This window comes from Toxorhynchites rutilus, chromosome 2 (assembly GCF_029784135.1).
Source record: "Toxorhynchites rutilus septentrionalis strain SRP chromosome 2, ASM2978413v1, whole genome shotgun sequence".
In the NCBI taxonomy this organism is placed as follows: domain Eukaryota; kingdom Metazoa; phylum Arthropoda; class Insecta; order Diptera; family Culicidae; genus Toxorhynchites; species Toxorhynchites rutilus.
In genome coordinates this window covers 4706495-4824533 of record NC_073745.1, presented here as the reverse complement: position 1 = coordinate 4824533, position 118039 = coordinate 4706495, and the positions used below count along the sequence as shown (strand labels likewise).

At 40.2% G+C, this 118039-nt stretch overlaps 2 protein-coding genes across 11 annotated transcripts; both read right to left on the bottom strand.

The window, feature by feature from the left end:
* Positions 1 to 27614: 27614 nt before the first annotated feature.
* Positions 27615 to 28487, bottom strand: LOC129764275 (uncharacterized). The gene is made up of 3 exons (XM_055763195.1): positions 28418 to 28487; positions 28196 to 28375; positions 27615 to 28132 (listed from the first exon to the last, which is right to left on the bottom strand). The coding sequence occupies exons 1-3, from the start codon at positions 28485 to 28487 to the stop codon at positions 27615 to 27617; spliced, it is 768 nt and encodes a 255-aa protein (XP_055619170.1).
* Positions 28488 to 55246: 26759 nt separating this feature from the next.
* LOC129767416 (death-associated protein kinase 3) lies at positions 55247 to 117621 on the bottom strand. Of its 10 annotated transcripts, none has more exons than XM_055768310.1 (10): positions 116950 to 117282; positions 100454 to 100746; positions 82027 to 82117; positions 76686 to 76889; positions 76279 to 76620; positions 76054 to 76206; positions 75863 to 75989; positions 75628 to 75808; positions 56832 to 56911; positions 55248 to 56768 (listed from the first exon to the last, which is right to left on the bottom strand). In XM_055768310.1, exons 2-10 carry the CDS (start codon positions 100485 to 100487, stop codon positions 55758 to 55760), a joined length of 2223 nt encoding a protein of 740 aa, XP_055624285.1. In that variant the 5' UTR covers positions 100488 to 100746; positions 116950 to 117282; the 3' UTR covers positions 55248 to 55757. The 10 variants fall into 10 exon arrangements, with proteins under 10 accessions (XP_055624282.1, XP_055624277.1, XP_055624280.1 ...); XM_055768308.1 differs by having other exon boundaries at positions 56832 to 57220; positions 116950 to 117281; XM_055768307.1 differs by lacking the exon at positions 116950 to 117282 and adding an exon at positions 117377 to 117621 and having other exon boundaries at positions 55247 to 57220.
* Between the last annotated feature and the right edge of the window lie 418 nt (positions 117622 to 118039).

The window sequence follows — 118039 nt, the reverse complement described above, 5'->3', positions numbered from 1 at the left end:
CAGTCGTTTTCTGTGGCGATTTATTCCGGGAACCGAGATCAACAATGCTGCACTGCGCTCCGACAAGATAAGATAAGCAGATCAGAGGCGTTTGATGGGCCGTTGCGGATGTCACAATAACACCGTTTCGTGGCGCATGGTGCTTATGGAAGGCAAAAATACGTGTGCTCGGGCGTTTTGTTTAAAGTTTACCGCCAGCGAAACCGGCGTCGGTGTTGATCCCATGACCTGCTGCGACGCAGCAACCACGGTTTTCATAGGGCGGAACTCAACTACTATAGCTAGTGAGCATTGGGCGGTTCACAGTGAGCTTGTTGTAGTCCGTTTGTTTTTTTTTGGGTTTGCCAAAAGATTGGAAGTGTTAAGTTACGCTCATGATGAGAAAGAATTGTTAGAATGATTCGTTGATGCGAAAGATGAAGAAATTACTACAACCAAATGTTAGAAAGGGGATTCTTTACTAAAAAAAAGCATTTTATAGATAATTAGCGAGAGAAGCAGCGTTCTAATGGTAAACCAGTAAACACGAAACCATACTCTATTGTGCACATACATTTGAAATATATGAAAAAACGAAGAAACACCAAAATAAAACTCCCACACACATAAAAGATAAGCAAATCATGACACCGTTCGTACACCTTTGAGTACATTTATCACTCTATAGAAAAATCAAGAATCAGAGATTTCTCCAATTCAACATATGTGTGTGTACTACGTCACCTAAGATGAAATAACTTGCATAAAAACAAACTAATTCTTAGAAGGTACGATACTGCAAAACAAAAAAGAGCAAAAAAGCACATGTCGGTTCGTTAGTAGTCGTTGGAAATCAAAACAAATGTAAACAAAACTAACTTTCCTTCTGTGTACCACAAAACGCCCATAACACAGTTCAGTTCCTCTACGTTCTGTTACATCTCGATTCGATCTTGATCCCTTTTTCTTGCCTTCTATTTGAACGTTTCTAGCCTAAATGATAGTAGCAAAATATACGATTGTTAAGTCTTAGGTAAAACAAAAAAATATTTAGCCCAACGAGAATTAGATAACCTTGCGTTAAATTACGCCGTCACAACCGTTTCTGTGTTGATGTGGTGAGCATCCTATACTGGGAGGTATTCCCTGCGAACACAACCAAGTAGGCAGTTGTAGACACATCGCTGTCGTGGGGGTGTTCAGACTTTTATTTTTGGGATAAAAAATCATGAGATCTGATTATAACTGTTGATAAGTCGGACCGACCTGCCAAATACTACATAGATACTCTGTCCACTTTTGAGTTACGCTCTTTTAAATTATTAAATACCGCTTGCTAAGTATTTCAACTATAAGAAATTGGGAATTAGTTTGTTCCTAATTGTAAAGAATACAACGATTTGTTGAACCATAACACATTGGAGCTTATGTACACAGCAAGGCGCCTCTATACAGGGTGGGCCATTTAAAGTGGAAGGATTTGTTTTTGCAATAGCAAAGTAAAGAAGTGGAATTTTTAAATTTTTTTTTTGAAATTCATTTATTTTGGTCCAAGGAGATTTGTTCTAACTACTTTTTGATTATGAAATCTCGTAAATGACCGCCTCTGGCCTTGACCGCAAAATGTGCCCTTTTTTCGGTATTTTCCATCACTTTGCCCAATGTTTCGGCCGATATGGCAGCAATTTCTTGTCGGATATTGTCTTTCAGCGCAGCCAGGGTCCTTGGTTCACCAGTGTATACCTTGGATTTTAAATATCCCCATAAAAAAAAAAGTCAGGAGGCGTCAAATCAGGTGATCTCGGTGGCCAGTCATAATCGCCGTTTTTCGATATTAATCTTCCGGGGAACATTTCGCGCAATAATTTGGTCGTGGCAGCCGCTGTATGGCATGTAGCGCCGTCCTGTTGGAACCAGTAATTGTCCAATTCATTTTCACGAACAAATGGCAATAAAAAATCGGTTATCATTGTCCGATAACGCTCCCCATTCACGGTTACCGTTGCTCCATTTTCGTTTTCAAAGAAGTACGGGCCGATGACTTTATCGGCATAAATGCCACACCACACAGTAACTTTTTGGTCGTAAAGAGGTTGCGTGTCGATGAATTGAGGGTTTTCAGTAGCATAAAACCGACAATTTTGTTTATTCACTCCTCCATTCAAGTTGAAATGCGCCTCATCAGACATTATGATTTTTTGCCAAAAGCCACAATTGAGAAGTTATTTTGAATGTACAGCTGAACAATTTCAGCGAGTTGTTTAGGTGTGTATTGTTCCATGGTTAATGTAATTGTACTGAAATGACGCTTCCAACGCGGTATGACATTTGTTAATCTGACATCTCTGTCAAAAGTTATGGGGTTGCCAGATGCTTCCACTTTAAATGGCCCACCCTGTATATACCAGATGAAACAATTATATGAAATGCACTTTCAGCCATATTGGAATTGCTGTCGGTATTGTTTACAAACAGCATCAGAACGCTGCCAGCTCTGCGAACTTCTACGACGCTTATTCGAACGATGCCTACTATGTTCGGCTTTCGCGAATTTATGTGAAAAAGTAACAGGAGGGTTATGTCCGTGACACGACCGCATAGTTGACGTAGGATTCCGTTAGGCTATCTGTTGATTTTGTATATGTTTGAAGAATTACATCGTTAAACTCTTTGATAATGATTTGGTAGCCCTGAAAAGGGCCATTTCGTTTGGTTGTTCACTCCACCAGTGTTTACCGAGTGATGATGACAGAAGGATGGTAAACAGTCGTTGGATGGTGCGTATCAGATAAAACATATCGAAGTGGAACGAGATATGATGAAAACCGTTCTCTTTGATTCTAGACGAGATGCCTCCTGTGTTATGCATGGATGAAATAAAGAAAAAAAAACTCACCAATTGTAATATAAGATAATTACCAATACCGAACACAATTATCAATTCATCAGTAAAAACATGTTACTTCAATATAGGGAAAACCAAGACGGGTCTATGGTACTAGGTGAGGCCGTTTCGTCACTAAGTTGGTTAGGGGAGCGGTATATGAAAACAGTACGGAAGAAAGTAGAAGGGGAATTATTTCCTTGAAGCGTGAAAGAGACAGACTGATCACGAGCGAGCTTGGGCACAAGCGTATTGTGTTTTGTTTACAAACAAAACACAGTAGACTTTCAAGATGGCTGAAGAGTGGTTTTAGCAAGTTGGCCCACCTTAGGATATACTTCTACGCGCCTTGGGGAAAACATATTTGGCATGGAAAAGGCAATTCTCTATTATAATTTTTACTTTCTGAGTGTTTATTCAACCCAATGCGAATTTTAATTGGACTAACAACACCTAATACTATATGTAGAGCATATGGCAAATCACTTTTTCTAATATTTCTTCACTTTTCCAATTTTTCTTGCCGTATAAGCTTTTCTTTGGTGGTAATGAACACAACAAGACAGACAGCTTCAACCAAACGACCCGTTCTCGAGCGGGAACACACCTTGGTTTTTATTTATGAAAATTTAAATAAATCGTTTCATATAGCAAGTTATTTGGAACACAACTGCTACCATATACAATTTTACACGTACACTTGTGCTAAATTTTTCACAATACAGGATCGGTCATTAATATAAAATTTTACGGAGCAACCAACACTAAAGTTCCAAATTTAAATTTTATTTGCTAGAATTAATCGTATCACTCCCCTTACTTGCCATATAAAAATGCCCTCGACTTGCATATATTTGCAATGCCAATTTCCACCGGGCACCTTGGTTTTGATGCCTCTGTTAGGGACCCGCTTCATGTGTCGTCAATTTCGACCAATCAGAAGTGGGTATTTCCGTTAGGATAGAGGTTGAGATTTCTCAATTGTTCGATAGTTAGTTTCATGACATATATTATTTTCTTCAGTATAAAAAAATTTTATGGAGTGCCGAAATCGATTGACGCAAAAATTACATCAATCCATCATGAAATGACTGAGTAATAAGCGTTTGAAATTGGACAATTTTCACGATGTCCTCGATTTTCGATTTTCAATTTGTACCCCAATATGTTCCCGAAAGACGTAATCCTACGTCAAAAGAAGGGCCGATTTTGTAGAATTTCATTCTCATTTCCACTACTCTCGCATGTGAAAATGCAAAAATGGCGTATCCTAGCCATAACAAAACAAACTACCCCCGTTTCACAAACCGTAATCCCCTTCCTATTGAAGTGATGATGTTGCTTCACCTGTTATACAGTTGAATTTCACTCGTTGGGCTATCTTTAGTTGGGCTTCGATTTAGTTGGGCTCCCGTTCGTTGGGCTATAGCCCAACTAAATCGAAGACAAACGTCAATTCTGACAACGTTAAATTTTTTTCGAGGGGCTTGTGGATGGTGTTTTTATGTTTAAAATAAATTTTAAATGAATCATTGAAATAAATAAAATCGAATATTATTCAACAAAAACAATATTTATTTTAAACGTTTCAAACAAAATTAAACAAACCACGTAAATTCATTTTCAACAAAATGGTAGAGTTCTTCAACATGCTCGTTTTAGCCATTGAACTTCAGTGATTTTCGAACGTAGCGCGTTCAAACGGCATACATGCTTCATATAGCGAACTAGGCAATCAATTGACTTGATTGCATCGCCAAAATCAGGATCTCCGGTACTAGTAATGGAAGTATCAAACGAATTACTTCCATCTTCTGTGTCTACCAACCATTCTTCTTGCATTTCAGGTTGATCTTTCTTGAGAACTGATGACAAAATCTCGTCATCAGAGAACACTTCACTGGTTACCCAATCTGGATTATGATCAGCATCATACACCTGATCTTTGATCCACAGATCAATATCTTGCTCAGATGTTTTTGTTCCTGCCAAACTGTCAATCCTGGACACAAGCACTTTGAAGTCATCATCGGCCGCTTTCGAGTCTACATTAACAGCATCCTCCGGCAAACCATCGATCAATTTCTTCCACGAATTACGTATAGTTTTGTCAGATATCTCCTCCCAAGAGGTTGCCAACCACGAAATACACCGTTGAAGATTAATCTTCTTCAATCGTTCTTCGAAACTAAAGAGGAAAGTACATAAATAAAACCTCAATTAGAATTCGAATTTAAATTTTGAAAAAGCACAGACGAAAAACTATCGTGCGCATAGTTTTGTGTTTATATTTGGAATTAATTACAAAAATTTAATGTTTAATATTTGGAAATTTACCTTAAGTGTTCGTTTTCCAGAATTAATGCGAGCATCAGTTTTCTTTTATACTTTCGCTTGATTGCATTGATGACCGCTTGGTCCATTGGCTGGAATTCAGCAGTTACATTTGGTGGGAGGTAGATCACTTGAATCAGTCCATCGTCACTCTGTAGAGATTCGTCAACGTCATAATGACTGGTGCAATTATCAAGAACCAGCAATGCCTTTGGCTCCAATCCTCTCTCGGCCGAAAATTTTCGAACAGCGGGGACAAACTCTTCGTGGAACCATTGACGGAACAACAGTCTGGTCATCCAAGCCTTTTTGGAATTATTATATGAAACGGGAAGTTCTTCGATGTTGATTCCTCGTGGTATGGCAGCAGTGCAAATGAAATACAACGGAAGCTTTAGGGAACCATCTATGTTGGAGCAAGGCATAAACGTATACCTTGTCTTGTTTTGTTTCCGTCCGCTTGCCACGGTCTCATCACAGGTAACGACAGAGCGTGTGGCTAGGAGCTTGATGAACAAGGCAGATTCATCTGCATTAAAGACTTGGGATAGTGATAGCTGCATTTCCTGAATCTTCTTCTGTAGAACCTTCTTGAAATTTAGGTACGCTTCAACGTTTACCGATGCCTTTTCTCCTGTTACGGCTTTCACGCGCAATCCAAACCGCTGCTTAAAACGATGCATCCAGCCATCCGAAGCAGAAAAACCGTGCACCGCATAGAGCCCCCGGTCCTGGAACATCTTAAACAGCAGCTCCGCCTTTGCTTTAAGAATATCGACTGTCAACAAAATGTTGGACTGCCGCTGCTGTAAAATCCAGATGTAAAGAGCTTCTTCCAGCAAAGGGAACGTCTGCTCTTTCAATGTTTTTCGATTATTTACACCATATTCCTTGAACTTGTCCACCGCCTCACGAATTGCTTCTTTCTTTTGGATTATTCTCGTGACCGTAGAAGATCCTACGCCGTACTTCTTCCCAAGAAAGTCATGCGTACCACCTCCTGCTTCAAAATCTTCAATTATGCGAACCTTCTCCACCAGCGTCAGGAAATTGCTCCTCCGTTTCCGGTTAACGTTCGTACTGGATCCTTGCAAACCATCCATTTTGAGCCTGGCGATCGAAATGAACGTATATTAAATCTACGCTAATTTTAATATCAAACTTCATTAAGAACTTACCAATTAATCCAACCTAGAACGAAACTCAACCACGAATGAAATAAACGTCAGTGGTGTGAAAACTTTTCTGCGTTTCCCATAACAACAAACAATCGGTGTGACCCTCGATCGATTTTCGACTTTGACAGTTCAGCCCAACGAGTGAAAGTCTTTCACAAATTGGGCTAAGAGCTTAGTGCAACGAGTGAAATTCGACTGTACATTGATATAAGCGCCTTGATACACAGTATGATTACCTGATTTGGCAGTTGAACCGATACCGAACCGAAGAACAAAGAATGTACCCATACAACGACATTTGACGCCTATTTGTATGCATGAGGTGTGCCGGTCCCCAAGCAACAACAAAAAACTGGGAAGTAGCTCAGATGCAACTTACCGAACCGATTCAGTTTCTAAAGGCGCGTCCACATTATGCCGAATGATACCGATCGGCCTGTACTAGGCGGCATATTCGGTTCGTTATGTAATGTGGACGCCACATCGGGTGCACGAAGCCGTCATGAACACACGAAGCACCATGTCGTCAACGCTAATTTACTTCGTTTTGTTTTGGTTCGACTTTCTCGAACCGGACCCACTTGTTTCGGGCTGGGTTCGGTTTGTTTCGAGTCGTTTTTCGGCACGTCGGCAAGCCCGGGCGGTACGTCCACATTTAGTCGGCTTTGTAATGTGGACGCGTCTTAATAATGGAAGTAGATCCGTTTTTTGCATGGAAAACACACTTAGGGGCTGTCCACATACCACGTGGACATAAAAAGCATGATTTTAGACTCCCCCTCCCCCTCCGTGGGCAAGCGTGGACATTTTCATACCTCTCCCCCTGTTGTCCACGTGGACATTTTCCTTATTTTTCTAGAATAATTGAGGAAATAAGAGAAAGGCGCATAAATTGAATTTTAATTCTATTTAAGTTTATTTTGTTTCAAATTTTACTAGCTGTACCCTGCCACGCTTATATAAAGGCTATCTGGTTTGCCAACACGGAAACACGCGATATACAGTTGCACAATCCGCATCCGAATATAAAGCACACAATTCCAAAAAAATATCTTGAGCAGCATATTCAATATTAGAAAGTTATTGTACGGTCACAGCTCTATTTAAAAATCTAGAAATTTCAATACTATTTTTTCGATCCGCCAATCGCTGTCCCGAACCTCTCCATTTAAAGAAAAAATTGTTTCATTTTTCCAAAAAAATCATAGCTCTGAAATCTGCTGCCCGATTGAAACAAGTTTTTGAGAAATCAATCAACTTTCTATGAAAATTTAAAGAAATGTTCAAACTTTCTCATGAATTGAATGAAGCATCGAAAACGTTCATATCTGTTTCAAAAATTGTTATATACAGGCTGATCCACAATATTTCAGGAGGTGATAGAGGATCACGTTTGATGAAAAAAACAGTCCTCGCTTATGGTCAAATCTCAACTAAGAAACAATTTTTGGGCTTTCCTTGAGGCCGATTTTTCTTGCCTTAAGCTGATTCCAATGCAAAAAGTACGCTGTTTAGCACGATTCAGTTGCTTTCATTTGAAAGATGAGGAAATTTTTGCATAAAATTCTGTTGTGGAATATTATATTATATTAAATATAGCGGAAGACAACAAGAATGATAACAGTGTGGTTTCAACGAAAGAATTGTAGAGTGGTTGAAGAGCTTCAATTGGATTGATAGAAACAATCCAGTTTATCATGCATTTTTTCGGAAAATAAAGAAAACACAACAACCATTAATTCAAATGTTTTACAGCTACATTCTATGCAAAGTTTTCTTATCATTCAAATGAGCAGCATAATCATTATAAGTAGCGTACTTTCTATATTAGGAACAGTTCAAGGCATAAAAGTGAGCTCGAGAAAAGTTCAACAACTCTGTCCTAGTTGAGAATTGACCATATGCGTAGAAGAATTGTTTTCAGCAGCATCTGGATAGCCTCTATAATTTCCTGAAATACCCCGAATCAGCTACCTAATTCCATGTATATTTTTATCAGAATACTGGCTCATTTGTTTTAAGTTTGACGAATAATGGTGCATAGACAATCTCATACAAATGTAAATATTGAACAATTCCAAATGAAATCGACAAATGACAACACATGAGTTTATTAAAATTATTAAAAAAAACCTATTTGATATAAAAAAATTGGATTTTTTTTAAATATCTCGAGAATGGCTGCATTTAGAAGGATATTAATAATAAGCTTTTTTGTTTTAAATCGCATCAGGATACATAATTTGTGGCTAAAAATGTTCGTTAACATACAAAAATTCAAACTTTCGAAAATTTATAAAAAATCGATGTTCTATCAAAAATAGCTTTACCGTATTGGGCTAATTTTTAAAATTTTCTACATGACTTTCATTTTAAACGAAAAAATAAAAAAATAAAAATTAAAAAATACATATAAAATATGTATATGTATGCAATTTAAAGTTTTTTTTAATAAATAGAAAAGGGTACTCACTTTTTTCTCAGTGTATATTTTTTCCACGTTTTAGCATCAATACTCTATAAGTCTTTCTAAGACACTATTTCGGTACGACTTATAGTTTGTTAGATATAACACATTTCCTCTAACCCAAACGGAATACAAATTTTATTCGAATCAAAAATACATATTTTTTAAATCCGCATTTTTAGATCGATGTCATTGATTCCTAGAAATTGTTGAAAATTAAAATACGAAATTAAAAAAAAAGTTTTTACACGCAATTCTGTATGAAAAGCTATACAGACATTATTATCCTATGACTAGCTGTTCTCGAGATATAACAATATTTATAGAAAATTATATTTGATGAAAAACTGAATGAAATATCAACCATTATGGAATCGTTCAATTTTAATAGTTTTGGGCTATGAGCGTCCATGCATACCCCGTGACTAGAAAATTTCGATCATATGAAATAGTTTGGCCATTTACACGTGTTTACGTGTGATATTTTTAGAATACAGATTCCACTGAAGATGTGCAATGATTTGAGAAAAAAATATAATCGTTTGAATAGGCGGCACTCTCAGGTGGTTCAATCCGTTCATTGATAAATACGGGGAGTTTTGAAACTCTCTCCCCCCTCTTCGTGGACAAGCGTGGACATCTTCTTACCCCCTACACACCTACCTCCCCCCCCCTTAAGTTTTACACGTGGTATGTGGACAGCCTCTTGTTTGAATAACGAATTAATACATTATTCCAAGTATTGGCCATTGCAAGCCACTATTTTTCCCATCTTTCTGGTAATTTACGGATTCCGTAGCGAAACCAGGATTGAAACCAGCCTATTTTTGATACCCTGTTCTGAAGTGGAACGTATTCCTCTCGAAGCGTTCCGTATCGATTGAAACGAATGCTAGTCAGAAGGGGCTAGGTCTGGGCTATAAGGCGAGTGAACCAGAATTTCCCATCCGCTATTGCCCAAATAGTTTTAACCACGAACAGCAACATTAGGCCGACCGTTGTCATGATGGAATCTCGGCTCGTGCCCAGTCGTGTAATCTGGATGTTTTTCGGTAATAGTTCGCTTTAAGGTGAAGGTGGAAGCAAGCCTTTGTAGTAGTATAGGTAAAACCACGTGTAAAAATGGGGTAATAGTGTTTGTGAGAGAAGAGCAATTTGTTTCGTTTGTTTTGATCTTTGTACGTAAGTAGATCAATTCACTTATCAGACTGTGTGGCGCTTCACTGACACGAGTCTTAGAATACATTAAAAAAAAAATAACAATTCAATACTGAAGTAAAATGTATGAATAATTGCAAATATAAATATATATATATAATATATATATATATATATATATATATATATATATATATATATATATATATATATATATATATATATATATATATATATATATATATATATATATATATATATATGTACATTATATATATAGAAGGTGTATTTGCATATGAAGTAAAATTCAGAGCAAAAATAACAAGCGAATTGGGTCTCTTTTGGTATTAACAAGTTCTTCTGCACATAGTAACTCGATGTTGATAATTCCTCAATATTTTCCTTCGTTTCTATTCTTCATCTCGGGATTGAGTTGCTCATCCAATACTGAGATGAGACCAAGGCGCCTTGAAGTATATCCTATGGTGACGCCTTTTCGTCAGTAGGGAAGCAATGAGGTACCTATAGAGGTGGAGCAGTAGGCGAAGTGTATCTGTATTAGCAAGCAAAATATTGTGTCGTAATTATTTGCATTCAATATGGAATGTATATGAAAGAAACAAAACAATGTTGAAAGTACTCACGGTTGCATGATCATTTGAGCCAAAATTCTCATGAATTATTAAACTGGTTGTTTTTCAACAGAATACATTTATATCGTGGCTTATTTGGATTATTCATGTGGTAAAAAGGTCTAGAGAGCAGTCGTATGCTTAGTTCTCGAAAGCAGTAAAATTTTCACTGAAATTTTCATTAATTGGCGATTATTATCTCACAACATACACACCGACACTGAGAGCCTTCGAAACATCAATTTCGTAACGGTAATATAATGAAACTTCGTTTGTTTCTATGAACGTGGGGGAGTGAAAATTGCACTTGGAAATATCACCTTTATCTGTCTTTTTCGACGTGATTTCACAAATATTCACTCCACGCTATCACATTAGCCTCATATTCAGCGGGAGCTCTACAAAAATGTACGTCTTTAATTGATAATTTACTTCCTGAAAATAGCATTTTTACATGGATGCGGTGGGCAATCAAATATAAACACAACGACTGACGTCACTATTTGCGAAATAGTTATGGCAGCGCATGCTATGTCGCTCGAAACTCGACCATCTTCATTACCTTTTTTCCAGGACATTGGTAGGGAAGAAAGCAGCAAGACGGGTCTATGGTACTAGGTGAGGCCGTTTCGTCACTAAGTTGGTTAGGGGAGCGGTATATAAAAACAGTACGGATGAAAGCAGAAGGGGAATTATTTGCTTAAAGCGTGAAAGAGACAGACTGATCACGAGCGAGCTCCGGCACAAGCGTATTGTGTTTTGTTTACAAACAAAACACAGTAGACTTCCAAGATGGCTGAAGAGTGGTTTTAGCAAGTTGGCCCACCTTAGGATATACTTCTACGCGCCTTGGAAAGCAGATGGGGAATTATTTGCTTGAAGCGTGAAAGAGACAGTCTGATCACGAGCGAGCTTCGGCACTAGCGCATTGTGTTTTGTTTACAAACAAAACACGGTAGGCTTCCAAGATGGCTGAAGAGTGGTTTTAGCAAGTTGGCCCACCTTAGAATATACTTCTAGACGCCTTGACAATACTGAGACGAGACAAGACAACAGTGTGGTCGATTCTACTGATTGGTCAATTTTCGAGGGTTGCTAACAATAATTGAAAACACACCTCCACACAATGACTCACGGTACATGCTCTCGAATTAGTTTTCATGAGGGAAAATATCACAAAAATATAACTTGTTGCAAAATATGCAACAATTTTGTACTACATCAACCAAATGTAATTATTCATATAAAATAATCTTCAGAAACCTTATGTCATTTGGAAATCTGACATTTTGCTTATTTTGGCATCCCTGTTTTTCGCGCAAAAATAAAAGTAAGCAGCCAGTGGCCAGAAGCTGTAGTAGCTTGCACTGTGTAAACTCTGCATAAGACCTGATTTACACAGTGCTGTAAGCTGTTCTGACCAAGGCCCTGGCAATCCTATCCAAAAACCAACACAAATCGAGCATAAAGGGTGTGTCACATCAAATTGCATCACGGAAAAAACGCTGTAGAAATTCGCCCAGTAGACCGATCCTTTTGAAAATTTTAGACAGTAAAATATAAACTATTAAACAACTTTTGGCATTTTCCTTTGGCCTCCGATTTGACAACTTTTGGGTTCTTCCGGAGGGCCTGCTTCATAATCGCCCAATATTTCTCTATTGGGCAAAGCTCCGGCGCGTTGGGCGGGTTCATTTCCTTTGGCACGAAGGTGACCCCGTTGGCTTCGTACCACTCCAACACGTCCTTTGAATAGTGGCACGAAGCGAGATCCGGCCAGAAGATGGTCGGGCCCTCGTGCTGCTTCAATAGTGGTAGTAAGCGCTTCTGTAGGCACTCCTTGAGGTAAACCTGCCCGTTTACCGTGCCGGTCATCACGAAGGGGGCGCTCCGCTTTCCGCAAGAGCAGATCGCTTGCCACACCATGTACTTTTTGGCAAACTTGGATAGTTTCTGCTTGCGAATCTCCTCCGGAACGCTGAATTTGTCCTCTGCGGAGAAGAACAACAGGCCCGGCAGCTGACGAAAGTCCGCTTTGACGTAGGTTTCGTCGTCCATTACCAGGCAATGCGGCTTCGTCAGCATTTCGGTGTACAGCTTCCGGGCTCGCGTCTTCCCCACCATGTTTTGCCTTTCGTCGCGGTTAGGAGCCTTCTGAACCTTGTATGTACGCAGGCCCTCCCGCTGCTTGGTCCGCTGGACGAATGAACTTGACAAATTCAGCTTATTGGCGACATCCCGGACCGAACTTCTCGGATCACGTCTAAACTGCTTAACTACGCGCTTGTGATATTTTTCACTGACGGAGCATCCATTTTTGCCATTCTTCACCTTCCGGTCGATGGTTAGGTTCTCGAAGTATCGTTTTGGTACTCTGCTGACCGTGGATTGGACGATTCCCAGCATCTTACCGATGTCCCGATGTGACAACTCCGGATTCTCGAAATGAATGCACAGGATTAATTCACGACGCTCTTTTTCGTTCGACGACATTTTTCCAAATTTACGAGAAATTGACAGTGAAGCATGGCCAACGTGATCTATACATTCTTATCTGATTATAAGCGAAAGCTGAAGATATAATTCCTAAAAATTAAATTTCTACAGCGTTTTTTCCGTGATGCAATTTGATCTGACACACCCTTTAGGCAGCTTGAAGCTAGGCTCGCACTTAAGGTTCAATCATTGTGTCTTGTTTGAAGTAAATTTTGATGCAAATATCTTCAGCATTCGCAATGGCCTGTAGCCAGCGATACCATTGGATAGTTTCCTTTGAGAAACCGATGTTTATCATCATTCATCTGGATGCTTTTTTTTTTTTGGCCATTTTCAATTGAAATTACTGTTGCAGAATCGTACGAAGCACTTCATTTTTAATTTTAGGTTATGATTTCTAGGCTGGCTACAGAAACATGGCGGCTTAGCAACCTCTTGGTTCTGACAGCAAAATCGATACCAGAAAAGAAGAAACGAAAAAAAAAACTATTTGCAATTTTTATTTTAATTGATTCATTTTTGTTTCAAGCCGGTTCGGCCGATTCGAGGAGCCTAGTTAAATTTTGTAAACAAACTAGGACTGGAAGAAGATCGAGGATTTAGAACATAAATCTTTTCCTCTCCCATTTCTGATCTTTTGGATCGATTCTTTGTACTCTAAAAAATCGCGAAAGTCGATCTTTCCGATCTTTTGATCGTAGGAAACTTTTGTGAACTTGTTTTTCAGTAAACATTGCACAGAAGCACCTAACGAATTTCATAAACATTGGATCTCTTCAAGGTTATCAAATAAATGGTCGTCAGTTTAGGAGAAGCGGTTTTGTAAGTTTAATCAGTACAAAACAAGTGATCACAAGTAGTATTTACGGCATCACATTCACTAGCATGACTAGGAAAATTTAACGAAATGGGATCGTGACATCAGGTTCAGCTGTTTCTTTCTAGAACTGGGACTACTACCAAGATTCCGGCTGGTATTTAGTTTGGCACGGTTGCATCTTATGGGATAATTGTTAACGGAGTTTTGGATGAGTATCAGTTATTGAATTTCTAGTAATAATTTTCAATTCATTTTTAATAATTTTTTTCGCTCGTGAGTTATACGATACGTCATATTTTTGCCTCAAACGATATAAGATCATGATTAACTACGAAAACAGGTGGAAAACGTAGGATTAATCTCTGGTGCAATGAGGAAAGTGATTAGGAAACATTATTCAAGTGATATCACTGTTCTCGAGTGGCATTACCCTTGTTTAATACTAGCAATGTGCCATATTTGCTGTTCCGCCAAAACGGATACTACTAGTAGGATATTATTCCCAGATTCGTACAAATACTGTGAAAGCACAAGGATTAATGCAAAATTCATTCTTAGAATGGGTCTGTAAAGCAGCTTGGACCATTTTTGGTAGAGATTCCACGTCAGAAAGTAAAAATATGTGAACGAACTCAAAACGAACAATTTGAGCTCGAGCAATGTAATGAGAGATAACATGGCTCTAACGTTATTCTCTAGAAAGTAGTATTCATTCCAACTGAGAAACTACTTATTCATTATTGTTTATCATTTCTTTCAATTAGAATTAAAAGTTCTCGGCAAACAATATTTCACAATTTAATGTGCGTATAAAAAGCCTGTTCTATACTTTTTTCCGCTCAGCACTTTAAAAGATTATGACTAAAAAATGTTCCCTACAGTCTTTGGTTAGAAAGTTACTCAAAAATACAGAATAGTCTAACTAATCGATTGTTGTACTCAGATTTCATGGATTATTTTATCAGAAAATAACGGCCTGAGGAGCCCCGGGACTGTGTTTCCCCTCCAAAGATGCATCGAATGATTCCATGGCTATACTGATAGCCGTTCCTCAAAATAAAAGTGAGCCCTCTGCATTTAACATATCCCCCAGTCCAAAACCGAAAACCCGCTCTCTAACAATGAAATATACATCTCAGCAAGCTTAGTTTGATTGTTGTGCGTATTGATTTTGTCAAAACCAAGACCAAGTGTGTATGTGTTAGCGCTTGGTGGGTTTATTGGATCGAGATGGCAAGGCATACACGATTCGGGTATTCGAGGAGGTCAACAGGACCACGACAGAGATCATGGTTTGGGAGTGAGCAAAACACCAGCAGCGTCTGTCCTTTTGTATCGTGTATTATGTCAACTGTTATAATTGCGCACAAGAAGAGGGTAACGCTTCTTAAGAACTTAAATCGAAATCATTAAAACAAAAAACAAAACCACGATTTTTATCACAAACAAATGCCATGCATGTGTTCAGAACAATGTGTCCCCATATATATGTAAAACAGAAGGAACAGCAAACAAACAAGAAAAAAAATCAATACGAGATGCAAACGATTAGCAACAAGCGGAGAGAACGACAGCTAAGTCACAACGGAACCATGTGTGGAGTGTAAAGTGTGCGAGATCGACCCCCGCTCTGATCGCTGAAGGCTACTCAAAGCCCCGGCAGTAAGCAAGCCCACCGTCAGCGCGCAACCATAAATAAAAACAAAACAAAAAACAACCTAAACCAGAGACTAGGTTCCTTCTCATCTCGTATATCATTTAATCATCGGAACAACGGAAAGCAAACTGATCTCCATCCCTACTCCTTCTATTCTGATTCTACACTCATCAAATCACCCACGAATAAAAAGAAAGTGAAAACCCCAAACCAAAACTACACAAAATAAAAACTAGGTTCGAACTAACACTTCAAGTGAGTTTAGTGCTAAGCATAGTGACCTACCCTAGTACATAATATAAAAAAAACAATGTTATTTATTTTAAATAGTTGTTATAAACCAAAAGAAAAAAAGAGGGAAACAGAACTAGTTATTATTTTCTATTAATCGTTTACATGAGTCTCATTACGACGTTCACTACTTTACGAAACAAAAAAAAAGAAACAAGAGAGGTAATACGGATGATGGAAAACAAGCAGAAAGTGAAATGGAAACAACAAATACACTGAGCAAGAGTATTAACTTTTTAATTTAAACACTGTAAAAACAAGGGTAGAACCAAACTAATGATGCTATTGAGGACGCAGAAGAGTAAAATAAAGAAGAGTAACTAGAAAAAAAAACAAGCCTTGAAATTCATTCTCTTAATGTTATTTCAGTGAAAAACAAGAAGAAAAATGATACAGAAAAGGAGGAAAAAAAAAGAAATTGTATAGCAAGTAGTCATTAATTATGAGAAAAAAAAATACACGAAAACAGAATAAAAACAAGGTAATACAATTGCGCTCCCGTTCGCCCGCAAGCGTCGTACGAAGCCGCACGGCTGGGAGGAATGAATTTTCCCCTCCCTTCCCCTGTCGGGGAACAACCAGAACAACAAGAACAAAACATGGAACACTAAGTAGTTTTCGAACCATTTCATTTCCTTTGAGGAGGAGTTTAACGGAAAGCAAAGCTAACGGAAAAAAGAGTACCAAAAAAAAAACTAAAAAAGAGATAAGAAAAATCGAACTAGGAGAAGAATTTTGATTTTATTGTACATTGTTATTAATTATTGAATTAAATCATAGATATATTACATAAAAAAGAAAAAAGAAAAATATAAAAAAAAACAAAAAAATACGGGTCTATCTGTGTAGTTGTTTCATTCATTCATTTGCTGTTTTCTATGACAGCGCACGACAGCAGGACAGAGAGAAGGAAAGGTTTCCCCAAAAGACTGAGTAGCCTAACACTGATTGAGGTATTCGAAAGTATCCATGTGTTCCCGATTAAAAACAAATACGACTTGAGACATTTATTACCCTGTTCGTTTGTGGAGAACATTGGCGCGGCGCACAAATTACGTAACGCTAGGAATACGGGTTTTGGAAAATACTAACTTTACCTGAGGTCGCGAGACTCCACGTCGGGAGCATAATACCGTCGCCAGATGTTTCCAATCAATTCGCAGTTCGCCACTTTCGCCTTGATTTTCGTCCCAGAAAAATGTGAGTCGACTTCTCCAATCTCGTTGTAAAGGTGCTGGCGCCAGTAACCTCGAGATATGCTTCTGCTGCGCCTGCGACTGTTGGCTCCTAATGGTACCTGTGGAGCTTCCGATATTCACTGCAAGGGTTCCTCAATGCCGGTAGTATAAGCCTACAGTGAAATCACCCGATACAGAGAGGAAATATTAAGTGTGGCTTACCTATTCGACCGTTGTCTGCTGAAGGAGGAAATGATGTTACATGTGTGCTACTACTGCTGCTATGATATAACACCAACATCACTGTTATACTGTCAGCTGCGAGGGGTAGGGCATTGTGCATTTAATCTCTCTTCTACGCACCTCACAGTACCGTTCGTGGAGCCTCTGAGATTCAATTACATATGAAGTTTTGTGGCCATAAGGCCTGAATTATGTACTTCAGGCATCGGTTGTCAAAGATCTGAAGCTTCTTCGCGTTCTTTACTGATGCACCTCATTTCTCTCTTGCATAAATCAGCACAGATTTCACGTTTCAATTGGAGTTCCGGCTTTCAGCGAGGTGACAGCGAGGCAAACTGAGAAAGTAAGTATTCCATCAAAGAAGGAGAGATTCCACCCTCTCGATAAAGACAGCATCTCCAGTTACGAGCCACAACGACACGCTTACTCAAATCAAAACTACCGAAAATATAGAAAAAATCAAAAACCAGCTTTTCTCTTAATTTCACACGATCCCCAAAGCCTTGATGGGATCGACAACTTCTAATTTCCGCTTTCCCCTGTCTGTTTTACATATTAATCCTAATACAAAAGACGTAAGCTAAGACACTGTTGGCGACATAACAGTTCGGCTGAAAAGTTCATAAGGTTGACGTCTAGATCGCGCCTCTTGAAAAAATCTACCTGACTATCACAAAGCACCATCTTTCAATGGATACGTGTCAAAATTTGACCGCAATCGGTCGGTTGATTCGTTAGTTACAGCATTGAGAGTAAAGCAACTTTTGTTATTGGGCCCGATCCCGAACGTCACTTCACGGTGAGAACGAAGTAATAAAATGGCAAGTTTTCACTTCGGATGAACTCTTCCATACTTTCTCACTCACGCACTGTTCGTAATAAGGTTGTATTCACTACATTTTGTTTACACCGTGTCGTGTAAACCGTAATAAGGCCCGAGAATAAGAGATGAAATCATAAGTAGTGCTTATAGAAAGCAAAAATATGTTTAAGTATTGATACAACAAATACATTTTTTCCATTCCCTCCACAATGTTGTCTTTACTTCATGTAAATACTCAGCCTGGTAACATGCATTTCTTATTTGCAACCAAAGTCCTTAGTAAATGATCAAGGATCAAAAAAGTTTCCAAGCAGTATGTGAGGATATCATTTGTACAAATTTTTTCTTCAAAACAATGTAGAATTAGAAATAATATTCATTTAAATATTTAGTTTTTATTTAATAAAACGAAAAAAATGTGAGGCACTACTCGTCACTATCGTCCTGGGTCGATTTCGAATCATCGTCTGCATCTTTAGTATCAGTTATCCGTCCCATTTTGAAGTTAAGTTTTAGTTTTTTATACTGCAGCAGCTGCATCTGATACTGCAACTGTTTAGCTCTGTATTTTTCCTTTTGCAACATCATATGCTTTTTGAAATTGAATTTATTCTCCTCCAACTGCAAACGCTTTTCGTACAAAAAGTACGATTTTCGAGCATATCGAGCGCAATCCGATACATGGCGCTTTATCTCACAAAGATCGGCTGTTTGATTCTCGAGCATAACCTTCCGTATATTCCGTTTATTCGCTCGTTCACGGCCACGAATGTTCGACGGACGTTTCACTGACCTCTCCCGGGGTGTATTATCGAGCATAGGTTCGCCATTCACTGCAATCTCCTCGACGTTTCGCTCCTCATCGCAAGGAATAATACCTTGCACATCATCCGCGGATGTACTCTTTGTAGAAATTCCGGATGATTGAATTCCAAAAACAACCCCTACATTCGTAAGAAGAGAATGTTAGAAACAACAATTAATTTTGTAACAGATCAATACTTTACCATTGTGATTGACCGCTCTTTCTAAGGAAAGGATACGGATAATGGTTTCCTCCAGTTCATTGAAGGAATACATGGTGTTCGGCCCACCTCCAGTAGCCGACATTTCAGTTTTATTATGCTCCAATTTCCATTTAATTGCAGTTTTTTGTCTGTCCACACCTTCAACCAGAAAGCAGTGAACTAAAATTTAAAAGTGAATAGAACAAAAATTAACTAGCTTACCTTTTACCATGCTGCAACGGAACGTATTGGAGGACCCAAGCTGTTCAGCGAATCCTTGAGTGTCAACCATAGCGCAGTTAACGTTACTCGAGGAACAAATTTACATCCTTTAGCCTCGTCGGGATATTTTTTTAGCAGACTTATCTCACTTCTTAACTAGGCGAACCTAGCCAGAATTTTCACCTGCCCCCGGGCTTCTGAATGCCAAAGGGGGACTAGGCTCTGCGGAATGCACGTATCTGCATGCTCGTGCTGTTTTAGTCCTGACCGAGGAATTGTCGGACAATCGCGCAGGTGCTAAGGATGACCGACTTTTGGATGCCGGCCAATTCCTTCTCGATGTTCAACACCTTTAGCGCTTCCAGAAGTGTCTTCGGGATAATTCCAGTTCCAGAGAGAACGACTGGAACAATTCTTGGGACCTCCCTTAGCCCCCACAGTTCCTTGAGCTCCACGGCCAATGGTCGGTACTTGCAGATTTTGCGACCGTGGGTCTCCTCCAGATTCTGGTTCAGTGGAATAGCGACATCGATGATGGTGACTTTGCGGTCGCTCTTGTCGTAAACCATTATATCTGGGCGGTTGTGGTGGATCGAGAGGTCGGTCAGAACAGTGCGATCCCAGTACAGCTTGAAACGGTCATTTTCCAGGACAGGTGCAGGCAGGTACCGGTAGTTTGGTACGTTGTCTTCCAGTAGAGCACATTGGAGCGCCAGTTGTCGATGAACAATACGGGCCACGTTGTTGTGGCGCTCGGTGTAGGCTGCGTTGGCCAAAACGGGACAGCCTCCCATAATGTGCTCTATGTTTTCACCTGGTTGATGGCACATCCGGCAAATGTCATCAACGTCTTGATGCCAGACGTACCGCCTGCAGTTTCTCGTCGGCATTATCCTGTCTTGGATGTCTATCATGTCGGCTTCTACTACTGAAGAGAGTTCACCACGCGTTAGCCACAGATTAGATGCGGCCTTGTCGACGTGTGGCCGGTCCAGTTGATGGGGGTGGGCACCATGCACTGCCTTCTGCTTCCAAGCTGCAATCTTCTCCTCCACTGTCTGCAGATTGCAGTTGAGTTGGTACTCCGCTTGCGCCAAGTGCAGAGCGCTGTATCCTCTGTCGGCGGCGCAGACAGCCCGGTATAGCGCGTTTTGGTTGGCGCGTTCTGCGAAGTACTCGCGCAGTTGTCGTACCTGGGCAACACACAGTGCAGAAATGTCGACGATTCCAAGTCCCCCTTCTTTGCGTGGTAGTGAAACTCTCTCCAGTGCCGATTGAGGATGGTGCATTCCGGCCTCTTTGAATGCTTTCCTCATCCTCCTCTCAAGGTCCTCTAGGTCAGTTTTGCTCCATTTGACTACACCAAAACTGAAGGTCAGCAGGGGAACCGCGAATGTGTTGATCGCGCGTACCTTGTTCCCCGCGTTGAGGAAAGTCCTCAGGACACAGTTCACTCGACTCAAGAACTTGTCTCGCAGCTCCGTCTTGATGTCGGAGTGGCGAATCCCGGTGAGCTGTCGGAATCCAAGATATTTATAGGATTCGCCACGAACCATGTCTCTTATGAACTCGCCGTCATAGACCTCGTAACCTCCGGATTCGGTAAGCTGCCCTTTCAGCAGATGGACACAGCGGCACTTGTCAAGGCCGAACTCCATGCAGATGTCCCTGCTTATGTCTTCGACAACCCGGATAGCTACACCTAGACGCTGACGTGAATCAGCGTAGACCTTGAGATCATCCATGTAGAAGGTATGGGTCACTTCTTCGTGGGCGCCGTCGCCATACCTTATTTTATAGCCATGACCGTTTCTATTGAGCGTTCTACTGAGGGGGTTCAGTGCCAGACAAAACCAAAGCGGGCTGAAAGAGTCGCCTTGGAATATCCCCCTCTTTATCTGCAGCGTTCTAGACTGCAACACATTTTCCCCATCACTGAGGTGCAGAGACGTACTCCATTGCCTCATCGCATGCTGCAGGAACCTAACGACGACGGGATCAATCTTGTAGAGCTCCAATACCCGGACGAGAAACGAGTGAGGTATGGAGTCATAAGCCTTCCTGTAATCGATATAGGCCATGCTTAGGTTCCGCTGGTTATAAACCGCCTGGCCGACTATGGCTGCGTCGATGATGGCCTGGTCTTTGCAGCCATGCGTATTTTTCCTGCATCCTTTCTGCTCTTCTGCGATGATATGGTGTTGTTCGCAGTGGGCAGAAACTTTGGCGGTTATGATGCTGCTTAATATCTTGTACAGACTCGATAGGCACGTTATCGGCCTGTACTTTGATGGGTTCAATGTGTTGCTGTCTTTCGGGAGGAGGAATGTGACGCCACGGGTGGCGAATTCAGGGAGGTTGTGTGGGTCACGTAGCACCTTGTTGAAGCACTCAGCTATCTTTTGATGTGCGACGGTCAGCTTCTTGTGCCAAAAGTTCTGGACATCATCGGGGCCCGGTGCTGCCCAGTTCCTCAGGTACCGCGAGGCTTCGCGGACATCGTTCTCTTCGACGATGATAGCTGGCATCTCTCCAATTTCACCACAACTCTCCTCCTCCCGTCTTAACCACATTTGCCCGTCGCGATGTTGTACTGGGGTCTCCCAAATACTAGCCCAGAAGTTCGTCACATCGCTAATATCTGGCAAACCTTCGCGGTAGTCGGGCTTCTCGTCGCTAATGTGGTCGTAGAACGCTTTTTCGTTATCTCTGAACATCCGATTTTGTTCCTGGCGCTTTGCAGAGTCAGAGTAACGTTTCAGCCGTTTAGTTAGGACGCTCAATTGCTGTACCAGTGTGTCGAGTTTTTCCGTCAGCTGGTGAGCTCCCAGCTGGCGAAGTTCAGTAGGCCGCACGATCACAGCAACTTGGCGACATAATTTCGCCGATCTGCTGCCTCTTTTGTACGCCATCAGTCTTCCAATTGCGGCGCGCTTGTTTAGGATCCGTTGCTCCAATCTCCTTCGCCATGGAGGCTCACGCCTTTCACGGAGATGTTGGAGCAGTCCGCCTCTTGGCCTAATACGGTATCCTAAACTTTTGGCGGTCGCCACAGCAGCACAGTAAACTTTCAGTTGCAGCTCCTCCATGTTCTCAGCATCAACCAAGTGCAGCGGAAGAACGTGCTCGTTCATGAGCTTTACTGCACTTGTCAGCCTGCGGGAATGCTGCAACTTCGGGATCCTGGGGCGCGACAATGGGTCTGTGTCGCGGAACTGTGAGATCGCCTCGTCGTAGTGGAAGACCAGATCGCGTAGTAGTTGTTGATCTGGCTGTGGGTCTTCCGGTTCAGGGGGTTGTAGTACTGTGGCCTCCACTGGTGCTGATTCGCGTGCCCCACTCGCGAATGAATTGCTCAGCCGTACTGAACTTCGTCTCGACACATCGCTTGCTCTGTTGTTCCTGGAGCTTATTTCTCTCTGCACCTGCTGCTTGATCTCGTCGATTTGCGTTTGGGAGAGCATGTTGTTGCGTACTATCGCTCTACGCCTCGCGTTCATCGCGTTCTGATCAAGCCTCCCGACGAACTCTGGATACGCTTCCTCGAACATTGTTAGTATTCGAGGGCGACCGCTCATGTCCGTCTCCAAAGCAGTGCAGATGTAATAGGCGCGGATCACGAATTCATTCATTTCGTGTGTCCACATGATCCGGCGCCTAGTGGTACCCACAAGTGTGGACGACTGTCGTCTGGCAGTCGCAACACGTCTCGTAGGCGCAGCGTTTCTTGGGTGATGTCGATGGCTGCTGTTTCCGTGTGGCGGTAGCTCTTCGGGTTGAACCCGGCTGGTGGCCCGCTCTTGCACATCGCCCTCCAGCCGCTGGCCGCTCGCTCTTACGCCCGTTCCAGGACCAGCTCCAGTTCGGGGACCCTCCTCGGGTGATCGCATTCTAATTATTCTTCGTGATCGTAGCTCCATTTTATTGGGTGTATCTCCTTTGCCCGGGAGACAGCGGGTTGGCAAGGCCTCCATGACCCGGGAGGCCTTCCCCGGGAGAGATATAGCGCTCTGACTCGCTCGCACCCCCTCACTTAGCCACTTTCGACACCCGTTCTCGGAGCCAAGACCAGGTGTGTGTTTCGAGTTCACGCCCGATCTAAAAATGTCGTCATATGATCTTCGTGGAGGCGTGAGATAGGAACATTTGAGACCAACAGGCAGGCTCCTACCCTATGTTGATCCCCATTTGAGAACCAAATTTGTTATTTTTATGTTTTTTGTTTTTATGTTTTTATATTTTATGTTTTTTCTTGAAAGCTGAGGATTTATTACATAACATATCTCGATATCAGATAGGCTTTTTTGTGTTTTTGAGTGACTTTTCAAAGTTAACCGGTCGTCCGTAAAATCATTTTTCCACTCTTATCCAAAAATAATTTTTTGCAAAAATTTATTACATTTGAACTACTGAACTGATTGAGATGATCGACATATTAAATTGAAGCCAATAAGCCAATCTTTTTTGAAAAAATATCACACTTACCGGAAAGATAGGATTCTAGTCGCATAGGTCTAGTCTAGTCACATAAGAATATTGAACGAAGACTTAAAACATGTTAAATTTACAAAATAATGACTCTAAAACGAAAAAAACACCTCTCTAGAACCCTCTTTCCAAGTTCAATACTTTTTTCAATATTTTTTCTATTAAAAATCTACCTCATTGGCTTCAATTAGATTTATTGATCATCTGAATCGGTTCAGAGGTTCAAAAGTTATGATTTTTTGAAAAAGTCATTTTTGGGAAAAAGTGGAAAAAATGAGTTTTCGGACAACACTAAAATGGAAATGGACATAAGTTTAGTTTAATAATAATCTATTTGGTTTCTGATACTAATATATTTTATTTCTACCATGCCATGCTCCTGCTATCAAATTTTCGTTTCCTTGTTTTTTTGTTTTCTCCGCTTTTTAAACGAAAAGATATAAATTTTTTTATAATGTCATTCCTTGTTTTTTCACAATGGAATAAAGTGGATGGCAAAACATACATTTCTCCTGCCATTTTCTTCGGCAAATCAGCTTCGTTAGGTTCCAAATGCGATTTCATATTTCGGAATAGAATTTCCATTGCTAAGAAGAAATTAAAAGTCTCATCATTCACTATGCAGATGGGAGAGTTAGAAGCTGTAGCTCGCAAATATGAAAAAAGAGACGGTTGATACAATCTAGGTTGTGTTTTGCTGACTACCAATCTCTTGTTACACTGCTGACATGTTCTTTCCCGCTGAATAATTTTTTTGATGATGAAACCAGCTATATAGAACAACGAATTTTGTTCTGTTCTGTCGAGAAAAGTTTTCGCTTCATCGACGGTGTACTCATAGTCGAATTCAATATTCATATCATCCACATTATCACTAGAATTAGATGAAGCTGGAATTCGATATGATGTCGATGCTGCTTCATTGTCCATCAATTTCTGGGCTGAACATTCTTCACGCCGCTTTGATAGCAAATCTATCAATCCAATAAGATGTTGTTGTGTATCGGCTGTATACGAAGCATTCGGTACTACGGTCATGTATTGCGAAAGAGTCACAATTTTCAAGTTATTGCTGAATTGCAATGGAGTTGGGCGTCGTTGCTTTGCACGAATCAATGAGAAAAGACTCTCCAGACAATCTTGGACGAACCTCACAATTGCATTCGTGCAAACGATTACACTTGTTTGCCATGGTTTCCAATGTCCGTGTCCTACTTGGAGATCATACATTAACCGCACCATGGTCTTCAGATGAGCGATATCCTCGTCATATTTCATAGGATCATTCAAACAAAATACTTTTTCTTCTGCCCTATTATTGATAAGCTCGAACCATCGAGCAAAGTCTTCTATGAAGCATGCGGTAGTAAGAAGCTCCGGTAATTCTCGTATTTCCGCATGAAACTTCAATGCTGCAGCCACCGTCCTGTTGCAATATTTTGTTGCGTTGCATACTTTCATTTTATCTATTGAAGATGTTCTGTTGTCAAAGCACACATCCGAGGCCGTTAGTCTGTGACAAAGCCGCAACGTGTTGTTTATTTCGGAGTTCACGATTGTGGTTAAATGGTCTCGATGAACAATATTGGATGTTAGCTTTTTTTCACGAACATACCAATCCGGAACTTTCAGGTAGACATTGTTCAACCAGCCATGTACTGTATTTTTAAATACGTGTACGGGATCGGGTATGATCTCTAGCATTCTGTTCTCAGCGTTTGGATGAGGTATCGCAGCATTTAATGTCTCATTTTTGCGACGAATATCGATCCCCAAATCCTTCCACATGCGCTGGTTTTCGGACCCGGAATCTGTTGTTATAAAATGGACACGCAAACTGATTCCCTCTGCTCTTGAAACTGCAGACAATACAGCATTCTTCAAAAACTCTTTTTGTATAGAGTTGCCGGTGTACTCGAAAGCAACCACCTGTTTCCAGCGCGCTGCGATTCCAACTAGCATGAATACCAAAGCTTTACAGGCTAAAGTTTGGGACATAGGAAGCGTTGTTGTTCCAACAAACTGCTTCGTATTTTGGCAAAACTCATTTGCCTCGTCTATGCTCATTTCGTCTAGAACCAATCCGCAGTCCTTTTCTTCAACCGACATTGTGGAGACTTTATGTTGTAGCAGCTCGAATATATCTTCAAGAATACCTACAAAATATCATTTCATATATTAACATGCGATGAGACATATGATTATAATTACATACCAGGACTGAAACGAACTCCTTCAATTTGGCGTAGTAGAGTCCTCGTGGATGGGAACGGGAAGCCTTTTTGAATAAGCTTGTCGTATCCACCTTGACATGCAAACCGAATTTGTAAATTTTCCGTAATCGTTTCATTGGACCAACGTTTCACTTTTTTAACCTCTCCTGTTAATAGCTTAATTTGATCTTCTCTGAAAAGCTTCTTCAAGGGTTGTTTTCCACGAATTCTCGAGGTCAGATATCCACATTTTTTCTTCCATTGTTTTACAATTCTATTAACGGTTACATCAATATAAAATATTAGAAAATAACATATTTTTTGACACACTACCTTTTCAGCTTGGAAATTAGATGTTTCAAACGAAATATTTCTTCCTGTAGTTGTTTATCTCCTTCATATACGTCAACCAAATCATAATTGTTCTCAATACTTTGTATCTCTTCCCATTCCTCATTCGCGGATGCAGCTAAGGTCGGAATTTTCGTAACTCCATTTTCATTGTATTTCCCATCAACAAAATGAGCCTGTATATATACTAGTATTAGGATATGTTTTAGAATTAGTTTTTAATACTTACGCTACATATTCTTGTGCTTGATTTGATTTCAAAGAATGGAACTTCTAATTCACTGTTCACGCAAAATCGAATCCATTCTTTCCGAATATTTTTGTCTTGAGGGAACCGATAAAATTTATACTCAGGATGAGTATCCGTCCTTCGCTCACAATTTAAGGCTTTACACTTCATTTTTATTTTTGAATTACGTTTTGTATGAATAAAATGGCTTCCTAACGTTGTTTTGGTTGTATTCCTGCTCATATAATAAGATAGAATGTTTTGGTTCAGACAATGAGAATCTGCATAACGCTGTAACGGTTGTCAGATTTGATTTATTTGCTAAAAAAAAATCCCAAATTTGTTTTGGAAACGATTATATTATAGATATGGGTATTTAAAAGACTTATTTTATCCTTTTAAAGCATATTTTTGAGATTGTCTATTTGAAAATATGCAATAATCATTGAATTCGCACCAACCAAATGTTACGATTCATTAAAATAGAAATTTGAAAAATCCGATATTTTATAATATTTGGCAGCTCTGGCATCTTCATGTCATGGCTTCGTTTTTGGACGACGAAGAAGAGTAAGAAGCCAGTTGTCTGGTCTTGTCTTAGGTATTCACTACATTTTGTTTACACCGTGTTGTGTAAACCGTAATAAGGCCCGAGAATAAGAGATGAAATCATAAGTAGTGCTTATAGAAAGCAAAAATATGTTTAAGTATTGATACAACAAATACATTTTTTCCATTCCCTCCACAATGTTGTCTTTACTTCATGTAAATACTCAGCCTGGTAACATGCATTTCTTATTTGCAACCAAAGTCCTTAGTAAATGATCAAGGATCAAAAAGGTTTCCAAGCAGTATGTGAGGATATCATTTGTACAAATTTTTTCTTCAAAACAATGTAGAATTAGAAATAATATTCATTTAAATATTTAGTTTTTATTTAATAAAACGAAAAAAATGTGAGGCACTACTCGTCACTATCGTCCTGGGTCGATTTCGAATCATCGTCTGCATCTTTAGTATCAGTTATCCGTCCCATTTTGAAGTTAAGTTTTTGTTTTTTATACTGCAGCAGCTGCATCTGATACTGCAACTGTTTAGCTCTGTATTTTTCCTTTTGCAACATCATATGCTTTTTGAAATTGAATTTATTCTCCTCCAACTGCAAACGCTTTTCGTACAAAAAGTACGATTTTCGAGCATATCGAGCGCAATCCGATACATGGCGCTTTATCTCACAAAGATCGGCTGTTTGATTCTCGAGCATAACCTTCCGTATATTCCGTTTATTCGCTCGTTCACGGCCACGAATGTTCGACGGACGTTTCACTGACCTCTCCCGGGGTGTATTATCGAGCATAGGTTCGCCATTCACTGCAATCTCCTCGACGTTTCGCTCCTCATCGCAAGGAATAATACCTTGCACATCATCCGCGGATGTACTCTTTGTAGAAATTCCGGATGATTGAATTCCAAAAACAACCCCTACATTCGTAAGAAGAGAATGTTAGAAACAACAATTAATTTTGTAACAGATCAATACTTTACCATTGTGATTGACCGCTCTTTCTAAGGAAAGGATACGGATAATGGTTTCCTCCAGTTCATTGAAGGAATACATGGTGTTCGGCCCACCTCCAGTAGCCGACATTTCAGTTTTATTATGCTCCAATTTCCATTTAATTGCAGTTTTTTGTCTGTCCACACCTTCAACCAGAAAGCAGTGAACTAAAATTTAAAAGTGAATAGAACAAAAATTAACTAGCTTACCTTTTGCCATGCTGCAACGGAACGTATTGGAGGACCCAAGCTGTTCAGCGAATCCTTGAGTGTCAACCATAGCGCAGTTACTCGTTACGTTACTCGAGGAACAAATTTACATCCTTTAGCCACGTCGGGATATTGCTCCATAAAAGCCACTAGGCTACCAAATTGCTGCTTGTTTGTCTTTTTAACCCTAAAAGTATCACCGAACATGTTAACAAAAAATATAAATATAATTGAAATCGAACTTACTCCATTTTCCGTTATTCTCCTTCCATTCACCTTCCAAAACACAAGGGTTTAAATCTACGCAATGTGTACACTTTTTCGGTGCCATGGTGCCATGGCAATCATAATAACACCGAGTTCATTCGTGTTGCCAAGTTTACACTTCGAATGAACTCTCCCACATTTTCTCGCTCACGTAATGTTCGTTATAAGGTTGTACTCACTTTATTTCGTTTTCCCCTTGAAGTGGCGTTCGTGATAAGGCCCATTGTGAAAAAAATGGCAAAATCACAAATCAAAGAAAACGATGGCAAAATTGCATGAATTGGGCTTCGAATTGCTTCGGCATCCACCGTATTCTACAGATCTGGCCCCCAACGACGTTCGCAGACCTGAAGAGAATGCTATAAAAATGTTATCGAAAGAGTACTATAAAAATGTTATCGAAAAGTTGCAAGATCGGTATAATCGCTGTATCGCCCTCGAAGGCAATTATGTTGAATAATAAAATTGAATTTTGCAGAAAAAAATAGTTTTACTGTGTTACCTTATAAACTTTTCAGCCGAACTGTTGCAGGCTGAAAAAGTCCACCACCTTGACAATAGTAATTGGATATCCGAAAAACCACCAATCTGCGCTTACTCCATCCATCAATCAGAATCTGTATAATAATCATAAAACCAGTTGTTTTCTAGTCCTCGAGAGCAGTAGAATTTTATGTTAAACACTGCCTAATTGCAGACTAATTTCCTATATCACAACCTGAACTGAGCCCCACAAATATCATCTTAGTGCTTAGTGCTTAGTGCTTGAATGATGAACATTTATTGGCTTCTAAAGGGTGTGTCACATCAAATTGCATCACGGAAAAAACGCTGTAGAAATTCGCCCAGTAGACCGATCCTTTTGAAAATTTTAGACAGTAAAATAAAAACTATTAAACAACTTTTGGCATTTTCTTTTTATTCATACCTCGAGCCCAAGCCTGTATTCTCGCACCTTCCTCTTTACCCCGTCCATAAGGTTCTGTACAACGTCAGGTTGTAGTTTTTTTTGAACAGAAATCCATTTTCTCTTGAAGTCCGTGTCCGATTTGACAACTTTTGGGTTCTTCCGGAGGGCCTGCTTCATAATCGCCCAATATTTCTCTATTGGGCGAAGCTCCGGCGCGTTGGGCGGGTTCATTTCCTTTGGCACGAAGGTGACCCCGTTGGCTTCGTACCACTCCAACACGTCCTTTGAATAGTGGCACGAAGCGAGATCCGGCCAGAAGATGGTCGGGCCCTCGTGCTGCTTCAATAGTGGTAGTAAGCGCTTCTGTAGGCACTCCTTAAGGTAAACCTGCCCGTTTACCGTGCCGGTCATCACGAAGGGGGCGCTCCGCTTTCCGCAAAAGCAGATCGCTTGCCACACCATGTACTTTTTGGCAAACTTGGATAGTTTCTGCTTGCGAATCTCCTCCGGAACGCTGAATTTGTCCTCTGCGGAGAAGAACAACAGGCCTGGCAGCTTACGAAAGTCCGCTTTGACGTAGGTTTCGTCGTCCATTACCAGGCAATGCGGCTTCGTCAGCATTTCGGTGTACAGCTTTCGGGCTCGCATCTTCCCCACCATGTTTTGCCTTTCGTCGCGGTTAGGAGCCTTCTGAACCTTGTATGTACGCAGGCCCTCCCGCTGCTTGGTCCGCTGGACGAATGAACTTGACAAATTCAGCTTATTGGCGACATCCCGGACCGAACTTCTCGGATCACGTCTAAACTGCTTAACTACGCGCTTGTGATCTTTTTCACTGACGGAGCATCCATTTTTGCCGTTCTTCACCTTCCGGTCGATGGTTAGGTTCTCGAAGTATTGTTTTATTACTCTGCTGACCGTGGATTGGACGATTCCCAGCATCTTACCCATGTCCCGATGTGACAACTCCGGATTCTCAAAATGAGTGCACAGGATTAATTCACGACGCTCTTTTTCGTTCGACGACATTTTTCCAAATTTACGAAAAATTTACAGTGAAGCATGGCCAACGTGATCTATACACTCTTATCTGATTATAAGCGAAAGCTGAAGATATAATTCCTAAAAATTAAATTTCTACAGCGTTTTTTCCGTGATGCAATTTGATGTGAAACACCCTTTAGAGGGTGTACCGTTTAAAATTCGCACACACAAAATTCGAGTTTTCATCCGATTATCGCCAAATTTTTAGGGAGTAAAAAAACAATTAAAGTTATTTTTGGCATCGTTCGTTCAATTTGTTAATATTTTAATAGCATATACATATTTATATCCGAATGCGGTATCTTTTGGATGTTATCCCATGCTTTCTTCATTTCTTCTTCATTCTTCACCACTATTGATCGTTTTAGTAGGTGTCCTTTATGATGGTCCAGTATTTTTCTATTGGACGCAGTTCCAGAGTGTTTAGAGGGCTTAGATCTTTCGGCATGAAATCGAAATCATTCGCCTTATACTACTCTAGCACGTCCTTCGTGTAGTGGCATGATGCCAAATCAGGCCAGAAAATCGTCGGGCTGTCGTGACCCTTCAGGAGAGGGTGAAGCCGTTTTTGAAGACACTCTTCCGAATGCACCTGTCCATTCATAGTGCTCGCGGCCATTCATTGTGTACTCCGTTTCCCGCAAGTACAAATCACTTGCCAAATTTGGAGCTTCTTGGCGAACTTCGACATCTTCTGTATCCGGAGGTTCTCGGGAACATCCAACTTATCCTTGGCAGTAACATACAGCGTTTCCTGGAATCTGGTTTGAAGTCCACCTTCAACAGTTCATAGCAAGTCACGTCCGAGAGCTGACGTAACTATTTCTGCTCCCGAAATAATTTTCAAGCTCATATAAAAGAATTTCAAAGAAAATCAATTTGCTATTGTGCATAAGTGTAGATCATTGTTCATCAATTCTGAAGCTAAGTATCAATTTTTTTTTTCTCTTTTGAGTTCTGGTTTCGGTTGGTTGGTGAGTGATGGAAGGGATCGAGTCCGCTGATGATCCTAACCCTACATCCTCAGAGAATAGGGCTATGTTACCTCCGGATAAAAAAATTCGAATCCGCTGCTACCCCGACACGGCAAAGGGGCCGTTTAAAGTCTTTATTCGCCAGAAAGAGAAGCCGATTAATGTACTTCTTGTTTCGGCTGAGCTTAAGAAAAACTTTAAATCCGTTAAGGAAATAAAAAAGATAAACTTTAGTAAGTTAAGGGTTATGTTTGCCAATCGGGAGGAGGCAAATGAAGTCGTTTCAAATGAGATTCTATCTCGCCTTTACCGGGTTTACGTACCGAGCGACCGTGTTGAGATCGATGGAGTAATTAATCAGGCTGATCTAGAGATAGAATATGTTGTTAAACATGGCAAAGGAAAGTTTAAAGATCCTCGGCTCCCTTCGGTGCCGGTTCTAGAGTGTAATCGCTTAGGTGTGACTGCCATTTTGGATGGAAAGAAGAGTTTTATTCCATCACACGAAGTTCGGGTTACATTCAGTGGTTCTTCGCTAAGACAAGACCAGACAACTGGCTTCTTACTCTTCTTCGTCGTCCAAAAACGAAGCCATGACATGAAGATGCCAGAGCTGCCAAATATTATAAAATATCGGATTTTTCAAATTTCTATTTTAATGAATCGTAACATTTGGTTGGTGCGAATTCAATGATTATTGCATATTTTCAAATAGACAATCTCAAAAATATGCTTTAAAAGGATAAAATAAGTCTTTTAAATACCCATATCTATAATATAATCGTTTCCAAAACAAATTTGGGATTTTTTTTTAGCAAATAAATCTAATCTGACAACCGTTACAGCGTTATGCAGATTCTCATTGTCTGAACCAAAACATTCTATCTTATTATATGAGCAGGAATACAACCAAAACAACGTTAGGAAGCCATTTTATTCATACAAAACGTAATTCAAAAATAAAAATGAAGTGTAAAGCCTTAAATTGTGAGCGAAGGACGGATACTCATCCTGAGTATAAATTTTATCGGTTCCCTCAAGACAAAAATATTCGGAAAGAATGGATTCGATTTTGCGTGAACAGTGAATTAGAAGTTCCATTCTTTGAAATCAAATCAAGCACAAGAATATGTAGCGTAAGTATTAAAAACTAATTCTAAAACATATCCTAATACTAGTATATATACAGGCTCATTTTGTTGATGGGAAATACAATGAAAATGGAGTTACGAAAATTCCGACCTTAGCTGCATCCGCGAATGAGGAATGGGAAGAGATACAAAGTATTGAGAACAATTATGATTTGGTTGACGTATATGAAGGAGATAAACAACTACAGGAAGAAATATTTCGTTTGAAACATCAAATTTCCAAGCTGAAAAGGTAGTGTGTCAAAAAATATGTTATTTTCTAATATTTTATATTGATGTAACCGTTAATAGAATTGTAAAACAATGGAAGAAAAAATGCGGATATCTGACCTCGAGAATTCGTGGAAAACAACCCTTGAAGAAGCTTTTCAGAGAAGATCAAATTAAGCTATTAACAGGAGAGGTTAAAAAAGTGAAACGTTGGTCCAATGAAACGATTACGGAAAATTTACAAATTCGGTTTGCATGTCAAGGTGGATACGACAAGCTTATTCAAAAAGGCTTCCCGTTCCCATCCACGAGGACTCTACTACGCCAAATTGAAGTAGTTCGTTTCAGTCCTGGTATGTAATTATAATCATATGTCTCATCGCATGTTAATATATGAAATGATATTTTGTAGGTATTCTTGAAGATATATTCGAGCTGCTACAACATAAAGTCTCCACAATGTCGGTTGAAGAAAAGGACTGCGGATTGGTTCTAGACGAAATGAGCATAGACGAGGCAAATGAGTTTTGCCAAAATACGAAGCAGTTTGTTGGAACAACAACGCTTCCTATGTCCCAAACTTTAGCCTGTAAAGCTTTGGTATTCATGCTAGTTGGAATCGCAGCGCGCTGGAAACAGGTGGTTGCTTTCGAGTACACCGGCAACTCTATACAAAAAGAGTTTTTGAAGAATGCTGTATTGTCTGCAGTTTCAAGAGCAGAGGGAATCAGTTTGCGTGTCCATTTTATAACAACAGATTCCGGGTCCGAAAACCAGCGCATGTGGAAGGATTTGGGGATCGATATTCGTCGCAAAAATGAGACATTAAATGCTGCGATACCTCATCCAAACGCTGAGAACAGAATGCTAGAGATCATACCCGATCCCGTACACGTATTTAAAAATACAGTACATGGCTGGTTGAACAATGTCTACCTGAAAGTTCCGGATTGGTATGTTCGTGAAAAAAAGCTAACATCCAATATTGTTCATCGAGACCATTTAACCACAATCGTGAACTCCGAAATAAACAACACGTTGCGGCTTTGTCACAGACTAACGGCCTCGGATGTGTGCTTTGACAACAGAACATCTTCAATAGATAAAATGAAAGTATGCAACGCAACAAAATATTGCAACAGGACGGTGGCTGCAGCATTGAAGTTTCATGCGGAAATACGAGAATTACCGGAGCTTCTTACTACCGCATGCTTCATAGAAGACTTTGCTCGATGGTTCGAGCTTATCAATAATAGGGCAGAAGAAAAAGTATTTTGTTTGAATGATCCTATGAAATATGACGAGGATATCGCTCATCTGAAGACCATGGTGCGGTTAATGTATGATCTCCAAGTAGGACACGGACATTGGAAACCATGGCAAACAAGTGTAATCGTTTGCACGAATGCAATTGTGAGGTTGACAGATCGGCTTTTGCATGAAGGACACCCACAAATATTTACATCGCGGTTCGTCCAAGATTGTCTGGAGAGTCTTTTCTCATTGATTCGTGCAAAGCAACGACGCCCAACTCCATTGCAATTCAGCAATAACTTGAAAATTGTGACTCTTTCGCAATACATGACCGTAGTACCGAATGCTTCGTATACAGCCGATACACAACAACATCTTATTGGATTGATAGATTTGCTATCAAAGCGGCGTGAAGAATGTTCAGCCCAGAAATTGATGGACAATGAAGCAGCATCGACATCATATCAAATTTCAGCTTCATCTAATTCTAGTGATAATGTGGATGATATGAATATTGAATTCGACTATGAGTACACCGTCGATGAAGCGAAAACTTTTCTCGACAGAACAGAACAAAATTCGTTGTTCTATATAGCTGGTTTCATCATCAAAAAAATTATTCAGCGGGAAAGAACATGTCAGCAGTGTAACAAGAGATTGGTAGTCAGCAAAACACAACCTAGATTGTATCAACCGTCTCTTTTTTCATATTTGCGAGCTACAGCTTCTAACTCTCCCATCTGCATAGTGAATGATGAGACTTTTAATTTCTTCTTAGCAATGGAAATTCTATTCCGAAATATGAAATCGCATTTGGAACCTAACGAAGCTGATTTGCCGAAGAAAATGGCAGGAGAAATGTATGTTTTGCCATCCACTTTATTCCATTGTGAAAAAAACAAGGAATGACATTATAAAAAAATTTATATCTTTTCGTTTAAAAAGCGGAGAAAACAAAAAAAACAAGGAAACGAAAATTTGATAGCAGGAGCATGGCATGGTAGAAATAAAATATATTAGTATCAGAAACCAAATAGATTATTATTAAACTAAACTCATGTCCATTTCCATTTTAGTGTTGTCCGAAAACTCATTTTTTCCACTTTTTCCCAAAAATGACTTTTTCAAAAAATCATAACTTTTGAACCTCTGAACCGATTCAGATGATCAATAAATCTAATTGAAGCCAATGAGGTAGATTTTTAATAGAAAAAATATTGAAAAAAGTATTGAACTTGGAAAGAGGGTTCTAGAGAGGTGTTTTTTTCGTTTTAGAGTCATTATTTTGTAAATTTAACATGTTTTAAGTCTTCGTTCAATATTCTTATGTGACTAGACTAGACCTATGCGACTAGAATCCTATCTTTCCGGTAAGTGTGATATTTTTTCAAAAAAGATTGGCTTATTGGCTTCAATTTAATATGTCGATCATCTCAATCAGTTCAGTAGTTCAAATGTAATAAATTTTTGCAAAAAACTATTTTTGGATAAGAGTGGAAAAATGATTTTACGGGCGACCGGTTAACTTTGAAAAGTCACTCAAAAACACAAAAAAGCCTATCTGATATCGAGATATGTTATGTAATAAATCCTCAGCTTTCAAGAAAAAACATAAAATATAAAAACATAAAAACAAAAAACATAAAAATAACAAAAAACAACTACAATCAATAGTTACGAAAACAAAATTCGATTTCTTGGCAAGCCTAATATTTTTCCAAAAAAGATTAATTGGCTTCAATTTGATATATCGATCATCTAAATCGGTTCAGTGATTCAAAAGTTATGAATTTTTAAAAAAGGCACTTTTAGGAAAAAGTTGAAAAAAATGATTTTTCGGACCACCCTAAAATAAGAAAAGGTCACCCTAACGAAAAAATAAAAAATACGGGTCTAATATTTTGCAATAAAGAAAGAAACTACCACTTTTCATGGAAATCTGAGGAGCACTATATCGGTTTGACATGAAATGGATGTATATATATATATATATATATATATATATATATATATATATATATATATATATATATAAATTTTTCAATTCAATCAAAATATAGTAACAAAATAATTAGGTAAAACGTGTATACAATTCCTTCACATTTCCTCTAAACTAAGTATCGTAATATCAATTAAATTCATTTTTTTTCTAAATTCAATACAAACCCAACGTAATTTATTTTTATTGGCAACACTGGAAAAATCGACTTTGTTTACAAAATTTATCGAAATCGACCAATCAGAAATCAGAACGACTGACAGAAATTTGGTCCGTAAAAGACCCCCTATTGTCTGATCTTATCTTAGGTTCTTCGATGCCAGACTATCTTTGTATTCATAATGTTCTGATTCCAGTTCGATTTTTTTCTCCGAAGTTGATGCTCTGCCAGAAGTGCAAACGATTTGGTCACACAGAACAGTTTTGTGCTAATAAAGCTCGCCGTGGCAAATGCGGACAGTCTCATTCAGATGGGCAGTGCACCATCTTGGAAGCCATATGTCTACATTGTAATGGTGTTCATATTGATGTAACGAATTGTCCCTTATATAAGGAACGGGCATGGTTTGCTCGTGACAGAGTGATTCATAAGTCAAAATTGAGTTACGCCGAGATGCTTCGGCAGGTCGCCCCTGCTGTCAACGATGACAATCCGTACGATTCCCTCAGAGAACTTACGGACTTGGATGAAGAGGTTCCACATTGTAGTCAGAATGCGGCACCAAAACGAAAAAATGTTTCCATGCCAAAACACGCCAAAAAACCGAAGCAGTCCTCGCCTGTCATTCACATAGAAGACTTTCCCCCGTTAAGCCCTACGGTCTCAGTTACAAATTTCTTTCCTGATTAAGGGAAAAAAAATATATTTTAGGAGCTATGCTCCTCTTTTATTTCGAGATCACTTAAGACTAAATACAAGTTCGTTCTTATGCTAAGATGAAACCTCGCTCGCTGGGTGGCTGATGTTTATAAACCGCTATCTTCGCTGAGTGCGCATTCTCGGGATCGGATGGTATTTATGCTGACCGATCGTCCGCTAGCAAAATCGTTGTTTATATCGACTCGCATAATTTTATCGCTACGTCTGGTGCTAACTCTTCCCCTTTCGAATTACTTTGTCCTCGAAGTTTTTCAACGTAATGACTGAAGTTGTGTTGGTGTGTTGAGGAATGTCTCGATCTCTCGTTTCCTTTCCTCTGATAATTCCTCAGGTTGCTTTATTTCTGACAAAATAATTTCATCGCTGACTTTTTCAGATTTCGTTATACTTAGTTGAACATTGGTGTTTGTTTTTCTGAAATGATAGCAGAAAGCAACAATGGCAATGGCAAACATAATTACCGATGTAATTCCAAACGATCCAAAAATATGAAGTTTCCATTTCAAAGAGTTGTTCTGTAGATGAAGAGTTTCTAATTTATCTCGGTGTTCCAGAGTTAAGTTTTGAAGATATTCCACTGGTGGTTGATCGATGGTACTAATTTTATGGACCAGCAATCCTGTTGTAGGTTGGTAAATTTTACCTGGAACTGTGACTTCAAAGTTGGTGTAGAGCTCTCCATTGATACGAAGGTTACAGCTATCGAATTGTACCAAAAATGATCCATTAAGAAATTGATTCGAATTGCTACAGTTTGAGGAAATTTCTATTGAAGCGTCATTGATAAAGATAACCTCGTTGTTGATTCGTTGGATGAGTCCTTTTGAATAAACCTTTTCGTATATGCAGGTAGAATGTCTTGATGATCCAAAAATGCAGCAATCGAGTTGAAGTGTTGAACTGATAACAGTTTACTACTAGGAATGCCATGCTTTGCTAATAAAACTGCTTCTTGAATCGTTTCTATTTGACTTTGGAGCGAATCCAAATTCGAGAGAATAATCAGTTGATTTATCTCCATAGAGTAGTTTTTCAGTCTTTCCGACTCAAGAGTTAGTACTTGGTTTGCGATATTCGATATTTCGAGTAAACGATTCCCAATTTTCTCGTTGATTAGAATTTGTTTGTTGTTCTGATGAATGAGGGAATTCAGTGAAGAGTTTATCAAACGAAGGTCATCAGCATCGGGATTCCCGGCGATCCACTTCCAAATGGTTCCTACGGTATCCCATCTCCGGTGTCTTCTGAGCGGTTTCAGCTTAAGATACGTTTCTTTTAATTTATAATTTTTTATTTCTATTAATTCATATAATGGGTTTACAAAAGGATTATTCTGTATTTCGTGATTGACTTTTTCAATAGTAGTTCCAATTTGATCTCACATAGCCTGTTTTTAATTTAGCCACACCAAATGGTATAATGGCAAGCGGATTATTTGTTAAGTCATGAATCTGGAGGTGTGATCGTGCTACTGACACGAACAGGGCCAATCTGAAAATGGAATTAAAGATTTGGATTGATTCTTAAGTTTGTTTTATGAATTTTTCTTCCTTGTGTATCAATAACATACGTATTATGATCTTCTCTGATTGTGATTTTTTTGTATCTACTTTTGCGTTTTGAAATATCATATGTCTTTTCAAAGGCTGTTGAGTTTGGAGTGTAACTTCTATAATGTTTCTCTGGTATTTTTTCTGCATTGTTTTTGTGTATGTTTTGAATCCTTTCCAAATTCTTTTCTCTTGCTTTAAGGAAATCTTCTCTTGGAAGTGCGTTAACATTAATGGCTTGGTATACATTTCGAGGTGTGTCTTCTATTACTGAATGAACTGAATTATTATACCTATGTGCGGTCATTCGCAGCTCAACCGTTGCCCAGTGTAGTCGAGTATTATAATCGGTCAACAGTTCAGTTCGAGTTTATTTTCCAGTTATCCTATTGTATTCTATTGTGTTTCAGTATCAGAGCTAAGTATCATTTTGCTGTCATACTTCTATTGTTCGGCTCATAGTTTAGCGAAAAGCTATTATTCAAAAGTAGAAATAAAGAATCCTTCGCCATCATGGACCCCGATAGCGGGGGATCTGGAGAAACCCTGCCAGTCGAGATGGAGGTTCTTGACAATGTCTCAGCGACTCTCGATTCTCCTTGTGTTAACCCGGTCTCAAATGATCCCCTTGCTAAAGTCTCCAAGTATCCACAGTCTAAACGGCTCCGCGTGTATCCAAATACGGCAAAGGCTCCCTACGTTGTTTTTGTTCGACAAGTGGAAAAACCAATTAACGTATTGCTAGTCTCTGCAGAACTTTACAGGTGCTTCAAGAACGTGAAACTAATTGAAAAAGTGAACTACGGTAAGCTGAGGATTATCTTTTCTGATCTCAGCGAGGCCAATCAATCTGTTGAAAATGAGGTACTGAGTAAGTTGTACAGAGTATATATTCCCTGCTCCGACGTTGAGATTGATGGAGTAGTGGATGAAGCCGAGATCGATTTCGAACATGTGGTTAACCAAGGAAGCGGTAAATTTAAAGATGGCAGACTCAAATCGGTGCGCGTTCTCGAATGTCAAAGGCTAGTAGAGAGTGTTCCAGACTCACTCAAAAAATATGTTCCATCTCGCTCCGTTAAGATTACCTTTCAAGGGACCATGCTTCCTACGTATCTCGAAATTGATCGTGTGCTTATTCCAGTTAGAATTTTCACTCCAAAGGTTATGGTTTGTGAAAGGTGCAAAAAGTTCAACCACACCAAGAAAATGTGTAATAACAAGGCTAAGTGCGGCAGATGTGGAGGAAATCATAATGAAACAATTTGTGAGGTTCCGAAAGACACTTGTTTCGCTTGCAAGGGTATCCATGCTGAAGCTAGATTATGTCCACAGTACAAGACCAAGACGAAAAGCCTAAAACAGAAAATTATCAACAAATCGAATTCGTCCTATGCGCAAATTGTTAAAGCACTCCCAACAACACCCGACTTTAGTAATGTTAACTTCTATGGTAGTTTGACTGATGATGGTTCGAACGATGATGATGAAGAACCTCAAGCTCATTGCAGCTACAAGATACCTCCCAAAAGACGAAAACTTCCGAAACGTTCTCCTCTTAGTACCGCTGTTGCTGATGATGCTGTTGTAACTGCTGATGCCAGTACTGACAATGCTGTAACAGGTGGTGTTAAAACTACTGTTCCCAATATGCCTAAAACGAAGAAAAAGACCAGTCCTCCCGATATTGATGATGCCAAGCATTTTCCTAGTTTGCCTAAGCAATTAAACTGTCAAAACGAATCTGAACATTCCGACGAATCTAGCTTGAAAGTAACGTTTGAGTTTTTGATTGGTTTGATCACCGAAACTTTCCAGTTGTCCGGTACTTGGGTGAAGATGCTCCACAATTTGATTCCCCTGTTCAAAAAAATCTGGATGAAGATCGTTGAGAAAATGCCCCTCCTCGCTTTTCTGATTGAGGACATTCACTGAAAAGCGTATTAAAAATAGCTTCACAATTTTTCAGTGGAACTCCCGTTGTATATCACCAAAATTGGATAATTTAAAAAGTTTTCTGTGCGAACACGATGCAAAGTTGTTCACTATTGGAGAAACGTGGCTTAAACCAAGTTCAGAATTTTCTATTCCTAGATTCAACTGCATCCGCCAAGACAGGGTTGATGGTTATGGTGGAGTACTAATCGGAATATCAACCGATTTTGAATTTCACCGAATCTCGCTTCCAGTAATACATCCTATTGAAATCGTGGCATGTCAGGTTAAAATTAGAAACTTTCATTTTTCAATCGCACTGTTTATGTGTCACCATTGAGCTATATTGACAAACATTCATTTCGCCAATTGCTCTCATTAATTCCGCAGCCTATGTTTATTCTGGGTGATTTCAATGCCCATGGTACTGCATGGGGTGAAAGCGAAGACGATTCTCGAGCTCGGTTGTTGTATGATATAATTGAAGAGTTTCATTTGAATGTGCTTAATACAGGTGAAATTACAAGAGTGGCTGCACCTCCAGTTCGTAGCTCACGAATTGATCTGTCATTATGTTCATCATCATTATCACTAAATTGCTCTTGGCTAACCATTCCAGATCCAGCGAATAGTGATCATGTACCTATTTTAGTTACATATAGATCTATAGATATTGAGTTTGTAGAAATGCCAACTGACCTGTGTAGAAATATAAATTGGAATACATATTCATCTGCGATGGATCGCAGAATGAAAGAGTTAGATCGGTCAATGAATTTTTTGGATCAGCATGAGCATTTAATGATAAATATCAAAGAATCAGCTATTGAATCTCAAACAAAACCTCTTCGTATGAATAGTCACAGGAGGGCACCGACCTTATGGTGGGATGCTGATTGCTCGAAAATGAAGAAAGAACGATCTGATGCCTTCGTTCGTTTCAGAAAAAATGGTACTAAGGAAAACTATTTAAGTTACAAACAAATTGAGTTCAAATCAAAAAAAAATGTTCAAAGACAAAAAAAGAGAGTATTGGAGGAACATTGTGGGTACTTTCGATAGAAGCACTTCCTTGAAAACACTGTGGACTTTAGCTAGGAGACTGCGAAACATAGTTGTTCCTGATGTTACAAAAGAAGCACGGAGTCATGGGTGGATACATGGCTTCGCTGATAAGATTTGCCCGGCTTTCGTACAAAATTGTTTTCCAAATTTCACTAATCGAAATTCTGCTTTGTCACTTGGAGATAAGTTCACACTTTTGGAAATGGAGATAGCTCTATCGGACTGCTCGAATACTGCTCCAGGATTAGATAACATAAAGTTCGATCTTCTGAAAAATCTGCCTGCTTCAGCTAAGGAGATTTTAATTCAAATTTTCAACAACATAGTTCTTTGTAATCAAATTCCCAACTGTTGGAGAGATGTCCAAGTGGTATCAATCTTGAAACCTGGAAAGGATTCTGAACATATTGATTCTTATCGACCAATTAGTCTCATTAGTTGTCCGAGGAAGACTCTGGAGAAGATGATGCTTAATAGGTTGCAAACATGGGCTGAGAAGAATCACATTCTTTCCAACACACAGTACGGCTTTCGTCAAGGAAGGAGTACTAGAGACTGCCTTGCTCTTTTGGCAACTGATATTCAAAAAGCGTTTGAACTCAAGAAAGAGCTAGTAGCTGTGTTCATAGACGTGCAAGGTGCCTACGATAACGTATTAATTGATAAACTATGCATAAAATTACAAGACTATGGTGTACCTCAATTACTGACCACTTTTTTGTTCACCTTGCTGTCAACAAAAATTATGTATTTTTATGTTAATAATCAGGAGATGTGCCACAGAACTAGCAATTTTGGACTAGCCCAGGGGTCAACACTTAGTCCTTTCCTATACAATGTTTATGTGTCCGATATTGACAAGTGCATCGCAGGAGATTGTGTACTGTCACAATTCGCAGATGATGCTTGTCTCTGGGCAACTGATAGAGATAGAACATTACTGAAACAATCGGTGCAGCGTTCCTTGTCCAATCTAGATAATTGGGCTATGAATAATGGTTTGACATTTTCGTCCATGAAAACGGAGTTCATGGTATTTACGAGGAGGTATACACAGTGGAACATATCTTTTTGCATGAGCGGTGGTTCTATTGAAAGGGTGTATTCATATAAATATTTAGGTATTTGGTTTGATACTCGTTGCACCTGGAAAATACATGTACAATATATAGTACGAAAGTGTAGTCGCAGGATAAACTTCTTGACATCAATTGTGGGCACTTGGTGGGGAGCACATCCCAGTGCAATGCTGACACTTTATAAGACTACCGTTCTTTCTATTATGGAATATGGTAGTTTTGTTTTCATGACAACTGCGAAAACTCATATGCTAAAGATGGAAAGGATTCAATACCGATGCTTGAGAATTTGTCTTGGAAGCATGGGATCAACTCACAATATGTCGCTGGAAGTGGTTGCAGGGGTTTTGCCTTTGTATATGAGATTTAATGAGTTGAGCTGTAGGTTCCTGGTCACAGCTCATGTAAATGATACAAATGTAATACATAAACTGGACAGCTTGTTTGAAGTTAATCCAGGATCAAAATTTTTAGCATCCTACCGGAATTGCTTCAGTCTATCTATCAGTAAAACCACATTCACTAGATACTTTGAGTTAGATAACTGCACAAGAATGTTAGTCTTGAACATTGATCTGTCACTACATTCAGAGTTGAAAAATCATCCTGGTTTTATGACGTCAAGGATTTTGTCAGCACTGTGTGGTGAGAAATTCTCTGACTACCCACGTCAAAATATCATTTATACAGACGGTTCTCTGATTGATGCCAGAACGGGTTTTGGAGTGTATAGCTTACGGGATGAGAGTTGTTATCAATTGAAGCAGCCTTGTTCAGTTTATGTCGCAGAAATGATTGCAATATATGTTGCGTGCCTACAGCTTCAAAAGTACCCCCCCGGAAAATATTTGATATGTTCGGATAGTTTCAGTTCTCTTACAGCTTTGCGTAATATCAAAGTTGATAGTAAGACAAATCACATAGTTCTGAAAATAAGAGAACTTGTATATGAGCTAACGAACAAAGGATACGATTTGAAATTTCTTTGGGTTCCGTCTCATTCACATATCACTGGGAATGAGATCGCTGATGGTTTAGCCAAAAAAGGAGCAAATGAGGGTGATATGTTTGAGCGAGAAGTAGAAGCACCTGAGTTCTTTCCGGAAATAGCTAGAATGGCTAATGCTCAATGGCAACAAATGTGGGATGAAGATACATTGGGCCGACATTGTTTCAGCATATTGCCTAGAGTTAACAGAAATCCCTGGTTTCACCTCCTAAATGTGGACAGAACATTCATACGCAATATGACTCGTATCACAGTAAATCACTATTGTCTAAACTCTCATCTTTATAGGATAAATCTCTCCGAAAGCAACATGTGCCCTTGCGGAAAAGACTACGAGGACATAGATCACGTAATTTGGGATTGTGAGTTATACGAACAACATCGAGCCGAACTTATGAGCCAACACAGAGACAAAATGCCTATTCGAGATATACTGGGACTCAAAGATATTGAGTCAATGAAGATCATCAATTCCTTTATAAAAACGGCCAAGATTTGTTTATAAAAATGTTATGCGTGTATTTGTATGTAGTTTGTAAAAATTTTTTTTTTTTTTTTTTTAAATCGTTAGAGTTTTAAGTTCTTCCTTACGCCTTTAAATTTGTAGTACTTGGCGAATATTGATTTAAGTTTGTAACATGAAAACACGGCTTTGAGATGGTAGTTACCTTTTAAGCCTTAATAAAAAAAAAACCTATGTGCGGTCAGTTGCATTAAATCATTGATTGAAATATCTGTATGTTCATGTCGTATGCATCTTGCAATTTCTCTAATTGTCGAATGGCAGCGTTCAACCTGACCATTCGTTTCAGACCTGTGGACAGGTGTCTTGAAAATTGTAATTCCGAGATTTTTAATTTGTTGTTCTATTGTATTAGACACAAACGCACTTTCGTTGTCAATTACTATATTAGCTGGAACGTCCCAGTCATATATCAATTGCATTAGAACCTCTTTTACATTAACTATAGATTTTGATTTTATAGGTCTTATTTTGAGGAATTTGGAAAATTTGTCTAATGATGATATAAACAAGAAGTTTTGGTTGTACATAAATATGTCGATATGAACTATTTCAGCGGGATATGTTGGTACAGGAGTTTTGACGGGTATAAATGTTTGAGGATTTCTGGCATATTTCTCGGTTTTGAAAATTTCACATGTCGAAACATATTGCCTTATCATTTTCTTCATTCCAGGGAAATAATATTTTTTTATCATTTGTAATGAATTTTCATTCGCATTCCTATGAGCAAATTCATGAATTTTTATAACTTTTTCTAATTGATCTTCTTCGTCATTTAAATCTTCAACTTGAATTTGTGAAAATCTAGCTCTAACTAGTTTTGGATTGTAATGTTCTTTATAAATCTCTTGGATAATAGCCATAACTGGTTCATCTGTCAATATCCCATTGAGAATGCCAGGGATTAAAAATTGTTGTAGTTTCCTAGTTAAAAACTCCTATGAAAATTGAGGTTCTGTGAATTTATGTCTTTTGTATTTTTCAAATGGTATAATTAATTCATATGAGGGAGTATTTCCAATTTTTAAAATTAACTGATTCTTAAAAACATTGATTGGAGCTTCTGTACTCGGAATGTAGGATGAATCATCATCATCAGATGAATGTTGGGTAGGAGTAAGGGAGTAAATTTGAATACGGGAAAGCGCGTCGGCTACAATGTTGGATTTGCCAGGCTTGTACAGCATTTCATGATCGTGTTCTTCGATAAAGGCCTTCCAACGTTTCAGCTTAGCGTTGTTATTTTTGGGGGATAGGGTGAAGGTTAAAGGTAAGTGATCCGTGTAAATTTTTATCTTAGAGCCATAAATGAAGTTGCGCAGGGTACTCAACGCCCATACGACTGCTAAGAGTTCCTTTTCATTGGTCGCATAATTTTCTTCCGATTTTGATAAGGTACGTGATATGAAAGTAATTGGCCCCTTCTGGGAATTGTTGAGAAAGTACTGCACCTAACGCTATATTGGATGCGTCAGTTGTAAGAATGAAGGGTTTTTCGAAGTCGGGAAATGCTAAGACATCTTCAGAAGAAAGAACGTCTTTTAAAGTTTGAAATGCTTTTATGGCTTCGTCATCGAATTTAATTGGGAAATTTTTAGATTGCGTTTTAGGAATCTGGCGATGGCCATCTTCCCCTCTTAAGAATTTTGTTAAGGGTTTTGCAGTTTTTGCATAATTCTTAACAAAACGTCTGTAATACCCAGAGAGACCTAAGAATGCACGAAGATCTCTCAAATTCTTGGGCTGTGGATAATTCTGAATGCACTCTACCTTTTTCATATTCGGTTTTAGACCATTCTTTGAAATAATGAATCCTAAAAATTCCACTTCGGTTTTCAGAAATTCAGATTTATCTGGGTTAATTTTAAAATTAGCATTGCGCAAAACATCCAATATGGTTTTCAAATTACCTAAATGCTCTTCAAGAGTTTTTCCAAAGATGATAATATCGTCAATGTAAACATAGCAAATTTTGCCAATATGTTCACGTAGAACATCATCCATTACCCTTTGGAAAATGCTGGGAGCATTTTTTAAACCAAATGGTAAACGAATAAACTCGTATTTCCCATTGTTTATTGAACATGCAGTTTTTTCAATATCATTCTTTGACATTAGAATCTGGTGGAAACCAGACGCTAGGTCTAAAGTTGTAAAATAGGTATTGTGACCCAAATTTGCCAAAACAACCGAAGTATCGGGAATAGGATACCTATCGCTGATTGTCTTTGAATTCAGCTTACGGTAATCTATCACCATTCTATATTTTTTTTCACCAGAAGCGTCAAGCTTCTTTGGAACAATCCATACGGGTGAGTTGTATGGAGATTTGGATGGTCTTATAATACCATCTTTAAGTAATTTATCTATTTCTTTGTTAACTTCATTTTTCAAGGCTTGTGGGTAAGGGTAGGACTTAGAATAAATAGGGTTTTCGTCAGTTGTTCTAATTTTCGCTTCAATTTTAGTTGTAAAGGGAAGTTTTTTGTCCGGAGGCTGAAAAATATCCTGATATTTGTTCAACAAGGTCCATAATTTTGATTTTTGGTCAGTTTCCAAGTGATTATCTCGAACATGAATTTTGTTAACTTGTGTAAATGTATGCTGTAATAGCGAAATAGTAAAACCTTTTGGAAAAATTATTTTTTCTGCGGAGGTATCAATAACAGCTTTAAGTTGTTTCAACGTGTCATGGCCTATAACGGCGTCAAATGTCTTCAATTCTTTCATATGATAAAAACGTACATCAATATTGCTGTAAGGCCAAAAAAATGTACCGCGTGAAAATCTGTCAATTGTGATGTTACCTCCTACTGATGAAACGCTAAATGGTTTTTTTAATTTGTGAAATTTTTTTTGTGTATTTCGGGTGAATATAATTTTTATTCGACCCAGTGTCAACTAATACTTTGATTGGTTTCAGTGGATTGCCGTAGTATAAAAAGTACGGCAATGTAGAATTTAACCTAAAAAATTAAACTCTGCATTGTCTTCATTAAAAGCTGTGTCTTCGTCATTATGTTGGTCATATTCTCTGATGTATCTCTCGTAAGAAGAATCATTGGATACACCATCCAAAATTTCTTCTTCATATTCTTCGGTGACATCGTCTTGTTTCTCATCTTCGGGTGGAGGATTATGATTAATGTTAAACAATCTTGGTCGTTTGACAGCGTGTTGATGAGAGTTTAAGGGCCTGTTGCCATAATTTACCTGCCTTGTTTGAATAGACGGGTCAACATCCATCGGTTCCGGTCGATTTTGTTGCTGGAATGGATTTCTTGGTAGAGGTTGTGGATGATTTCTTTCTTGATACGCAGGGCCATTGCGAATTGCTATTGGATTCCTCGGAGGAACTGGTGGCTTCTGATAATATTGGTTCCTAAAATTTTGATTATAGTTATTATATGGTAAATTTTCATTCATCTGTGGAAGTAAACGGGGGGCCGGTTTGGGTGGTAGACTAGGAATAAAATTCCTTGGTCTATTAGTTGGATCCGGAATTTTGTTACCTGTAATATTCTTTCTGTATTCAATATTCTGAAATGTAATGCAGTAGGAATAAGCATGAGCCAACGAATCTGGCTCGTAATTTTTTAGAAATCTGCCTACATCACCATCCAAACCACGGATAAATGCATCAATGGCTTTTCTGTTGTAAGTATAAATCATAGCCTTAGTGGCTTCGGGATGTGAAAATCTTGAATCTGTTCTAATAGAATTTGCAATTTATGAAAGGATTTTATTAACATGATCATAATAGTTTTCGAGAGATTTTCCGTTTTGGAGACTATTCATTAACTGATAGTCCAAAGTTTCCAAATCACGTTTTTCACCGTAGTACGTAATGAGTATTTTTTTAATCATGTTCCAATTGATGTGAACGTTAGATGCAACAAGAGCATCGTTCGCCTCACCTTGTATTTTACGCCTAATTGATTTACACACTACGTGAAACTTGTTTTTTTCGTCAATTGAACTTCTAGCATTCGGAGAGTAGAGCTGCACAATAGCTTCTGCATCTTGAATGAAAAAACTAAGTTCATTGGGATCACCAGAAAAATTTGGTAATCCTTTCACCAAGTCAGGTATATCTTCGATGGAATCTGGGCTAACTGCAGACCCATCAGCATTTGTGAGATACAGCGGAGGATCAGAAAAATCCTCTGCAACGGGTGTGATTGCTAATTCTAAAGCAGCCACACGGTTGATCAGATGTTGGATCTGTTCAGCCATTTTATTTAATTATTTTCTCACACTCACAATCACAACTTAAAAATAAAATCAATCAATGACTCGCACGCACTCTAAAGAATTCTGTCAGAAGACAATCAATCAGATTATCATTCAATCACACTTTATAAACCTAAATTCTCGGTTTTTCACACTCCTAATCGCATACAAAGCAACGCAACAAACGTTCAATTAATCTCACGCACTCCAAAGAAAGAATGTTTGGTTTCTTTCACACTGTTTAGCTTTATAGTATAGTACAATTCGTAAATTAAAACTTTTTTACACTTCTTTTTGTGATATTTTGTAGTGGATTTTTGATACTTATTGATACACTTTATTATTTTTTTATTATTTTATTCACTTTGATTTGTTACTTTTCACTTTGTTAAAACTTGTTGATACGGTATACTTTTTTTTTTATTAATTCGTTTATTTTTACAGGCTCAGTTACTTAAGTTTAAAGGAGCCGAATTCTTAAATATATTTTTAAAACTATATATATATATAAACAATTTTCTTACATCTATGGTTAGTAAGGTGGAAAACCGATTACTCGCGGTGTTCTCGAGTTTAGGAGGGTGACATATTTTTAGGAGAAGGATGGGATATAAGGAAATTGTAACAATGTTGATGAACACTCAATTTATAAATCTATTCGTATATCTATAGTGTATTTACATTTCAACTTATTCTACTATTTATAGCAAGGGGACGAATTACCCGCAAAGGAAGGAAAGGAGGGTATAAGGATGTAGGGACAATCACACACGAAGATCTATAGCTTTAAGGAAAACATATATATGGGACATGTAATCAAGGTCTAACCGAGCCAACACATCTCTCACCGGCACATTGGGCTGTCTTCCTCGGGCCCGAAGGGAGTTTTTTAAATTCGATCTGGCGACCAGATACACCTCGCACGACCAAACAATGTGCTCGATGTCGTGATAACCTTGGCCACAAACGCAGAGATTGCTGCTGGCAAGATTGAAACGGAAGAGTAGTGCATCTAACGAACAGTGATTGGACATGAGTCGGGAGAAGGTGCGAATAAAGTCCCGACTCAAATCCAGACTTTTGAACCACGGTTTGAGGCTAACCTTAGGGATAATCGAGTGAAACCACCGGCCCAATTCATCTTCATTCCACTTGCGTTGCCAGTTAGCGATGGTATTTTTGCGAACTAAAGAATAAAATTCATTGAAGGCGATTTGACGCTGATAAATATCGCCTTCAATTGCACCTACCTTTGCCAATGAGTCAGCCCTCTCATTACCCGGAATTGAGCAATGTGAAGGGACCCAGACAAAGGTAATGACATAACAGCGTCTGGATAAAGCACTCAAAATTTCTCGTATTCTCTCAAGGAAGTACGGCGAGTGCTTTTCCGGCCTCACTGAACGGATAGCTTCGACAGAGCTAAGACTATCCGTTACAATGTAATAGTGTTCAACAGGTCGTGAGGCGACGCTGTCCAGCGCCCAGTATATCGCAGCCAATTCAGCAATATATACCGAGCAAGGATTCTGAAGACTGTGTGAGGTGCTAAAAAATACGTTGAACACTCCAAATCCTGTGGACTCATTCATAGAGGACCCATCAGTAAAGTACATATTATCGCAATTGATACGCCCATACTTTGCATTGAAGATTGTAGGAACGAACCCCAATCTAAGATAATCTGGATTTTCATGGATTTTCTCCTTCATGAACAGATCGAAATGTACAGAGGAATTGATGTAGTCAGGAAAACAAACACGGTTGGGAATATACGAAGAAGGAACAACCTGCATAGAGGTAAATTCATGATATGAATTCATGACTCCAGAATGAAAATTTAGCTCGATCAATTGCTCAAAATTTCCGATCACCAATGGATTCATAACCTTACACCGGATGAGGAACCGAAGAGATAATAAATTGAAGCGATCTTTTAGTGGGAGTACGCCTGCCAAAACCTCGAGACTCATGGTATGCGTTGAGGGCATACATCCCAACGCAATACGGAGACAAAGATACTGAATTCGCTCGAGTTTAATGAGGTGTGTTTTGGCAGCTGATTGAAAACAGAAACTGCCGTATTCCATCACTGAGAGAATAGTTGTTCGATACAACATTATAAGATCTTCGGGATGGGCTCCCCACCAGGTGCCGGTAATTGTACGGAGAAAGTTTATTCTTTGTTGACATTCTTTACTCAGATACCTAATATGGGCCCCCCAAGTACATTTGGAGTCGAACCAGACCCCAAGATACTTGAATGACATAGCATGAGTGATCGGTTTACCCAAAAGTTGAAGCTTTGGTTTTGCTGGTCTATGCTTCCTAGAAAAAACCACCATCTCTGTTTTCTCCGTGGAGAATTCGATCCCTAGCCCAATGGCCCAGGTTGAAAAATTGTTCAAAGTATCTTGTAAGGGTCCTTGCAGGTCGGATTCGTTTGATCCTACGACAGACACCACTCCATCATCTGCAAGTTGTCTTAGGCTGCAATTTTGTGTAAGGCAATTGTCGATGTCGCTTACATAGAAGTTGTACAAAAGGGGGCTTAAACATGAGCCCTGGGGGAGGCCCATGTAAGAGACCCGACTTACTCATAACGTGAGAAAAGTTCAAATGTTTCTCACAAAGCAAATTATATAACATATTATTCAATAGAGGCGGCAGACCCCGAGAGTGTAATTTGTCTGACAAAACCTCTATTGAAACAGAATCAAAGGCCCCCTTTATGTCCAAGAATACTGAAGCCATTTGTTTTTTTCCGGCGTAAGCCATTTGAATTTCTGAAGAAAGCAACGCAAGACAATCATTCGTCCCCTTGCCCCTGCGGAACCCATATTGTGTATCTGAGAGTAGGCCATTCGTTTCAACCCATCGATCAAGGCGAAACAAGATCATTTTCTCCAACAATTTCCGTATACAAGACAGCATTGCTATTGGGCGGTACGAATTGAAGTCGGACGCGGGTTTTCCGGGTTTTTGAATAGCTATAACTCGTACTTGTCTCCAATCATCTGGAACAATATTATTCTCCAGAAACCGATTGAATAAATTCAACAAGCGATGGTTGCGCCACATCAGGGAGGTTTTTCAGCAAGTTGAACTTAATTCTATCCGATCCCGGAGCAGAATTGTTACATAAAAGCAGAGCAAGAGAGAATTCTACCATCGAAAACTCGGAATCAAGATCGCACCTACCTTGTGGTATATCTCGAACAATTTTTTGCACAGGAGCGGAATCAGGACAAACCTTCCGTGCAAAATTAAAAATCCATCGATGTGAATATTCTTCGCTTTCATTCGTTGAAGAGCGATTTCTCATGTTTCGAGCCACTTTCCATATTTTTTTCATTGACGTTTCTCGTGACAAACCTCCCACGAAATTTCGCCAATAAGCACGTTTTTTACCTTTGATCAAGTTTTTAAATTGATTTTCAAGGTCTAAATACGTTTGAAAATTGTCAATGGTTCCTCGTTTCCGAAAAGCTTTAAATGCATTCGATTTTTCTACATAAAGCTTTGAACATTGGCTATCCCACCATGGATTGGGAGGCCTTCGGTGAATGGAGGAACCTGGGATGGGTTTCGTTTGAGCGCGAACCGCGCTGTCATATATCAAACGAGAAAGGAAGTTATACTCCTCCAATGGAGGTAAACCATCTCTAGAATTGATGGCTAGAGTAATCGCGTCCGCATATTTTTTCCAGTCAATGTGTCTTGTGAGGTCATATGCCATGTTTATAGATTCAGAAGAATTCGACCCAATGGTGATGGAAATTTTGATTGGCAAGTGATCACTACCGTTGGGGTCCTGGATTGCATTCCACTTGCAATCTAACGATAGTGAATTCGAGCAAAGCGAGAGGTCAAGAGCACTTGGTTTAGCAGGAGGTTTAGGAACACGTGTTGTTTCCCCAGTATTCAAAACGGTCATATTGAAGCTGTTACAAAGGTCATATATCAACGATGAACGATTGTCGTCGTACTGTTCCCCCCAGGCAGTTCCGTGAGAGTTGAAGTCTCCCAAGATCAATCGTGGCTCAGGAAGGAGTGAGCACATGTCATCAAGTTGTTTGCGGCTAACCGCAGCTCTCGGAGGTCAATACAAGCTGACAATACAGAGGTCTTTGCCTCTGATGTTTGCATGACAAGCAACAGCTTCGATCCCTCCAATAGGTGGAAGGTTAATTCGAAAAAATGAGTGGCACTTATTGATCCCCAATAGTACCCCTCCGTATCTGTCATCGCGGTCCAAGCGTATAATATTAAAATCGTGGAAAGAGATATCATCTCGCGAAGAAAGCCAAGTTTCGGACAGAGCAAAAACATCACAATTGAAGTTATGAGTTAAAAATTTGAATGTATCCAATTTAGGGATAAGACTACGACAATTCCACTGTAAAACAGTGATATCTCCGACCTCTCTATCTAAATTAGACATCAAGAGAGATAATCATTGCAAGGAGGGGCCATGTTTGCATCAATTGTTGCAAAATTGTCTTTAATACTGGAAGCATTGCGGTGACAATGGTTCTGATGGAGTCGGAAACATTAAAACACGTGAAGATTTGATCCACAAGGTCGGACAACTTTATGAATCCCGATTGGGAAGTTGAACTTGACGGAAAAACAGGGACATTTGGGGTTTTTGATGTTCCCTCGAATGCTGGGTCGTTCAAAGGTGAACCATTCCCACGGAAGCCAGGAGGAACCTGATTTTGCTTGTCCGCTGCACTCGTTTTTTTAGGCAAACTAACTGGGGGTATCACCGGAGGGACTTGTCCTTGAACGTTGGGAGTGGTCACATTTTTGCGCCGGGGATTCCCTTGAGAAATAGGCGGCGTGCCCCCGTTAGCTGTATCCGCTTCCATTTCGTCAACTGGCAACGTGGCGTAAACATTATGTGTGTTGATTGGTTGTTGTTGTTGAGCCAGTGGAGAAGCGCCCTTCAAAATTTCCGCGAAAGTGCGTTTAGAGCGTTCCCTCAAAGAGCGCTTCTGTTTCTCCCAGCGACTCTTGTATGCTTCACAAGCTGAGAGCACGTGTGGGGTTCCCCCGCAATATGGACACTTTTTTACCGTCGCACTGCAGGCTTCGCCCACATGTTGCTCTCCGCAAGTGGCACAGCGTTCTTTATTGGCACAATAAGCAGCCGTATGACCAACTGACTTGCACTTTTGACAAATCATTGGCTTCGGAATAAAAAGTCGCACGGCTAACCTCAATTTCTCTACCATCACGTAGTCCGGGAGAGCTGAACCAGCGAAGGTGACTCGAAACGATTCGGACGGCGTAAATTTGGTTTCACCCCCTTCATGGGAGACTGTTCCGAGCCGGCGGCAACCCAAGATCTTAACTGTCATCGAGGGCAGTTTCTTAAAACGGCCAGTACCTTCACTCGTAATGTATTCGCACGTCAGACCCGTTTCGGTTATCACACCCTCAATTTCAACTACGTGAGAGGGAATGTAAACCCGATACTCAATTGTAAAATGCTGGTTGACAACAATCTTGTTTGCGTCCTTTCGATCAGTCACGACAACTCGCAATTTGTTTGGTCTAACCTTCGAAATTTCCGACACGGAGGTATACCTTGCCAGATCTTTCGCGATCTGCATGACTTTCAAAGCTTTTCCATTTGGTTTGGGCCGAATGAAAACAACCCATGGGCCAGTTCCAGATGCATCTTCTGGATAGACCTTGACACGGGGAGAGGACGTACCAGGGGGGGAAGACGAGGACAAGGATTGAGTGGGAAGGGAGACAACATGGGGAGTAGGCGAAGGTAAGGATTGAGTGGTAGCGGGGATAACAGAAAGGGAACCCGAAGTGGAAGGTAGGGTGGGAGCGTCAAGAGGTGGAGAGGAGAGATTTGCGATTTTTTTATGAGGGGGCTTATTAGCATGAGCTGATTCGTCCCCAGAAGAAACATCTTGCGATTTAGGAACATGTTTAAGTGTTTTCCCTTTTTTACCTGATGGGTGGGATTCATTGGTTTCATTGTCTGAGATCTCCATATTCGGAGACCCCCCACCTTCTGCCATTATAAATGGCACTTAAATTCTATTTTTTTTAAATATTTCACAATAATAAAATAAAAAATTATAATATTTCAAGAAAAAAAATAAAATAAAATATAATATTTATATATATTTTCTCTAAATGTATTTTTATGCGTATTCACCTAAATGCGCACCCCGCGCAGATAATATTCGACTCGTTCTGCACCGTCCAGTTGATCACGTGTTGGCGTCTATTGCTACACTGCTGTAGGTGTATTGGTGAGCGAGCGCACCTACGTCGGCGGTGGAAATGGCGATGATTCGGCGATCAAAAGTGTCTCTCTATAGACCTTCACCAGTATCTGCTGTGAGAAGCTATTCACTCCAGCTGGTGGGAATTGTTGAGCGCACTTCACTGTTCCCACAATTAACACGCGATGGAAGAAGCACACTTGGTTGAGGAAAAAACACCAGCCAACAACAATAGCTGTCACCGAAACGCCTTTTATCGATTTACATGATACGATGTTTTGTTCGGTGTGAATTGAATGCTCGATTCGATTAACATAATAGAACCCAATGCTTTCACCGTATCTTGACGATGAATCCCATTACACTTACCACAATCTGCAATGCAAAATCATAGTTTCTGTAGCAAAATGCAAGTTTCGGATTTCCTTGAAGTTGGGCGTTTCGGACAAAATCCTCTGTAAAACATCATCCAAACAAACGAATCATTCTCTTCAAAGTTTTAATGTTACTCTGAGTATATACATTTCAGCTACATTTTTATAAACTTTTCCCTTTTTCGTTCAGCATTAACATGACTCCTAAATCTATATTGTTTATCCTTTCCTTGAGGAAAAAAATGGTATAACATTTAAATAATTTCCTAAGCTAAAATGAGTATGCTTCATTTAATGTAAATTATTCATACTTTAGCATGTTCCCACAAATAAATAAGCTTTATCCTTCTTTCAGCAAATGACCAATGGATTAGATAGAGATATACAGAAAGAGTGAGTGACTGTGCGGGAGAATGAGCTCAATGATAAGGTGATAAAAATGGGTTTCACACATTCAAGGTGCCTTCCTGCATCGATGATTTGGTAATTTGAGCACATGTTTCGACACTAGATTAATACGGGAAAACGAAATGGGTAATTTACAGCGAGTAATGGAATATAAGCGTATTTTAAAAACAACGGGGGCAACTACTCGGTTTTTTTTTGCCATTTTACGAGAGCGTTCATTTGTGGATGCTTGCCTCGATTTGGGCCTGTATTTGTTTGACCGCGGAGCTTGCAGTCGTTGTCGTTGTGCGCTTCAGGAAGGAGTTGATCGATTTCATCGACCGATTCTCAACCGCATCCATGGCGTCCCAGTCCACCGACAGACTTCGGTATTTCATCGTGTTATTTTTGAGATTGTTCATCGCTTCAGTTTCCGCCGACGAAGTTTGCTGCTGGAAGTGACTGCTGATGTGATGTTTGTGGAGTTTTTTCATCAGCAAATCATCGGTGGGAAGCGTGGAAGACTCCGTGGAAATTAACCGATTGAGCTCGAGGTATCGCTTGGCGACGCTGTTCATCGCAACAGGCACATCGCGGCTGCTCATTTGGTTGACCCGGAATTTTGTACGCTTCACGGTAGCTGCCTCTTGTGATACATTGCTATTGATCATCGGAGGCTTGAGTTTGCTCTTTTCGGAATCTTCTTCGATGATCTTCTTCTGTTTTACTATTGTTTTTCGAACGGTGACGGTTTTCGTTCCATCAGCTGACGTTTTACTGCTCCTGGTGGTTTTCGTTACGATCACCTTGGTGCCCTCGGGAGCATCCTGCGTGGTCGTCTTAGTCGTTGTCGTGGTTACCTCTTGGGACGCCTCATTGGACGACTCTCGAATTTCGGGTACTTTCGGAGCAGCATTACGATCACAGAATTTGGTGTAATTCTCCTTGAATACCGAATCATCACTACACAAACTGATCGACTTGGGCAAGAATTTGAACGTTTGTGGCTTGATGGTGTCGTTCGAGAGAAAATCCGGCTTTTGGGCTAATTCGTTCAGCTTAATCTGTGCCTTGGATGTTTTAATCTTGATCTTAGACTTGAGACTCTCGAGATCCGAGTCCAGATCGGCTGTGCTGAGAGTGGGACTTAGTGGGGTCACGGGGGATCCAGTGTTCAGTGTGCTATCTGGCTGTTGTGGTGTAGTTTGTGGTGACAGAGGTTGGTGGGATTCAGACCAAGGTTCCTCCTTGTTTCGGATAGTGGTAGACATTTTAAGTAAGTCGGAAAGCATTCGTAACTCATCACATACCTTCGCAAGTGTCGGCCTCACCGCATCCACCGGTTGGCCACCGGTGATCGTCTCTTGTGTTTGATGCGGTTGCGAATGATCTGGGGAAGATGGACGAGAATGGTCAGATGATGACATCCCGTGGGGGGGATAAGTTGCGGATGGCGTTCGATTTAAACTACTGTTATTATTGCTAATTTCGCTACTGCATGGGCCACTGCCGTGATCTATCGTGTTAGAAACTATCTCTAATGGCGCTAGTGCGGGGCGTAATGCGGAGGTTGGTGGAGGAGCGATATAACTGTCACTGGTTGGCAGGTTAGTAGCGCTCAATTCCGATGGGAGTGGTGACGAAGACGAACAGCAGGATGTTGATGACGATGGGGACAGTAGCAGTGGGTCTTCGTCGCCTGCGAAAATAGAAAAACAAACGAAAACGAGTGATTTTTGTTGCCTGGCTCCTTTTGCTACTGTGCAGAGGGACCAACGCGGTAACCGTGTAGTGGGGATCTTTGGTAGTTTATTGCTGTTCAGGCGAGAACCTCCTTCTTACGTAGACTTTAGGTTTTGTATTGTCGGTTCGGTATTTCAGGTTAATAGCGCAGAGGAAAATAATTAGTGTAGAATAAGTGTAGAAAAAAAAAGAAAGAAAATGTGTTAATCGGAAGCATATTTTTTTTCAATATTATTATTGATATAGCAGTCTGTTCACTCAATATCAATATAACTTTTGAATTAATTCGTTTATAAATAAGAAGTTTGATAGAGATAATGCAATGAGAAAGTTTGTCCCTATCATCGGAACTCCGTCAAAATGGTCAAAACTGAAGATCGTCAAAGACCTACCATGGATGATCGAGGGCAATGTGTACAAGTAGACGATGATTACAGAACAAGTCTGGTTGTATATGAAAAAGAACGAGTTTTATAGCGATGGTATACTTCACACAGTTGAACGTCACATTTGAAATAACTCAACAATAGAGGAAAACCTGTTTTTGTGCGTTTTTTTTGTGTGGTTTTTTGTGCGATTTTTCTTTGTGCGGTATATTAAAAGAAGCATATTTGACGAAGTTATCGTCCATTTATTTTTTATCGATGGTTTATATGCATTTCAGCGCGAATAAACCATATTTGCGTCTAAATTACCACCTTCTCAAATCATTCCTATCCTTCCATCAAATGCTCTAAGATGCACATGACATGATTTCTAACAGCAACAAGTTTCGACATGCAACTAAAAGCACAAAACAGCCACGCGCAACCGAAAAGGCGTGGATTTGAGTTATTTTCTTGAGGAAATTTTTTTGTGGTCCCTATCTACCCCACAAAAAAAAAAGTTTTTTTTTCAAATTGTGTACCGAACACGATTATTCAAAGCTACTGGTGAAGTTTCGCACGTTTTTTTATGCGATTTTTTCTTTTTTTTATATATAAATCGTTTATTTTTACAGGCTCAGTTACATTAGTTTAAAGGAGCCGAATTCTGAAATATATGTTTTAAAACTATACATAAATAATTTTCCTAACACTATGGTTAGTAAGGTGCAAAACCGATTACTCTTGGTTTACTCGAGTTTAGAGGGTGACATATTCTTTCAGGAAAGGGATGGGATATAAGGGAATTGTTACAATGTTGATGATCACACTCGATTCTTAAATCTATTCGTATATCTATTGTATATTTACATTTCAACTTATTTTGCTGTTTATACCAAGGGGGCCAATCGCTCGCAATGGATGAAAAGGAGGGTATAAGGACATAGGTAAAATCACACACGAAGATCGATAGCTTTAAGGAAAACATATATTTGGGTAATCAAGGTCCTACCGAGCCAACACATCTCTCACCGGCACATTGGGCTGTCTTCCTCGGGCCCGAAGGGAGTTTTCTAAATTCGATCTGGCGACAAGATACACCTCGCACGACCAAACAACATGCTCGATGTCGTGATAACCTTGACCACAGACGCAGAGATTGTTGCTGGCAAGATTGAAACGAAAGAGAAGCGCATCTAACGAACAGTGATTGGACATGAGTCGGGAGAAGGTGCGAATAAAGTCCCGACTCAAGTCCAGACTTTTGAACCACGGTTTGAGGCTAACCTTAGGGATAATCGAGTGAAACCACCGGCCCAATTCATCTTCGTTCCATTTGCGTTGCCAGTTAGCGATGGTATTTTTACGGACTAAAGAAAAAAATTCATTGAAGGCGATTTGACGCTGGTAAATGTCGCCTTCAATCGCACCTACCTTTGCTAATGAGTCAACCCTCTCATTACCCGGAATTGAGCAATGAGAAGGGATCCAGATAAAGGTAATGACATAACAGCGTCTGGATAAAGCACTCAAAATTTCTCGTATTCTCTCAAGGAAGTACGGCGAGTGCTTTTCCGGCCTCACTGAACGGATAGCTTCGACAGAGCTAAGACTATCCGTTACAATGTAATAGTGTTCAACAGGTCGTGAGGCGACGCTGTCCAGCGCCCAATGAATTGCTGCCAATTCAGCAATACACACTGAGCAAGGATTCTGAAGACTGTGGGAGGTGCTAAAAATTTCGTTGAACACTCCAAATCCTGTGGACTCATTCATAGAGGACCCATCAGTAAAGTACATATTATCACAATTGATACCCCCATACTTTGAATCGAAGATCGTTGGAGCGATCCTCGATCGTTGATAATCTGAATATCCATGGATATCTTGCATCATGGACAGATCAAAATGCACAGAGGAATTGATGTAGTCAGGGAAACAAACACGGTTGGGAATATACGATGAAGGATCATGACATAGCATGAGTGATCGGTTTACCCAAAAGTTAAAGCTTTGGTTTTGCTGGTCTATGCTTCCTAGAAAAAACCACCATCTCTGTTTTCTCCGTGGAGAATTCGATCCCTAGCCCAATGGCCCAGGTTGAAAAATTGTTCAAAGTATCTTGTAAGGGTCTTTGCAGGTCGGATTCGTTTGATCCTACGACAGACACCACTCCGTCATCTGCAAGTTGTCTTAGGCTGCAATTTTGTGTAAGGCAATTGTCGATGTCGCTTACATAGAAGTTGTACAAAAGGGGGCTTAAACATGAGCCCTGGGGGAGTCCCATGTAGGAGACCCGACTTACTGTCGAATCCCCGTGGGAAAAATTCAAATGTTTCTCACAAAGCAAGTTATATAACATATTATTCAATAGAGGCGGCAGACCCCGAGAGTGTAATTTGTCTGACAGGACCTCTATTGAAACAGAATCGAAGGCCCCCTTTATGTCCAAGAATACTGAAGCCATTTGTTTTTTTCCGGCGTAAGCCATTTGAATTTCTGAAGAAAGCAACGCAAGACAATCATTCGTCCCCTTGCCCCTGCGGAACCCATATTGTGTAGAGTAGAGAGTAGGCCATTCGTTTCAACCCATCGATCGAGGCGAAACAAGATCATTTTCTCCAACAATTTCCGTATACAAGACAGCATTGCTATTGGGCGGTACGAATTGAAGCCGGACGCGGGTTTCCGGGTTTTTGAATAGCTATAACTCGTACTTGTCTCCAATCATCCGGAACAATATTATGTTCCAGAAACCGATTGAATAAATTCAACAAGCGATGTTTCGCCATATCAGGGAGATTTTTCAACAAGTTGAACTTAATTCTATCCGTTCCCGGAGCCGAATTGTTACAAAAAAGGAGAGCAAGAGAGAATTCTACCATCGAAAACTCGGAATCAAGATCGCACCTATCTTGTGGTATATCTCGAACAATTCTTTGCACGGGAGCGAAATCGGGACAAACCTTTCGCGCAAAATTAAAAATCCATCGATGTGAATGTTCCTCGCTTTCATTCGATGAAGAGCGATTTCTCATGTTTCGAGCCACTTTCCATATTTTTTTCATTGACGTTTCTCGTGACAAACCTCCCACGAAATTTCGCCAATAAGCACGTTTTTTACCTTTGATCAAGTTTTTAAATTGATTTTCAAGGTCTAAATACGTTTGAAAATTGTCAATGGTTCCTCGTTTCCGAAAAGCTTTAAATGCATTCGATTTTTCTACATAAAGCTTTGAACATTGGCTATCCCACCATGGATTGGGAGGCCTTCGGTGAATGGAGGAACCTGGGATGGGTTTCGTTTGAGCGCGAACCGCGCTGTCATGGATCAAACGAGAAAGGAAGTTATACTCCTCCAATGGAGGTAAACCATCTCTAGAATTGATGGCTAGAGTAATCGCGTCCGCATATTTTTTCCAGTCAATGTGTCTTGTGAGGTCATATGCCATGTTTATAGATTCAGAAGAATTCGACCCAATGGTGATGGAAATTTTGATTGGCAAGTGGTCACTACCGTTGGGATCCTGGATTACATTCCACTTGCAATCTAACGATAGTGAATTCGAGCAAAGCGAGAGGTCAAGAGCACTTGGGTTAGCAGGAGGTTTAGGTACACTTGTTGTTTCCCCAGTATTCAAAACGGTCATATTGAAGCTGTTACAATGGTCATATATCAACGATGAACGATTGTCGTCGTACTGTTCGCCCCAGGCAGTTCCGTGAGAGTTGAAGTCTCCCAAGATCAATCGTGGCTCAGGAAGGAGTGAACACATGTCAACAAGTTGCTTGCGGCTAACTGTAGCTCTCGGAGGCAAATACAAGCTGACAATACAGAGGTCTTTTCCTCTGATGTTTGCCTGACAAGCAACAGCTTCGATCCCTCCAATAGTTGGAAGGTCAATTCTAAAAAATGAGTGGCACTTATTGATCCCCAATAGCACCCCTCCGTATCTGTCATCACGGTCCAAGCGTATAATATTAAAATCGTGGAAAGAGAGATCATCTCGCGAAGAAAGCCAAGTTTCGGACAGAGCAAAAACATTACAATTGAAGTTATGAATTAGAAATTTGAATGTATCCAATTTAGGGATAAGACTACGACAATTCCACTGTAAAACAGTGATATCTCCGACCTCTCTATTTGAATTAGACATCAAGAGAGAAGATCATTGCAAGGAGGGGCCATGTTTGCATCAATTGCTGCAAAATTGTCTTTAGTACTGGAAGCATTGAGATGACAATGGTTCTGATGGAATCGGAAACATTAAAACACGTGAAGATTTGATCCACAAGGTCAGTCAACTTTATAAATCCCGATTGGGAAGTTGAGCTGGACGCCAAAAAAAAGGACATTTGGGGTTTTTAATGTCCCCTCGAGTGCTGGGTCGTTCGAAGGTGAAGTATTCCCACGGAAGCCAGGAGGAACCTGATTTTGCTTGTCCGCTGCACTCGATATTTTAGGCAAGCTAACATGGGGTACCACCGATGGGACTTGTCGTTGAACTTTGGGAGTGGACACATTTTTGCGCCGGGAATTCCCTTTGAAAATAAACGGTGTGCCCTCGTTAGCTGTATCCGCTTCCAATTCGTCAACTGGCAGTGAAGCAAAGACATTGTTTGTTGGTAATGGTTGTTGTTGAGCCAGTGGAGAAGCGCCCTTTAAAATATCCGCGAAAGTGCGTTTCGAGCGTTCCTTCAAAGAGCGCTTTTGTTTATCCCAGCGACTCTTGTAAGTTTCACAAGATGAGAGCACGTGTGGGGATCCCCCGCAATATGGACACTTATGCTCAGTCGCACTGCAGGATTTCTCCTCATGTTGCTCTCCGCAAGTGGCACAGCGCTCCTTGTTGGCGCAATAAGCTGCTGTATGACCAACTGACTTGCATTTGTTGCAAGTCATGGGCTTTGGCACGAAGAGTCGCACCGGCAGCCTCAATTTGTCCACCATAACGTAGTCAGGGAGGGCGGCACCAGCAAAAGTGACTCGAAACGAGTCGTACGGCGTAAATTTCTTTCCTACTCCTTCCTGGGTAACTTTTCCAAGTTGGCGACATTCCAAGATTTTGACTTCCATCGAAGGAAGCCTCTTGAACCTGCCAACTCCCATACTTTGTATAGTTTTGCACGTCAGACCCGTTTCAGATTTTCTACGTTATGGGAGGGAATAAAAACTCGATATTCGAGGATGAAATGCTTATCAGCAACAATATCGTTCGCGTCCTTTCGGTTAGTCACGACAACTCACAGTTTGTTCGGTCTTACTTTGCAAATTTCGGAAACAGAGGTGTATCTTTTCAGATCTGTCATAATCTGTACGACCCTCAAGGCTTTACCATTAGGTTTGGGCCGGAAAAAAACAACCGATTTTTTCTTGTGCGGTCCCTATTCCCCGCACAAAAAAAGGTTTGCCTGTATGTAAAGATGCATATATTCCGGCGATGAAATGAAGTTTGTTATTCGAATAGTATGACAACAATGGAGCATAGACGTAGACGTATTGAATTCCGATCAGTTATGTGTCCAAAAATAAAATTGGAAACAAATTTTTGGACAACTGTAGTCTTAAAGGCGAAACATTCAAAGATCCCTGCGTCGCGATGGATATATTTGTGCATTTTCACTGTTTCTTCTTCTTCTTCTTCTTCTTTTTGAGGGTTTAAGAGGGTTTAAACTTTTCAGTTCATACGCCACTAGCTCTGAGAAGAGCCATTGAGAACGTTCACTGTTTCGATGTTGAATAAAAAGCACTGTTTCCAATACTTTTGACGTAGAAGGCGAAACAGAGTCCACCAAAAATAAATATAGTCAATCCCAAAATTGAGTGTACACATGCTACCTGACGATACTTTATATGTTTATATGGTACTAGCTGACCCGGCAAATTTCGTCCCGCCCAAAATTTATTTTTCGTTATCAGATTCACGTTTTCTTACTAAGCGATTGATCTTCTAATCTACCTTTTAAAATTACCTTTTACTACAAAATTCCTAGTACTTCTACCAAAACTCGTAATTATAATATTATTATTAAGGGATTATTTTCAGACATAATTCTCGTTCAAGATTTTCCAACCGCTTGGAAATAACATGTTTCTCCGTTACATGGAATAAATGTTTGATACAGAAAATATGATAGGATGAAGACAGCCCTAAATCGGACAATTCCTTCCTCGAGTTTTGCTCTTATCAACACATTCGGCGATCCATTTTTATTTATATAAATAGAAAAAGCTATAAGAGTGAGTTTTACCACATTAAATTCAATTTCCACTTTCGAACAAAGATCAATTGCGTTGGCGCAAACATCAAATGAACCAACAACGCTTGTCACCATGAAATTTTAGAATATATGAGAATTGAATTTTCGCAGATTTTCCCATTTTCTTCAGAGTTTTCCGAAAATTTTCAATGCCGAAATTTGTGTTTCATTTGTATGACAGCCTCCCCTTAGAATGGGGGGGAGGGGTTTCGAACCACCATAGAAACGTTCATCAATCCCTTAAACCTCTATATGCCAAGTTTGATTCCGTTTTTCTTGATTAGTTCTTGAGTTATGCAGAAATTTGTGTTTCATTTGTATGGCAGTCCAACCCACCGCCCCCCCCCCCCTTAAAGAGGGAGGAGGAGTGACTAAAGGGTGTGTCACATCAAATTGCATCACGGAAAAAACGCTGTAGAAATTTAATTTTTAGGAATTATATCTTCAGCTTTCGCTTATAATCAGATAAGAGTGTATAGATCACGTTGGCCATGCTTCACTGTAAATTTTTCGTAAATTTGGAAAAATGTCGTCGAACGAAAAAGAGCGTTGTAATTAATCCTGCGCACTCATTTTGAGAATCCGGAGTTGTCACATCGGGACATCGGTAAGATGCCGGGAATCGTCCAATCCACGGTCAGCAGAGTACTAAAACGATACTTCGAGAACCTAACCATCGACCGGCAGGTGAAGAACGGCAAAAATGGATGCTCCGTCAGTGAAAACGATCACAAGCGCGTAGTCAAGCAGTTTAGACGTGATCCGAGAAGTTCGGTCCGGGATGTCGCCAATAAGCTGAATTTGTCAAGTTCATTCGTCCAGCGGATCAAGCAGCGGGAGGGCCTGCGTACATACAAGGTTCAGAAGGCTCCTAACCGCGACGAAAGGCAAAACATGGTGGGGAAGACGCGAGCCCGTAAGCTGTACACCGAAATGCTGACGAAGCCGCATTGCCTGGTAATGGATGACGAAACCTACGTCAAAGCGGACTTTCGTCAGCTGCCGGGCCTGTTGTTCTTCTCCGCAGAGGACAAATTCAGCGTTCCGGAGGAGATTCGCAAGCAGAAACTATCCAAGTTTGCCAAAAAGTACATGGTGTGGCAAGCGATCTGCTCTTGCGGAAAGCGGAGCGCCCCCTTCGTGATGACCGGCACGGTAAACGGGCAGGTTTACCTTAAGGAGAGCCTACAGAAGCGCTTACTACCACTATTGAAGCAGCACGAGGGCCCGACCATCTTCTGGCCGGATCTCGCTTCGTGCCACTATTCAAAGGACGTGTTGGAGTGGTACGAAGCCAACGGGGTCACCTTCGTGCCAAAGGAAATGAACCCGCCCAACGCGCCGGAGCTTCACCCAATAGAGAAATATTGGCCGATTATGAGGCAGGCCCTCCGGAAGAACCCAAAAGTTGTCAAATCGGAGGCGGACTTGAAGAAAATGGATTTCTGTTCAAAAAAAAACTACAACCTGACGTTGTACAGAATCTTGTGGACGGGGTAAAGAGGAAGGTGCGAGCATACGGGCTTGGGATCGAAGTATGAATGAAAAGAAAATGCCAAAAGTTGTTTAATAGTTTTTATTTTACTGTCTAAAATTTTCAAAAGGATCGGTCTACTGGGCGAATTTCTACAGCGTTTTTCCGTGATGCAATTTGATGTGACACACCCTTTACTCACCATAGAAACGTTTCTTACTCCCTAAAACCATCACATGCCAAATTTGGCTCTATTTGCTTGATTAGTTCTCGAGTTATGCAGAAATTTGTGATTCATTTGCATGTAAGGGGGACCCCTTACAGAAAGGGGAGGAGTATCTAACTACCATAGAAACTTTTGTTGCACCCCAAAACCTCCACATGCCAGAATTGGTTTCGTTGATTGATTAATTATCCAATAATGCAGAAATTTGTGTTTTATTTGAAAGGCATCAAACGGAAAAAACTCCGTAGACAAATACATAGTTGACCGATCCTTTTTAAACTTTCAGACAATAAAATATAACCCATTTGTATGCTTTTGATATATTTACTTCACCCTTAATTCCTTTCATAAGATTCTGTACAACATCTGGCTGCAGCTTTTTTTGTACGGAAACTTACTTTTTCTTCGTGTCTTCCTCAGATTTGACCACCTTGGAGATGCTTCTGTAGACACTCCTTGAGGTAGATGTACCCGTTTACAGTCCCGGTAGTCACGAACGGCGCACTCCGTTTGTCAGATGAGCCGATCGCTTGCCATATCATGTATTTCCTGGCACACTTTGAAAATTTCTGCTTCCTTACTTCCTCCGGAACGTCAAACTTATGCTAGGCGGTGAAAAACAGTAACCGCGGAAGCTACCAGCAGTCCACCTTGACGTTAGACTCATTATCCACGATGAGAAAATGAGGGTTCGTTAGCTTCTGGGTATACAATTCCCGGGCCCATGACTTTCCCACCGTATTTTGACATTCGTCATGATATGGAGCATTCTGCACTTTGTACGTATGCAGTCCCTCTCGGCCCTTGGTTTGGACAGATTCACCTTTAGGTCACATCCCTGACCGAAGCACTGGGATTCCGCTTTAGCACTTTCACGACACGCTTGTGATTCTGATCACTAATAGAACATCCATTCTGACCGCATCTCTCCTTCCGTTCGTTGCTCTAAGTTTCGTAGTAGCGTTTAATCACACGACTCACCATTGACTGCACGATTCTGAGTTGTTTTCCGATGTCCCGATGAGAGGGTTAAGGATTATCCAGCAAAATCAATTCGCGACGTTTGGGTGACGCCATTTTTTCATTTTTCGAAAAACTGACAGCGATAAAAATGCAGTGTAAACAATACATTCTAAACTACTTCTACCCAAATTTTCAAGAAAAAATACCCAATGGGTAACGGCGTTTTTATTCGTGATGCAATTTGATGTGGGACACCCCTTAAAGCAACATTGAACGAAGTATATAAGCCTAGAAGGAGACTATGTTGAAAAATGAGAAAAGGTTCATCCAAACAGTGAAGATTTTTTTTTGAATTTTTGCACGGGCTTTTCAAACGAGTCTCATATGTGTGCAACAACATATTGTAAAATTGTAATGCGTAATTTTTTATTATAAAAAATGAGATCCAAAATTAGCACCGTTATAGCCTACTATCAGGATAGTACATGAATCATTGGCAAGCTAATTTTTTTATGATTTTCTTTGCTAATGTTGATTACGTGTTTCGTTATAAAAATAAAGCTTTAAAAAATATCTGGCAAAATAGAACAGAGTGTCAAATTGATCCCAGAATCCTGACCAGTAAGGTAGGTGCAACGAATGAGCTCTCCCGTTGCTCAAAATCAATAAATTTACCTTTTTGATTTCCAGGGAAAATCGCATCAGAAAACAACTGCAACAGAAACAACCACTCGAAAGAAAGTCACAAGTAGGCTGTTTATTTTCTGACGCGGAAAAAACATCATGTGTATAAGACAGCCTGTGATACTGTGAGCGAGTTTACGAGTTGTGATGCTGCGCGCTAAATGTCCAAACCAAAATTATTGTGGATTTTTTTTTCTGATCGTGGTGCAATAGTTTTGAATTGCAATGAATGGTGTAGGAGTAGTGGGTGCAAGTTGGTCACCTGCTTGTTTTGTAGTATAACTATTGACTATCGACACCGTATTGATAGTCACCTTATGTTTGAAGAATTTAATGACTTTTGAGTCACCCTGTACTTCAGTAGAGCTGTCGCATGTCAAAATATAAATAAAAACAGAAATAGCCCTCTCGATAGCAATTCAGCCGTAATTCTGTGCGAATGTTATCTAAGGAATTTCTCGTGAAATTTAGTTTATTCAATCTGATATGTTGGAAAAATCATCAGTTTGGAAGACTGTTCAAATTACTTTGATGTTTGGGGGCAAAGTGGTCATAGGTGAATAACGACTTACAATGTTCTGTTTACTAAAGCAGATATACCTCATCACATTCCGCTCTTGAAGAGGTTCCTTTTGTGGCTTTGACCCTGGAAAAATATGGCACTCCAACTGAAGCAAGCTTCAATATGCGAAACGTTATGTGTTTCTTACTACGTTTTTGTATGCATGAGAAAATTCAAATTGAGACTGTTCGCGACTAACATGGCATCCCTAGATCGATAACATAAACGAGAGTGAAAGTACCAATCAGCTGGTCTCGAACAAAGGAGGATTTGGTAAACAACGGACCATATGATGATATCGTTTATCAGTACGGGTCGGTCATTAGCGAAAGCGAGACAAGCAGTATTGCCTAATCGCTTATCACTCCCGTACGACTCGAACATCGCACGCAGAACGATAGCAAAACGGAGGATTAAACTCACCACTATCGAACTGTTGGTTTCGGGAAACATCGCACAAGTACGGGATCAACAGCATCATCATCAGTGCGCGGTGAATTTAGCACTAAGCGGAGCAATCTCAGTTGCTATCGGTCCACCACGGGAATTAATTGTTATGGTCATACAGAGGAAAGCTGGAACCTATTTGTCAATATTCATGACTCTAATTTTATTATTATGATTTATGAGAATGTTTGTTTTTATGTTTTTTTCTCTGTACTATGTGCTTAGTTATTGTTAATATTTTGTAGTAGGAATTATGAAAAGATATGAGGTTTTTATGCCCTTTTGTGTAAAACACCCAACAACTCAAATGGGCTTTTCCTCATCTTATCGGTACATGTGATATCATTAAGGCAACTAGCCAGATGAGAATTAAATATATAAATACATAAATATGAATATAAATAAATACTCTGTTGTGTAATTTTGGAATGAACTGTAATGTAATTTATATTAATTCTATGTGAATCTGTGAATTAATGTAATGAGTATTTACGATTCAATGTATATGTATTGTTGTGAAATATGAATTCATGTGTGGATTGAATAAACTTGTGTGCTGAAATACTCTTACTGTGGAAGAAACATTAGCTGATAAGAGAACAGCTGACCGATTGATTGTGTGATTGTCATCGGCACTGCATTGGAGTGCAGTTTTGCTTTGCTAGGGTTTTCTCCCGACGGTGTTATGAATACTGGATTTTCGTCGATGTTGGGGGCCTGAAGCGGTGAGCCATCGAATTTCTTAGGCCAGGCTCCCCAACAGAGACTCTAGGTGAATAGACCAATTATTTCATACATGTACCTTAGGGTGCCAATGAATGTATGGGAAAAAATTAACCCTAAAATTTCAAAAAGTTACCCTATACAAAATGATCACCGCCTCGAAAAACACCCTATGCCGAATTTCAGCTCAAATGGACTTAAGGGAGAGTGGCGCAAAGCGGTCAAAGTTTGAGTTTTTAAAAAAAAACTAAAAATCACCCAAGGGGGGAGTAAAGGAAATCGGGGTTTTCGAACAAAATTTTTTGATGCCAAACTAAAATTGTATGAAACGTCGAGATCTAGTGTCCTCTAGAAAAAATTTTTTTGTCGAAAATCGGCATTTTGGGATTTAGTGTTTTTTTTCGGAGTACGAAACGTAAAGTATGGTTTTGGGTGCCAATAAAAATAGTTATCTCGATTTTTCATTCGGAACTTGCTACGAAATGTCGATTTGCACGATAATATACCCTATGCAAAATATTAGCTCATTCGGACTTCATTTATTGGTGTTACAAACGTTAAAATTTGAGTTTCTTTGAAAACCGAGAACCACCGGAAATCGGGATTTTTAACAAAAAAATTGATGCCAACTGTCTTAAAATTGCATGACACGTCGAGATTTACAGTTATCTAAAAAAAATTTTTTTGTCAAAAATCTATTTTTCAGACGGAAAAACGACCAAGTGCCAAAAAAACTTTTTTTTGGACAGAACAAATTCGAGATGACTGTAAATCTCGATGATTAATTTTTCGTTTTAAAAAAAACTAAAATTTTAACGGTTGTGACACCAGTAAATGAAGTCCAAATAAGCTAATATTTTGCAACATTTCGTAGCAAGTTCCGAATGAAATAACGAAATAACTATTTTTAGTGGCACCTGTAGAGTTGATGAATGTTAGTTTGGCAACCATGGCCGGTCAAGAGCGAGTGAGATAATCATAGAGACAAAGAGGTGAAATAGGCGACGGCGCGTAGAGAGTGGTTAAGCAAGAGAAGTTATCGGGGCAGAAGTTTAATAACCATCGGTGTGAGCGGTCGCTATAAAACGATAGCATTTGAGAGCGTGTGAAGATCTCTACAATTTGGCGCAGTCGAACGGATTAAAAAAGTATAATTTTTTTTATTGCGCTCCTGAGTGGTTTTATTTATGCATACTCAAACAGAGTGATAGCGGCAGCTTTTGATTGCTTAGTGATGATGTGTATATCAATTTATTCATTTTGTAAAGTGCAGGAGTGAACATACTAAAGCAGGAAGTGAAAGGAATCGTGATGTTGTTGTGTTGTGAAAACGATGCCAACCCGAAGCCAAATTGTGGCGGAAAAGATGCGAGTCCGGTTGAAGACCGAAGCGCACACCAACACTGGCAAAAGATGCGAGTCCGGCTGAAGACCGAAGCGTACATTGACAAAATAATAGATGCGAGTTCGGTTGAAGGCCGAAACACTATAAAATATGCGAGCCTGGCTGAAGAACGAAGCTCTCACAAGCAATAATCTGCCTGGCTGGAAGAACGAAAGTAGACAATCATGTGTGGAGGAACACGAGAATGAAAATGATGCACGATGAATTGTGAATATATGTAGAAAGCCTGTGTATTGCGGTAGTAAATAATCACGCTAATTAACAATACCAATAAAATGAGTTTTGAAGATTATGAAATCTCGGAAAAGCTTGAATCATCATGTTTGTACGGATTTTAATCTGGCAGTAGTACTGTGTTTTTAGATGTTGATTTTCATTGCTTATATAACAATTGATGGAAATCGTAAAGAAATACATTTTGCAGAAATTGGAAATACGATCAACTGGTATTGTTGTTTGTATTGAACAGTTTTGAGTTTTTAGCATTAGTAGAAAGTGGGATTCAGTTCTCTCTAACTATATTCTTATTTGTACTTAATCAAGCAAGTTGCATGAAACCATTAATGAAAAATTTTAAGGAATGTTTCCCCCCGAAGAAAATTTGATACTTGAGGATGGTAACGATGGAAGAAAAGAGGCTGAAAATGTGGTGGAAATTTTGCACAACGATGTGATCGAACCAGTTGTGGAACTTTCGGTATGGATATCGCTTTTCAATGAAGTATTGAAAGGGATGGATGATATTAGGTTTTACATCAAGATGAAGTATTATAATGAAGCGATACAGCGTGAACACTATCCACTGCCAATGATTGATACCTTCCTGAATAAGCTAAGAGAACTAATTAACTTTTCGGAAGTTCACATTAAGTCTGTATTTCACAATTTTGATTGATGTTTAGAATCAATTGTGCGCCGGATATTTTCCAGCGAGTTTTGTCAGAGATGTGATTGTGAATGAAAGCAAATGTTTGAATGAAGTACCTGAGCTTGAGATCTTACAGTTTAAAGGGAGTGTTGTAGCTCATCGGATGAAAAATCTATTCATTCGAAACTTCCGGATACTAAGGAAAAAGCTCGTAGTTTTAAAGAGCTTATTAACTTCGCCGGCCAATTTGTCCTCTCGAACTGAGGTGTCCAAAACAAATCAGAGGCGATGTTGAAGTGTTCGGCGAGAGCCATATGCAGACTTTTGAGGAATGTATTGTCAAACATAGGATAGAGTTTTTTCGACCCAAACGACGAAACAGAGCTGTCAGAAGGGGCAGTTCTCACCCAGCGAAACAGTGAATAAGTTCGCATAGGGTTTTCATAGGAACAATACATATGTGCGCTAAAGACACGTCCACATTACGCCAATCGGCCTTGGCCGCCCGGTAAAGCCGACTAAATGTGGACGTACCACCCGGGCTTGCCGACGTGCCGAAAACCGACTCGAATCAAACCGAACCCAACCCGAAATAAGTGGGTCCGGTTCGAGAAAGTCGAACCAAAACAAAACGAAGTAAATTAGCGTTGACGACATTGTGCTTCGTGCATCCGATGGGACTTCGGCTTCGTGAACCCGATGTGAAGCAGTTCGCTCACAAGGTTCACTGGAGCACATGACGCGAAAGGAAATGCCAGATCGGGCTATGCAAAATATTGCCATTGATTTTACACGGCAATACAAATTACGCAACGTTCTCATCGATTACTACAGCCACCCTTTCAACATTATTGAAATAAATGGTGCTACCACCGGTAAAATAATGGAAGCCTTTGAAATCATCACAGTTAACTTTTAACAACGAAGAGTTTTGTACTTATAAGTACGATTCCATATTAGCCCCATATCTATGGCCTAGTGGAAGGATGGAGTTAGCACATTTTGCGAACCTTGTGCATTGCCAAATCAACTAATAGATTGGTGCGAGGAAATACTATGCATATGCATGAAACGCGTGCGGTGACGAGTAGGGTAGGGATAGAACACCAATGGAACTGTTGACTGATGTATCATGCTGAATCACCGAGTCATGTTGGTGACGTGATGAAGAAACTGAAGGATGCCAACATGATGATAAATGTAAAGTTATACGCAAACCAGCTAAGATACACAAAGCTATCAGAAGTCAATGTTGGAAATGATGCTCATTAATTACGAAACTTGAATGTTCGAGACTAAGTTTAAATTGGAGAAATTCGCCGTGGCTGGAAAGTGCGAATAATGATATAGTCACAAATGGGGAAGATTTCTTGTACCATCGTCCTGCATTTCTCATGAAAAAGACTGATGATCATTCTAATCAACCTCAGATGGGAACATCAGATGCATACTGTGGTTCTACAATTGAAACAAAGTACCTGAAGAATTCTCCTGGGATATCGTTAGATGAGTACGACAGCCAACAAGAGACGCAGGATGGATTCTGGGAATACAGCATTCCGAAACGTCACATGCGCGATAGTGGTAGCCGGCACGATGTGGATTAAACTTGTACATGTAGTGCAACAGAGAATGCCGATTTAACTCCACTTTTGTTTGCTGTTTATTCGATGGAGCTGGGAAGGGATGTAGAGTTGATGAATGTTAGTTTGGCAACCATGGCCGGTCAAGAGCGAGTGAGATAATCAGAGAGATAAAGAAGTGATATAGGCGACGGCGCGTAGAGAGTGGTTAAGCAAGAGAAGTTATCGGGGCAGAAGTTTAATAACCATCGGTGTGAGCGGTCGCTATAAAACGATAGCATTTGAGAGCGTGTGAAGATCTCTACTGCACCCAGAACCATACTTTTCGTTTCGTACTCCGAAAACAAAAAACTAAATCCCAGAAAGCCGACTTTTGACAAAAAAAAATTTCGATATGACAGTAGATCTCGACGTTCTATGCAATTTTAAGACATTTGGCATCAAGAATTTTTTTTTTGAAAACTCCGATTTCCTTTACTCCCCCCTTGGATGATATTTTGATTTTCAAAAAACTAAAACTTTGGCCGCTTTGCGCCACTCTTCCTATTGAGCTGATATTTGGCATAGGGTGGTGAACATTTTTTATGGTGAAACTTTTTGAAATTCGAGATGACCATCTTCATTGGAACCCTAATGTACCTACTATATCAAATTTGATTTGAACAATTTTGGACGAAAAAAAAACGCATAAATCTATCCCATTTTGCTCGATATGTACGAGTGACCACTTTGCCCCCACTAGGTTACCACTTTACCCCCAAGTAAAAAATATATTCGATGTTTCACCTTTTTTTCTAATGATGAAAAATGTACTATTTCGAGTTATATAGTAGAAGCCGTTTGCTATCATGACCAACAATGAGTGGAACTATAATATTCTTTGAAAAACGGGAACTGAAGCAGTATGTGGACGCTGGAAATGGGCATATTTCTTAGGGTGACCACTACGCCCCCACTTCCTCTATTTAAAAACAAAAATGAATCGTGCAAACGTAATGCATCAGGCAAACTTACGAGGTCTGACGCTCGCTAAAGCTCGGTCGGACATTGCTAAAGGATCTATGTTTCAAACTAACCGGGCAATCAGTGGAACAGAGGTTTGCGTGCGAGAGACCGTCGCTTCAGACGGCGGGTCGGCGATCGACCCGGATCGCGTCATCTAGGCGGTTTGGGCCGCCTCGACTCCTAGTCCTTGTTAAATAGGGACTTCGCCTCCATTAAATTTCGAAAAACGAAAACGAAAAAAACAAAAACAACTTACAATAGAAATTACGCTCTTTTCTGTGAAGCATTTATACCCTTGATATTTCTGGCCTACTTGTGACATTACACTTTTTCTGAGCGGTTGTTTCTGATGTAGTTGTTTTCTGGTGCGATTTTTTCCGGTCACAATTGATGTTATATGCCACATTTAAAGACACTGCTAGAGTAATTTATTTCCCGCGACCTGGGTAACCTATGTTTAGGTATTAGGATGTAATAGCGAATTCGTTTTTAAAACTGAGTCAGTGCCAAACTGACTCTGTAATAAAAAAACGTTTTCAGTTTCACGAATGCGGTGGTTTGTTGGTGTGCGTTATATAGTCTGATTTGTTTATATTTACGACGGCAAATGTACAGTGTCGACGTCTGGTGGTGATATTAGTGCTTGGGAGGTAAATTGTTCTCCATCAGATCAGAAGGGCCAAGTGCAGTGTAAACATATAAAAGTTTGAATGAAAATTTTTACTTAATATTGTTTGATTACCTAACACATGTAGTTCTGACACTCACTTAACCATTTGTCGATGCATTTCCTGTTTGTTCCACAAATAATTACTATTATAATATAAAACCATCATTAGACACAGTTTTCGTTCAATATTCTGCGATATCGGAAAAAAACTTTTATTTAATCACATAAAATAAATATTCGATACGTTAAAGTAAATTTTCATTCATAATTTTGATTTTGAAATTTATTCCACCTGAATATCCATCATTATTTTCACCTCCCAATGAAAGCACACGTAGCTTAATGCCGTCTACTCTACTCTTCAAAATCAGAATCCGAATTGGATTACGATTCCAATAATACAAAAGCAAAAGCTTTTTCATTTTCATAGTCTTTATTTTTAGATTTTCCAAAACAATATTCGGAACTTGACAGTTCAGTATAATTGTATTGGTGAACCCGAGTGCCAACCCGTGAAACATCTCAGTGCGAAACTAACAGCTTTCGGGGCGAACTAGTGCGACACTGAGTGCGAAACTGAGTGAATAAAAAAACGTTTTGACAGCAGTTAGTGCGGCACTGGGGTTGAAACTGAACAAAAACGAATTCGCTATAAGTTAACATGCATAACGTGTTATTATATACAAACTGATCGCGTTAATGCATCCCAGCAGTCTACTCCGGGTTAGTAGGGCAAATCACTATCACCTGAAATCGAATCAAATTATTATGCATTGTCAAAAGCTCACATTTTGCTTGCTTATTTTATCACATTATTAATTTTCGACCAACACGGGCAAATGTATATCGCGAACACATTCTCGATCTGTGGGATGGAAGAGAGAAAATAAAACAACACGGCGGAAACAGAAGAAGAGATACAAAAGGATTATTACAAGTGAGGTTATCTCAGCGCCCTCGGTCGGTGAAATGAATGGTGAATGCATAATCCGTATCATGTCGGAGGAAATTTAGTCTCTGCTAAGCAGCGTTCGGAACTACAACTCAGTACGGTACAACATTGCAAAGCGTTACCAATCGACGATGGGAAGGTGGGATCTGCCTTCGCCTTGTCTCCACAAACTTACCTCTAGCGAGGCTACCTCTGCGTCCATTCGCGTCCGCGCTCAAACGTCGGATCTGTAGCGATTCACCACTGGGTGAGATGACGCTCTCTGTGGCCTGTTCGAAGGCATACCGATTGTTGGGACTTTCGTTCCACTTGGAGACCAGCTCTTTGAGATTTTCCTTGTCGATTTCGGCATCGACCTATAATGAAAAGGGATTTTAGTGCAACTACAATTTCCTCGAACCATTGACTACCGTGTTGTTATTATTTTCTAATAGTATTGGTTTGAAGGTGATCGAGGGTCTTCGGTTCGTTGGGTAATACTGTGGTTTCCGCTTGATCCACTTGTGCTTGAGGGCTTCCTCTGCAGTGAGTCGCTCTCTGAAAAAACCAGAAGATACAATTTATTTTTCAAAATGTGACAACATTATTTGTTCAAGTCTACTTTTGCTCCTTGACCAAACATCGGTTAATAAAATCTATCGCTTCCTCTGACACGGTGTCGAACGCTTCGTCCAGGAAATCGTAGCGTCCTATCGTGATATTTCCCATTGTTTGAATGTCATCCTCGCCAGCGAAGGGAGAAAGACCGGAGACTCTGCATGTGGAATCAATTCAAATCAATTTTAGAACTTCTATTTCAGATATATAAAAACGGTGAACAACTTACAGCACATATGCAATAACACCCACACTCCACATATCGGTCGCGAAGGAAATCGCCTCGAAGTTGACCACTTCCGGAGCGACAAACTCAGGCGTACCGAACAGCACCTGCAGTTTGTTGTCCGGATCATACTCCCGAGCCAGTCCGAAGTCGATAATCTTTATTCGGTTCCCACTCTCCGTGAGGCAGAGAATATTCTCCGGTTTAAGATCCAGATGGACTACGTTGTTTCCGTGAATGTACGCAATTGCATCGCAAATCTGTCGCATAAAGATCGCACAAGCCTTTTCCGTGAGGATAAACTTCTCGTCCAGTACACGATCGAACAGCTCGCCACCTTCAACCCTGGAAACAAAATGAATGTCAACACCGATTCTGGGAACCCAAACATCCGCATCGTATATACTCACAATTCCATCACCATGCAGAAGGTTCGATCGTACTCGTACGCCGCGTACAGCTGGGCGATCTTGGAGTGGTGCAGAACGTTCATCATGTGCACCTCCCGTTCGATGTTCCGCCGGTCGCCTTTCTTCACGATCTGAATGAATTTCGCGGCCAGCCGAGTGCCGGTGGATTTCTCCTTGCAGATGTGCACCACCCCGAATTTGCCTCTGTGGGAGATAGGTCGTTAAATAGTTATTGTTAGGTGGGAACAATTTTAATATTGACACGACATGAATTTTCTGCTCACTATCATCTGCTTGAATAACGAATGAATGAGGGCCAAAATTTTCCATTTTACTACTGTTTGAATAACAACTCATATTTCAGTCATTCATGATATTGGGTTGGAGAATAAGTTCACAGCGTAGCTTTTATTTAAACAAAAAACAATAATTATATCGATAAATTAATCAATTATATATCCACCGCAGTTAATTTTTTCCGCCAATTCACGACTGGTTTAGCGACCATTTTTCTTCAAAGGTGATTGATGTCGATGACACTTAACCCTTCCCAATTCGATGAAGAACTCACTCAAAAGTCGCCATTTTCAACTTGGCAAACCATTTGCGTGCTGTAGACCTTCTCCATACACGTAGCAAATGTCCCGGGCTGCCTCGGCAGAAAAGCAAAGAAGAGCAGGTGCCGAAAATGTCGATTTTTGCCTCCTAGGTATTCTATTTCTTAGAACCTAAAGAACCTAAAGAACCTAAAGCAGAAAGTGGTTCTATCGAATGCATACTTACGCTATAAAACACTATGATTTTTTCCACCAACCCAATACATCTGCCACAAACTAAAATATCGAAGCATTTAATTGCCAATGGTTGCGAAAATTAACCCAAACCAGATGACGTTTCTTGGATACGTTAGCATTTATTGGTAAAATGAATATCTAAAAAATAAGCAAGTAATGCAACCATGAAAGCCCAACCATGAAACCATTTCTTGATAGAACGTAGAGATGATTGTATCATTTTCAAATAAATTATTAATAACATAAATATATCTGAAAAATTTCTACGCATCTATTACAATTTCGTACCTTAAAACATTTCGAATCCGGAATCACAAAACCAGTTGTATCTCGGAAGTGGTTAAAGGTACATAAATGTTTCTATATCGATTCATTTTGCAGATAATTTATAGTTCTCTTCACTTTCGTACTTTTTTTTTTCAGATACCCTCCATCAAACTTTGGACTCTCTGTTGGTCAATTTCAGCAGCCATTTTATTCCACTATCTCTTCATGTCTGCAGCATCCCGAGTCACTTTAGCCCCCTTTTCAGTATCCGCTTGACACGGTATTTTGACGTAGAACTACGTCTTTCATTAAGGGTGCCAAATCAGGAAACAGGTCACGTTTTTATGAAATAAAGTTAACGTTAATAACTATTTTTGCCGCGAACGGATTTTGGCGATTTATATACCAAACGAATCGGAAATTTCCTAAGATTTGTTTGATATGCTATACATTACAATCCCATAGTCGGTATATGGTTTAAATTGATAAAAATTGGAAGCATTCCCATTTCCTCATACATTTGTTCTGTCCATTTGTGTGCTTTCCCGAACAGAGCTGTCAATAACGAGCAACTTATCGACGAGCAACGAAGGGGAAATCGTAAAATGTAAGGTCTCCGTGCACAAAGGAGAAGAAGAAGAACGAAGTGGAATATTTGCCTAGAGTATGAACAGTGGGTCTCGCTGAGGCAAACTTTCATTCCTCGTGAGGACACCGACTGAACAACATCGTTGCTGGGCGAGCTGGACGGTGAGGGATCGAATGCCTTTCTCAAGGCAAAGGGGGTGGACGAGTAATATGATGGACAAAGTAATGTTTTCCAAGAGCCTTTTTGAAGGTTAGAGACGAACGAACTGAAGAAGTTGAAAGTTTCTCTAATTCAACAAGCAAGGAAAGAAGACAAACTTTCAGTCTCATTATGTATTCAAAACAATGAATATCGCTTGTTCTTCCTTGTTTTGCGTCATCACATGTCTTCGTTTCGGATTAAGCTGTGGACGCGACCAAATTACTCATTCGCTGTTGTCTCTGGCATTGCAATCATTGCATCAAACTGACGCCATTGCATTAGAGTTCTGAGTTACACAATTGTGTGGGGAATCACCAAGCTAGGCTATCGTCAGCTAAAAATAAAATAAATGTTCTGGAATTTTGTCAGTAATATGGCGGATGACGGTAGAAAAAATCTCTCCACAAAGGATGACAACTAAGCTAATCTAGACTGGCAAGATTAACAGAAAGGCCTTCTGTTGAGAAGAGCGCAAAACGGAGTCGCAGTCGTAATGATAAATATAAACAAGGAGGGAAGATAGCGGGAGGGAAATACTTACGCTAGGGTATTAGTAAAGAATCACTGCTGAGGCAAATATTCAGCGTTTTTCCAAACAGTTAACATTGTTTGTTTTCTGCCTTCAATGCATTGAACTGACGCTATGGTGAAGCAGGTGTTAAGGTTGTGCGCCAAAAAATTATTTGGGGAATACCAAGTTATTCAATAATTTATATTAAGTTATTAATTTATTTGGGCACGCGTGCCTGTCGCAAAGCTGCTTTCAACTAGTATTGCATTTGCGCTAATCTTGATCATAATGAAGCAGTGCTACTCTTTTCGTGGTTGTTGAGATTGACAGATGGAGTTTATTTCGTTTATTTAGTCACCAAGAAAGTAAATGTCGGTCTGGAGTTTTGTATGCGATTTGGTATCGCTTGCCAGTAGACAGTTGCGCTTATCTCGAGCAAAGAATTGTTCTGCGAGTACAAGAATGAATCATCAAACAATTATCGTCAAATGATTCTACAATAGAAAAAAAAACATTTTAGAACGATCAAACTGGTGGAATGGTTATTTCAAATTTTCGTTGCATTATAAAATAATATCCGCAGTTATGAACAAGCGACTCGAATTAAACCACAGCGTAGTTCTACGTCAATAATGCGGTCGTGTCTTGAAAACAACCTCCTATAATTTTTTCGATTTCGAATAGCAAGGATTAACGTCTTTTTCAATGTAATCGACCCCATTGTCACGGTACCACTGAAGCGCCACTCGACTGTAGTGGTTGCTTGCCAAACCTGACCAAAACATCACCTCACCTTTATCAGTATTAATGAACGAGTGAAATGTTTCTGTAGGAACTCTTCTCTATACAGCCCATGGTCTTATTTCTGACGAGATCCTTGGTCTTCTGTCTACAGCTGCAAATTCCTTGCCAAATCAAAAACACTCTGGCAAACTTATCAGCTAAAACGAACTTAAATTTGCTAGGACATCTCCTCTGGGAATGGCCTTAAAGAATTTCGGACCTGGGAGCTGTCCAAAATCTTTAAATTATCTTGAGCTGGAAACAAGTCAGCAGAGGGCAACCAATGTTAACTCGCAACGCAACAGCCACTCCACCATAAGAATGGGCCCGATCAAGCTTCACGAGGTGAAAATCGGGGATGTACAGTGACTCAAACCAGGATTTGGACACCACAGTTTCTATTCATCTTCTTCTCCCCAACCGATTCTTTCCAAGTCCTTTTCCACCTGGACCATCATCCTTTCCTTCTTGTTCCTATCGGATTTGATGCGAACATCATCTTTGCAGGGCTGCTGTCCGACAATTTTGCAAAATGCCCTGCCCATCGCACTCGTCTGGATGCTGGGTTCGGCGTAATGTTGCGTCTGTTCGTGTTCATTCTTCGTTCGTTCTCCGTACTCCGTCCACCATATATTGTTCTGAGCACTCGGCGTTCGAAAACACCAAGTGCTTGTGGGCCCTCTTTGAGCACTGTCCATGATTCGTGCCCATAGCGATCAACCGGTCGGATTAGGGATTTGTACATGGCTTCCAATTATGTCCACGTCGTCGGCGAAGCAGATAAACTGACTAGACATGTTGAAAATCGTGCCCCGCATGTTGAAGCCCGCTCTCCGCATAACACCTTCCAGCGCCACGTTGAAGACCAGACATGAGAGTCCATCGCCTTGTCAAAGTCCCGTTTGAGTCTCGAACGATTCTGACAGATCACCTGAGATCCGCACTTCAGTCTGTATCGTTCCACGTTTTATCGAGTCGCTCGTTGCACCACGGCTGCGTTCAGAAGCGCTCGACACTCGTCGTCAAACGATTCATTCCGGTGTCATCGTTGTTCATACCCGATGACGGTCCCTGCTGTGCTGCTAATTGCTGCTTTCAAGGTGTTCCAGCATTCATCGAAGGGAGCAGCATCCAATTCGTCCACCCACGATAACGCAGCTTCGAGACGCTGTGAGTATGTTGCAGCAATGTTCGGCTCCTGCAGTCGTCGTAGGTGGTACCGTGGTGAGCGCTGGTGTCTTATATTATTGACGACTGACAGTTTAGAACGCAGTTTGACCATCACCAGGTAGTGGTCTGAATCGATGTTAGTTCCACGATAGATTCTGACGTCGATGATATCCGAGAAGTGCCGACCGTCGATCAAAGCATGGTCAATTTGTGTTTCTGTTTGCTGAGGGTATCTCTAGGTTTAACGGTATAGGAAACTGTGTTGGAAGGAGGTACTAAGTATAGCCGTGTTCTTGAAGGCAGCGAAGTCGATAAGTGTTAGGCCGTTTTCGTTGGGTTCGCTGATTTGTGCTGAACCTACCAGTTACCAGTAATGTAAAATTTCAATAATGTGTATGACCTAAAAAAACCTTCGAAAAGATACTCCGCAAGAAATATCACTTTCAAGTAACTCACTATATTGTGAACGATTCCTTAAACTATTTTGTATAACAAACATGGCAAAGCGTGTAACCCCAGATTAGCCTCCTTCTGCCAACAAGATCTACAAAAAACAACCACATGCATGTCTACTTGGTTCATCTGGTTTTCTCCCTCAATGTAATGGTCTCTCCGAGTTTCTGTCAAATTTCACGCAACATTAACCAAACTAAAAAGAGATATAGTGTTGCGTTCTTCCTCGTTTCTTTAAAAATAATCCCACAGCTGAGGACTGCTGTTGTTGTGATGATGGTTGCCAAACGAACGAACGCAACTACTCCATCATCGGTAATGCCATAAATCACGCTTTCAACCTTGCGCAAATTGAAAAATCCCTCTACTATCGCTTTTTTTCCTTAGCGTATGGGGACACGTGAGCAATTAGCCCGCATGCAGAAGCCAGCCCTCTGACGACCGTCCCTGCTGTCTCAGTTTTATTTTAGGATCCCGTGATATCACTGCGGTGACTGGGGGGTGAGGGAGGTGGACACGTGACTTCTGACTTAGCGTTGATTGGCAATGAATACCTTGGTTTCAGTGTCTCACCTTCCAATTTCTGTGCTGAGTTCGAACAACTGTTTGGCATCGACGCCTCGTTCTATTTGTACCTCCCGGTAGGGAAACGCTGGTGGCACATCTGCGGAACAGAGAAAAAAACAGAATATTAAAAAACCCGTCAGAAATCATATGTGTATGTTTTGCTTTGGTCCAACTGTGCGAGTGTCTGCCTCAGCTTCTCAGTCACTCGTAAACATGCCCAAGCAATTTAATTAAACAAACTAAATCTGCCGGAACAAACCGCCCCTGGTGCTCTAATTGCCCGGCGGGCCCTGCTCTTCCTCACTAATTGAAAAGAAAAGCCACAAATTGACGACACGTAATACAACGGACGGAAGGGCAGTGAGCTCTCTTGACCGTCAAAAAAAAAGGGGGAAGGAAAATCGGAATGTACTTCCCGTCTTTTCTGATTATTTTTTTTCTCTTCTTACAGGCCCCGGTCAGATGTAAGCGAAAAAGAAAACATTCTCGATGGCTGCCAAAAATATCGATTCGATTCACACATCGCAATAGTGGACATCTGCCCACTCTGTATTTCTATGGTTGATGATGGTGATGGCGGTTTTGTTCGACGCCCACCACCCCCACCACGAAGTGCAATTAACAAAGGAAAAACGGATGTTGTGTTGCTACTTCCACATAGATTAACAAGATTAACAAATGAGGAAGGCGAGTAACCGTTGATGTGGTTCAAACCAGTTCAAATTATATTTAGAGCAATCGCCGTTATGAATGTGTCTGTTGCATTTTTGTGAACATGATTTAAACTGAGTATTAGTATTAGCTATCGTTTACAACACATATTAGCAGCATTGGCTGATACTGAAATATAATTAATTGAGAAAAACGTTCTATAACTTTTGCATTTAAAGAATGGACTTTTTTCGGATGGTGATTCTACGCCCTTGCGAGCGGTCTCCGGCAGTTAACCGAAACATTCGCCATGGCGGGCGAAAACATGAGTGTAGTTCTTTCTTCGTTTTATTTATCAATCCCTTCTCAGTTTGCACGACAAAACTTTCGGAGTAGATCTTACGCTTCAGGTTTGCTCAGAAATTTTCGATGGGACGCAGCTGGGGGAAGTTGGGCGGGTTGCCGATTTGGGTACCACATCGATATTCAGCCGCTCCATCTCCTCTAATGAACGCTTCGAGTAGCCGACGCCAGATCCGGCCAGAGCACCGCGTATTCGCCCTTATGGTATTTCTTGATGAACGACTGATGGGGATCTTTTCTCTCGTTCACCCTCTTCAGCATCCTTTGGAGCTTCTTGTCGCTCAGGGTCGTCGGTTGTCCGGAACCGGGCTCTCTTTCGATGCTCTGATTGTTGTCCAATAGTGTCAAGATGTTGTAGAGTACCGCACGATGTGCGTTTTCCGTTTTCCGTTTACCGTTCTCTGAACGCGCACACATCTGAACGGAGTAGCTTCCCTGTTTTCGCCATCACGATTAGAGTTCGACTGATAGAGCTGTCAATTTTTTCTGCTTACTCATGGGTTACTATAATTGATGATGCATGGGTAGTTTCGTTAATGCGTGTGAAGGTAAACCCATGAAAAATCGACAATTTTTGTCCATTTTTTTAATGCAAATTTTATGTTGTGGCAATTAAATTGATGCTACCACGGAAAACATCAAGTACATATTCGTGGAGTTATTATGAATAAGTTAATGAATAAGTGAATTTCATTATTGAAAGACTAAACAGGAATCTGAACTATGAGGTTTGTTGCAACTTCTCACCTTGGTTACATGAAACCAAAAATCTTCCGCGGAAGACATCCACATAAACTGATTGTTTGCACAGACACTGTTTGCTTGCAGATATATTTTATTTCTTTATTATTTATTTTGGATTAACGTCTTTACAACATGGCCTGATTCACAGTGTCTCTCCAATTAACTCGAATCGTGGCCAACTCTCTCCAATCGCGCTACCATGTCCTGTCCCACCTTGTTTGTTGCGCTCCTCGTCGTCTCGTACCAGCCGGATTCCCGATGAACACCATTTTTGCAGAATAGTTGTCCGACATTCTTGCAACACGTCCTACCCAGCGTATCCTCCCAGCTTTGATCACTTTCTGGACACTGGGTTCACCGGTGAGTTGTGTGAGCCTTATGGTTCATCGTTCGCATCCATACGCTGTCCTCGTTCGCACCGCCGAAGATGGTTCATAGTAACACACGTCGTTCGAAAACTCGCGGGTCCTCTTCGAGTATTGTCCACGTTTCGTGCCCGTAGAGGAAAAACGGTCTTATGAGCGTTTCGTACAGGAAACATTCCGCATGATTGCTAAGTCTGTTTAACCTTAAGTGTTTGTGGAGACCATAGTAGCTACGAGTCCCATTGACAATGCGTCCCCGTATCTCACAGCTGGTATCATTGTCAAATGTTTACAGGTAGACAAATTGGTTCATTTCTTCGAACTCATCGCTATCGATCACTACACTACTAGCTAATTGGGTCATGTCGTGTTCGGATCCGGAAGGCAGCATGTATTTGGTTTTAGATGCTTTGATTCTCAATCCAACTCTTTCGGTTTCGTGCTCGTGTCTGGTGTTATGTTCAGCTACCGTCTCAAATGATCTGCCGACAATGTCTACGTCATCAGCGGAGCAGATGAATTGACTGGATCTATTAAAAATCGTAAAAATCGTAGTGGAAAGTAGACAAAAGAGACCACAACCTTGTCGAAGCCTCCTGTGGGACTCGAATGAATCAGATAATCCTCCTCATATTCGCACACAGCACCGTTAGTCAGTCTTGTCGGCTTCCGGGGAAACGCCATTTCTGGAGAATATGTCAGTAGTAGACCGACCTTCGATGAAGCCGGCCTGATAACATCCGACGAATCTGTTTGACGACGAAAGATAATTAGATGATGACACTTTGAAGACGGCATTCAGGACGGTGATTGCACGAAAGTTTCCAAAGTCTAATTTGTCACCTTTTTTGAAGAATAATTCCTCCTCCTGTTTACCAAATTCTGACAATAAGTCGATGCAGACAATTGACCTACTTTTCCGGGCCCATCTTGATAAGTTCCGCTCCGATGCCATAATTCCCGGTTAACAAATCAACTTAGGTTCTTAAGCTGTTTGATGGCATTCCTCACTTCACCTACCGTTAAGGGTGGTACATCTTCATTATTTACTGCACCAACGTAATCGCTTCCATCGTTATCTTGTTCCTCTTCTTGTACGCCATTCAGATGTTCATCAAAGTGCTGCCATCACCTTCCGGTCACTTCACGTTCGTTCGTCAGGATACTCCGGTGCTTATTCCGACACATTTATGCTCTTGATACGAAGCTTTTTCGGGTTGTATAGTGTTATCAGTAGAACTTTCGCGTCTCATGAGAGCGATGCAATTCGAGTTGTTCGAGTTGTTCGAGTTCTTTACACTCCTCTTCCTGGTGGCGCTATTTTTCTCTGAAGAGTTGGGTTCACTGTCTCCGCGTCTGTCTATATCGTTTCCACGCTCTGATGGGTTGCTTGACGCTGCCTTATGGGTTTTTAATCATGCTCCAACAAGCCTCAAGAGGAGCTTTGTTAATTTCAGCAGCGCAGCTACGAGAGATTGCCCGTAGTTTTCGACGAAATCAGATATATAGCAAAGCTAGAACCCTTTGATCCCTTTCGATGTATCAAACGATTATTTTGATGATCTCCTTGAAGATGGAAGATTGCCTAAGCTGAATGTGGTGTTCCATCAAATGATTCCGTTTGTAACATTTTGTGGTCTCTCGAATTGGGTTTATGAATAATTCTGCAGTACAAATTAATGATCACTTATTAAAGTCACTTATGTTCACATACCGCCCAAGAAAAAAACCTAGGCAGAAGAGCTCGGTACGGATATTTTACTTTATCTCATAATTATTGCATCAATTCTCAATTATTAACGTATGAACTGAGTTTAACCAATCGAACGAATTTGATGAAAGATTCTGGAACCTATTTTTAAAAATAAACTTCCTGTCAAAAAATAATAATTATCCGTTCCATCCCTCCGATGGTCACGCAGAATGCAGTTGTCGTGCAAGAAAATATTACCTCCCAAATCATATCACACCTGACGAGAAGTTAAAAAATTGGCAAGGCGACCACCATGATGAATTGACATCGCTGTCAATACGCCATCATGCATATTCCGTTTGTTTGCTTCCCACCTAGGATGAGCTCCAACTGTATTTGCGACGCCGGGTAATGGCTTCCGTGCGGCGCTTTCCAAAGAAATCATCACGAGCATCAAAATCATAAAGAAAAGGAGGTAATGGACTGCGAGGAGAAAAAAACATATGAATTAATATCCCACAATTTTTTACGACGTTCTGTATCCGTTACCCTTAGTGTAGCTTTCGGGAGGATGATCACGAGCGGAGAAATGGCGAGGGAGGTGACGACGGCTTCCAAATGATGGAAAATAGATATCTCTCGAAACCGACGCCAAGTAACTGTCACTGAGCTTTGGGATATTGGGAGAGATTTGGTCTGGCAGTGAATGTGCTAAAAATATGTCCGTTTTACGCCGAGATCCGATTTGGCTCAACTTGCGCTCGTTTCTACAGATAGAGGCTAATTAATCGATTAATAACGCAGCGGTAACAGCCAGCCATCCAAGATGGACGCCGATGCGATGCCAATAAATACATCTCAGCGCGTGTGTGTGTCATTGCGCAACACGTTTGATTATTTTTATTGCCATGACTACCAGGAAAATTGTAATTATTCGTCTGACTACTTAGATCGCGAGGAGGAGCAGAAAAACACGAAAACGCATCGAGGTGTGTTGTGTTCGTCAGGCTTGCCCATGTGTGCAATGTGTTTGAGCGATCTCAGTAGACTATGCTTCTCGAGCTGTGTACTCGCGGCGTGTCGGTGATGAGTAAAGGAAAAGTATTTTAGTAGAAGTGCAAGGTCAAATTCCGGCCTTAGTTTCGGAGGAACGCTGAGCCGGTCCGTGCTGCTTTTCGTGCATCTCAACATGTTTTCTGTTGTGTTCTCGGCGGCTAGGTGAGAGTCGACAGTAGTTGGAAGTTTTTCACACCACGCACCGACTCCCACCTGCCTGATTATTTCATGGACAGACCCGAGACTTTCAGTGCTGGGTGGAAAATTCCTCCGTCATATCTCTTGGACACCAGAAGACAAATTAGCGCCCGAAATCGAGCGCTCATTCAAACCAGAACCAGCCGGTGAGGAAACATAACCAAATTTCTATATCACTACAGGAAGCGGTAATGGGTGCTAAAAATAAAAATCAAACGGTGATGTGGCATGTAGATGAACCGAATTTAGTAAACATGCTCGCGCTTCGAATTGTCGCTCGTCCAGTCCTCCGATACCTCATTTGTATAAATGATTACTTTTAATACCTTCAGTAGTAATTGTAGCTTTGAACAACTAAAACGTTCGTTCCGGAGAGCAAACTTTTTTGATCGACAGACAGGAATCATGAAATTATCGAACATTACAATTCTAGAGCAACATGTCTAAATGGCCTAACTCGAAAATGCAAACAAACTTTTTATTACATTTTTTGTTCGAGAACTCAACCATCTATCCATATAATTAACAAAAACTACTAAGAATAGATAGAAAAACACGTGAAAATCATTTTGAAAAAACGGCCTAACATATAATGCTTAACTTTTAAATAGACCGTTTTGATGCAAAAGAATCTAAATTCAATTGGATCTAATAAAAAGTTATACCCATTTATTGAATGCATCCGTTTTATATTTTCTGTCAACTGTTTGTTTTTCCACAGATATAACAAGGTATAGCTGATCAAATTAAATCGTGTCAACCAAATTATCACTATGGATTGCAGTCACGGGCTCAACAAAGGATTACAGAGGTCATTGGGTAGATATATTTTCAATTCTTGTTTATAAATACGCTTAATATGTTTTGTTTCCAGAAGCGGGCGAGCAATATTAAAACTGGTGTTGTTTGCGAAACTTCTACCGTAGCACAATCGATGTTACCGGAATGGAAATATCAAAGGACGACGGATTGCCCCAGAAGATCTTTGTTTTGTGCATTTCCTACCTGAAACCAGCGCACATCTCCCGGCAACAGGGTGTTGACAATGTTGGATTCTGGCTACCAAGCAGGTCGCTACGATTGAAAATATTGAGAAAATAGAAGCAACTTGCACTACGATGGGAAACGGCTAAGTACTCATCACAAAAATTCGTATAAAGTAGCGCTCTAGCAGGTACTGGATAGGATGACAAAATTGTCCGCAAGGCAGAACGATGCAGTCGAGGAGAATCGTATCGAAGCGACGAGCAGGTAGAGTTAGGCCGATGATATAGTAAACGCGAAGCGAAGCATTGCGGAAAAGCGAATTGAACAAACGCGAATTACAACGCGAACTATGACATAGTGAAAGCGTTTGCACGCGCGTTCTTGATGTAAACATTGATCGTAGGGGCTCGTTTGTGTTGTTATTGTTTTTTATTCGCAGTGTTCGAAATGGATTCGTCGGACGAGGAATATTTTGCCTCTCCGGGCACTATTGATTTTATTTTTAATAAGGAAAGGAAATTCGCTGTGCATCCCATCAACCGGATTAGACGAACTCCTTTCCGAAGGTATCCCGGAGACTTTTCCACTTTTTTTTTTAGCAGCATCCGCTGAAAAGTAAATACACTGTTTGGATGAGCCATAAAACATTTTTATTTACAACTTACAAGTAACATCCCAGCAAACATTAAATCGCATAACAAGCGTATATATAACATCATATGTCCTAAAATTTGGTTGGCATATAATGCGCCTAACTGGCATATGCATGCAAAAATGGAGGCCATATACATACATGGCAAATGTTTACCGAATTAGTTTGGATGAATATGCAACTTTGACTGGCTATAATAGCGATTATGTTGAAATTGAATTGCGATCTAATTTGAATATATTCATGAATTGTCAAAGCACCAAATACGACTTTTGCCATACTCATATGCGATTTATTACAGACATAGAAAATAACAAATGGCGCAAAATATTTTCGTGAAATGTTTATTATAGCCTCACGAATCGCCATTTTTACATATATGAGTATTTATGTTTGTAGAAATAATAATTGTTTGATTGACTTGTGTTGGGAGTGGAATATGAATGTTTAAAATGGCACAGATAGATGTTTGGTGAAAACTGCTGCGATGTGGGTTCGAACTCCGGTCGTCTGGATTACCAACTATCTCGCTCGGCTATCTGAAATTTGATTCAACAGCAGTTAAAACTTTCGAGTGCATCAGCATTTCATTGACATTTCAATATGATGTAATATGTTCTTCATTAGGATTTAATATGATTTACTGTTTCATGATTATCTTCAGCATGCAACACGATTTACTACAGTACTGAATCGATTTAAATTATACGCTTATACGACACACAAACGCATATGATGCGGATTAAATATATTTTACGACAATGTACATCATAAAATTGATGTTTATTATACCGAATTGCGACTTTATTTGATAATGGTATATAAAATCGAGTTTTTACATTTTATGCGATTTCAAATATACACGATACATACTTTGATTGGTATTATATGCGATTATGATTTATTCGGATTTCTTGTAAGACTTGGCACGTGCAAAATTATACGATTTAATGTTTGCTGGGATCTTCTCCCAACTCAGTGGAAACTTCTCTCCACAGCTTTTCCACAACCGATTTGTTACGATAAAGTTTCGTTGTTTTATCCCACAAGAGCTTCTTCGCACACACGGAATAAATTAAGTTTTCCGCATCGATTTCCATTTCCGAACACTGTCAGCACAACAAAACAAACAAAACACTGCCCAGTCGAAGCACCTCTAGCGTTTACACGCGTCAAAACACAACTCGAACTGCTTCGCCGCGTCAGACGGCCCGTTCGCGTTCGCGTTCGTTATATCAGGTAGACGCGATTCGCATACATTTTCATCAAAAGTGCTTTGACGCAAGCAGACGCAAACGCGTTCGCTCTCGCAAACGCATTCACTATGTCATCAACCTTATCTGTTTTAATGTTTCTGTCATTAGAAATGAATATTATGAAAAAAAAATCAGTTTACAAGCCATATCAGAGGTATTACCGTCAACTGTACTAAACTGAGTCTCCAGTCATAGAAAGGAGTTTCAAAAAGATGACGTAATGAATCTTGAACCAAGAATCTTGTTGATGTTTTGAAGGAGCATAATATCGTAGTCAAGCTGTCGGAAGATATCAAACAGAAAAAATTGAATCATTCGCGAATATCGTTGCTTCCACTCCTAAACAAGCGTATAGAAATCCAACTATTTCGCCAGCGTTGGATCTGTCATTGTCCTCAATGAAGGATTGATCCATCGTGCAATCAAGTGAACGGAAGCAGATCAGTGCAGAGATGTTCCGCTATTAACAAATGAAGAATGGACTCCAGGAAGTGATGATGTAGACTATTGGAAATATAGATGAATTTATATTTTTGTTCTTTCAAATTTAAATACTGATACTGAATAAATATTCTGATGTGCATGATCATGATCCTGGTTTTTGAGAAAAAAAAACCTCACAACTTGCTGTCAAACCAACAGCTTTCCGAAAACAAATAGAAAGCAATAGAATAGAATCTAAAAGAAAAAGGCTTGGAAAACAACGGCTACAATGGAGCCAAGGTTGCAGCACGCAACGCGAAGCGAGAATTTTCTTGTTCAAAGCACGAATACGATATACGTTTCGATTTCCTCTCAAAATAAGCTACCAAGAAACTGTATATACCGTAAATCGTCCTCTGCATCCTGCGCAGGTTTTTTTTCTCTTGACACACCTGCTGTGCATACTTTGAAGATCGCGCTGCTTGGCAAAGATGCTATCAAATTCCTCCGATTTCGGTGTAGGCAGAATACGATTTTCATATTTTTGGCTTTAATGCAGATCGGATTTCTGTTATAGTTGCTTCTCGCTTATCGTCGGCACAGATTCCCAAAATATATATTTTTTCGATATCAAGCAATGTTTTTTTAATTGTTGCTAAAACATTGCTTTGCAAAGTTGTACTATTCTACCAACTCCTGGAAGATAATATCTCACTGTGTATTTGTTTCTGGAATCAAGAGCCTGGAACAAATAAATTTAATAAGAATTGAGATAGCAAAATTTATTCACTGTATGATTGACTTGCAGAAATGTCTTTCGATACTCTATCTTTACATCTATCTCTACTACGTACACATGAGAGATGCAATAATTCCAGAGGAAAACGTCAAATACAATGATCGTTTGACAATTGTTCCGCTCATATAGTTTGGTAGTCCTAGGCATCATATCAAACGTAAAAGGACGGTTACAAATTTACTTGTAACGAAAAACATAATCTATTACAATACATGAACTGATCTTACTTGGTAACTGTTCAAACTTTTTGCTTACAAAGCAAATATGTTGAGTTCAATTGCATTCGAAAATTGTTTCATTCAATCGATAAATTTAATGAATGAAATACAAATTCTTACAACAACTGTTTACAACAACAATTTAAGATAACTGTAGTCCCACGTCAACCTTGCGGTTATATCAGAGATACATCCCACCCATTTTTTAGTTGTTTTTGTTGGAACTAACATCAGAAATTCAATTATGAAAAAAACATTTTTACCATCAAATGTTTAGCGATAGACGGGAAAGTGGTATCTATATTGCCACCAACATTTTACGTTAGCCCTTTTACGGGCAGACGGCAGCTATATTGCCACCAGCATTTTATGTTAGCCGGGCAGTGGCAACTATTTTGCCACCAACTTTTTCAATGTTTTTAATTGTTTTGCGTATTGAAAAAACATGTTTTGTGTATTTTAGCATGTGAATATGTCGTTGTATTGTAATTTGTGTTGATTACATGCCTAGTTCTCATGATCCATTCGAGGGTTAACGCAGGACTACGCAACTATTACCAAGGAACAAGGAATTGTGACATAAACACAAACGAAAAATACCAATAGAACGCTTTTTTTTCTTTCTTCATTAAAGAGATTTTCAGCCAAAAGCTGGTTCATCTCAAAATAGAACGCTTGATTTGATACGCGCGGTGAATTCGGGATAAAGTTTCAAAAAGATACGACCACTTGGTTAACTTATTCCATTATTGGGAGATTCAAGAATCACTATCACTATTATCATTCAGTTCACAGTATTTTGCTAATATGGGTAAGCAGTAAAAGCTATGTGAGCAAGAACACGGAACATGTGAGCACTCTTATGGAAGACAGTAAGGAAGATCAGGAAAAGAGAAATAGAATGTAATCGCTGTGTTGTCTCAAATTTCATCAAAAACTCCGCAGAATACGGCCAAAAAAGAATCCAGGACGAAATATGAATCTGTCAGAGAGAGATGTGCATCACATTGTCAAAAAAAACATCGAAAACAACGATGAGTTGCTCGAAAAGCTGAACTTAAGTTTGACGTCATTATAATCCGACAGCCCTGGGTTTGCCCTAATCGTTCTTAACACCTTCAAATGTAGCTTCCGATCCTCAGTTCCACTACGATGCTTGCTATGATCCTGCCGAGCGATAATGCTTGAGAACGCTTCACACGATCGGTTTCAGCAACTTTGCGATTTTTGAAGTGGATGTCCAAAATTAATTTTTGATATTTTCGATTCGTGACTTCCATCAAATATAACTTCTTTGAAACAAAATTCATCGTGACAAAGTTCTCAGCGTTGAAAGAGGAATCATTACGGAACAAACTGCTGTCCAAACATTTCAGATCCGACCTGCAGTGAAATAAACAGTGCGTCCGGATATTAAATGACTTGAGGGCCGGGAGGTCAGAGCAACGGGCTAGACAGTGAGAAAAAAAACCTAGTGGAGATTTACATCATCACGCGAAAACATTAGTCAAGACCGGCCGTATCGAAACAGCAAGCTGTAAACCAGAAACAAAGGCTGAAAGTGATGGAGAGTGAAATTTATCCGGCGAAGCAAAACATAATGAATCCTCTGCACAACAAACTTCATCTCCAGGACGCTACGAAACCGGCTTCATGGAAGCCCCTAATCCCCCTGCCACAGTCGAGATCCTCCAGCCATCGCTCAGCAGTCGTCCTGGCCCTGTGAGTGGGGTCAGAGAAGGGGTCTTCCACCACGCTGTTCTCGGCAAGTACGACAGTGTTTTTAGTTCTTCAGATTCTCATCCGTTCACTGGTTCTAGCGATGCAACCAATGTATGGTTGCCACCACAACCCGTTGCTGCCCCTGTCGATTGTGTTTGGCTGTACTACCAAAATGTCCGAGGTGTTAGGACTAAAATCGACGATTTGCTTTTGGCGGTTACGGACTGTAACTACGACGTCATCATATTAACAGAGACTGGATTAAACGATTGTATCGATTCTCTGCAAATCTTTGGATCGACATTTAACGTTTTTCGTTGTGACCGTAGTTGTATAAACAGCAATAAAACGTGCTTCGGTGGCGTATTAATAGCGGTTCACCATCGCTATTCTTGTACGCAAATCCACACGCCTCACGGGGAAAGATTGGAACAGGTGTTTGCCGTCATTGTCATCGGAAGTAAACGATTAGCAATCGGTGCTGTGTACATCCCACCTGATCGTAGTCGCGACGTGGAGTTGATAGATGAACATGTGGCCTCTGTTCGTGATCTTTGTGACAATGCTACATGTGTAGATCAGGTGCTGCTTTGTGGTGATTACAACCAACCTCGCCTACAGTGGTTGCAGAGTGCTGGCGGCGAAGTTTTACCAGCAGGAGCTTCGACGGTATCTGCGTCGAGTGCTGCTCTGATCGATGGAATGGACTTTTTGAATTTAAGTCAAGTCAATTGGCACCGCAATCAACTGGATCGAACTCTTGATCTTGTTTTTTGCTCAAATGGCTGTAATGTAATCGTCAATACAGCTGTGGTTGCACTGTTACCCGTGGATACGCATCATCCACCATTGGAAATATCTCTACCAGTACCTCGTACGTGCCAGTACAGTGACGGGTATCCTGTTGCCGATGATTACACCCCCGATTTTGGAAAAATCGACTACGATGCACTTGGTTATTACCTCCCCACTCTTGACTGGACATACCTGAATGCCTGTCAAAATGTTAATGAAATGGCCTCTGATTTCTGTTTTACCATTCAACGTTGGTTGCGGGAGAATGTACCCCACAGAAGACGTCCAGTTTCGCCTTCTTGGAGTACGGCTTTACTGCGACAGCTGAAACGCGAAAAAAACGCCTGTCAGCGAAAACATCGTGTTCTACAATCGTCTGACAGCAAACTCAGGTTTCAACATGCAAGTAATGCGTATCGTAAGCTGAATTCAACTTTGTACAAGGCCCACGTCTTGAGAATGCAAACCAATCTACGACAAAATCCGAGAAACTTTTGGAAATTCGTCAACAGTAAGAGGAAAAACTCAACTCTCCCAAGCAACGTGCTCTATAACGACATCGAAGCGAATACTCATATTGAATGCTGTGAGCTTTTCGCCAAGTTCTTTACATCCGTGTTTGACCATATACCAGCCAGTGAAGCTCAAGTTAAGTTTGCCTCCATAGGTGTTCCTTCGGACGTCATAAGTTTGACGACGTTCGTGGTCACTCCTGCCATGGTGATCTCCGCTGCAAAAAAATTGAAAAGTTCGCTTTCGTCGGGTCCTGACGGCATACCATCGGTATTGTTCTGCCGCTGCGCTGCTGATCTAGCCGAGCCACTTTCTGTCATCTTTACCCGATCACTCAATGATGGAGTATTTCCTGAAATTTGGAAGGAGTCTTTCATGTTTCCTGTCTTCAAAAACGGTGATAAACGAAACGTCAGGAACTATCGTGGAATAACAAGTTTGTCGGCTGCGTCCAAGCTATTTGAGATCATCGTCAGTGAAGTTATTCTTACTCAATCCAAGCGTTACATCTCTACCGATCAGCACGGCTTCATGCCCGGCAGGTCGGTCACCACGAATCTGTTGAACTTCACCAACACCTGCATTACTGCTATGGAGGGCAAGGCACAAGTCGATGTCATCTATACCGATCTGAAGGCGGCTTTCGATAGGATCGACCACAACATACTATTGGCTAAACTATCACGTCTCGGATCATCTGCAAAACTCGTGTCGTGGATGAGATCATACCTGACGGAAAGAAAACTGCGCGTTAAAATTCATGGCTGCGTTTCCTCGTGCTTCTGCAATTCTTCTGGAGTCCCTCAAGGAAGCAACTTAGGCCCTTTGTTGTTCATATTATTTTTTAATGACATTGCTGCGAAATTAGGGTTGAACTGCAAATTAATTTATGCTGATGATTTGAAAATATTCTGCATGATCCGTTCAGCTGAAGACTGCCAACGCTTGCAACATTTGCTGAATGTGTTTGTTGACTGGAACCATCTAAACAAACTGATTATCAGCATACCGAAGTGCTCCGTCATGACGTTCCATCGTTCCAAAAGTCCGTTACAGTTTGATTACTGCATCGACGGTGCTTTGCTTGAAAGAGTTGAAAAAGTTACTGACCTCGGAGTAGTGCTGGATCAGAAATTGAACTTCAACGCTCATTACACCTCAATCATTGCTAAGGCAAACCGACAGCTCGGATTTATTTCGAAGATTGCGAAGGATTTCACTGACCCATACTGCTTGAAGTCCTTATATTGCGCTTTAGTACGACCAATTCTCGAAACTGCAGCCGTTGTTTGGACTCCAAATGTGATTTTCTGGAATTTGAGGATTGAGCGTGTACAGCGAAGATTCATCCGGTTGGCCTTGCGTCATCTACCTTGGCGCGATCCATTGAATCTTCCTGCTTACCCGGATCGATGCAGACTTTTAAGCCTGGACACTCTTGAGAGAAGACGCAGAATACAACAGGCAATTTTCGTATCAAAGCTGTTCAATGGGGAAGTTGATTCTCCTCGGCTACTTTCATTACTGGACCTTCGTGCTGCTCAACGACCTCTCCGACAGCGATCTTTGCTACAGAACAGATTTCATCGTACTTTATTCGGATACAACGAACCGTTGTCGTCGATGATTCAAACTTTCACATTGGTGGAGGATCTATTTGATTTCGGCGAGACATCCAGCCGCTTTAAAAACAGATTAACTAGTTCGTCGATTGTATAAATAATTGTACTATATTATTATATATTTATTCATTAGGACCACAGATATCAGATGAATCAGATTTAAATAAATAAATAAATAAATAAATAAACATGGACGACGAGACGTATTTAACGCTGGATGGCAACGACTGACAGGATACCTGCTACTTTACGTCCCCGACCAAGGAGGTAGGCTCCGACGTGAAGTACATCTCCCGAACCAAGTTCCCAGAGAAGGTGCTTATGTGGCTAATCATCAGCGAAAAGTGGATGTCGAAGCCGCACTTCTTCCGTTTGGGACTTGCGGTGAACGGAGAGATTTACAGCACAAAATGCCTGCCGGAATTTGCCTCCTCTATCCAAAAATATCATCCGGACGAGGATGTGGTATTTTGGCCGAAACTGGCCTCCGTCCATTACGCGAAGAAGTTGCTGCACCCAAAATTAATTTTTAGCTCATGTTTTGTCATCCCAATTAATGACATAACATAACAGAAAATGTCATGACTCACAAATACTGGTAAGCATTTGTATAATATACATGGTACAGCAATATAAGATTAATACGAGCAAGCGAAACAAAAGACAAAAAAGCTTTCCCCATGCTTTGCCACATACACGGCCCAGACCGAGATAGATATTGTTCTCCTTCATGCGCTCCTTTCTTTACTCCCAACTTCATTTTATAATCAGGTGCAATACTATCTCGTATTTGCTGAACAACTTCTTAAGTACCATTAGCCATGTGGATAGCGTGGTCGTGTAAATTAGCTTTGCATTCCAGCCGGCTTAGGTTTGATCGATCCCCATTGACGTCGAATGGACTTTTTTTTTTTGACACAATCCCAAATGAAATGAGAAAAGAAAACAGAATGAGATGTCTGCACGCATACATACAAACCATTTTTAAGCTTTCAAAATAGCTCATTATTTGCGCATTTGACTATCTTGCACAGGAAATGGCATCTTTTCTGCCAAAGATGAAATGTTTCCTGCCAACGCTTGTTTGGGTGTGGAAGAAATGAACCGCTTGAAGATAGATGTTATTCCGAAGTCCGCTAACCCTTCGAACGTCCCCCAGCTGCGTCCCATCCAGATTTTCTGGTTGAACTAATAAAAAAAAGCTACGAAAACACTGAAAAACATGTAAACAAGATTGTTCTCGACAGCAATGAAGAATGTGACGGGAAATATTTTTGTAACATCTTCAATAAAATTATGTTCGATGGGAAATGTGTCACATTAAGTTATCTTTTGTAGCTTTTTTTATTCGCAAACCGAAAATTGTCCATTTTTTAAATGTAAACGTAGGTAACAATCTAGATTAAAGAATGAAATAAAAAGTGGAATATCTTAGTACTTGTGAATAAGTTAGCTAATTGTAAATCCAAAAAGAGATGAATTAAATTAAATTAAATTAAACGAAAAAAATCAGTGTTTCAGAGTCACTCTGGAAGTGCATGTTGAGAGATTTTTCAATTGGCCTTTTATAGCAGTCCTTATAAGAGCTAACAAATAAATTTCGGCTTCGAACTCTGTGGGTCTATAAACCCAATGAATACGCCTGTGTACTTTCTCAACAAAACTCGAGACAGAATTTTTCGCATGGACCGTGGTGAAATTTTGAACGTAGGACTACGTTTTCATTCCCGTTTAGCTTTCTCAAATCCACTTGTTCATTGGTTCCGAAAATTTTACACAACTTCAACTCTTACAACTCGTTTGTAACTGTAACAAACAGCACTTTTCAAAGCCTCCATTTGTAATCTAATCATTTGGAATTAGTGAAATCTATGAACTTGTGGACAATTAAAAGAAATCAATTCAAAAACGGGGAAACTTGGTAACATCCATACCTCTCACGCAGAGATCACGAGTTCAATTATCACTCCCGACATTCTACCAAAAATGGAAATAAAAGAACGAACCAGCCGAAATGTGTTGAAAGTCACTATAATAGAGAGAAAAAAAAAAGTAGGGAGTTCTGAGCCTAGGGGCACGGGCGGAAGTTTGACGTAGGACTGTGATTGTTCAGAACACTTGGTTATTTTAAATGTAATTTTTTTCATTGCTCAGAAATCCGTTAGTTTAACTCTTTTGAAACTCTAAATAGTAGCCCTAAAAAGGGCCGTTTGTTGTATGTACTCATAACCTTCAAACGGTTTGTAACGAACAAAGAATGACAATAAGCTTCTGGCAGGAGTTTCAACTGTCTAACTGAAAATGAATCATGAATGGTGGAATGGTAGATGAAGTATATGTGAATCGGTAAACAAAAAAAAATTATATCGTCATTGATTACATTGAATATTAAATTTTTGGGGAAGGAGTGAAAAAACAAGCTGAAAATATTCACGATTTCGTGATATTTTGAGGTAAAATACACATGAAATCATGCAGTTGCTTTATTTTAAATGGATAGCTATGTTATTGTGAGTTATTTCCATTGTCTTATTCTTATTATTAGGCATCGAGAGCAGTAGCTTTTTCGGTGAAATAATGTTCGTTTGCAGACTATCACAATCAAGTTCTACTGCACAATCTATCATAGAGTCATTGAGAATTATGAATATGAGTCATGAAGAATATTAATATTTCATTTCGTTTCATTTTTGTGTTGGGATGCCCGCTTCGTTTCAGTTTTACCTCGCAGGTAGTAAAAACGTAAAGTATGGCGAGTTTCTTGCTTGGTGGACTCCATTTTTGACGCGCTATAACTTGAGACTGAAAAGGACAATCACAACACTGTCAAAACGGCACTTGTAGTACAGATTTTCGTCTTTAAATAGCCGTATAGTATGACCCGATGCGATAAGTACAGCACAAGATATGTTTGAGTGTTGCCATATATTGACAATACACGACATTTCTTTTTCCCCAACCCATACACGGGACACGCTTTATCAACAAAAAATATGCTGTTTAAAGATAGCGATTCTGACGCCAGTTGTGAAGAGCGCGAAGAAACGCCATTACAGATAAAAGGTACTGAATTAGGAGCGTTTTTGGATCAAAACTCTTGTTAAAAGAAATGACAACAAGCTCTCCATAGAAACGTTCGCCCACATGTTGCGCTTCTATGAAACTTGTTACTCCAACTGTCTTAATCGCTATTCTTGCCCCCCCCCTTGATTACCACTTTTTTCGATCGATGTCTAACAAACTAGCCGAGTGGTACTTTATTTTACATTCAATATAATGATTTATTCCAAAACTGTAAACAGCACATTGCTACAAGGGTTGTAACTTGCTTGGATCTAAATAAGAATTTTTGGAACTGGGGGCAACCTGTCCCAGTATTTGCGATTCCCAACATCAGGTAGCTCTGTAGTTCTTGATATTAGAACTTAATATTACACAGCTGAGAAAAAGATTTAATCAGTAACAGAGCAGTGAAATGCCTTAGTCTTCTAGCGATAAATTTATTTTATTTTATATTTTATATTTTAATCGGCATAATTTCTGCTTTTCCAAATTTCTGAAAATAAACCGGTTGGCGTAAAATATTAAAATATGCTACAGAAAAATAATTTTCACACCAATAATCACCGTTTCAATGACCCTAATCCATGTTTCGTTATTCCATTACGGGGTATTACACGTTGAAAGGGCTTATTCTAAAGTCTATCGAATACCTCTAGATAATACGATTATCCCAATCCAACATTTCATCAGAAGTAGGCCATTCCAATACCCATCATCGCCATTGTCTGCACGTCAGTCAGTCAGTCAGTCGGACACAGACATAGTCCACTAAGTGGCTGCCGACCTGGAATTCGCACGCCCTAGTTAACCACATTCTCTTGCGCACTTCTAATCCTATTTATTGCCAACTTCAACTGCTGGTTTTCCCTCTCTACTCTACGTTTTCAAGAGGAGACCACACAGTGAATAAGTATATGAATATATGTGTGCATCCGTTTTTTTCCCGAGTTTTTCCAAATGCCACTCTAGCGAGCGTGTGAGTCTCGGGTTGAGATCATAAATTAAAATTCCACTTGACCGGTCCACGGTTCGGCCCAACCACCTCTGGCCAGACCGCCAAATTTCGACACAAATATTTTGCACCGTTTTTTACTATATTCCCTCCGATGCTTTGGTCATTGAGCTGCTTCAAAACTTGAGTTACCCGCGTCTGCCACTTCAGACGCGAGGGGTAAAGTGTCAGGATTTCAGAGCGGAAGAGCGGAAACCACCTCCCGTCTGGGAGTCGTCAGTAGCGTAATGCGTTATTTGTTGTGTACTACATAGTGTATGATTTAGTTCACACGCCCAACTCGCTCACGCTCAGTACTCACCTCCAAGGGGATCAGTTTCGTCTACGCGGATCATTTTGGTTTATTTTTTTGCTCACACTTCTGCTGGCTGCTTCTCAACTGCTGCTTGTCGGCAGTGTATTCGTTGTTGTGGTTATTGATTCCAAGGGTGCCAAAAATATATCCGCGCTTTGGTCGTTCGAACGGTAAAAAATGTGTGCACTGGACTTGTTCACTGTTTTGGAACTTATTTCATAAGCTAACTTATAACACTAGGAAGCACAATCTTTGAACTGGTTGGATCTGTTTCCTCTGTTGTTTATACACTTGTTCTGCTGAAAATATACACATACACACACCTTTTTCACTAGCTATTGTTGTTGTTTTTTTGACTTGCATTGAAACGGGAAAATTCACCAGATTTTAGTTCAGTGTATTTTCTAAAGTAAACATATGGTTTAGCGCATCATTAGTTTTTTGACGTTGCAGGATGTGATCGAAGCAGACTTCCTAAATCATTCATTGAACGAGCTTCTGAAGGAAATTGGAATCACGGTGATCGGTGTGTTGATTAAGATAGAAATGCTCAGCTCTTGTTGTGGATCGGTTTAGGAACATTTTGATGAGGTAAGCACATTGTTTCCAAGATGGTAAATAAAACAGATGTACAATGCAAAAATTCCTAATAATTTATCGATCGCAAACAATGTTATCTTTAAACACGTTTCTTTTCGGAGGATAAATATTGATGCATTCTGTTGTTTTCGTTCAAACCGCCAAACAACATCGGGCCAATTTGCGCAGAAGACCTGTTCCGAAAAAATGTAAGATGTTATGTAAACGAACAAACGATTTTCACTGAAATTCCTTTAGGTAGTGAGACCAAACGAACCGTTAAAACTCCCTGACACATTCCTCATCGATCAATTGTAAGAGCCGGACGTCTATTGTTCGTGCTCTGTTAGCAATAAATCGAAGCTGTTTTTTTCCTTTTTCTAAAATGGTTTTTAGTTGTTTTTTTTTCTGCTTTCGTCGCAAGTGAAGTGCACCAAGAGCAACAGGAAGCGCCTCTCTGGCAAGCCCGGATCGGTGGCCTGTTCATTCGTTCCACTGAACGCCGTCAACAAAACAGAGAAGTACAACAATAGATTTTGCCGTCGCGCTATAGTGTTTACCTTGTAGCGCGCGGCTTTGTATCGCTCTCTGAATAGGGGTGTTCAAGGTTGTTCGGACACTTAAAATTAATATTTTTGACGTAGGACTACGTCTAACCGGAAGATATAGGGGGTGAAATGGAAATCTAGGCACTGAACAAGTAGGAAAAAATGCAAGATTTGGAACGCTTATAACTCGAGCATTTCTCAATAGATCGCAAAGGTTTTTGCAACAATTGATAGGAAATATATCTACGCATCTATCATAACGAATAACATTTCATTTTTCTTGAGATAAATAATTGAATAATTGTGAAATATCAAGCATTGTCCATATACACTATGTGCCCATTTTTGATTGGTCCATTTTGTGCTCCTCAAATCGTACCGACCAAAACGGGCAACCAGAGCAGCAGCAAAATAGAATGAAGCACGATTGGAAAGGAAGAAGAAAAAAATGAACTAAACATTGGTCGCAGTCTCACACATCCGTAATTCTCGAGCCAGCCAGTCAGCTTAAAAATCCCGCTCCGCTGCCGTAACGATCATTCTCATTCAAACCGTACACCACATCGGTTCGCATCACAACACATCAACAAACCAACCCAAGCAGCCATGTCTGGACATGGTAAAGGAGGAAAAGTGAAGGGAAAGGCAAAATCCCGCTCGAACCGTGTTGATCTGGAGTTCCCCGCAAGGGTAGCTAGGCCGAGCACGTTAGTACCAGTGCAGCAGTCCACCTAGCCGGCGTTATATAGTTTCGGCCGCCGAAGTGATCGAGTTAGCTGGCAAAGCTGCTCGCGACAATAAGAAAACCCGCATTCGGAACAGACCACATTCGGTTCGGTGGACATCAAGACAACAGGCAGTTGCAGCGAGTGGCGAGTGGCAAACGCAATCGCAAAACGGCATCAGGTAGCAGAAGAAAAAAGTTTGTTCTTTATAAAAACTGCTTTGGTGGCAAATCCAGAACAAGGCGGCATCGAGGGCGTTCGAAATGGTTTTTTTCAAAACCACGAGTACTAAGTTTTCTAAATTGGAACCATTCCATAAAACAAGGCGCTTTTCAGGGCCATTAAACCTTCCAAAAAAGAGTTTAGGAAATACAGTTCAATGCTTTCTAAAACAATATCCAAAATAATAATAAAACACAAATTGATTTTTTCATAATTTGTTTGCCAGGATATGATGAGTATGTGAATTTGGCAGTTGTTCTGAGCTTATTGATTTTCACCAATTCTTAAATTGCTTCTAGATTGAAAGTACAGTAATTTACACTTATCTCGACATTTAACTAATTGGACGGACATGTAATGCGACATATTTAGTTGGACACTTTTGTAAACATAGAGTTCGGGGTCCAAATTATGACCCCACATTGAAAGTTGACACTGTACCACTGTCATCGCAAATGTTCAATTACAGGTTAAAATTATCTCCAATCCGATACTGAGTGGTGGTAATGCGACGTGCCATTGAATGTAATTTACTGTAAAATATGTCACAAGCTGGATGGGAAGAAATTTTCCAACTGTGAAAGCTGTGGCGAGTGGCAAATGCAATCGCTAAACATAAAGGTTTAGCCGAACAAGATGGGGATATCGAGTGATAACAAAACAATAAACTTTTTAGATTGAAGATAATTTTGTGATCCTGAAAAGGACCCTTTTTAGCCTGCATGTGAATCCAACGAGCGAACAAATCGTAATGAATGTATTTTCTTCTACTTCTTCTTTTAGGCTTTAAGAGGGTTTAAACTTTTCAGTTCATTCGCCTCTATGAATGTATTTTTTGCCATCGCTCCCTTTTAACGCTCATTCGTTCGTCTCGTTGGACTCGCCCCTCTGGCTGAGTCTGCCGATTTGTCTCTATCCTGTGAGTGTGTACCGCTAGAGTATAAAACACGCGGACCCCAAAAAAATATCTTATTTTCTTTCAAACCGTAAACCCGTGTGGTTGTACGGCATCGGCATCGTGGACGTAACAAAGGAGGACAAGTTAAGGGAAAGGCAAAGTCTCACTCGAACCGTGCAGGTCTCCAGTTCCCTGTTGGTCGCATTCACTGATTGCTCCGCAAGGGTAACTAGGCTGAACGGATTGGTGCCGGAGCACCAGTATACCTAACAGCGATTATAGAGTTTCGGCCGTCGGAGTGCTCGAGTTGGCTTGCAAAGCTGCTCACGACAATCAGAAAACCCGCATAAAGAACAGAGTAGCTTCGGTTCGGCGCTCATCAAGGCAACAATTAGTTTCAGTGAGTGGCAAAGTGTTTCTCCGGCACGTCGCATTAAATGTAATTTACTGAACAACATGTCACAAGCTGGATAGCAAGAAATTTTCCAACTGTGAAAGCTGTGGCGAGTGGAAAACGCAATAGCTAAACAGGAAGGTTTAACCGAACAAGATGGGAATATCGAGTGATAACAAAAACACAACACCAAAGGTTCTTTTCAGAACCATCAACATATTCATAAAGAGTAAACAGTAAACTAATCCATTTTTCAGGTAGATAGGTAGGTATTCACGTAGGAGAAGAAAATAAAACAATATATTTAAAATATATATTTAACAAAAGCTGTCCCCTTTGTATAGTCCTACGTCACTCCGGTTATGTCCCCGACATTACCCACCCGTCTTTTTTTTTTTGGAAAGTAATTTTAGTTTTGAAATATTTTTTTAGTTTACGTTAATTTTAAGTCTAAGTTAGTTTTAAGTTGAGTTTTTGCGCGCGCGTGTGTGTGTGTGCGTGTGTGTGAGAAAGTTTTTTTTTTTGTTTTTCATAGACGGTTGCGCACCGTTTGCGCAACCGTTATGGCGTCTGCTGATGCTATTGTTGCGCGGACGCGCTATTACCAACAGTCCTCAAAGGCACCATGGGTTGTTTTCTTTCGGCCCAAGGAGAAATCGTTGAGAACTCTTGACATTTCAAGAGATTTGCTGCGTAAGTATCCGGATGTCTTGATACGTAAAGAGAGACCGGACAAACTGCGTGTAGAAGCACCGACTTTTGATGTGGCGAACAAGATTGTTGACCACGAGATTTTCAACAGGGAGTACCACATTTACATCCCTTCTCGAGATGTGGAGATAGAAGGCGTAGTCTCCGATGCGAGTCTGAGTGTTGAAGAATTGAAAAAAGCATCGGGTTGTTTAAAAAACTCCCTAATTGGTGAGCTTGTGAAGATTCTGGATGTTAGGCAACTACATGCAGCATCTTTGGAAGACAACCAAAAAGTCTATAAGCCTTCACACTCGTTTCGGGTGACTTTCGCTGGTTATGTTCTCCCGAACTATGTGAAAGTAGATAGTGTTTTTTTTTCCGGTGCGCTTGTTTGTACCGCGGGTCTATAATTGCACCATCTGTAAAAATTTGGGACATTCTTCCAGCCATTGCGGCAACAAGTTCCGCTGCGGTAAATGTGGTGAAAAACACAGTGAGGATTCTTGTACACAAACAGTGGAAAAATGTATCCACTGTGGCGAGAATCCTCACGCACTACAGGAGTGCCCAAGGTACAAACAGCACTCCGATAAAGTGAAGCGTTCTATCACAGGACGCTCCAAGCGGACTTATGCTGAAATGCTCAAGGCCGCATCAGCCGCTCATGATGAAAACCAATTTTCGGTTTTGTCAACTCAAGAATTGGACTCTGATTCTGATGAGGATCACACTACGGCTGCACCAGAATCTTCGACAAAGGATGATTCTCAAAAAAGAAAACTCTCTTCACCAATGATGCACCGTAAGAAAGCTAAAATGATCCTCAGAAGATTGTCTAATTCCAAGGATAATGGTAAAAAAACTAATCCGAAGACTCCTTCTCAGCCAATTCCTGGTTGCAGTAAGGATTATACGCCGTTACCCAGAAGAGAGAGAAACAAAAACGCTGCCCCTCGATCTTCTCATAGAAAATTCGCGTCCAATCGAGGATTGATAGCTTTTTCGGACATTGTGGACTTTATATTAAACACCCTCAATATTCAAGACCCTCTTAGAAGCCTTATTTCTGCCTTGCTTCCATCTCTGAAGTCTTATCTTAAGCAATTGACTGTTTCATGGCCCCTCCTTGCATCAATCATATCTTTCGATGGATAATTCACCTAACGTAGTAGGAGATATGATCAATGTGCTACAATGGAACTGCCGTAGTCTAGTGCCTAAACTAGACTCGTTCAAAATTTTACTTCAAAATTATGACTGTGATATATTCGCCCTTTCTGAAACATGGCTTTCTTCTGATACAGAACTCAACTTCCACGATTTTAACATTATTCGCCTGGATAGAAATGATTCTTATGGAGGAGTACTTTTGGGGATCAAAAAGTGCTACTCTTTCTATAAAATTCCTCTCCCAGCTCTATCAGACGTCGAAATTATCGCGTGTCAAATAACGGCAAAGAATAAAGAACATTGCATAGCTTCAGTATACGTTCCCCCGAATACTTCCATTAGCCGTAGCCAACTTTGGAATCTAATTTCGATTCTCTCAATCCCAGTTCTTTGGGTGACATGAACTCCCATGGTACTGGGTGGGGCGATCTTTATGATGACGCTAGAGCGGCTATTTTTTACGATTTATGTGACGATTTCAACTTGACTATCTTGAACACTGGTGAAGCGACACGAATTCCAAAACCTCCGGCTCGAGAAAGTCGACTCGACCTATCTTTTTGCTCAAGCTCGCTATCATTAGATTGTCAGTGGAAGGTCATCAATGATCCCCATGGTAGCGATCACTTGCCAATCAATATATCAATCAAGTGTAGCCCGCAATCCACTGAACCATCTCGAGTTCCATTTGATCTAACAAGGAACATCGACTGGCAAAAATTTGCAACGGCGGTAACAATTAGTGTCGAATCAATAGATATACTTCCACCATTGGAAGAATATCGATTCTTCGTCGATTTATTGTATAAAAGCTCACTGGAAGCACAAAAAAGAAAAGTTCCAAGTGCTTCATTTAAAAGAAAACCAGCCACTCCTGGCTGGGACGATGAATGCACAAAATTGTATTTGAAAAAATCTGATGCTTTCAAAGCTTTTCGTAGACATGGAACATCCACACACTTCGAGGAATATTCAAAGCTTGAAATACAGCTGAAACAATTAATTAAAGCTAAAAAACGCGGTTACTGGCGCAATTTCATTGAAGGTCTTTCTCGTGAAACCTCAATACGTACCTTGTGGAGGGTAGCTCGCAACATGCGTAACCGCTCATCTACCAACGAGAGTGAAGAATACTCCAACCGATGGATATTCGATTTCGCGAAAAAGGTCTGTCCAGACTCAGTTCCAGCCCAACATACTCTTCGAGAAACGTCTCCGAGCAGTGGACCTCTGGACGGACCATTCTCAATGCTGGAATTTTCTATGGCTCTTCTTTCATCGAACAACTCTTCACCCGGAAGCGACATGATTAAATTCGTTCTTCTAAAAAATCTTCCCCATATCGCGAAAAGACGCATGCTAGACTTATTCAATACCCTACTAGAAAACAATATTGTGCCACCCGAATGGAGACAGGTCAAAGTAATAGCAATTCAAAAACCTGGCAAACCAGCGTCTGACCATAACTCATACCGTCCGATTGCTATGCTCTCGTGCATTAGAAAATTGCTGGAGAAAATGATCCTTCGAAGACTCGATCAATGGATCGAGACAAATAATTTGCTATCAAGTACACAATTTGGGTTTCGCAAGAGCAAAGGAACAAACGATTGTCTAGCGTTGCTTTCTACAGATATTCAACTGGCCTTTGCGCACAAGGAGCAACTGGCTTCAGTATTCTTGGATATTAAGGGAGCTTTTGATTCGGTTACCATAGAAATTCTGTCAGACAATCTGGACAGATGTGGACTTCCTGGAATTTTGAATAACTTCTTGTACAATTTGTTGTCAGAAAAGCGAATGAACTTTACTCTTGGACAACTGACAACTTCCAGAAATAGTTATATGGGTCTACCCCAAGGCTCATGTCTCAGCCCCCTTCTTTATAATTTTTATGTAAAAGATATTGACCTTTGTTTGGCAGAACAATGCACGCTAAGACAACTTGCAGATGATGGTGTGGTTTCCGTCAGAGGTCCCTATGCCGAAAACTTGCAAAGACCATTGCAAAATTCCCTAGATAACTTGTCTTCTTGGGCAAGGAACTTAGGGATCGAATTCACGCCGCAGAAAACAGAACTGGTAGTGTTTACTCGAAAGCGGTTCCCAGCCCAACTGCAACTCAAGCTTTTGGGCAGAAGCATTACCCAATCATTGACCTTCAAGTACCTTGGTGTCTGGTTTGATTCAAAATGCACTTGGAATACCCACATTACGTATTTGAACCAAAAATGTCAAAAGAGGGTCAACTTTCTCCGTTCGATTTGCGGCACGTGGTGGGGAGCTCATCCGGGAAATCTCATAACGCTTTATAAAACAACTATTCTATCTATTCTGGAGTATGGCTCTTTCTGCTTTTTCTCAGCAGCTAAAAGTCACCTTCTAAAATTGGAACGAATTCAATATCATTGTCTGCGTATAGCCCTTGGCTGTATGCACTCAACGCATAACATGAGTCTCGAGGTTCTGGCAGGAGTAATTCCTCTACAGAACCGATTCTGGGAACTTTCTCTCAGAATACTTGTGAAATGCGGTGTCACGAACACACTTGTGATTAAAAACTTTGAGAAAATTCTTCATCTAAATATACAATCTCGGTTTATGAGAATTTATCATCACTATATTTCATCAGATATTTGTCTTCCATCGTTTACTCCAGACCGTGCTCACTTCACCATCAGCAGTTCCTCAATTGAATACGATCTGTCGATGAAACAAGCAATACTTGGGATTTCAGATCAGCTTCGACCAACTTTCATTCCCCGTATTTTTAACCGAAAGTACCAAAAAGTCAATTGCATGAAAAGATACTTCACTGATGGGTCTCGCCTCAATGGATCCACTGGCTTCGGTGTTTCCAATGAAAATTCGAGCGCCTTCCGTAAACTGCAGGAACCTTGTTCCGTTTATGTTGCTGAGCTGGCAGCAATCGCCTTCGCATTGGGGATCATCTCCAACAAGCCTGCAGACCATTACTTCATTTTCTCGGATAGTCTCAGTTCGCTTGAGGCTCTCCAGTCGATGAGAACTAGTAGGCACCCATCTTATTTCCTCACAAAAGTGAGGCAGCAGATGAGTGCACTGATCGAAAGATCTTATAAGTTAACCTTTGTATGGGTCCCCTCTCATTGCTCAATTCCTGGCAATGAGAAAGCGGACATTCTCGCAAAGGTGGGTGCCCAGGAAGGCGAATTGTTTGATAGACAGATTTCATACGATGAATTTTTCCAATTACTGCGTCAGAGTTCCCTCTTGAGTTGGCAAACTGATTGGAACACTGTAAGTCTTGGCCGGTGGTTATATTCAATTATTCCAAATGTTTCTTCGAGAGCGTGGTTCAAAGGTCTGGACGTAAGTCGTGACTTCATTCGTGTAATGAGTAGACTTATGTCCAACCACTACTCGCTAGTTGTGCATCCACAGAATCGTTGTGCATCCACATCCACACATGCTAGTTGTGCATCCACAGAATAAATCCTGTTCAAAGCAATGTCTGTCGGTGTGGAAACGGTTACGATGACATCGATCACGCAGTTTGGCAATGTACGGATAATTACGCAGCCAGAGAGTACCTTTTGAATGCCCTTAGGGCCCAAAGAAGACAACCCTATGTTCCTGTTAGAGACGTGTTGGGAACTCGCGACATCTGCTATATGCAGTTGATCTATATGTTTGTGAAGCGGACTAGCATAAGAATTTAATGCTTTTGTGTGTTTTTTTTCTTTTTCGTTATTAGTTTGTTTGTCTTGTCCCCTCATCTCACCGTCGCCCACCCTCGACAGATAGTCGAACACCAGATGCTATCCCTGGTCTTTATGCACAATGCTACAGTGCGTGCGGCAACTCTCGGTTGAGACAACGATACCTCATATCCATATCCCTAACCTGATCCATCCCACAAAAATTGTTGCCCCTCTAACCTCGAGTAAACCGTGAGTAATCGGTCGAAACCTACTAAACATAGATTTAAGTTGAAATTCTGTAAAAACAAATCATGAATTAGTGGCTCCGCAAAGCTCATGCGATTGAGCCTTACAAATAAATGAATTGGAAAAAAAACTCCCTGACACCGTATGATTATAAGAAAGTGAATCGGCTCAATATGAAGTCCTACAAACTCTGAAAAATTCAATTCCTCATGCATAAGGACAAACTTCGACAGACCGCACGTCAGCAATGGATGCAAGAGATGAGAAACTGGCCAAAAAACAAAAATTGTAATCCGTAGAAGCACCATGCGCTGCAGAACATAGTTTTAACATAGCCAATCTCACAGATTGGCTATGTTAAAACTAACATACTCACATTTTTGAGCAAATAAAAACAAAAAATATGATGAGGTTTGCCTAAACTCAGCAAAGATTCGCCAACATCTTCGCCCTTTGGAAAATTTCAAGGGAAATAAATTCCGACACCCTTTGCTGTTAAGTTACCTCAATTATTGATTTCTTCTGTGCCTGAATTAAAAAAAAAACGTTTTCCTCCAGAATATATTTTTAAAACGTGCTGAAATTTAACTTAAACTCCGCTCATGCCTAGCAATAAATAATACAAACTCATCTAGTTTGGTATGAGCGGAGTTCAAGTTAAGTTTTACAAAAGGGTATTTCTTATGGCTAGAGATTAATGAACTATGCAGTTTAAAGTCTCTATAATACACAAAACCGAACTGAACCTGTCATAAATAACAAAGAGAATATAGGGTAATAGTGAATCTCCACTGAGGCAAATTTTTAGTCTCTTCCCATACTCAAAGTGGCGAGCATCGCTTGTTCTACTTATTTTGCGTCATCATGAGGGCTTCATTTCCCCTCGAACTCGTGAACGCGACCGACTATCTCACCCGTTGATGTCTCTGGAATTACCATTAATGCAGCGTCCGAACATCTCAAATTCCAAGACGGGCAAGACAGACGTTACAATAAAGTTCTGCGCCACGCTATTAAGTAGGGAATCATTAAGTTGGGCCATCACCAACTCACTAAGAAAATAACTTTCGTTCTGGAATTTTATGTGTGACTAGCTGAGCCGGCAAACTTCGTCCCGCCCAAAATTTGTTTTTTTGTTATCAATACCTTCAAACATTCAAGTTTTCTTACTAAGCGCAAGTTCATGAGTCCAATCGCAGAGCTGTTCATTGATTGATCTTCTAATCGACTCCGTTGAATTTTCTTTTTACTATAAAGTTTTACTATAAACTTCTACCAAAACTCATCATTATAACATCAGATTATTTTCAGACACAATTCTCGTTCAAGATTTTTCAACCACCTGCAAATAACATGTTTTTGCGTTACCTGGAATAAATGTTTGAAACAGAAAATATGATAGAATAAAGACATACCCCCCCCTCTTCTCCCCTTAGAGAGGGGGAGGAGTATCTATTCAGCACAGAAACATTTCGTGTCTCCCAAAATCTTCACATGCCAAATTTGGCCCCATTTGCTTCATTAGTTTTCGAGTTATGCAGAAATTTGTTTTTCGTTTATATGACAGCCCACTCTAAGAGAGGGAGAGGAGTGTCGAACCACCATAGAAACATTTATTGCATCCTAAAACTTCCACATGCCAAATTTGGTTTCGTTTGATTGATTAGTTCTCGAGTTATGCAGAAATTTGTATTTCATTTGTATGGGAAGAGAGGGGCGAGGAGTGTCGAACCACTATAGAAACATTTATTGCACCCTAAAGCTTCCATTTGCCTAATTTGGTTTCATTTGCTTTATTAATTATCGTATAATGCAGAAATTAGTGTTTCATTTGCATGGCAGCCCTTCTTAAGAGAGGGGGGAGGAGTATCTAACCACCGTAAAAACATTTATTGCACCCTAAAAACTCCACATGCCAAATTTGGTTTCAGTTGCTTGATTAATTCTCGAGTAATGCAGAAATTTGTGTTTCATTTGTATGGCAGCCCTCCCTTAGAGAGGGGGTGGAATGTCTATCTACCATAGAAAAATTTATTGTACCCTAAAACCTCAATATGTCTAAATTGGTTTCATTTGCTTGAATAATTCTCGAGTAATGAAATTTATGTTTAATTTGTGTGGCAGAGACGCCCCCCCCCCCCCCTTAGAGAGGGAAAGGGGTCTCAAACTATCACGAGAACCTTTCCCGGCCCCTAGAACCCGTACATACCAATTTTCATGTTGATCGGTTCAGTAGTTTCCGAATCCATAAGAATCAGACAGACAGAAATTCATTTTATATATATATATATATATATATATATATATATATATATATATATATATATATATATATATATATATATATATATATATATATATATATATATATATATATATATATATATATATATATATGCACCCGTGGCCGAGTGGTTAGCGTCGCACATTATCATGCCGGGTGTTCGGGTTCGATTCCCGTTCTGGCCGGGGGATTTTTTCGTCAAAGAAATTTCCTTCGACTTACACTTTGATCACGCGTATTCTAGAGCTTGCCTCTCGGAATACATTCAAGGCGTGTTATTTGGCTTAGAAAATCTCAACTAAGTATTAATAAATGACGCTAGTTAATGCATACGTTGAGACGGCAAAAGTTCCACAGGGAACGTTAACGCCATTCAAGAAGATATATATATATATATATATATATATATATATATATATATATATATATATATATATATATATATATATATATATATATATATATATATATATATATATATATATATATATATATATCTATATATCTATATATATATATATATATATATATATATATATATATATATATATATATATATATATATATATCTATATATATATATATATATATAATCGGACTTAAGGGAGACTGGCGCAAAGCGGTCTTAGTTTGAGTTTTTTGAAAACCCGAAAATCATCCGAAATCGGTTTTCAATTTTTTTTTTTGATGCTAAATGTCTTAAATTTACATGACACGTCGAAAGACGAACATGTTTTTTTGATAACTTTAAATCTCGACGTGTCATGCAATTATAAGATATTTGGAATCAAGGAAAATTTTGAAAACCCCGATTTCCGGTGATTTTTCGGTTTTCCAACAACTCGATATTTAACGTCTGCGACACTAGTAAATGAAGTCCGAATGAGTTAATATTTTCCATGGGGTATATTAACGTGCAAATCAACATTTCGCAGCAAGTTCCGAATGAAAAATCGACATAACTATTTTTATTGGAATCCAAAACCATACGTTTTGCCTCGTATTCCGAAAAAAAACCAAAAAGTCCCAGAGTGTCGATTTTTTTTTCGAAATTACAGTGCATCTCGACGATTCATGCAATTGCAAGACATATGCTATCGAATTTTATGGGGTGTGTCACATCAAATTGCATCACGGAAAAAACGCTGTAGAAATTTAATTTTTAGGAATTATATCTTCAGCTTTCGCTTATAATCAGATAAGAGTGTATAGATCACGTTGGCCATGCTTCACTGTAAATTTTTCGTAAATTTGGAAAAATGTCGTCGAACGAAAAAGAGCGTCGTGAATTAATCCTGTGCACTCATTTCGAGAATCCGGAGTTGTCACATCGGGACATCGGTAAGATGCTGGGAATCGTCCAATCCACGGTCAGCAGAGTACTAAAACGATACTTCGAGAACCTAACCATCGACCGGAAGGTGAAGAACGGCAAAAATGGATGCTCCGTCAGTAAAAAAGATCACAAGCGCGTGGTTAAGCAGTTTAGACGTGATCCGAGAAGTTCGGTCCGGGATGTCGCCAATAAGCTGAATTTGTCAAGTTCATTCGTCCAGCGGACCAAGCAGCGGGAGGGCCTGCGTACATACAAGGTTCAGAAGGCTCCTAACCGCGACGAAAGGCAAAACATGGTGGGGAAGACGCGAGCCCGGAAGCTGTACACCGAAATGCTGACGAAGCCGCATTGCGTGGTAATGGACGACGAAACCTACGTCAAAGCGGACTTTCGTCAGCTGCCGGGCCTGTTGTTCTTCTCCGCAGAGGACAAATTCAGCGTTCCGGAGGAGATTCACAAGCAGAAACTATCCAAGTTTGCCAAAAAGTACATGGTGTGGCAAGCGATCTGCTCTTGCGGAATGCGGAGCGCCCCCTTCGTGATGACCGGCACGGTAAACGGGCAGGTTCACCTCAAGGAGTGCCTACAGAAGCGCTTACTACCACTATTGAAGCAGCACGAGGGCCCGACCATCTTCTGGCCGGATCTCGCTTCGTGCCACTATTCAAAGGACGTGTTGGAGTGGTACGAAGCCAACGGGGTCACCTTCGTGCCAAAGGAAATGAACCCGCCCAACGCGCCGGAGCTTCGCCCAATAGAGAAATATTGGGCGATTATGAAGCAGGCCCTCAGGAAGAACCCAAAAGTTGTCAAATCGGAGGCGGACTTCAAGAGAAAATGGATTTCTGTTAAAAAAAACGACAACCTGACGTTGTACAGAACCTTATGGACGGGGTAAAGAGGAAGGTGCGAGCATACGGGCTTGGGCTCGAAGTATGAATAAAAAGAAAATGCCAAAAGTTGTTTAATAGTTTATATTTTACTGTCTAAAATTTTCAAAAGCATCGGTCTACTGGGCGAATTTCTACAGCGTTTTTTCCGTGATGCAATTTGATGTGACACACCCTTTAACTCGAGAACTAATCCAGCAAATGAAACGAAATTTGGCATGTTGAGGTCTTTTTTTTTTTTTTTGAATGCCGTCTCAACGTAGTATTACTTGCGTCTTTTTTATTAGTACTTAGTTGATATTTCTATGCCAAATAACACGCCTTGAATGCATTCTGAGTGGCAAGCTCTAGAATACGCGTGATCACAGTGCAAGTCGGAGGAAATTTCTTTGACGAAAAATTCCCCCGACCAGAACGGGAATCGAACCCGAACACCCGGCATGTTAGTTATAACGCTAACCACTCGGCCAAGGGAGCACCCTTGAGGTTTTAGGGTGCAATGAATGATTCTATGGTGGTTAGATACTCCTCCCCCTCTCTTAGAGGGGGCTGCCATACAAATGAAACACAAATTTCTGCATTACTGGAGATTTAATTAAGCAAATGAAACAAATACGGCATGTGGAGGTTTTAGCGTGCAATAAATGTTTTTACGGTGGTTAGACACTCCACTTCCCTCTCTAAGGGGGGGCTGCCATACAAATGAAACACAAATTTCTGCATAACTCGAAAACTAATCAAGCAAATGGAGCCAAATTTGGCATGCGAAGGTTTTAGGAGACACGAAACGTTTCTATGGTGAATAGACACTCCTCCTATCTCTCTGAGAGAGGGGGGGGGGTGTACTGCCATACAAATGAAGCATACATTTCTGCATAATTCAAGAACTTATCGAGCAAACGGAACCAAATTTGATATATGGAGGTTTTAGGGAGCAATAAATGTTTTTATGGTGGTACAACACTTCTACCCCCTCTCTAAAAGGGGGCTGCCATACAAATGAAACACAAACTTCTGCATAACTCGAGAGCTAATCGAGTGAATGGAGCCAAAGTTGGGATGTGAGGGTTTTTGGATACGAGAAATGTTTCTATGGTGGTATGATACTCCTTCCTCCTCTCGAAAGGAGAGGGGGTCTCATAAAAATAATGCACATATTTCAACCAAACATATTCCAACCAAACATGACAATTGAAAATTTTCGAAAAAAAACTCAGAATGAAAATGGGAAAATTCGAAAAATTTATTCGCATGTGTTCTACAATTACACATTGACAAGCGTTGTTAGTCCATTTCATGTTTGCCGTAACGAAACTGATCTTCGCTCAAAAATGGAAATAGATTTTAATGTAATAAAAAGCACTCCTATATCGTCTTCTATCTATAAAATAAAAATGGATCGCCGAATGTGTTGATAAGAGCAAAACTCGAGAAAGGAATTGTCTGATTTAGGGCTGTCTTCATTCTATCATATTTTCTGTATCAAACATTTATAATGTTGATATTATAATGTTGAGTTTTGGTAAAAATACTAAAATTTTATAGTAAAAAATAATTTTAAAGGGTAGATTAGAAGATCAATCAATGAACAGTTCTGCGATTGGACCCATGAACGTGCGCTTAGTAAGAAAACGTGGATGTGATAATGTCAGCTAGTAAATAAATACAAATAAAAATACAGAAAAAAATACAAAATAATAAAAAAAACGAGGGAAAGATCATTAATTGAAAACTAATGCATCAATCGTTAATCAGTCGACCAAATATCAGTAAAACAAATCGCTCGAATTAGCTTTGATGGAACCTTAGACCCGCTTTAAATTAGAATCAATTTATGTACCTCCGATCTCTTTAGCAGCCAGAACAGTCTGGCAGTGAAAAAAAATCAATAACACTCTGAATATCATCAATCATGCAGACATTGCATGTCAAGTCCTCGCCTTCAGGTCAGCTCCATTTGAACGTCGTCGTCCCATAATACTCCATATATTTTGAAACGAAAAGAACTCGCCTCAGCTCTCTTTTCAGGATCGCGTCCACATACAGGCGCATTTATTTTTGGAAAGAAAAACAACAGAATACTATGTCGTGGGGACGAGATTGAATTTTTGCACACAGGAAAAAGAAGTATATATATATTAACGGTCCGGCCAGCTGCCAGAGAGACACATGCTACGCTCCTGTCATTCCATTTTTAAACAACACAAATTCCTTTTCGTGAACCCGTCGATGACTGACGCTTTTCTCTAGGTTTGGCTCCTAATGGATTCACTTTTTTGGTTGACGGTGATGTAATCAACCGTTTGCGACAAATTTATTAGAACTCTGCTCGCCAGGTAGCGTCACCCATTTCCTTCTATTCTTTATGCAGAAGACTTAAGATCATCTCCCATTTCTAGGCCAACTGCGCAGTGAAATTCTGAGCCACTCATTTAGAACACACCTACATATACACCATTGGACTCCTTTATTGTCCCGTCAATCGCGTCTTTCGAAAATGATTACGGCAGCCTGCTACGATTGAGTTTGTCCGCCGTGAATGTGTTTCTTCCCGTATTTCTGACACGGCGCACCAAAGTCATTAAGTTTGTTTCCCTGCTTTTCCCGCACACAAAACTACGAAAATAACCGTTTGCGAAATTGGTGAATTGCTCCGCTCCATTCTGCACCCGTGTATGAGTATACGGGGTATGCACGTGTGCTCTGTCTGTCCGCACGTTCTATTAGCACACTCTTTCGACATAATCTGCTAAATCTTCTTTTACAATCCACAGTGCATTCTACAACTGCAAAACAATATAAACACATAATTCACATGTACCCGAAATACGCACTTTTCTCCGCATTAACTTCGTCACAAAAAATTCGCAATGTTGCCACTGGGCCACCCTTCACTTCCTCTCGGCTAATCGATAGCGAGTATGATCTTTTTCCAAACAAGAACGAGCAGGGAAATTTAGCTTTTCTTCGTTTCGCTCTCTCTCTTTCTCGTTCGTTTGATCACAGTTCACTGCTTCGTTTTCTTCCGCCTTCGAAACTCGCGATCATCTTATTCCTTCACGCGCTGGTTCTCTGGTCGTGGCTGTGGTTTGGCTGTTGGCTTGCGTCCGCCAGGCAACAATATCGAACAATCACTGAGCGAACCGTCGCCTACTGTGCGATCGCCTGGTCCAAGATTCGCCGCGCAAAAATTTCATTGAGTGCTGCGGCTGCTGCTGCAGCTTCAGGAAGCGACAGCCGAATCCTTGGGTCAGTACTCACCACCACTCATCGGCATATGTCCGCCCAGTACGGGTCACTCACAGGGGATGAGCTCTCAGCGCAGGCGGTTGGTGTTTGTTGCGATGATAAATTATCACGCGTCCCCATGAATTAATTTGGCGGCACGTAATTTGCGCTAATAAAACAATCGTAAAAATGATTCTGTTGTAGGGATATTATTGCACTTCCGGTGATGAACAGAACATCCGGGACGTCGATTGTGTTCCACCACCACGGAATCCTATTGAAACTGATTTACCGCTTTCGATCATTGAGTCTGATTTGTTTACGCTAGAATATTCCGTTGCCAGCAGCAGTTTTGCCCTTGAGACGAGCTCCGATCATTTTCCGATCTCGGGAAAAATATCAACAAAATCGGATGATTCATTTCGACGAAAACAGACGTCATCGTTCATTCATGAAACCCTTCTCGTGTCTCCGGAGCTATCGTGAACAGTGTAACCTTTAATGGCGATTTTTTGTGTGACGATTATGCCCCCGTTGCGTCAGACATTTGTTTACGAATCCACGCAGCCGTTCTCGGCTGTATTGCGAGTTGCGGTTTGCGATCAATCACAGCATCACTCTCTAAGGCCAACGAAATGATCATTTAAGTGTGAGCTGGACGATTCAAGGTGCAGCATTCAAACACAAACCAAACAT

What these genes read in the sequence shown, in the direction of transcription:
- LOC129764275 (XM_055763195.1), bottom strand. Translation starts at nt 28,487, where the DNA reads ATGGTTGACACTCAAGGATTCGCTGAACAGCTTGGGTCCTCCAATACG. An exon ending in CCGTTGCAGCATGGCAAAAG is followed by an intron (nt 28,376 to 28,417) that starts GTAAGCTAGTTA and finishes TTTAAATTTTAG; the next exon opens with TTCACTGCTTTCTGGTTGAA. An exon ending in AAGAGCGGTCAATCACAATG is followed by an intron (nt 28,133 to 28,195) that starts GTAAAGTATTGA and finishes TTACGAATGTAG; the next exon opens with GGGTTGTTTTTGGAATTCAA.
- LOC129767416 (XM_055768307.1), bottom strand. Translation starts at nt 100,487, where the DNA reads ATGATCCGCGTAGACGAAACTGATCCCCTTGGAG. An exon ending in CTCAGCACAGAAATTGGAAG is followed by an intron (nt 76,890 to 82,026) that starts GTGAGACACTGA and finishes TATCTCCCACAG; the next exon opens with AGGCAAATTCGGGGTGGTGC. An exon ending in CAGAGGTAGCCTCGCTAGAG is followed by an intron (nt 57,221 to 75,627) that starts GTAAGTTTGTGG and finishes CTATTTTCGCAG; the next exon opens with GCGACGAAGACCCACTGCTA.